The sequence below is a fragment of the Delphinus delphis genome, chromosome 2, assembly GCF_949987515.2.
Source record: "Delphinus delphis chromosome 2, mDelDel1.2, whole genome shotgun sequence".
Lineage (NCBI taxonomy): Eukaryota > Metazoa > Chordata > Mammalia > Artiodactyla > Delphinidae > Delphinus > Delphinus delphis.
This window is the reverse complement of record NC_082684.1, coordinates 3,590,100-3,733,209: the sequence shown is the minus strand read 5'-3', so window position 1 is coordinate 3,733,209 and position 143,110 is coordinate 3,590,100. Positions and strand designations below refer to the sequence as shown.

General features: G+C 46.9%; 2 protein-coding genes and 2 non-coding genes across 14 annotated transcripts; 2 read left to right on the top strand and 2 right to left on the bottom strand.

The window, feature by feature from the left end:
• Positions 1–2,903: 2,903 nt before the first annotated feature.
• On the bottom strand, positions 2,904–2,976 carry TRNAE-CUC (transfer RNA glutamic acid (anticodon CUC)). Its single transcript has one exon. It is a non-coding gene; the product is annotated as a tRNA-Glu (tRNA).
• A 38,200-nt stretch (positions 2,977–41,176) lies between these two features.
• WDR20 (WD repeat domain 20) lies at positions 41,177–105,563 on the top strand. 8 transcript variants are annotated; one of them, XM_060003904.1, is made up of 5 exons: positions 41,177–41,488; positions 81,246–81,428; positions 84,063–84,155; positions 93,436–94,695; positions 104,524–104,720. In XM_060003904.1, exons 1-5 carry the CDS (start codon positions 41,240–41,242, stop codon positions 104,575–104,577), a joined length of 1,839 nt encoding a protein of 612 aa, XP_059859887.1. In that variant the 5' UTR covers positions 41,177–41,239; the 3' UTR covers positions 104,578–104,720. The 8 variants fall into 8 exon arrangements, with proteins under 8 accessions (XP_059859887.1, XP_059859888.1, XP_059859881.1 ...); XM_060003905.1 differs by lacking the exon at positions 104,524–104,720 and adding an exon at positions 98,080–99,610; XM_060003898.1 differs by lacking the exon at positions 84,063–84,155.
• A 2,869-nt stretch (positions 105,564–108,432) lies between these two features.
• Positions 108,433–132,262, bottom strand: MOK (MOK protein kinase). 4 transcript variants are annotated; one of them, XM_060003303.1, is made up of 12 exons: positions 132,256–132,262; positions 128,994–129,108; positions 122,366–122,455; positions 120,876–120,946; positions 116,952–117,030; positions 116,774–116,822; positions 114,534–114,712; positions 112,734–112,835; positions 111,555–111,728; positions 110,858–110,981; positions 108,975–109,175; positions 108,433–108,893 (listed from the first exon to the last, which is right to left on the bottom strand). In XM_060003303.1, the coding sequence occupies exons 1-12, from the start codon at positions 132,260–132,262 to the stop codon at positions 108,813–108,815; spliced, it is 1,272 nt and encodes a 423-aa protein (XP_059859286.1). In that variant the 3' UTR covers positions 108,433–108,812. The 4 variants fall into 4 exon arrangements, with proteins under 4 accessions (XP_059859286.1, XP_059859287.1, XP_059859288.1 ...); XM_060003304.1 differs by having other exon boundaries at positions 114,534–114,709; XM_060003305.1 differs by lacking the exon at positions 122,366–122,455.
• An 8,702-nt stretch (positions 132,263–140,964) lies between these two features.
• TRNAW-CCA (transfer RNA tryptophan (anticodon CCA)) lies at positions 140,965–141,037 on the top strand. The gene has a single exon. It is a non-coding gene; the product is annotated as a tRNA-Trp (tRNA).
• The last annotated feature ends 2,073 nt before the right edge of the window (positions 141,038–143,110 follow it).

Below are 143,110 nucleotides of genomic sequence, written 5' to 3'. Positions count from 1 at the left end.
GAAGGGAGGGCTGAGAGTAGAGCCCCAAAGGCGGTGATGAATGCTGCGAGCAAGGGAAGGGGGCCAGCCCTCTGTTTCTGGCCATATGTGTTTTAGAATCAGCTCTAAGGTAGATTTCCACAGAGCAAACTGGTTTTCCTGTTGACTATAAAATTTTCCTGTTGACCAAAATTTTATTTCTTCTGGCAAATTTTAACCCATCCTTCAAAGCGCACGTTGGGCAACCTCTCCTGGAAGTCTGGGAGGGGGCAGGTTGCTTCCTGACATGCTGTCACCAGAAGAGAGGACGGCGAACACTCCCTCCCCCTGCTGTCCCACCGTTGTCAGCACTGAGTGTGGCCGGAAAAAACTTGTTTGCCAGTTTCGATAGAGGAAATGGTGTCTTGTTTAATGAGCACCATTCATTTAAGCCTATCTACTGAAAGCCCGTGTCCAGGCCCTGGGACACACCGGGCGGCAATCAGGTCGCTGCCCTCGTGGTGGAGGCACACGTGCAGCCAGCACCACATTGACCCGTGGATTTATGAGATGCCATGTGCTGGCAGGGTGTGGGCCCCACCAGAGGCTTCCCTGAGAGCTGAGGGGGGTGGGCGTTAGCCGCTGCGCTGGGGGGGGCACCCAGGAGAAGGAGAAGGAACAGTGCTTGCAAAAGCGAAATCTAGAAGGATTACTAGGAGTCCGTGGGGAAGAGGGAGAGGGCAAGGCGGAAAAGCAAGTGGCGGTGGGAAGAGCCCTTCCGTGTGATGGGGGAGGGGGACACAGAGCAGCCTGAGGCGGGGGTGGCACATCGTGCAGTGCCCTGAGCCAGGGGACTCAAAATGTGGCCCAAGGACCATGGCAGGTATCAGAGGCCTTCCCCGGGGCCCGGTCAGACCTGTGTCCACTCCGACCACAGTGCAGATGAAGGTCTGGACCAGTGAGTCCCAAGGAGGGCCTGCACCTGCAGACCTGGTGGGTGGAGAAGGGGCAGGCGTGGGAGAGACCAGGAGCGCGAGGTGACAGCCTGGGTGATGTGAAGGCGCCCCGTGGCGTCCTGTGTGCGGGGGCGGGGGGGGGGGCTGCAGTCAGCATGGGGTGGCAGGTGACCGGCTCGGTGTCACCATGCTAGGTGCAAACATCTATGAGGCATCCAAGAGGATGGGCGTCCAGTAAACGGGGTGATGGGGATGTGACCAAGAACACGGTGGAAGGGCCGGCCAGGCGGGAGGGAACTGGATGTGTGTGGACAGGAGCACGACTTCCTGAAGACCACAGTCTCAGTGCAGCCGTGGAGCTGGGAGGGGGTGAGAGAAGGGGCTGGGGTCAGGGGCTGCACCTGCGGGGGCCTGTGGGCGCGCGTGCGCGGTGTGGGCTGTGGCCGAGGAGAGGGGTGGGGGCCTCTCCCTCCCTGTCCCACGCCCAGCCCTCCTGGCCTCCCTCCCGAGCCTGCCCCGAGTCAGGCAGAGGACTCCGAGTCAGGCAGAGGACGGGTGTGTGCTGCGCCCCCGGGCAAGGCACACGGAGCTGGAGAATCCCGGCCCCGGGTGCACCATCAGGAGCTCACATTCTAGTGGGGGGCGGGGAGATGGACCATAAACACGCTTGCGAGTGCAGGCCTGTCCTCGGGTCCTAAAGGAACCCGTGGAACTGGGCAGGAACGCAGACTGCTTCCCGGAAGCACTGCCACCTTCCCTTGAACCCATCTTCCAGCCTCTGAGTCATCGTTGGCTTCTCCCTCAGCCCCACATTCTGACAGCTGCCGAGTCTGCGGGAGCTCCTGCCCACGTCCTCGTCACCTGGCTGCCTTCAGCTGCCTCTCCCTGGGCTTATCTGGTCTGCATTCATGTTTCACCTGCCCACCTCCCGGTGCAGAAATGTCACTGGGCTCCCTAGACACTGAGCCAGAGTCCCGTCTAGGTGTTCAAACCCCCAGGCCCAGCTACGAGAGCATCCTGCTCCTGGGCCCCTCACTCCTCCAGCCACTCACTGTGTGACGTCAGCCCACATCCTGACCTCGGGGCTCTCAGCTCTGAGGCCCGGAACGCTGGCCGCCGACACCCACCCGTCACCCAGAGCCCGCCACCGCCAACCCTGATCAGGTGAGCTGGAAGTTAAGAAGAATATGGCAGAGAGTCAGGTACAGAGGGATGAAGGACAGAACGTAAAAGCGTGGTGGTGGTGGTTTCTGGTTTTGTTCCAGCCTCCCTCCTCCCTTCTCGGGCCCCTCGCAGCCTCCCGGGCAGCAGAATGACCCCAGGGCAGGGGATCCAACACACCCTGATGGGGATGATGGTGGAGGCAGGGCCCGTCACCCTTTCGTTCATTCGCTGGACAGAAACCATCACAGACTTTAAGGCCTGGCGCTGATCTACTGTCCCTGACCCTGCTGTCCACTGCCAGCTGTTTCCCAGACACACCTGGAACCTCAGGGCAGTTCCTCCTCCTGGACACCCTTCTCTCTTCCAGGCAACACTTGTAGGAGCTCAGCTCAGCTAAGTAGCCATCTCCTCCAGCCCTCCTTCTGTCTGGGTGCCTCTTCCACAGCTCTAGCCCACGGGGACGAACTGAAATTAGACTCTGTCTTTCTCATCTCTTTACCCCCCAAACCCAGCTCACAACCGGGCACAGAGCAGGTGGCCATCTACCATCTTTGTGCAGAAGTGGTAACTGAGTGTTGGAAGGAACCGGGTAGGAACCCTCCGTCCATAGGCAGATTAGCCTTTGGCGCCATCTACCGGCCAGGTGATTGGTTGTGTTTGGGGCCTCCAACTGGAGATGGATTTGATGTTTAGGAATTTCATTTTTCTTTATTTCTCATGAACTGGAAAGTTAGGAAAGAGAGAATTATGTGAGTTGCAGTCTAGATCACTATCATTTCTTTTTTTTTTTTTTTTGGCCACGCCGCGCGTCTTGCGGGATCTTAGTTCCCCGACCAGGGATTGAACCTGGGCCCTCAGCAGTGAGAGCACCAAGTCCTAACCACTGGACCACCAGGGAATTCCCTAGATCACCATCATTAATGTCTCACCCTGGAGAGTTCGTGGCAAAGCTTCCAGCCTTCCACTGAGTAGGAATGAAACTAACTCTGAGAAAACAGGAGACAACTTTTTAAAATTTATATATATATATATATATATATATATATATATATACACACACACACACATATATATTGTATTAAATTACATATAATTTGTATATATATGTATTTCACCACTAAAACCCCACATATATGAAAAAAGACCGGAGGATAGAAAAATGCCAACTTCAAATCGAATCTTCTGAGTCTTAAAATGGAGTTAGGGGTGTGCTCAGCCCTGCCTGGGCCTCTCAGCCTCCCTGACATCTCCTGGGATCCCCGGGTGGTGGCCCTAAAGCAGGGCCGGCGGGGGCAGCTATGCCCTCCCTGTTCCCTTCTCCATCTCGGCCAACGCAAGGGCAGAGGCCTTTAGACTGAGACGCACCCAAGGGCAACCTCTTGTTCAGCTGGTGGGAGAGCAGACCCAGCTGCCCTGACAGGTGCCCAGAGGGTGGGCAGGTGCCCAGGGTGGGGTGAGGTGGGTCCGAAGCTGAAACGGGGCGGGGGGACGAGCAGGTGTGATGTCCCTGGCTGGCCTAAGAGCTGACAGTTCCTTTCCAGCTGCACTGAACCAGGGGTCACCTGGCTGTCAGTTAGGACTCTGCCCATGTGGCCTAGGTGGTGGGCAGCTTGGTCGGGCAACGAATGGGGTCGTCGTTTTTGGCACTGACTCCCCATGAGGGGGTCCCTACCAGGCCCTCCACAGCGAGGTGATCCTGTTGCTTCTCCCCCTTCTCCCCACTCACCTCGAAACCCTGCAATAAAGGGTTCCCCTCCGTGGCCCAGACTCCTTCTACTTCACACCTCTGCACCTGTGCCATTGCCCCTGCCTCTCTCTTCTAGTCCTGCCTGGAAAACTCCCACTCCTTTAAGAGCCAGATCATCGTTGCCTCTTCCCTGCCCAGTGAGAGGTGGTGTCTGCCTCTTTGTCCCTCTTTTTTTTCCTCCTCTGCTGACTTTGGGGCAAGTCTCTTTAAGTCTCAGTTTCTTCATCTGGAAAAGGGGGGCAGGGATGGAACAGTTAGAGCAGGTTCCATCTGTCTTCATATGGTTCTAAATTTTTTCACTCAAGGCAGATCAACTGGGGCACAAGTGTGTTACTACATAGAACTGAGCGGTGAATGAGCTACTGGAAAATTCCACACTTTGCAAACACCCTCTACCTTCTCTGAAGTTAGGAAAGACAAGCGTGTGTAAATGTGTTACTTAACAAGTGTGTCCCAATGAATATGTTATGACAAATACTGTGCTGAGTTCACCGTTCAAGTTGCTACTGGATGTATAATAAGAACCTTTTAATTTCTAAACTACGTCACGATGCAGTATTCTGAGCAGCACGCCGACAGCATGCTGCCTGTAAATTCCGAGCCCTTCCAACAACTTGGCATTTCACTTAAAAATACAGGATAAGTAAGTCCACCCAACACGACATTTCAGTCAACGTTCAATCTCATTATCCAAATTAAAATAACGAGGGAATTAAACCTTACAAGTGTACGAAGGGGCTGGTGAAGAATTTCGTGCTCTAGAAACCCCAGGGTGTTCTTAGGGCCGGGAAGCCGCCGCTGTGCCCACCACCCCGCTGTGGATTAGCAACCTGCCCCTGTGTTCTCAGAGGCCTTGGTGTTCCTGTCATTAATGCGATCTCGTCTAATCTCTTTTTTTAAAAAATCTATAAATAAAATTATTATTTTAAAATTCCCCCTTTAAAACAGAAGGGTTGGCAAGCCTCCCAACATGTTTCCTTTTTTAGGGAGGATGGCAGCAGTGAGGGGAATTAAACTCAGTAAATTCTCTCAGGATGCTGATCTATCGTATATATATATATATATATATATATATAATCAGCTAGAGAGAGTATAGTATTAGCAGCCATGTAGGGCCACCCTGCTGAATGTTATTCGACATCACTGATCATGTTTTTAATTTTGAGCTTCATTTATTTTTAAACAATGAGCTTTATTTTAAAAATTTTTTTTGGCTGTGCCACGCAGCTTGTGGGATCTTAGTTCCCTGACCAGGGATTGAACACACACCCTCGGCAGTGAGAGTGCCAAGTCCTAACCGCTGGACCGCCAGGGAATTCCCCACCAATCATGTTGAAGTGCTCTGTTTACCATGTGTGCGTGTGTGTGTGTGTGTGTCCATCCTTAAAAGATGGATGTGTCTGAACATAAATAAATGGTTATCACATGTATTCTGTGGCTTTTGCTCAACACTGTTTGTTCATATTGGCTGGAATAACTGTAGTTATTCGTTTTTCCCATTGTATAATATTCCACCACACGACTGTACTACCGTTTGTGAATCTGTTCTGTTGGTAAACATTTGGGCTATTTCCAGATTTTTGCTATTACTAGCAGTGCTGCTGTGGATATTCCAATAACATTTCCATGTTTCCTTGGGTACTGAACTCTTCAATTTCAGCCAATATAGCCAAATTGTTTTCAAAACAATGTTATCAATCGACACTCCCAGCAGAGTCCCCGTTGCTCTGCATTACTAGTAACACTTGCTGTGACATAGTAAAAATTGTTTTCCAACCTGGTGGGTGTGCAGTGGCCTCTCACTGATCTTAATTTGCATTTCCTAGATTAGTAATCATATCTTTTCATGTCTTTACTGGCCACTGATTTTTATTTATTTATTTAATATATTTATTTTTGGCTGCATTGGGACTTCGTTGCTGTGCGCGGTCTTTCTCTAGTTGCGGCGAGCGGGGGCTACACTTCGTTGCTGTGCACGGGCTCCTCACTGCGGCGGCTTCTCATTGCAGAGCACGGGCTCTAGGCGCACAGGCTCAGTAGTTGTGGCACGTGGGCTCAGTAGCTGTGGCTCATGGGCTCTAGAGCGCAGGCTCAGTAGTTGTGGCGCACGGGCTTAGTTGCTCCGTGGCATGTGGGAGCTTCCCGGACCAGGGTTTGAACCCGTGTCTCCTGCATTGGCAGGCGGACTCTTAACCACTGCACCCCCAGGGAAGCCCCTGGCCACGGATTTGAATCCCTGCTCCATGGCTCATTTTGACCTCGGGGTCAAGTCCAAACTCCTCGGTACAGTCTGCCGGGCCCTGCCTTCATTCCGCCACCCACCTCCGGCCAGCAGCACTCTCGTCTCTGGACCCGTCGCGCCAACCCCCTCCCCTCCCCGCAGCACCCCCGGCCCAGCGCTTTCCCCCGTGGGCAGGTGCCCTAGAGCCTCCTCTTCTGGGAGCCCAGGGAACTGGATGCCTTTCTGCTCCTTCCCGGTACTTTTCTCGCATGCACTCTAGCCCTGTACTGCGTGTCAGGTGCACTCAGGCAGGGACCTGGCACCCTCTTGGGCACTGCTTGGACCCTAGCAGGCCCTGAGGTGATGCTAGTGCAACGAAGGAAGAATGGGCAGACAAGGGAATGAACAGCGATGATAGCGCCAACGTTTGCCATTCTGTGGCCCTCACCCCTCTCCAAGGGTGGCATGGAAGGCTGGTGAGCTACTTGGGAGCGTTTAGGGCAGGAATTTTAAACCTTAGTCCCCTTACCCTGAACACTACAAGCAACACACGTGGCTGGCTCCCTTGAGGTCGGACTGTCTCCCGTGGGAGCCTGGTGACCCAGAGGGTGGGACGGGGGTGTGCTCCCAGAGACAGACAGACTGGGCGGCGGATCCAGACACACGCCCGACACCCAGGGGGCACTTCGGCCTCTTTTGGGTCCAAGTGAACAAGCACCCCACGGGCGGCACAAACACCGTCTTCCGGACTTCCAAGCCAAACACAGCAGAGACGAGCAGTCACCTCCTGGTAAAGGCAGAGCCCAGTGGGGGCGGGGCCAGGGTTTCACCAGGTGTCAGGAGAAGTGTTCAAGCCAACACGACAGCAGCAGCCGCAACGTTAACACCTGGAAGCAGAGCCGGGGATCGGCCAGCAAGTCACCCCGACACGGGTGGGGGGGGAACGAAGCCGGTGAGACAGGCTCTGCAGGAGGGAACCCCCGAATGAGGACAGATACCTCGAACACACACGTGCCGAGCACCTGCTACCTGCCAGGACCTGAGGGGGGCACGGGATGAACTTGGACCTGCCCCAGTAGGACATGCCCGGCTTCCTTAGAATTGTCCTGTCACTGTCAAGGGGATTGACATATGTGGCATGTTCTCATCCTGCTTCGAAAGCCAACTTGGGGACCAGAAAGGTGGACAGAGTCAGAGGAAAGGGAGCTGGGTGACCTCGAGGACGTTCAGCTCATCCTCCCCATCTCCCGTTCCCGAGGAAGGCGGCACGTCTACCCTTGGTGCCGGACAGGCTAGAGGGCCTGCAGCAAAGCCGGAACTTGGTGCTTATTTTCCCAGGCTCCACCGGGCAGCACTGTTCTGACGATGCAGGCGAGCTGAACTGGAGCGTCTGAAGCTCTGGTTGGGTTGCACAGTGGGTGGCTCGGGGGGCAGTCCCCCTGGAAACCCCCCTAGGAGGGCGTCTGTTTGTAGATGTGTGCAGTGGGTTTTCCTCCCGCCTGGAACTGGTGTTGGTTCTTCCTTGAGCACCACATGGGGTGGTTAATTTGATTTTAGGGGCCAAGTGGTATGAAAAACCAGGCTGTTTGCTCCCTGGAACCATGTGAGGGCACAGGCAATGGTGACCAGGGCATATGGACACAGCGGTGGGCACGATTCCTGCACTGGTTACATGGCTGTGTGTGTGTGTGTGTGTGTGTGTGTGTGTGTGTGTGTGTGTGTGTGTGTAGGCTAAATGCATGAATGACATGACTTCTGTAAATCGCAAACTTCTGTCCTCTGTATTGACAGGCCCTGGAACCAAACGCCTGGGCTCACATTCAGGCTCTGTCACACACTTGCCTTGTGATGGTTTCCCCTCCTCAGCCAAACGGGGACGATAATACCTACTTCCTGTGATTATTTTGTATAATTTTTTTTAAATGTATTTATTTTTGGCTGTGTTGGGTCTTTGTTGCTGTGCGCGGGCATTCTCCAGTTGCAGTGAGTGGGGGCTACTCTTCGTTGCAGTGCGTGGGCTTCTCATTGCAGTGGCTTCTCTTGTTGCAGAGCACGGGCTCTTGGCACGTGGGCTCAGTAGTTGTGGAGTGTGGGCTCGGTAGTTGTGGCTCGCCGGCTCTAGAGCACAGGCTCGGTAGTTGTGGCGCACAGACTTAGTTGCTCAGTGGCACGTGGGATCTTCCCGGACAAGGGCTTGAACCCCTGTCCCCTGCATTGGCAGGCGGATTCTTAACCATGGGAAACGCCTGGTACATAGTAAGTGCTCAGGAAGTGGGAGTTGATTTTGACTTGTCATCGTGTCTCAGCAGCAGCGCTAGAACTAGAGACCAGCGGCACAGCAGCCTGGAAGATGGTCACCCACCAGCGTGGTGGACGCTGTTTCTGCTCCCCTGGGTGTTTTTTCCATCCCCTTCCTCTGGTGTCAGTACCTTTGCTCCTTTGGGGCATGCTCCTATCTCATCCTAACCTATGACTCTGGACACATTGACTGGTTCAGGACAGGATCCAATTGAAATCGGACCAATCAGACCTTTCTAACTAGAATTGCTGGGAAGAAGCTTATTTTCCATTCAGATTCAAGGTTACACAGATGGATGTGAGTCTGGGATGTTGAGGCCTAAGTCTGGTATCATGGGGAGTGAATGTCACCAGGATGGTGAGATTTCAAGGTCCAGGCGTGGAATCAAGCTCCCCACCCCCCGCACCTCCCGTGGTTTGGCTTTTTCGTTTAGGTGCTGAGACTCGGGATCCTGTTAGTCGCACCCAAAGCGTTTGACTGGTACGTCATGTAAGCATCTTCCAGCATTCTCAGGAAGGAAGACCTCAGAAGAAGAGCGCATTTCCTTTCTTAGGTAGAGCCCAGAGTGTCTTCCAAATTGAAGAGATGGAAACATATTTGCCCATGAGCAGGACTCTTGGGTCACATCAGAACCTAAATTAAGGACTGTTAAATGCTACTTACATTCACTGGCAGACACTCTTCGTTGTCTAATCAGTTATTTCCAACCGCCTCTCCCTTGACAGCTCTCACTATGAAGGCTGGAAAGCTGTACTTGCTTTCCCTGCCCCTGAGCAGTCAGAGGGGTCATGTGACCCGGTCCCAGCCAATAAGATGTAAGCAGAAGTCTGTTCCTGGTGAGAGTGGTGGTGGAGGGCTGTGGTTTAATGGTTTGATATCTTCCCTTTCATTATAAGTTGCCTCAAATAACTTTTGGCAGTTGGCAGTAGTATAAAAATAATGAAAAAGCTAAATGGATTTTCTATTATAAAATTTTCTAGTTTCTTTTCTTTCTGGATAAGAATAAATATAAGAAAGTATTTCAAACATTTTAAAATAATTTATTTATAAGGTAGATGAAGAGAGAATAGGCGTTGCTAAATGCCTGATGTTCCTTCCAAGAGACAAGAGATTTCATTCAACCTTCATTCAACACACACTGATCTAGGTCTGGAGAGTCCAGGGTCCACAAGGCTCATTTCCTGGTCTTGGGAACTCACTGTTGGGGAGACAGACATGAGAACAGGTAATTGTACTCCCCGACGTAAGTGTAATGATAAAACCAGGCTCAGGGTGTGATGGGAGCACAGTGAGGGCCAGAGGAGGCTTCCCGATGGCTAATGACACCTGAGCTGAGTCACAAGGAAGAGAGGGATTAGGGCGGAGGAAGGGCACGCCAGGTGGAGGGGACCACGTGTGCAAAGGCGTGAGGGGAGAAGCAGTGCGGCAAGAGCAGCTGGGAGGCAGGGAGCCATGTGGGGAGGAGGGCCCGTGGAAGAGGCAGGCCCGGATCTGGAAGGCCCTGGGCTGAACGGAGGGAGGTGGTCTCCAGCCTGCAGGAGACAGCAGGCCACTTGGAGATTTGTGTTCTTGGCGGTTGGTGGGATTGGGACTCAAGGGTCTCAAGCCTGGGCGCACGGAGACAATGAGAAAGCTGTAACAAGGGTCCAAGCAGAGAAGGGAGCGTCCCGTGAACTAGGCACCCGGCATGCGAGCCATTTACATCACATCCGTGTACAGGCCTTGCGGAGTCTGCCTTCTCCAGTTCCTTGCTGGGAAGCAGCCCTCGGAGCAACGATTCCTGACCTCTGAAAGCATCCACCCAAACCACTGTTCAACCCCTCCTGGAAGACTTCTGCTATTTGTATAGCAAAGAATAGCAAAATTCCTTTCAATCAAAGTATTTCATTAGCTTTTGACCTTCAGGGAGCAGAAAAGAGCCACCATTTCATCAAGAACCTTTTATTCTGTCACCTACGATCAAGTAGGGAGCTTCTTTAAAAAGACGTCCTGATTACAAATCATGAATAATCATGATGAAGGCGAGGAGAGGGAAGCGGTAGTGGAGATCTGCGCGCCAGCCCCAGCTCCCCGCTGAGCTCATCCTTTGAGGGAAGGACAAAATACAAATGAAGGAGTGCATCATCAGAGTGGATCCTGGGAAATGACACAATCCCCAGAAACACTCAGGAAGTGCTGCGGTTTGCCAGAAACCCTGAGGAAAACAAAAAGGTCTTTAAGGTTATTCTTAGAGCAAGAGGAACACAGAAGGGATAGATCCACTGATGAGGGGACGATACCAAGTAGAGGGATGCTGAGAGAAGGCAGAAATAGCTTCAGGGACAGAAAAGCTGCTGCCTTGGCAGTTATTTCGGCAAAGTATAGGCCATTTCCCCCGATGAGCTCAGCCCTTTCAGAGGGCCTGGGGATGAGGACTCTGGCAGCTCCAGTGCTGCGGGGTGGGGTGGGGACAGTAGTTCAGGCACTCTCATGGTTCCATGGGGAAGGACTTCAGCTTCGAGAACTATAAGGAATTCCTAACCTTTGGGAGGTGTTTGTGGCTGCTGTCACAAATGATCACATCTGGGTGGCATAAACAGAATTTATGGAGGCCAGGAGTCCAATATCAAGGTGTTGGCAGGAGCTCACTCCCTCCTAAAGCTCTAGGGGAGGGACTTCCCTGGTGGCGCAGTGGTTAAGAATCCTCCTGCCAATGCAGGGGACACGGGTTCGAGCTCTGGTCCGGGAAGATCCCACATGCCACGGAGCAACAAAGCCCATGAGCCACAGCTGCTGAGCCCGCGTGCCCCAACTACTGAAGCCTACGCGCCCGGAGCCCGTGCTCCGCAGCAAGAGAAACCACCGCAATGAGAAGCCCGCGCACCGCAACAAAGAGTAGCCCCCGCTCGCCGCAACTACAGAAAACCTGTGCGCAGCAACAAAGACCAAACGCAGCCAAAAAATAATAATAATAGTAAATTAAAAAAAAAAAAAGCTCTAGGGGAGGATCCCCCTGCCTCTTCCAGCCTTTGGTGGCTCCAGGTGTCCTTGGCTTGTGCCCGCATCACTCCAATCTCTGCCTCCAACTGCAGATGGCTTCTCCTCTGCGTCAGAGTGGCTCTCCTCTGTGCGTCTCCTTAAGGACACTTGTCATTGGATTTAGGATAATCCCAGATGATCTCATCTTAAAATCCTTAACTTAATTAATCTACAGAGACCTTTTTTCCAAATGAGGTGACACTCACAGGTTTCAGGGATTAGGATGTGGACACTTATCTTTTGGGGGTCACTATACAACCCACTTTGGCATCATAAGCCACTGTCAGAATCTGATGAGAGCTAATGAGCCCTGAACTGGGTCAGGTTCCTGGAAGCAGAGCCTGAGTCAGGGGTTCTTGCACAAGTGAGTTTTGGAGGGAGTGCTCCAAGGAGAAAGAGAGTGAGGGATGCAGGCTAGGGCAGGGGAGAAGGGCTAAGCCAGAAGGTGGTCCCAGTGGGAGATGCGCTCAACCTGACCTCAGGAGACGCCCTGGAGCATGAGCTGCGCTACACAGTTGTTCCCACCTTGAGGCCAGGGGGTGGCCTTTGACCCCCCCCCCAAGGCAGCCAGTTTCCCCTGGTGGGGGCAGGTATAGCCCCTCTGGCTTGGGGTTCCCTTTTGGTCAAGGAACATTCGTCAAAGGAGGGGGAAGCTGTGACTAACAGCCAATACTTATAGCAGCCCCAGGTCGTGGGTTAAAGGGATCTGGTCGGAGTACCCACAACACCTACTATAGACTCTCTAGAAAAATATCACACACACACGCACACACACACACACACACACACACACACACACACACACACACACCCTGTTCCATTTCAGGGACTTCACAGACCCTCAGAAGCCATGGACTGCAGGCTTAGGACCCCTGACTACTCACCTAACACTTCTGGTCTCTCATCCCACCCTGCACCTTTTCCTCCTCTCTTAGAGGACGTGATGGGTGATATTTGGGAGGAGAACTGAACACTCTCAAATCAATCCTCTTCTGATCACCTATCTGCAATCGCATGTATCCTGGCCGGCTCTATGCCCCGGGGTGGGGGGGGGGCGGTCTGTCATGGTCCCAACAGACTGAGGCAGGGTGGGTAAAATGAATTCAAAAGCAATTTGAACTCAAAGGGAAGTGTCTTTGGCCACAGATGTACAACGCTTCTTTCTAATCAGCTTTTCAGTAATAAAGCTAATAGCTTAATCGCCACCTGTCCAACTCTTGTGTGTCTCAAGAAGTTCTGAGCTCAGGCAGGGAAGTGAGGTTATTCACAAAGCCCCTGAGACTGTAAGTCATCCCCTAGAAGACAGAGCTACTCAAAGTGTGATGTATGGACTGGCTGCCAGTCCACAGACGCTCACCTGACTGCCTGCCCCAGGATAGACTCAACACGCCATTTCCTTGATAAAGCTTGCGGCAAAAGAAAGTCAGCTGAACTCAACCCTGTGTGCAGGAACGAAGATGGTGTGCATTCTGGTGCAAGCTCTTCTCGTAGACCAGCACCTTGACCAGCACCGATGTAACCAACCACTGACAAAGCCGGGATGGCTGAACCCAGACTGCCTGATGGGACAGGTGGGAACTACCTGAAGGGCTCTCATCTGAAGCTGGAGGACAGGACAACGAGCAGAAGTTAAAGAGAAGCAACATTTGATTCAAAATAATGTAATGGTGACAAAAATTATGAAAGGATAAGTGTTCAGAGCCTTTGCTGCTGCTGCTGCACGGCCAGCTGGGATCCTGGAGGCCCAATCACGGCGATGCAGGGGCATCCTGGGGAAGCAAGGGCTGCCTGGGGAAGGACCAGGCGGTACCCGTGGGAAAGAAGAAGGAACAGAGAGGAAAGAAGGGGAGGCAGTCGAAAGAGAAGTCCCGGGCTTCCCTGGTGGCGCCGTGGTTAAGAATCTGCCTGCCAATGCAGGGGACACGGGTTCGAGCCCTGGTCCGGGAAGATCCCACATGCCGCGGAGCAACTAAGCCCGCGAGCCACAACTACTGAGCCCACATGCCACAACTACTGAGCCTGTGCTCCACAACAGGAGAGGCCACCACAATGAAAAGCCCCACGTACCACAGCCAGGAGTAGCCCCCGCTTGCTGCAACTAGAGAGAGCCCGCGCGCAGCAACAGAGTCCCAACGCAGCCAAAACTAAAAATAAATAAAACAAAATAAATTAGAAAAAAAATAAAAAGAAAGAGAAGTCCCCTGGTCTAGATGTGGGAGTGTGTTCTTGATTGGGAGTCGAATGGGGGGTTTGGAGTGTTTTGGGGAACGTTTACCATTAACAGGGGAGGTGGACCTACCACGAAGGGTCCCTCACTTGCACGGGCCCCCTTGGACGGGGCTAGCAATATGCTCACATTTTTGTAAGTCTTGAAAAATTAAGCTACTTCACCGCCAATGGTTCAGACCACTCTCCCTGCTCCATTTCCACTGACACCCTCCTCCTCCTGTTGGAGAGCTACACTTGGTTTGGGTTCCTGGGCGGGGCGGATGTGACTGGGTCTCTTCTCTGTGCAGTCAGCTGTCACTAGCTTGTCCAGTGAGTCAAGGGTGCAGGACCAGCGGTTTCAAGGAGATGGGAAGGTATCCCACGGTGCCTGGCAACGGAAGTGCGTGCTAAGTGGGAGAGAAGCAAGGTTTGAAATACACGAAGCCAGGAGTTAGCTGGTGAAAATTCTTACAGTTACCAGAGGTGTGAGCTGTAAAAGGAGGATTCAGTGCCTGGTCAGAACAGAGGTCTCTTCTGTTAGGGATATACCCTGGAATGCAGTGGACACGATTATAAACACATCACACATTTTTTTTTTCTGTTTTGATAAGAAATACGTGAAATAGACTTGATCCAAAATCCTGTGTCCTCTCCAAGAACCAGTAGCAATACCTCAAATAGGCAAGTACACCCATGTGTGACGTCATGTGTTTTCTACATCCCAGTCAATTGGAATGCAAATTCACGTATCTGAGGCATCGTATCCTAGTGAAGTTTGGCACGTGAAACTGTCCCAGAAGCAGCAACACAGCGCAGAAACAAGTGTTCCTGTGACAAGGCTCCCACACATTTTCATCAATAAGTCAACATATGAAGTATAAGAACCTTTGATTACGACAATGGGGGGGGCCATACAACACGGAAGTGGAAGCCCATTTGAACTTTTATTCGTATGTGTTAATGTCAGATGAATTTTGTATATTCTTTCTGAATTATTGATCACACCAAAGTTCAGATATGATGAGAAAGAGGTAACCTAGTGGACGTGAAACACAAAATGAAAGAAGACGAACAGAAAGTTTGAAACATTAAAAAGTGTCATTATATCACAACAACTAAAAATTCTTACGGTCCAAATCATGAAGATAAGGAGAAGAATCATGACAGCCAAGAAAAATAGATAATGAACCTTACAGCAGTAGAGTTGAGGAAGATTATGAGAATCAGGACATTCCCAGGTAGGAAATAAAAAAGCAGAAGGAAGATGGACTAGTGAAGAAAACGTTCGTACGCTCAATTGAAGATGAGCAGCAGCTTTCTTTAGATGAATCTGTTGACGTCAATAAATACCATAATCTTTCATTATGGTCTATTACAATGAGCAACCATACTAGTTAATTTGGCAATTATACTTCTTAATTTTCAAAAGCTCTTTTTTTACACCTAGTGTGTTTTTTTTTTTGTTTTTTTGTGTGTTTTTTTTGCGGTACATGGGCCTCTCACTGTTGTGGCCTCTCCCGTTGCGGAGCACAGGCTCCGGACACGCAGGCCCAGCGGCCATGGCTCACGGGCCCAGCCGCTCCGCGGCATGTGGGATCTTCCCGAACCGGGGCACGAGCCCGTGTCCCCTGCATTGGCAGGCGGACTCCCAACCACTGCGCCACCAGGGAAGCCCTACACCTAGTGTTTTATTTTTAAATTTTATTTTATTATTATTTTTTATACAGCAGGTTCTTACTAGTTACTTATTTTATACATATTAGTGTATATATGTCAATCCCAATCTCCAATTCATCCCACCATCACCCCTGCCCTGCTTTCCCCGCTTGGTGTCCATACGTTTGTTCTCTACATCTGTATCTCTATTCCTGCCTTGCAGACGGGTTCATCTGTACCATTTTTCTAGATTCCACATATATGCATTAATATATGATATTTGTTTTTCTCTTTCTGACTTACTTCACTCTGTACGACAGTCTCTAGGTCCATCCATGTCTCTACAAATGACCCAATTTCATTCCTTTTTATAGCTGAGTAATATTGCATTGTATATACGTACCATATTTTTTTAGTACATTTTTAAAAACATCTTTATTGGAGTATAATTGCTTTACAATGGTGTGTTAGTTTCTGCTGTATAACAAAGTGAATCAGTTATATGTATACATATATCCCCATATTCCCTTTCCTCTTGCACCTCCCTCCCACCCTCCCTATCCCACCCCTCTAGGTGGACACAAAGCACCGAGCTGATCTCCCTGTGCTATGCGGCTGCTTCCCACTAGCTATCTATTTTACATTTGGTAGTGTGTATATGTCCATGCCACTCTCTCACTTCATCCCAGCTTACCCTTCCCCCTCCCCGTGTCCTCAAGTCCATTCTCTACGTCTGCATCTTTATTCCTGTCCTGCCCCTAGGTTCATCAGAACCATTTTTTTGTTTGTTTTTTAGATTCCATATATATGTGTTAGCATATGGTATTTGTTTTTCTCTTTCTGACTTACTTCACTCTGTATGACAGACTCTAGGTCCATCCACCTCACTACAAATAACTCAATTTCATTTCTTTTTATGGCTGAGTAATATTCCATTGTATATATGTGCCACATCTTCTTTATCCATTCATCTGTTGATGGACACTTAGGATGTACCACATCTTCTTTATCCGTTTGTCTGATGGGCATTTAGGTTGCTTCCATGACCTGGCTATTGTAAATAGAGCTGCAATGAACATTGTGGTACATGACTCTTTTTGAATTATGGTTTACTCAGGGTATATGCCCAGTAGTGGGATTGCTGGGTCATATGGTAATTCTATTTTTAGTTTTTTAAGGAACCTCCAAACTGTTCTCCATAGTGGCTGTATCAATTTACATTCCCACGAACAGTGCAAGAGGGTTCTCTTTTCTCCACACCCTCTCCAGCATTTGTTGTTTGTAGATTTTCTGATGACGCCCATTCTAACAGATGTGAGGTGATACCTCATTGTAGTTTTGATTTGCATTTCTCTAATAATTAGTCATGTTGAGCAGCTTTTCATGTGCTCCTTGACCATCTGTATGTCTTCTTTGGAGAAATGTCTATTTAGGTCTTCTGCCCATTTTTGGATTGGGTTTTTTAAAATATTGAGCTGCATGAGCTGTTTATATATTTTGGAGCTTAGTCCTTTGTCTGTTGATTTGTTTGCAAGTATTTTCTCCCATTCTGAGGGCTGTCTTTTCATTACACCTAGGTTTTTGACCTGAGCGATTTTGTGGGTGGTTGTACTGCTGTTTATGGAGAGGCAAAAGACTGGGGAAGAGTAAGTTTAGGGGTCAAATCAAGAGTTCTGTATTGTTCAACATCTGGAAAAGGAATAGGTAGCACTATTGAATTATAGGTCATTCATCCACTACTAGGTTGTCAACTAGCGCACTAGCTTTCTGTGGCTTTCATGATATTTTATGCTCCTCCTGTCTTTTTTTTTCTCTTCCTTTTGGGTCACACCACACGGGATCTTTAGTTCCCTGACCAGGGATCGAACAAGTACCCACTGCAGTGGAAGCACGGAGTCTTAACCACTGGACCACCAGGGAAGTCCAACGCTCCTCCTGTCTTAAAGTTACCTCTGGAAGGCATGGCCATGTGCAGCTCAGATGCCCCTTCAAGAAAGGGCTAGCTGCCCAGATGCAAGGAGTGCGCTTAGCTGACCAGCTCCAGCTTTTTCTCCTTCAGGGTCCATCTCAGCTTTCCAGCTGAGGTCATGCTCTCTTCAGGGCAGCTCCCAGCCCATGACTGGCCAGGGCACTCTCTTTCCTGGGCAGTCCCATGTCAATGACAGGGCCAGGGGGCAGCGCGAGGGCCTAGCCATTTCCCCTGGCGCAGGACTTCTTTATGAAGCAGTCTTTGCTCTGGAGCTCCCTGCTGGGCCAGCAGAGATTTTGCCAGGTCTGCACTTCTGCCCTGTTGTCCGATGGCTCCCCCTCACATGTGTTATTCTTTTTTTAAAAAAAAAATTTTATTTATGTATTTATTTATTTGGTTGCGCCAGGTCTTAGTTGAGGCCAGCAGGCTCCTTAGTCGTGGCATGTGAACTCTGAGTTGCGGCATGCATGTGGGATCTAGTCCCTGACCAGGGCTTGAACCCCAGTGCCCTGCATTGGGAGCTGAGTCTTAACCACTGCACCACCAGGGAAGAACCCCTCACCGGTGTTATTCTTCAGTAAATCTGTACTCCTAACTCCGTCTTAGCATCTGCTTCTTGGAGAACCCAACCTGTAATACTATTTGAGACCAAAATAAAGTCTCAGTTTTCGGCTCTGTGCCATGTATTAGGAAGATCACATGAAAGCTTAACTCGCAGTATGTATTAATCAGATATTGACACAATAATGCTGTGTAACAAACAACCACAGAAGCTTGGCAGTATAAACAACAAGCATTTATTTCTTGCCTACACATGTGAGAGTTAGCTAGGGCAGCTCTGTTTCACATGTCTCATTCTGGGATCTGGGCTGAAATTATAACAGGGAAGCTCTTTTCATGGCAGAATACCAGAGTGTAAGAGAGCAATCCCAAATGCCCATGCACAAGCACATTTCATGCCTTTGCTCACGTCACGTTCACTAGCATTGACCAAAGCTAGGTCACGTGGCCAAATCCAAAATGAAGGGGTAAAGAAAAATCTGACCACCTGAGGTCACGGTAGAGGGCTTGGATGTATACTTCTCCTCCTCCAGAAGACCAATAATTCACTTACTGCCAATAATAGTCATATCAAGTCAGTATAAGACTTGACATAACCATACATAGTCAGCTCATACTTCCAGGTTACACACCCTTTCTGTAAGACTGTTAGTGTTCACTTGCAGGGTTTTCTTGGCTTTAAGGATAACTGAGGATTTCTGGGGGAGTCCTGAAAATTATTCAGATTAAAATGGCTTTCTGAATATGCAAAGGCAAAATCTAATGCTTCTTTATTACCAATGTCATATAAAGATTGATAATGCTTCTTGGTTCACTGAACTCCGATGAACATGCTTGGTGGAATATATTCTGTGAATCTGTCTTGCTGTTAAGTAGCTTTTTCAGAAATATATATGTACAGGCAGACCTCAGAGATATTGTGGGTTTGGTTCCAGACCACCGCAATAAAGCAACTATTGCAATAAAGCTAGTCAACGAATTTTTTTATTTCCTAGGGCATATAAAAGTTATATTTACACCATCTTATAGTCTATTAAGTGTCCAATAAATAGCATTATGTCTAAGAAATGTACATACCTTAATTTAAAAATACTTTATTTCTAAAAAACACTAACCATCATCTGAGCCTTTAGGGAGTCATGGTAGTCACATCAAAGATCACTGATCACAGATAATAACAAATAATAAGGAAAAATTTGAAATATTGAAAGGATTAGCAAAATGTGACACAGAGACACAAAGTGAGCAAATGTTGTTAGAAAAATGGCATGGATAGACTTGCTGGATGCAGGGTTGCCACAAACCTTCGATTTGTAAAAAAAAATGCTGTATCTGTGAAGCACAATCAAGCAAAGCTCAATAAAATGAGGGTGTGCGTGCGTGTACTTTACCGAGGTATGTTTGACGTAGAGAATGCTGTACTTATCGAACGGGTACAACTTGATGCTTGTTTCAGGATGTTGATGGTAGGCCTGATCTACTGTCAGTATGAAAATGTAGACCTCTAAGCTCTCATCTTCTGATGTTCCTGAATCTGATCTCCTGCACGGATCACAAACACCTGTCTTGAATCCTGGATTTCCAACTTTATGGAACAGGGTTATCAGAGTATAGCAGAATTCTCAGAACTTCTTACTGCTTTCATACTTCTTATTATAACCTAAAATTATTTTTAATTTTTTCGAAGTAATATATAGTTTAAAAATAAAATTGTGGGGACGTCCCTGGTGGCACAGTGGTTGAGAGTCCACCTGCCAATGCAGGGGACACGGGTTTGAGCCCTGGTCCGGGAAGATCCCACGTGCTGCGGAGCAACTAAGCCCGTGCGCCACAACTACTGAGCCTGCGCTCTAGAGCCCGTGAGCCACAACTACTGAGCCCGCATGCCACAACTACTGAAGCCCGTGTGCCTAGAGCCCGTGTTCCACAACAAGAGAAGCCACCGCAATGAGAAGCCCACACACACCGCAACGAAGAGTAGCCCCTGCTCGCCGCAACTAGAGAAAGCCCGCGTGCAGCAACGAAGACCCAATGCAGCCAAAAACAAATAAATTAATAAATGAAAATAAAATTGTGAACTTATTTACAAAACAGAAGCAGATTTATAGCTATTAAAAACAAACTTATGAAACCAAAATTCAAAAAGAGTCATGTACCAAAATGTTCATTGCAGCTCTATTTACAATAGCCAGGATGTGGAAGCAACCTAAGTGTCCATCATCGGATGAATGGATAAAGAAGATGTGGCACTTATATACAATGGAATATTACTCAGCCATAAAAAGAAACGAAATTGAGCTATTTGTAATGAGGTGGATAGACCTAGAGTCTGTCATACAGAGTGAAGTAAGTCAGAAAGAAAAAGACAAATACCGTATGCTAACACATACATATGGAATTTAAGAAAAAAAAATGTCATGAAGAACCTAGGGGTAAGACAGGAATAAAGACGCAGACCTACTGGAGAACGGACTTGAGGCTATGGGGAGGGGGAAGGGGCAGCTGTGACAGGGCGAGAGAGAGTCATGGACATATACACACTAACAAACATACTAAGGTAGATAGCTAGTGGGAAGCAGCCGCATGGCACAGGGATATTGGCTCGGTGCTTTGTGACAGCCTGGAGGGGTGGGATAGGGAGGGTGGGAGGGAGGGAGACGCAAGAGGGAAGACATATGGGAACATATGTCTATGTGTAATTGATTCACTTTGTTATAAAGCAGAAACTAACACACCATTGTAAAGCAATTATACCCCAATAAAGATGTTAAAAAAAAAACTTATGGTTACCAAAGGGGAAACGTCGGGGGCAGGGATAAATCAGGAGCTTGGGATGAACACACGCACACTACTATATATAAGCTAGATGACCAACGGGGAACTACTGCATAGCACAGAGGACTCTACCCAATATTCTGTGATAACCTATATGAGAAAAGAATCTAAAAAAGAATGAATATATGTATATGTATAACTGAATCACTTTGCTGTACACCTGAAACTAACACAACATTGTAAATCAACTATACTCCAATAACATTAAAATATTTTTTAAAATAAGGTAAAATTGTTCTAGAAAGCTCATAATGAAAAAGAGCAGCCCCCGTTCTACCACTCCTCTTTCCTCTACGCTGCTACACACAGGCAACCCCTTTCAACTCTTTTAGCAGGTTCCAAATAGTCCTATTGCAGCTACTTAAAAAATTACCAATAGATACTACTGACCTTCTGTTATGATAGATGAAGATTTACCTCTTTTACTACCACTAACCCTAGCTTCTGCTTCCCCATCTTCTCATTACAGTTTACGATAAATTTTGGTTAAATCAATAATCAGGGTTTATATTTTTAAGGATATGTAAAAATAGTTCAACGATGAGCCAGAAGGGTATCATTACATGCCTCCCTCCCCCCCGCTTTATTTTTTGGCCACGCCATGCAGCATGCAGTATCTTGGTCCCCCACCAGGAATCGAACGTGTGCCCCCTGCATTGAAAGTGTGGGGCCTTAACCACTGGACCACCAGGGAAGTCCCCTCCCTCCCCTTTTTGATAACTTCTAGTTATTCTGCTAATGATTGCCTTGTACTTACATTTACACTGTTTTGGTTTTTTAAAAAAATTTTTTTCCTAAATTCTCCAACAGATCCTTCAAATACCTATCAATATAATATTTTCAAACCACTTAAATGCAGTGGGTCAACTATTAATTTCCTGGCATCCTACTTCCCACAACCTCGTATCCTTCTGCTCCAACCTAGCCCTGCCACACATTCTGGGAATTCCTTTCCTGCTTTCCTGGGCTAGAATCCTTGCTTCCTAGATCACGTGTCTTCCTCTTTCTTGGTGTAGCCCCTAGTTTTGCAGAAGCACATTCTCCAGGGACGTGGCAAACACTGGTGAGGATGCTGGTGGGAGTGTCAGCTGGCGCAGCTGTTCTGGACGGCCATCTGGAAGTGTCAATCAAAGGAAGAATACGTGAACCCTGTGACCCAGCAATCTTGCTCCCGAGCACTCCTCCAAGGGAAATGGTCACGTGGGCCCATGAGAGGATACACGTGAGGATGCGCACTGTAATGCCTTTGTGTATTTGTGCGTATGAAGTTTTCTGACCTCTGTAGATAATTTATACCCTATCACTTCACTGAATTCACTTAATAGCAGTTTTTTAGCTGATTCTCTTGGGTTTTCTAAGTATTTGATCATATTATCAACAAAGAGTAAATGTTTTACTTCCTCTTTTCTAATTTTTTTTTTTTTTTTTTTGCGGTACGCGGGCTTCTCACTGTTGTGGCCTCTCCCGTTGCTGAGCACAGGCTCTGGACACGCAGGCTCAGCGGCCATGGCTCACGGGCCCAGCCGCTCCGCGGCATGTGGGATGTTCCCAGACCGGGGCACGAACCCGTGTCCCCTGCATCGGCAGGCGGACTCTCAACCACTGCGCCACCAGGGAAGCCCCCTCTTTTCTAATTTTTATACATCTGATTTCTTCCTCTTGTCTGATTGCTTTTGTTAATACCTTCAGTACAATGGTAATGGTAGTAGAGTCAATGGCCATTCTTGTCTTGCCCTGACTTTAATATGTTTTATTTATTTTTATTAGACAATTGGATTTCTTTACTTTTTTTTTATTAAAGTAAACTTACATAAAGTGCTCAAATCCTAAGTGTAGAGCTTGATAAAGTTTTTCAAATGTACGCACCCAGATAAAAACATAGAATTTCCAGCACCCCAGAAGGGTCCCTATATCCTCTCTCAATCATTATCTCCCTCAAAGATAACCACTATTCTGATACTATTCATGAGTTTTGTCTGTTTTGTCTGTTTTAAATTTTATCTTATTTGTTTTGGTTGCACCGGCTCTTAGCTGTGGAAGGTAGGCTCCCTAGTTGTGGCTCACTGGCTCCTTTAGTTACGACATGTGCTCCTTCGTTGTGGCACATGTGCTTCTTCATTATGGCATACGAACTCTTAGTTGCAGCATGCACGTAGGATCCAGTTCCCTGACCAGGGATCGAACCCGCATCCCCTGCATTGGAAGGCGGATTCTTAACCACTGTGCCACCAGGGAAGTCCCGAGTTTGGTTTGTTTTTGAACTTCATATAAATGGAATTATATAGTATGTACTCTTATGCTGGGTACTTCCACTCAACATGTGGGATTCACCCATGTTGTGTGTGTAACAGTAGTTATTTTTTCATTTATGCGTGGTATTCCACAGAAATATATGAATATACCACAACCCGTTTCACCATTCTACTGCTGATAGACTTTGGGTTATTTCCAGTCTGGGCTATTATAAATAAAGCTACTTTAAAAATGTTCGTATACATGTTTGTGTTGAACATAGTATGCATCTCAGTTAGGTCTAAACCCAGGAGAGGAACTGCTAGGTCATAGGACATGTGTGTTTTAGCTCATGCTTGCGCTTAGTCTAGTAGATGTTGCAGAACCATCTTCCAAAGTGGTTGTAAGCAGTTTACACTTTCAGTCGTTCCATTTCCTCACCAACAGTTGGTTTTTCAGTCCTTCTAACTTTAGCCACTCTCTTGCGAGTGCAAGGCTATTACTGTGCCTTTATTTCGTATTTCCCTGATGAGTGCTGACGTTTAGCACCTTTTCACATGATTATTGGCCATTGGAATGTTATCTTTTGTGAAGTGTCTGTTCAAGTCTTTGGCTTATTTAAAAAATTGAGTTGTCTTTCTCTTGTTGATTTGCTCTGTAGGTTTAAATTTTTCACAGATAATGTAAAATTATACTCCAAAAAGTTTAGATCAATTTACATTCCTATCGAAATTTATGAAGATGCTAGTTTTGCCACACACTCTCCAATGTTGGATATTATCAAACTTTTTCATGTTTGCCAATATGGCAAGGGTCAAATGGTATTTCATTATTACTCTATTTTTTTTTTTTTCTGTACGCGGGCCTCTCACTGTTGTGGCCTCTCCCGTTGTGGAGCACAGGCTCCGAACGCACAGGCTCAGCGGCCATGGCTCACGGGCCCAGCCGCTCCGCGGCATGTGGGATCTTCCCGGACCGGGGCACGAACCCATGTCCCCTGCATCGGCAGGCGGACTCTCAACCACTGCGCCCCCAGGGAAGCCCTATTACTCTATTTTTAACTTTTTTAAATTGTGGGATGATTCATACATGCATATATACATACAAAAGTGTGCGTGTGTGTTTAAAAGAATAAGAATAAAACCAATCAATACCACTGTACCCATCACTCAGGTTAAAAACCAGAATATTTTTGGATCTTAGAAGCTCCCTGTGTGCCTCTCCCTGAGGTAGCTACCACCTTGTCTTTTGTGTTATCATTTTGTATTAGTTGGGGGATGGAGAGGATAAAGTGCTGAAATAAAGATATTCAACATTGCATTAAGAAATAAAGAAGTTCTGGGGACTTCCCTGGTGGTACAGTGGGTAAGACTCCATGCTCCCAATGCAGGGGGCCCAGGCTCGATCCCTGGTTGGGGAACTAGATCCTGCGCGCAGGCTGCAACCAAGAAGCCGCAACTAAAAAAAAAAAAACAAGAAAGATCCCGCAGGCCGCAATGAAGATCCCGCAGACCGCAGTGAAGATCCCACATCCCGCAACTAAGGCCTGGCGCAGCCTGAATAAATAAATAAATAAATATTTTTTTAAAAAAAGTTTTTCCCATGCCAGTCCGATGTGCACAGTTCAGGCTGGTGGGGCAGCTCTTATTTTATGTGGTCATTCTGGGAACCTGATTCCTTACATCTTTGTTTTCCGCTATCACTAGGGCATTTCACCATCTGTATGGTTGAAGCTGTCACTGGCACTTGCAGGCGCCAGCGGCAGGAATGGTAAAAAAGGTGGGGGCGGGGCGCCCGAAAGTCTTAGACCCAGACCCAGAAGCAGCACGTCACTTCTACTAGGCCCCATAAGCAAGACCGTAGTCACACACTCAGCACCTCAGAAATGCAGTCCACCTGGACAGCCCTGTGCCCAATCACAGCTCTGTTACCAGGGGAGAAGGGGAGAATACGTTTTGAGATTTTATCACCTGGGTGTATACCTTGCAACAATATCTTTCAGTAAATAAAACAAAGAGAAAACTAAATGGCAAGGAGATACCTGGCTGTGTAAAGAAAGGACAATGTTACCGTGATCCAATGGAAGGTTTCCAGGAAAATATAAACTAAAGAGAGGTTCTAGGTCATAGCCTGGCTTCAGCTTCCGGAATTGTTTACAGGAGCCCCTTTTGGGTAAGATCAGTGGGCAGTTATGCAGAAAAGAGTTCACAGAGCAGGCCTGAGACTGCTTTCCTTAGAAAGAAAGGTTGGCCCTTGCAACGTTGGCCCTTGGCTGGCATCTGGGAACTTGGATTTCAGGAGGGTTTCCACCAGTTCCTAAGCGATAAGTGTGGTTCGTGTGTGTAAACTATTTATGCAAACAATACGGCTTGTGTTGAACACCAGCTTTCCTTCTGGGACTCTGGAAGTTTGGTGTGTGCTAGGTGGAGGGTGACTCCAATCAAAAGTCTGGGTACTAAGTCTCTGATGAGCTGCCATGGTTGACATGCTTCACATGCACTGTCACAATTTGATGCTGGAGGAATTAAGGTAGCCTCTGTGACTCCACTTGGAGAGGACTCTTGGCTCATGCCTGGTTTCCTCTGGACTATGCCCTTTCCTTTTTTCTTTTGCTGATTCTGCTTTGTATCCTTTTGCTGTAATAAATCACAGCCTCGAGTACGACACTATGCTGAGCCCTGTGAGTCCTCCTAGTGAAACCCCAAACATGGGGGTGGTCTTGGGGAAGCTGACACAGTAGGGTTATGAAAGTATGCTGGGAAACCCAAGTGTCACTGAGGTTGGAGCATTTGACTGGACTATAGGGTGGGTCAGTTTCAGGATGTCTCTCGTGACCGATGTCAAGATGAATGGGATTTGCTGTATTTTTCTGCTTCTTAGTTCGTCTTGGCCAACCTCCAACTCTCAGGAGTAGTTCAGAGAAGAGTATTTCTACGGAGCGAAATGAATGCTCTCAGTTCATTCAGGTGGCAGGGGATGGGAGGGAGGGCGAGAACTTCATCAGTGCATGGTCCAGGCAGCTAAGTACAGATAAGAGTCTGGGTCAAGATAACCAGAGCACTTTGTTCTCAGGCAAAATGGTACTACAATGTTGGTGGGCATCTCGGAGGCTGCTCCCATCTGAACTGGTTGTCCTTTACATCAGATGCAGAGCTATTCATCCTGGGATCTCTTTTCACATCTTCCTAGGGGCTTCTCATGTCTCTCCCCCAGCGTTAGGTCTCCTATTTCCCGTACTGTTTGCCTTTCTACGGTTACTCTCTTCTTTTGGTGGACATATCCTCTCGTTGCTTCCTGAGAGAGGGCACAGGGAGGGTAAATCCCATGTCCAAAAATGTCTTTATTCTGCTCTCATACTTGATTGATATTTGGCGTGGGTTTAGTTACAGGCTGGAAGAAGTATTTCCTCAGAATTCTGAAAGTATTTCTCCACTGTTCTCCTTCATTCAACACATTTATTTTCCCAAATATTTATTTATTTATCTAGGCTGCACTGGGTCTCAGTTGCAGCATGCAGGATCTTTTAGTTGTGGCATACGGACTCTTAGTTGTGGCATGCATGCGCGATCTAGTTCCCCGACCAGGGATGAACCCAGGCCCCCTGCCTTGGGAGCGTAGAGTCTTAAGCACTGGACCACCAGGAAAGTCCCAAAACATTTTTTTTTAATAAATTTATTTCTTTTATTTTTGGCTGCGTTGGGTCTTCATTTCAGGCTTCACTGCAGGCTTTCTCTAGTTGCAGCGAGCAGGGGCTACTCTTCGCTGTGGTGCGTGGGCTTCTCATCACGGTGGCTTCTCTTGTTGCGGAGCATGGGCTCTAGGCGCGTGGGCTTCAGTAGTTGTGGCACGAGGATTCAGTAGTTGTGGCTCGCGGGCTCTAGAGCGCAGGCTCAGTCGTTGTGGTGCAAGGGCTTAGTTGCCCCGCGACATGTGGGATCTTAGTTCCCTGACCAAGCGTCTAACCCCCATGCCCTGCATTGCAAGGCAGATCCTTTACCATTGGACCACCAGGGAAGTCCCTTATTTTCTGAAGTTTCTTACAAAAAAAGGTCATCCTGGTTTTGATTCATGGATACAGTATCTATTTACCTAAGAATACTAGCATTTGTTTTCAAATTTCATCTCTTTGCATGACCTGTTTTCTCCAACAATGCTTCTTTTAGTTCATTTGTTTCTCGGATGTACGGATAATCCTTGGTGGTCTATTTACGATTAAGAGACGGAGATTAAAAAGCTGGTAGGTCTGAGCACATGGTCTTTAGGACTTTCAGAGTTTGGGGTTCACTGCAGGATAATCGGCATGGGCCATTTCTTGGGGGAAGCTTTTATGCCTGTATCTCGGGAACTGCCAGGTTCTCCAGAAAAGAATCCTCTAAAATTTCTGTATTGAGAGTAAAGGCTTGGTGGCCCATATCCTGGGAGCCTAGTGGGGAGAAGGAGGGTTCAGCATCCTCAGTGGTCACACGCTCACTTAATCCTCATATTCAAGACACTACTTGGGACCTTAATTTGGCTTAGAATCCCCTGTACAGAAACTCTTTGTTTTGCCTTTTCCAGAGAACAAACTTTCAGATTTCTGCTAGGAGGGGGAATCTAGATTTGCAAGGGTATATGTAGGTTAAACTCCAAGAAGTGGGATTGCTGGATTGAAGAGTACATAAGTTTTAGATTTGTATTAGTCATTGCCAAATTATTCTCTATTGAGCTTGTACCAATTTACACCACGACCAGCAAGATATGAGAGCATCTGTTTCTTCAGACCTTGTAAACAGCAAACTTTTTCACTTTGAAAACAGATGGAAAATATTTTATCTATGCTATTTATTTATTTATTTATTTGTGGTACGCGGGCTTCTCACTGTTGTGGCCTCTCCCGTTGTGGAGCACAGGCTCCGGACGCGCAGGCTCAGCGGCCATGGCTCACGGGCCCAGCCACTCCACGGCATGTGGGATCTTCCCGGACCGGGGCACGAACCCGTGTCCCCTGCATCGGCAGGCGGACTTTCAAACACTGCGCCACCAGGGAAGCCCTATCTATGCTATTTTAATTTACATTTTTCTTAAGTCTGAGATTATCTTTTCATGCTTGAGACGTACTTCCATTTTGTTTCCTCTTAAATGTTTGCTCACATCCTTTTGCCCACTGGATTGTTAGCCTTTCTTTGATTTCTAGGAGCTCTTTACTTTTTCCAGTTTCTTGTTTGTTGATTTTGCTTACAGTGGTTTATCAAAAGGAAAACTTTTTTTTTTTAAATAAAGCAAACACTTTTCTCTGCAAAGGTGATTCAGAGAATTCATATAAAGGCAGGAGAGGGGCAGCTGACTGGGGAGTTTCCAGTGCAGCTTGCGTGATACAGCCGTGGGATCAGGCGCACCTGCTGGGCCTTCTGTTTTCCCTGGTGGGAGTGGCCGACTGGATGGGAACCTCAGTCTCCACCGTGCCTGCCCTTCCCTAGGTGCCCAGTTAGCAGGGCTTTGGGCCTAGCCTGAGCTCTATCTATCACATCTGAGTTTGGGGGTATTAGATACAGGGGGAGCAGAAGAAAACTGCCTGTGCTGAATCATGTCTTTCCTTGTTTTTTTTTCCGTTTATTTTGTTTTGGAGGGAAAGGTCCCTGCAAGTCCCCTTCCTGGGCTGGGAAGGGACCAAAATGCCATAACAGCAGTAGGGATGACAGCGTCCACCACAGATGACCTTTAAAGAACGCAGGTCTGAATTGGGCCGGTCCACTTACGAGATTTTTTTTCAATAAATACCTACTATAGTACTACACAATCTGTGGTTGGTTGAATCCAAGGATGCAGATCTGGCAATACAGAGGGCCGACTGTAAAGTTATACTGAATTTTTGACTGTGCAGAGGGTCAGCAAACCCCTGAATTGTTTAAGCGTCAACTGTATTGAGGGGGAAAAGCATTTTTTAATGTGGTCAAATTTCTTCTATGGCTTCCAAGTCTTGTGTCATATTGAGAAAGATCTTCTACTTCTGAGATTAAAATTGCCTCCCCTCATTGCTTCTATTATTTTTTCTTTCTTTTGGCCACACCCCACGGCATGTGGGATCTTAGTCTCCCAACCAGGGATCGAACCTGCGCCCCCTGCATTGGAAGCATGGAGTCTTAACCCCTGGACCTCCAGGGAAGTCCCTATTTTTTCTTTTTTATATTTTAATTTTTCATCTATTTGGACTTTTTTCTCCCAGATGGCTACCCAGTTGTCCTAATTCTCTTTATCAAACATTCATCTTTTACTTACAGATTTTAAATATTTTTTAAAAAAACATACAAAATTTTTACGTGTATTTGTGTTTATTTCTGGAATTCTTGTTCTGCTCCATTGATCATGTGCCTTGCTACATTATTTTATTATAGTTTTATCAAACTTTTAATATTTGATAAGGCTGATTCCCCATTTATTCTTTCTTTTAGAACTCTCATGGGTCTCCTTGTTTGGTTTTTTACTTTTTCCACTTGAACGGTGAAATCATCTTGTCTAGTTTCCAAATACAGTTTGGAATTTTGGAATCACATTAAATTTATAGATTAATTTAGGAAGAACGAATACCCTTATCACGTCGAGTCTTTCTGTTCAAGAACATTGTGTGCCTTTCCACTTGTTCAATTGTTCTTTGGAGTCCTTCTGTAGCATTTTAAAGTTTCTACCATAAAGATCTTGCAGTTCTTATTAAGTATATTTCTAGGTGTTTTATCTTATTCATAACTATTGAAAATAAAGCCGTTTATATCTCTGCTAACTGGTGTGGCTTGCGTACATAATGACTTCTGCACAGTAATTTTGTACCTAGCTACCTTACTGAAATTGCTTACTGTTTGTAATGGTTTCTCCATTCATTTTCTTGCATTTTCCAAACAAATATCATTTGTAAATAATGATAACTTTACCTTTTTCCCTAATTTGTGAGTTTTTCATATCTGAAATTCACTTGTTTTTAGATATCCTGATTACCTCTAGCATCTGTATTCATCTCTTATGGCTGCTGCAACAAAGTACCACAAACTGGGTGACTTAAACCATTTACTGTCTCACAGTTGTGGAAGCTAGAAGTTTCAAATCAAGGTACAGGCAGGGCCATGCTCTCTCTGAAACTTGCAGGGGAGAATCCTTCCTGCCTCTTCCAACCTTTTGGGGTTTGCTGGCAATCCTGGGGTTCCTTGAATTGCAGCTGCAGCACTTTGCTCACTGCCTGTCTCACGCGGTGTTCTCCCTCCCCTGACTCTGTCTCTTCTTCTCATGAGGACAGCAGTCATTTTGGATCTGGGCCCACCCTAACAGTGTCATCTTAATTTAAGTACATTTGCAAAAGCTGTATTTCCAAGAAAGATCATATCCACAAGCACCGAGGGCTAGAACTTTAACATCTCTTTAGGGAGGACACGAGTCAACCCAAAACAGCATTGAAATGTTTTCCTCCTTTTTTTTTTTTATAAATGCATTTATCGTATTTATTTTGGGCTGCGTTGGGCTTCCTCTAGTTGCAGCGAGTGGGGCTACTCTTTGTTGCAGTGCACCAGCTTCTCATTGTGGTGGCTTCTCTTGTTGCGGAGCACGGGCTCCAGGCACGCGGGCTCAGTAATTGTGGTGCAAGGGCTTAGTTGCTCTGCAGCACGGGGGATCTTCCCGGACCAGGGCTCGAACCCGTGTCCCCTGAATCGGCAGGCGGATTCTTAACCACTGCGCCACAAGGGAAGTCCTATGTATTTGTTTTTTAACAGCTGCTATGTATGGCATTTCCATATTTTATTTATCTAATTCCTTACTGATGGCTATTTAGGGAATTTCCAATTTTTCACTATTAAGAACAATGCTTCAGTGAAAATCCTAATATAAACTTTGCACATTTGTGCAGGTAAATTCCTAAAATTGGAGTTGTTGAGTCAAATCACATAACTACAACAGGTATTTTGATAGTGATTAACAAACTGTCCCCCAGATAATAGCAATCTACATTCCTACCAACGGGGACTGTAAGTGCCTTTTTCTTAATACTTTTGCCAACACAAAAATCTGTGGCAACACTATTATCAAGTTTTTATTGATAATTTATGTTTTCCAACGTGACAGTAAAGAAATTTTTGTTTTAATTTGCATTTCTTTCATTATTAGAAAAGTTGAGCATCTTGGAGCAGGGAAGTTCTTTCTAGGCATGACAGGAAACTCAGAAGTCATAAACAAAAAGTCTGATAAATGCAACTTTTGTGAATTGCTTACTTATGTCCCTTGCCTATTTTTTAAACTGTGTTATTTTTCCTTTCTCATTGACTTAAAGAAGCATTTTTATTTTTAGGGACATTGTCCCCTTGCCATATGTGTCACAAATATTTTTCATTATAAATGGCTAGTTGGTTGTTCCAGTACCTTTTATTAAATTAACCCTGCCAACTCTATTATATGTCTTTTTTGTTGTTGTTGTTGTGTTGGGTCTGCGTTGCTTCATGCGGGCTTTCTCTAGTTGCAGGAGCGGGGGCTACTCTTTGTTGTGGTGCGCGGGCTTCTTGTTGCAGTGGCTTCTCTTGTTGCGGAGCACAGGCTCTAGGCGTGCGGGCTTCAGTAGATGTGGCACATGGGCTCAGTAGTTGTAGCACGCAGGCTCAGTAGCTGTGGCTTGCGGGCTCTAGAGCACAGGCTCAGTATTTGTGGCGCACGGGCTTAGTTGCTCCGCAGCATGTGGGATCTTCCTGCACCAGGGCTCGAACTGGTGTCCCCTGCATTGGCAGGCGGATTCTTAACCACCGCACCACCAGGGTAAGCCCCAAAACAGATTTTTAACTTAACAAATGCATCTTACTTCCTATCACAGGCCCCCAACCACTATTCTACAGAAGCCTATGGCTAGAAATCACTCAACTTTACTGGCTGCTTCTCAACAGCCCAGTAATATTACCCCAGAGAGTAGCTGAGAAGTTCTACTAATCACGTATAAGCAGCTTGTTAATTTTTTCTTTACATACAGCATACCAACTCTTTTGTTTTCAATCTCCTTCTCTCTCTTTCCTGTTTAAGGTTCTCAGACAACAAGTTAGAAATTGTTACTGAGGCTATTAAGCTTGAAGGTCCTCACTCTAATCTCTAAAGAGATAAAACCCACAAAGTTCATTGGGCTGCTTGGACAGGTTGTCATTGAATCTGTAACTGGAGGAGGTTCACAATGAAAAACAAAGCTAGCTCAAGTTCTAGCCATGAAAAGCGATGTCTTAATTTGGGTGCAGTTCTAAGAATACTCTAAGAAATAATTCAACTGGTTCTGTGTCTGTGAGTGACAGAATGTCACAGCCTTGTGATGACTGATTCTCTCATTCTCTTCGTATATTTTTTCCTTCATTACTATGGTTTGGAGCCCACATTTCTGTCTTCTCTCTAGAGTCTAAGATAATTAAAACAGCACACATGGAATTGTATTTATATGAGGTGGGGGAGACAGCTGTGAGTCTTTTAAGGCTGGGAGTAGAGAGACTGGGCAATAGATAGAGGTGTTTCGTTTTTAAGTGGAGAAAAAGAGCACTTCTGTTGACTAGCATTCCTTGCTTAGCACATTTGCACTGCATGGAAGGAAGCAGTGGAGCAGCAGTGTGGGAACTTGTCTAGGAGACAGGGAACATCACTGCTGAAGCATGCTGTCCTGGAGTGCACAAGAGGGACTCACTACCAGAGCATGGTGGAGAAATTTCTTTTGAAAAGAAGAGATGCCTCTTCCCTTGATTCTTGAAGAAAAGAGTAAGAATGCGTTCAGAGAGAGATAAAAATGCAGGTACAACTTGGAAATTGAGGGAAATCATGCCTCATGGCAGATTCCCAAACTTTCTTGTTTCTCAGAGCCCTTAGCGTCTCAGTAATTTCTTCACCTCACCCCTAGACCAAAAGAACACCTAACAGTTCTGTTTATTGTTTATTAGGTGTGTCCAAACCACCCAATACGTATTTATTCCTAATAATTTAGTGGCTGTTCGAAAAATAAACAGGGCCCTGTGTAGTTTGCTCTAGTTTTGATTTAATAGCACATACAACCTACTCATTTAAAGTGTATAGGGACTTCCCTGGTGGCGCAGTGGTTAAGAATCCGCCTGCCAATGCAGGGGGCACAGGTTCGAGCCCTGGTCCGGGAAGATCCCACATGCTGTGGAGCAACTAAGCCTGTGCGCTACAACTACTGAGCCTGCGCTCTAGAGCCCGCAAGCCACAACTACCAAGCCTGCATGCCACAACTACTGAAGCCCGCGCACCTAGAGCCCATGCTCCGCAACAAGAGAAGCCACCGCAATGAGAAGCCTACACACCACAGCGAAGAGTAGCCCCCACTTGCTGCAACTATTGAAAGCCCGCGCACAGCAATGAAGATCCAATGCAGCCAAAAATAAAATAATTAAAGTGTATAAAATTCAGTGGTTTTTAGTATATTCAGAATTGTATGGGACTTCCCTGGTGGTCCATTGGTTAAGAATCCACCTTCCGATGCAGGGGACACAGGTTCGATCTCTGGTCAGGGAACTAAGATCCCACATGCCCTGGGGCAACTAAGCCCATGCGCCATAACTAATGAGCCCATGTGGCATAACTAGAGAGCCCACGCACTGCAACTAAGATCCCACGTGCAGCAACCAAGACCCGATGCAGCCAAATAAATAATTAAAAAAAAAAAGAATCGTGCAACGATTGCAATCAATGTTAGAACATTTCTGTCACTTTAAAAAGAAAGCCTGTACCCATTAACAGTCAGTCCTCCTTCCCCCTCACCCTTCCAGCTCTAGGCAACGACTAACCTATTTTCTGTCTCTATAGATTTGCCTGTTCCTGACATTTCATATAAATGGAATCACATGATATGCAGCCTTTTGTGTCAGCCTTCTTTCACTCGGCATGTTTTCAAGGTTTATCCATGTCGTAGCATGCATTGGTACTTCATTCCTTTTTATGGCTGAATAATATTCGACTGTGTGGATAGACCACATTTTGTTTATTAATTTATCAGTCAGTGGACATCTGGACTGTTTCTACTTTTTGGCTATTATGACTAATGCTGCTATGAACATTCGTGTACAAGTTTTTGTGTGGACATGTTTTTACCTCTCTTGGGTATAATATACCTAAGAGTGTAATTGCTAGGTCATTGGTAACTGTTTAAACTTTTGAGGAATACCAGACTATTTTCCAAAGTGGCTGCACTGTTTCACATTCCCACCAGCAGATATGAGGGTTTGAATTTCTCCACATATTCATCACTTGGTATTATCTTTTTTTTTTTTTTTTTTTTGCGGTATGTGGGCCTCTCACTGCTGTGGCCTCTCCCGTTGCGGAGCACAGGCTCCGGACGCGCAGGCCCAGTGGCTATGGCTCCCGGGCCCAGCCGCTCTGCGGCATGTGGGATCCTCCTGGACCGGGACACGAACCCGTGTCCCCCGCATCGGCAGGCGGACCCTCAACCACTGCGCCACCAGGGAAGCCCTATCTGTCTTTTTGATTACAGCCATCCTAGTGGGTGTGAAGTGGGATCTCATTGTGGTTTTGATTTGCATTTCTCTGATGACAACGATGCTGAGCGTCTTTTCATGTGCTTACTGGCCATTTGTATATCTTCTTGGAGAAATGTCTATTCAAGTCCTTTGCCCGTTTAAAAGCTAGGTTGTTTTTCGAGTTGTAGGAGCTGTCTATACATTCTACATACAAGTATCTTATCAGATATATGATTCGCAAACATTTTCTCCCATTCTCTGGGTTGTGTTTTCTAGTTTTGAATTTTTTAAAAAGAAAACCTTTGAATTTAAAAAAATACGTTTGCTAGAGAACAGACTTGTGGTTGCCAAGGGGGAGAGGGGTGGGGGAGAGATGGAGTGGGAGGTTAGGGTTAGCAGATGTAAGCTACTATATATAGAATGGATAAACAACAACGTCCTACTGTATAGCACAGGGAACTATATTCACTATCCTGTGATAAACCATAATGGAAAAGAATATAAAAAAGAATGCATACAGATGTATAACTGAATCACTTTGCTGTACAGCAGAAATTAACACATTGTAAATAAACTATACTTCAAAAAATTTTTTTTAATTTAAAAATACATGTTTGAGGGGCTTCCCTGGTGGCGCAGTGGTTGAGAGTCCGCCTGCTGATGCAGGGGACACGGGTTCGTGCCCTGGTCTGGGAAGATCCTACATGCCGCGGAGTGGCTAGGCCCATGAGCCATGGCCGCTGAGTCTGTGCGTCCGGAGCCTGTGCTCTGCAACGGGAGAGGCCACAACAGTGAGAGGCCCGCGTACTGCAAAAAAAAAACAAAAAAACGTGTTTGCTTCATCTGAATTGCTATTCTTCCCCTTTTAATAATGTATAGTTTAAAAATCAGCATATTGGAAAAAAAAAAAAGAGCATATTGGGACTTCCCTGGTGGCGCAGTGGTTAAGAATCCACCTGACAATGCACGGGACATGGGTTTGAGCCCTGGTCCGGGAAGATCCCACATGCCGCGGAGCAACTAAACCTGTGTGCCACAACTACTGAGCCTGCGCTCCAGAGCCCACGAGCCACAACTACTGAGACCTCATGCCACAACTACTGAAGCCCTCGCGCCAACAGCCCGCGCACCACAACAGAGTGGCCCCCGCTCGCTGCAACTAGAGAATGCCCGGGCACAGCAACGAAGACCCAATGCAGCCAAATTAATTAATTAATTAATTTTAAAAAACAGTATATTTTGTTACTTTACTCCAACAAGTTTCTCTTTTGAGACCTGAATTCGAATTTTGTTTCTGCTAATAGCTAACTCTAGGGTAGTAACTTGGACAAGTCACTTCATCACTCTCTTTTCTCAAGTGTGGACAGGAGATAAGGGTACCTCCTTCACCAGCTTGTGCATGAAGACCAGAGGCTGCGTGAGCAATCGGCATAATGCCCATATAGTAGGCGCTCCCCAAACGAGCTGTATTGGAAAACCCTAAACGAGCTCTTTAAAAAGCACTTTTATTGCAAGACGTGTGAAATATTAAGTATTGCATCCACTTAATAATGATTAAGAAAGAATAAGATGCTTTATGCAAGATCATTTTGTACATACCATAACTGAACAATCCCAGTGGTGTGTCAGTTTAACCATTCTGCAAATCTGAAGCAGAAAGCTGGAGCGCTCTATTAAGGACACTATATTATGCGATGTTTTCCAAATTTGTTTTCAAGTCTCACAACGCTGTTATAAGGAAGTACCAAGTCATTATATACTAATAGAATAAACTCATCCACCAAGATAAATCTGGGAGATTGGTTACTGTACATAATGAGTCAGTAAAGAAGTCGAATGTGGTTCCTAAAGACACCCGTCTATGCCCGTTTCTCTTTATAAGGTCACTGTGGCAAACACTATTTCTCTTCAAGGTTACAAAAAAAAAAGCTTTTCAGCATCTTAATGAATTAATCTCTGAATCAGAAAAACAGTAAGTTTGGTCTAAAGTGAATACTCCGTATGTACTAAGCTGCAAAAAAATCGTATTTTTTCATCAACAAATATTCCTCCTCTTCTCCTCCACCTCCTGGATTGTCCCACTGTTCCCACTTGCTCCCTTGGTGACCAGATCCAGGCTTTAGAGACCATCAGCTAAGGTCTGCCAAATACATGCCGGCGGGCCAGACTTCTCTCCAGACCCGAATATTCAACTGCCTCCCGGACATCTCCTGTAAATGCCTAATAGACACTCCACACCCAACGCGCTCAACACTGAACTCCTGGTCCTCCTTTCAAGACCTACTCTTCTCCAGCCTTTTCATCTCAGTTCACGGCACTTCTATCCTCCAGCTGCTCATGCGTATTGTGGAGTCATTCTTGACTCCCCCATTTCTCCCACGAGGTCTGCTGGGAAATTCCATTGGCTTTGGCTTTACCTTCAGAAAACAATTCTCTAGCCCTTTTTCTGGGGGCGCGGGGGGCGCCCTGCACTGTGTGGCTTGTGAGATTTTAGTTCCCCGACCAGGGATCGAACCTGGCAGTGAAGCTCGGAGTCCTAACCACTGGACCGCCAGGGAATTCCTTCTTTAGACTTTCTTATCCTCAACTGCTACCACTCCCTGAGCAAGCCTCCATCCTCCTTGGCCTGGGTGAACACCGCTAACCTCTGAAGTGGATTCCCCATCCACTCTTGCCTCCTTTAGTCTACACTCAAGCCAGCAAACAAATGGATTCTTTTTTATTTATTTTATTTTTGGCTTTGTTGGGTCTCCGTTGCTGCGCGCGGGCCTTCTCTAGTTGCGGCGAGGGGGGGCTACTCTTCGTTGCGGTGCGCGGCCTTCTCATTGCTGTGGCTTCTCTTGTTGTGGAGCACGGGCTCTAGGTGTGTGGGCCTCAGTAGTTGTGGCACACGGGCTCAGTAGTTGTGGTGCACGGGCTTAGTTGCTCCGCGGCTTGTGGGATCTTCCCGGACCAGGGCTCGAACCCGTATTCCCTGGATTGGCAGGAGGATTCTTAACCACTGCGCCACCAGGGAAGTCCACAAATGGATTCTTAAACCCTGCAGTGGTTTCCCTGCTCACTCTGCTCTAGCCACACTGGCTGTCTCGCGATTCCTTAACATGCTATGCACACTCCTGCCTTGGGGGCCCTGGAGGGCTTTTTCCTCTGCTTGGTCAGCTCTTTCCCCAGATCTTCCCATGGCCCACTCCGTCACCTCTTTCAAGTCTTTGCTGAAATGTCACCTCTCAAGGAGACTTATCTTGGCCACCACATTTTAAACTGCGAGCTAGTCAGCACACTCCCAACCCCCTTATCTCGCTCTACTTCTTTTTCCTAGCACAATCATGGCATGATTTACTTATTCATGTTGATTGTTTATCTTCTGTCTTCTCCTTACAAGAATATAAACTCCATGAGTGAGGGATTTATGTTTTCTGATGTATCCCGAAGGCTACAACAGAGTGGCATATGTAGGCGCTCAAATACATATTTGAGGAGACAAAGAATTTTAACAAGGTCCCTCATATGTTTGAGTGTGCATAACAATCTTGCTGAAAGGCAGCAGTGCATCCTAAAAGATAAACATCAATACAAGACAATTAGCATATGTTGATAAGTACCAAAAGAAAATAACATTTCAGTATAGTACACAGGACAAATGAAAGCTCAGAGAAATGCCAAAGAAGTTTAGAGTGGTAATTTTTAAATTTGGGAGGAAGGTGGTCACACCTCTTTGAAAATCTGATGAAAGCTATAGACTCCGATGATATAATGAATATGTACACAAAATTTTGAATACTATTACAAGAGGTTCAAACACTCCCTGATGCTATGAATCCTGAATGGAGAACCCTTGGTTTCAAGGATTGTTTTATCACCCAGGGCTTGGGAAAGGCTTGGTGAAGATGGGACTCAAACTAGTTCTTAAAGAATAGGCTATGAAGAGGAAACAAGAGGAGGGTCTTTTCAAGCACGAGAAGGGCTAAGGGTGACGGCAGAACAGTCGGACTGGAATGGAGGATTCATGCAAAACGTAAGGACAGGCTGAGAATTGCTCGGTGTATGACTTAAATAACATGGATATTCAAAGTCTTTGAGAGTGTTTGGGCAAAAGAATGTAATGTCTAAAGCATTGTTTTAAGAAAATTAATTTGGTAGTTGTTTATAGGATGGAAGTTGAGAGAAAAAAGTGAAATTAAGGAAATACTCATGAAGCTATAATGATTCAACTTTGAAGATGTGGAAAGGGAACTGATAAGGTTTAGAGGCACGAATCCATGTAGAAATGCCTGGTTTGAAACTGAAAATCAGAAATAAACTTTAGGTCAGGCCCAGTTATATAAATTTGGTGTTATTTATTGAATCTATGAGTGTGGGGGGGAAAATGACAAGAGAAAAAGTATTAAGAACAGAGATTATTCAAAGGCTTTGGATAGGACGAAGTGAACAGCCTATTATTACTGTGATCTCAGTAAAATGTTAAATTTATGTAGAATAAAACCTTAAGAGAAGACTAAGGTATACAGGTATTATGGGTAATTGAAAGTTGGTAGTTAATTTGAGGGCTGCTAATATAATTTTTATATTTTTGCGGTACGTGGGCCTCTCACTGTTGTGGCCTCTCCCGTTGCGGAGCACAGGCTCCGGACGCGCAGGCTCAGCGGTCATGGCTCACAGGCCCAGCCGCTCCGCGGCATGTGGGATCTTCCCGGACCGGGGCACGAACCCGTGTACCCTGCGTCGGCAGGCGGACTCTCAACCACTGTGCCACCAGGGAAGCCCTAATTTTTATGTTTTAATTTTTGCTTGCTGAGTTTTTTTTTCCCTCCAAAATGTATTATTACGCTTTTTTCTCCTTGATAACTAGGGAACACAGCTGACTTACTTTTAGATGATTCAGGATGTCACTATCCCTCAAGGAGAGTATACACATTTCCAATGTAAAATAACATGGTTATAGGAAATTTGAATAAATCCATGGGACCGCAGAATACATCCTGGTCATTTTAAAAGGCTTCTGATATCTTTTTGACCTTTAGCAGAAGACAGATAACATCAAAACAACTGTAACACAAAATTTTAGGTGTTTTAGGTATCTATTCTTTTTTAAAAGTTTACTTATGTATTAATTTTGGCTGCGTTGGGTCTTCGTTGATGCGCACAGGCTTTCTGTAGTTGCGGCGGGGCTCCTCTTCGTTGAGGTGAGCGGTCTGATTATTGCGGTGGTTTCCTTGTTGGCAGCACAGGTTCTAGGCGCACAAGCTAAGTAGTTGTGGGGCACGGGCTTAGCTGATCGCGGTGGTTTCCTTGTTGCAGAGCACAGGCTCTAGGCGCGCGGGCTCAGTAGTTGTGGTGCACAAGCTTAACTGCTCTGTGGCACGTGGGATCTTCCCAGACCAGGGCTTGAACCCGTATCCCCTGCACTGGCAGGCGGATTCTTAACAACTGCGCCACCAGGGAAGCCCATAGGTATCTATTCTTTAAGTAGGATTTACTCCACTGCTTTTTTGCCAGCATGTACAAAGGATACAGAATTTTACTGTCAAATGCATTATTACATCATTGGCACAGTTTCCACTGTCATTACCTGCTTATGTATATAAGATGTTTAGGATTCGGACTCCTCTTTAGAACCTACCGCCCTCTACTTCTTTTGTGACCCTCCAGCTATGATTTGTGCTTAGGGGGATAAATCATTCTTGGTGTAACAGATGTTGGCTCCCCACCACCCCCACCTGAAATTCTATCAGGATGTTTCTGTCACTTTAGAAACTTTCGTATTCTACTGCAACATGCCAAGAAACCCAGCTACAAAACGGTGATTGTTTAATCTGCAACACGTGTGCCGGCCTTAAATTTGTTTTTCTGCCTTACAATCTAGACCTAGTACAGTATATCCACACAACTATGCCTAGTGAACAATTCTGCAGATTCCACTTGAGCCTTAAAAAAAAAAAAATCAACAGCCTCAAACTTCACTAAGAACTCTTCATAAACTGTTGAGCAAGAGAAGTGAATCATGCTTAGATTCAGCCTCTGGTTCCCAAAGCCATTTCCCGACCTGACCCGACCCTCCCTTCTCTAAACACCTGGTGGAGACAAACTTAAGAAACAGAAGCGCCAACACAACCTGCTTTCCTTAAAATTAGCCAATGCTCACTACAGATAGGTATTCAGATATTTGACTTGCAAACACAGATGCTGTGTAATCTATACGCTCCTCTCCCCCTGCACCCTACCTTAAAAACAAAACAAAACAAAACATGGTGAAGCGGAAAACTGAGGTCCTTCAGTACCTTCTCGGAAAATGACTCGGGGAGGTGCACAGGGGTTTCCTGACCCGGGCATCCAGACGACTGTGCGGGGTGGCCGAGGGGAGACCCCAGAACAGGGGGACCGGCCCTCTCCCGGACTCGGGGCTCCCCCGCACCCTCCTGCGGGTGTAACACTGGGGCTTGAGCGCTCGGTTCACGGCACCCCACGTGCTGACCCAGAATCTGCGTTGTTAGAGGCGGCTCTCTCCTCCGCTCCTCGGGGTCCCGGGACCTTTCAGGACAGGGCACGAGGCAGCCGAGGAGGCCGCCGCGAGCTCCCTTCAGCGGCGCGGACCGCAGCCCGCTGCGGCTTCCCCTTGCCGGCTCAGCCCGCCGGGCGGCGGAGTAGGCGGCACCACTAGGCAGCCCTCGGACCCCGGACAGCAACACCTGCGCCGCAGCGGGGTGGCCTGGAGGCCCCGCCCGCGGGAGGAGCCTGCGGACACCCTGCAGCGTGGAGCGCGCCAGGTGAGCACGCCTGCGCAGTCGGGCCGTAAACAAGCCCGCCCCTTCTCCTCGCCGGCCTCCGCGGGGCCGGCTCACGGGTGGGAGGGGCCAGGAGGAAGGGGCGGGGGGAGGGCGAGAGCCCGGGACGGCGCCTGCGCGGTGGGCGTGATCCGGGCACTTAGGGCAGGATGAACGCTGCTTTCCAAGATGGCGACGGAGGGAGGAGGGAAGGAGATGAACGAGATTAAGACCCAATTCACCACCCGGGAAGGTCTGTACAAGCTGCTGCCGCACTCGGAGTACAGCCGGCCCAACCGGGTGCCCTTCAACTCGCAGGGATCCAACCCTGTCCGCGTCTCCTTCGTAAACCTCAACGACCAGTCTGGCAACGGCGACCGCCTCTGCTTCAATGTGGGCCGGGAGCTCTACTTCTATATCTACAAGGGGGTCCGCAAGGTACCGACCCGGGCGTCACCGGGGCTCGCCAGCGGCGTGAGCAGAGGCCAGGAGCAGGGCGGTGACAGCGGGGGCCAGGGTGACCGATGGGCTGGCCGTCGCTCTTACTTTTGAGTGGGCCGGTAACTCCACTGGAGTGCTCCTGAGGAAGGGGGATTCGGGAGTGAGGAGGGTGGTGGCGGTGGTGTTTCGGGGGGAGGCGGTGGAACGGGACCGCGGGGCGCGGGGCTCCGGCTGGGAGGCCCCAGAAAGGGCCGGCTGCCGCCCCTGCGGGTCCGTCAGGCTCTGACACGGCCCGGGAGCGGGCCTGCGAGTCCCCGGAAGAGGTGGGGTGGCCGTCTGGTCTGCTGAGACCGCCTCGCCTCCCAGGAGGGTGGAGAGTCTCGCTCTGGGTTAGAGACCAGGGGCGCGGGGCGGCTTGGGAAAATCTGTAAGGCGGAACCGGGTCTGGGAAGCGGAGGACTTGAGACTAGGTCAGAAAGGACCTGCTCGGCACGAAGGGCTACTCCACCTGCTGCCACACTGACACTTCCTAGGAGCCTCTCCTTCTGGTGTTAACACTTTGTTTCCGAAAACATCCGAGGGAGGACGGCTGTCACTGCCTCCTCGAAGGGAACCTTCTCCTGAGAGAATGTTAAAGAGGGTCCTTCTGTCCCTTATAGGTATGGGAAGGGCTGAGTACTACTACAGTTAAGAGGTCCAAACGATGTTTCCAGTGGACTGGGCTGGTTCATAGGGGTTGTGTGTGAGCGTGCCCAGATCAGTCTTGTCCAACAAGTCAGACTGTGTCACAAACAGGGAGGGATATGCCTTAAAAGCTACTTCACAAGAACCATTATTCTTGGCGGGCGATTTAACAGGAATGCTGTCAAGCATGTAATCATCCTTTAAAAATATCTCTTTAAAAGAAGCAACTTATTAGAGCTGTTCTTTCATTGGCTACGTAACTTTGTTCTCATTGAGAACTGCTTACTTCTGAGATATGTGGTCTTTGAGTTGACTCTTGAAAGAGTGAGGAGATTAATGCCCTCCACAGTACCTGGACGTGGGAGAAGGTGATAACAGATTAATTTATAAATAGTTAGTTAGTGTGAAAATAAATTGTGTATATTGAAGAGTGGACATTTTCCAGGATTTACTGTATCCAGAAGCAGTAGGTTTTTGCTTGGTTACAAGAACTAGGGACGTGACGGTGGTATCTAAATGTAACAAGTTGTCTCATTTGTTCGAGGTGAGTCTTTTTGTTAGTGTTTATAAGTGTACTACTGTGTTTGAGGTTTCTTGATATAAATTACTGAAAGTAAATCTCTTGACTTTACTTTTTCGGAATTGGAAAAGTGTGAAGTAATTAGTAGTCTAGGAGCTGAAGTTTTAGTCCTATCCCCAACTTTGTCACTGACTTGTTCTGTGACCTTGGAGGAGTTGCTTAACTTCTATCTGCAGCTCTTTAGAAAGAGAATATTGCGATGCACCCGTTGTGATTAATAGCATAATGACTGTAATGAACTTTAAAGCCCCGAAACACTCAGTAGATGTAAAATATAGTTAAAATAGTCATTAAGAGCATCTGTCAAACAGGAGCTGCTATCTTGACATTGATACAAGGACTGAAAGGATCAGCTTTTTCTCTGGTGACCAGTTTAAAATTTTAAGTTATTAAATGGATTTACATAAAAATTTAAAAGTGCATAAAAACTAAATATATTAATGATTACTAGTGTAGGTGTTACCTTTTTAAACAAGTTTTCTTTTAAAGTATATTATTTCTGAAGCATTCTAGTGGCAAACCTTATCTGGATCTGGTAGCTCTGGTTTGCATCATAAAAACACGTCTCTTGCCTGGAAGTATCATAATAGTGTCCTCTTTTAGTGGGATACTATTGAATGAAGAATAAACTAGGAGAGCTTTTCAAAGCTACAGCAAAAAATTATTTTAAACAAGACAAATCTTAAACATGTAGATTTGCCTTCAGCTGCATAATTTACTTGAGCACATTAACTTTTTTGTAAAGTTTCATGGTAGTATCTTGTAGATATATTTGCATTATATGGTGGACATTTCAACTGTCTCCTAGCCACTGTAATTTTTTAAAAAATTCGTTTTCCATGAATGAGTTTGCATTTATTTTTTGTTATTTCTGAATACAAGTGATTGTTTTTGTGACTTTTTTTCTGATTTTAAAACAGAGCAGATACTTTTCCTTAATCAAAAAACCAAATTTTACTTTTTGGGGTTAGGAGTTATAAATCCGTTTTTGACATTTGGTCGTTTTGACTCTTTAAAATTTTTTTTTCTTTGGGGCATATAAAATTTTACAACAATTAATCAGATTATTTAGAACATTCAGAAGGTTTAAATTGGATGAATACATTCAACTTAAATCTGCATGTGAAATGAGTGGAAACTAGGTCTTTTTATTCTTTTATTAAAGTATAGTTGATTTACAATATGATATTGGTTTCAGGTGTACAGCATGATGATTCAGTATTTTTACAGATTATACTCCATTAAATGTATAAGATAATGGCTATAATTCCCCATTTTATGCAATATATCCTTGTTGCTTGTCTATCTTATACATAATAGTTTGTATCTCTTAATCCCAGATTTAGGAGATAGTCTAAAATCTAAGCTAAGGAGTGTAATCTTCGTCCCTTTAAAATACTTACAGGTCAGTTTCTAGAGCTAGAAGGCACCTTCAGTTTATGGAGTCTCACCCTTCAGAGAAAGCCAAGGCTAGAGAGCGTGTGCAAACCTGTGATGCAGTTTCTTTCTCATGGTAAAGAATTCATTGTAAAGAAGCACAACTGAATCTAAAGAACTGTCTTAGAAGAGACTGATCTAGCTTTTTGGTTACACAGATAACCGTATACTCCAAGCACTTCAGAATTTACCCCAGCGTTTTACCCTATGTTATCTCATTGAATCTTGCAATCCTGTGAGGTAGATGAAAGCATCTTCTTTTCTTTTTCTTTTCTTTTTTTAATTTAATTTTATTTATTTTTTTATACAGCAGGTTCTTATTAGTTATCCATTTTATACATATTAGTGTATATATGTCAATCCCAGTCTCCCAATTCATCACGCATCTTCTTTTCAAAACTGAAGTTCGGAGTAGGGTTTCTTGTGTGAGGACATCTAGTTTTGTGAATTTGTTTTGCTGAGCTAAAAATAATATGAACATTGATTTAATATGGAGGTGAACTCAGCATTTCAGCAAAGATTTGAGTGACTACCAAGGGGATGTGGGGTAACCAAAGATGAGTGAGACACTGCCCCTCCTCCCAAAGAACTTTCAGCTACTAGCTTTCAGATCTCTTTATAGCATACTTTGCTTTCCTCTTTTTAAAAAAGAGGTGGTTTTAGGATAAAGATGCCAAAGGTGCTGGGCTTATTGTACCAACCCTTTCATTTTATGGAGATCTGTTTTTACGTAAATGCAAATGGCTACCATTCAGATCTAAGTTTAAACATCACTTCCTCAGTATGTCCTTCTTTGAATTCGCAGGCTGGATCAGTTTTCCCTGTTACACGTTTTTATAGCATCCTGTACTTTGCCTTTCTAGCACTTTTCTCAATTTGTAATTCTCTGTCTCTTCTGTCAACAAAGCTCCCTTAGAATAGGATGTCTTTTCTGCTTTCTCTGTCTTCCTGGTGCCCAGCACAGCATCCAGCATAGAGTAGACCCCTACTGTTAATTTGTTGAGTGAATGACTGGATAAAGCATCTCTGTCCATCTATGTCTTACTTTAAAAAGATCTTTAGGAGCTAAAAATCTGTTCAATTTTGGGCCCGAAAGTAACAGGTATTTTTAGTAGCTCACATCTTTTAAAAGACATTTTTATTTAATTAAAAAAAATTTTTTTTTGGCTGCGCTGCATGGCTTGTGGGATCTTAGTTCCCCAACCAGGGATTGAACCCAGGCCCCTGGCAGTGAAAGCACCAAGTCCTAACCACTGGACTGCCAGGGAATTCACAAAAGACATTTAAAATTATTGGTAACAAATTTAGCTTCTTATAACTGGGAAATTATGTAGCAAGAGACAGTGAAGTAGTGGAAAGTAGGCAAATGGTGCGGATTACTTTTGATCTACTTCTGTCAAACCATGTTACCTACCAGATCTATGTACTGTCAAACAACTTTTCAAATTAAAAGAAATTGTTTTATTGAAGTATAGTTGATTTATAATGCATTCGTTTCTGGTGTACAGCAAAGTAATTCAGTTATACATATATATATATATATACATATCCTTTTCATATTCTTTCCCATTATGGTTTATTACAGGATACTGAATACAGTTCTTGTGCTATACAGTAGGACCTTGTTGTTTATCTATTGTATATATAGTAGTTTGTATCTGCTAATCCCAAACTCCTAATTTAACCCTCCATGACCCCACCTTTTTTTTAATTGAATCAAGAATCTTTTTAAAGCTATACTCAGAATTACTTAACATTCAAATCAAAGAGCCTTTACTTTTTTCCCCCCCATCTTAACATTCTAGGCCACAAATACACTGTCCAGAGATTGAAGCAATTCCTACAATAGATGAAAGGTAGAATTGGATGGTGTCCAGGGCCTTTTCAACCCTTAAGGTTGTATAATTCTGTGCTCAGTAATTTTTAAATGAAAATGCATCTTTGTACTGGGGAGATGTCTTCATGTCTTGGATTCTTTGCCTACTTCTCTGAATGGGAATTGGGAAGAGTGAGGTGTGTTGTGAAAGCAAGTTGAACACATAGTGACTCTAGGTCTTTGTGCTGGAAAAAGCTTGGGTACTCACCAGGCTGAGATGAAGCTGGGGCCAGAAGTCCAGTTAAGAATAACAGCTAAAGGGCCTTCCCTGGTGGTCCAGTGGAAGCAGACTCCGTGCTTCCACTGCAGGGGGTGCGGGTTCAATCCCTGGTCCGGAAACTAAGATCCCACATGCCGCAAGATGCCGCCAAGAAGTAAATAAATAAAAATTAAAAAAAAAATAGCAGCTAGAATATTTTTAGAGCTGGAGTTATCCAGGAGGGTAATGGGTTGACTTGAGAGAGAATGAGCATTCCATATAGGAAATATTCTGTCTCTTTATCAAAGACTGCAGGACTACCTGTTGGTGACTGAGGGATTCATGCTTTGTGTGGGAGGGTGAACTTAAATGCCTTTTAAAGGTTTTTACCCACAGACTAGTTTTAGATACTGCATTGCTCCAGAGAGGATCATGTTCGCACCCTTCTGCCCATTTGTTATTTTCACATCTCTCTGCTCTCCATGTATTATTTAGAAAAAGGCTTAGAAGTCTAGAATTTTTTATATCAAATTCACTTTAAGAAATTTTGTACCTAATTTAGTAGGGCATATGTGGAATTGGATGGGAATCTGTTTTGTTTTGGTTTTGTTTTCCCCATTAAGGGCCACTTAATGACTTCTGAAGTATTGATATAAAGATTTAGTTATTTGACTATAGCATCTTCTATACTGAGGGAAAAGCATGTTAATTTATCCCTTAAAGCAGGCTTGAGAAACTTTCATATGATACCTTGGTTCTCTTGACCTTGAAGAGGAGGATGGTGATGAGATTTTGAGAGACTCCATGGATGGATGTAAGCAATGGTAAACTCCCAGAGTGTGTCAGTGAGATCCATGAGCTAGTCATGAATGTCATTTTTTCAGCAAATATTTGTGGGGCACACCTACCAGATATGAGGTACTAGATATGTTTTAGATGCTTGGTATAGACAAAGTCTTGCCCTCAAGAGACTTGTCACCTATATTTATTAACATTCAGTTAATCATCTCGTGCCTTTATTTGTTTATTGTGCTCTGGTAGAAAACTTGAGCAAGAATCAAAACATAGTTAGTGGATTTTGTCACTGAGTACTTTGGCTATATGCCTAAAGAGCCTTATTTTAAAATTAATGTAGGGCTTCCCTGGTGGTGCAGTGATTAAGAATCCGCCTCCCAATGCAGGGGACACGGGTTCAAGCCCTGGTCTGGGAAGATCCCACATGCTGCAGGGCAACTAAGCCCTTGCACCACAGCTACTGAGCCTGCGCTCTGGAGTCCGCGTGCCACAACTACTGAAGCCCGCGTGCCTAGAGCCGGTGCTCCGCAACGAGAGAAGCCCGTGCACCGCAATGAAGAGTAGCCCCCAGTCGCTGCAACTACAGAAAGCCCGTGCGCAGCAACGAAGACCCAGTGTGGCCAAAAATATATAAATAAATTGAAAAACAAATTTTTTAATAAAAGTAAATGTAAAGATTTTTGTAGTTTGATATTTGATGTCTTAGAGAACAGTTTTATTTGTATTTCAGCTAGGTTAGTTTGTGCAGAAATATCAAATGTCTTATTTGTTTATTCAGGAATAGATATCAAAAACAGAAATAAATTGGCAGACATTCTCAGTTTTAATTTTCAGGACATTTAAAATTCAGAATATCAATGACAAGTTATCCTCTGAACATTTGGCATCTACTTTTCATAATAGAGTGCAAGATGCGTCTTGCTTTGAAAAAAGTAATCCTCATTCATCAAGTGTTTATTGCTGAATTGTTACATGCAAGTTACTACTGTCTGCTGTGGGTGATGTGAGGGTAAATTAAGACACTCCTTGTCTGTAAGGAGCTTGTATTTTTGTCTTGATAATTGTAAGGTAAAGTAGGTGTGTGCTCAGCACATGGCATAAGCAGTATAGGCATCAGGTGGAATTAAGGAGTAAAGGTGAAATGAAGAGGTATTTCTCTGCCTAGTGGAAGAATTTTGGGTTGGATTTCAACTAGATGATTTGTCCCAAAATGTTGTGTACAGATCACATTTTTGTAAATTTCCAAATGGGTAGCCTTGTATTTTTCTTTTTTTTTAAATAGATTTATTTATTTATTCAGTTAGTTAGTTAGTTTTGGCAGCGTTGGGTCTTCGTTGCTGCCGTGGGCTTTCTCTAGTTGCAGCGAGTGGGGGTTGCTCTTTGTTGCGGTGCGCGGGCTTCTCATTGCGGTGGCCTCTCTTGTTGCCGAGTACGAGCTTTAGGCACACGGGCTTCAACAGTTGCAGCGCGTGGGCTCAGTAGTTGTGGCTCGTGGGCTCTAGAGCACAGGCTAAGTAGTTGTGGCACGCGGGCTTAGTTGCTCCACAGCACATGGGATCTTCCTGGACCAGGGCTCGAACCCGTGTCCCCTGCATTGGCAGGCGTATTCTTAACCACTGCACCACCAGGGAAGCCCAGCCTTGTATTTCTAATTTCAGAAATGTTTTATCTTCATTTCTGATTAAGCCTTACTTGGCAGTTACTCTTACCTTTCCCCACTTTCCATTTATTTATGTATTTATATTGGACTGTAGTTGATTTACAATGTTATGTTAGTTTCAGGTATGTAGCTAAGTGAGTCTGTTATACACATATCCACCTTTTTTAGATTCTTTTCCCATCTAGGCCATTACAGAGTATTGAGTAGAGTTCCCTGTGCTATACAGTACGTCCTTATTAGTTATCTTTTTTTAAAATTAATTAATTTATTTTTGGCTGTGTTGGGTCTTCATTGCTGCGCGCAGGCTTTCGCTAATTGCGGTGAGCCGGGGTTACCCTTCGTTGCAGCGCAGGCTGCTCATTGCGGTGGCTTCTCTTGTTGCGCAGCACGGGCTCTAGGTGCGCAGGCTTCAATAGTTGTGACTCGTGGGCTCGGTAGTTGTGGGTCATGGGCTCTAGAGCGCAGGCTCAGTAGTTGTGGCGCTTGGGCTTTGTTGCTCCGCAGCATGTGGGATCTTCCCGGACCAGGGCTCGAACCCATGTCCCCTGCATTGGCAGGCAGATTCTTAACCACTGTGCCAACAGGGAAGTCCTATTCTACGTATAGTAGTGTGGTATATGTCAGTCCCAATCTTCCAATTTATCCCTCCCCCCCACTCTTATAGCATTTTTCTCAACTTCACAGCTTCTCTTCCAATTGGTAATTTGTGAACTGAGTAATGTTTTGCATTGTCAATTCTATTTGGTAGTATGGAATTTTTAAAAGTAGGGTATATTGTACTAAAAACAGGCCAAATAAGTCTGTGCTACATTTTATCTTGTTTTGTAGCAGTAGGAAAATGTACTTGAAACTATAGAATTTATGAGAAAGAAGCAAGAACCATTCACGAGGAAGGAATTTTTAAGGTTTTTGTATTTTAAAGTAAGAATAGGAATATTTTAATATATTTTCAAGTAACCAAATTGTAGGTTATCCCTGTGACCTTAAGCTGTTTTTCCTTTGGTTGGTTCACAGCCAGCTCACTGTTGGGCTGTGTGTGTTTTTTGTTTTCCTGCTGCAGCAAAACTGGTACAGGTGCTCATTCTCTACTTACTTTGATCTTCGTTTCAGAGGCTCTGTCATGTCTTAATGCTTCATTTAATAGATATTTGAGTGGTTTTATGTGAAAAGCAGTATACTAGACTATGGGAAATCAAAGAAGTATAAGACATCCCTGACCTTAAGAGGATATCTTCTAACCAAGGAGGCAAGATATCCACACACTCATTTATTCTACAAGATTCAAGTGCCTGCTCTATATTGTTGTTGAGACAGAATCTCAGCCATCAGGGAGTTCACAGTCCAGTAGAATAATAAATGGCTTGTCCATCCACCTAACATTTATTGGACCTATAGGCCTAAAGACAAATAAGACAGTCCCTGGCCTAAGGTGACTACAATCTAGTGGGAAGATGGATGAGTAAATAGTGGTGAGATGTACGGTGTCTGCTATTTTAGACAGTATTCACTTCTTAGGGCTTTTTTTTTTTTTTTTTTTTGCCACACCATGCGGCTTGTGGGATCTTAGTTCCTTGACCAGGGATTGAACCCGGGCCCTCCACAGTGAGAGCACCGAGTCCTAACCACTGGACTGCCGGGAATTCCCTAGGGCTTCTTAATCTGATTAGAGGTATGTCAACCTAGATGGAAAGAAATATTTTACATCCTTATTTTTAACTGAACTTCTAACTGAATTTTAACATGTTCTTCAATTATGAATATAGGCAACAAATCACAGTAGTAACAGACCTGTGACTTTATCACCAGTGAAAATCACAGATGTTTGCATATCACATTATGGTTGTTGCAGAAATATCAAATATCATTTGTACTCATCACTGCTTTGAAATTACAGTAGTTAGTGGATCTGCTGCTAGAGCCTTTCAGTGTGAAATAAACTTTAAAAAATCCTAAATTTGTTTAATGTAGTACAACTGTATTTTAATATAATTGATCTCCTTTGTAATCTTTTGTATTTAAAAACATCATTTTGAGAAGGAGTCCACGCACAGAAAGTTTCAGCACCCTGGTTAGATGTCTTGGCTTACCTTCTTTAGTGTCATGTGTGTGATTGAATGCGAGGAGGGTAACTGATTTCTTCTGTCAGGTGAAACTTTTAGCTCTGTGGAGAGGTCTTTGTGGTGCTTGTGGTGGTGTAATATTTTACAAAGCAGTTGAATATGTAGAATTCTGAGTTGGTTGTGCCATGTGCTTCCTTTCGTTTTCCTCCTCCTCATTCTTTGCCCATGCCGTGCTAAATAGAGGGAGAAATACAAGAACTGCTCTACCAGATTGACTCTGTGTTCCTTTTGGTTCAGATGATTGATTACATTGTAATGTTTGTTTGTCTCAAACGCAGTGGGAACTTAGGTTTTAACAAGGTGACCTTTAACTGAATTCTTATGGGTGGGTGCACTGAAGGGGGAGAGGATTCTGAACTAGGGAACTAGAAGCCCAAGGCCTAAGGTTGTGGCATTTGATGGCTCCTCCTGAAAGTCGTGAGCCGATCTGTGAGGGTTGAAGCTTGTGCAGGTCTTGGGAGGATAAGATTGTCTTCCTTGGGGCTTCCCTGGTGGTGCAGTGGTTGGGAGTCCGCCTGCCGATGCAGGGGACACGGGTTCGTGCCCTGGTCCGGGAGGATCCTACATGCCGCAGAGCGGCTGGGCCCGTGAGCTGTGGCCGCTGAGCCTGCGTGTCCGGAGCCTGTGCTCCGCAACGGGAGAGGCCACAACAGTGAGACGCCTGCGTACCGCAAAAAAAAAAAAAAAGATTATCTTCGTTAGTGGTGATCGTTTAAGTATTGGCTATATCCTAGCTTCTAAAACTTTCAGTATGATTTTTTTAAAGATATTTTTAAATGTATTTTCTTTCTTTTGGTACTACTTCTGAGGTGATGTACTATGTTAGTGTATTATCCTCCTTCAGAATTCCTAGTGTATTATCCTCTTTCAGGACTCAGCCTATTAGACTGTGTCACCACCACCTGTCATTGGACACTCATCACTTTCCTTCAGTTCTCCTGCCACCCACTGCTGTCTCCAGCACACTCCTATCTTAAATGCTGTGGCTAATCACTTTAACTTCCTTTGCACACACTCTCTGTTCTAGCCCTGACTGAATCAAATTTTACAGCAATCATGTTGTTATTCCCTCCATCTTAAGAAAGGAAGGGAGAACCCTTTTCTGGCCCCCACCCACTCCCTACAGGTCCTTTGTCTGGGGCAGCTACTGCCCCATTTCTCAGCAGCTGCTTAGAGCAAAGCTCCTCTAGTTGTCTGGACCCTTCGAAGTGTGGTCCACAGACAAGCACCATCAGCGTCGTCACCTGGGAGCTTGTTGGAAGTTCAGAACTGGGCCCCACTCCAGACTTACTGAATCCAAATCCACCTTCTAGGAGGGTCCCCAGCTGACTCATGTGCTCACTAAAGTTGGAGAGGCGGTGGTCTTTACAGCTTTCTCTCTTTTACTGCCTCTTCAGACTTAATCCAGTCAAATTATTGTACCTTCCTGCCCTCTATTGTAAGTGTCCAATTCTTTTTTTTTTTTTTAGTAAATTTACCAAGTCGTGCAACTGTTACTGTAATCCAGTTTTAGTATGTGAGAGATCTTTTTAGAGTTTAATTTTGTGTAAGTTCAGTTATGCTAGATGCATGAATTCTAGAGATCTGCTGTATAGCATAGTGCCTGTAGTTAGCAGTACAGTATGTGTACATCACAATTTGTTAAGAGGGTAGATCTCATTAGTGTTCTTACTACAAAAAACAAAAATGAAGGGACACAAGGGAACTTTGAGAGGTGTTAGGTATGTCTGTTACCTTGATTGTGGTTATGGTGTCATGGGTGCTTGCATATGTCCAGGCTCATCACATCGTACACGTTCAACATGTGCAGTTCTTTGTATATCATATACCTTTATAAAGCTGTCAAAAATACATTTTTTGTGTGTTTTAATTATGTAAAACATTTATGTGGCTCTAACATCGGAAATATAAAACAAGGTGATATTCAGAGACCTCAAGTTTCCATTTCTGTCCGACCCCTCACTCAGTTCCCTTCCTCTCCCTGTAGTCATTTTATTTGTTTCTGACTCATCCTTCTCTTATTATAAGAATAAGATGATATTTGAGCACAGATTTGAAGGAATTGAAGGAGCATACTGTGTATGGTATTTTGCATCTTCTTTTCTTCTGCTTAATGGTATATACTGAAGATCTTTCCATATTAGTAAATAGAGAGCTTCTTCACTCTTTCTTATAATTGCCTTATACTCCATGCTGTGCATGTACCATAATTTATTTAACCAGATGACTCTCGACTTAATATTTTTTAAATTACAAATAATGCTGCAGTGCATAGCTTTGCGTGTATATTATTTTGCACAGCAGCAGGTATGTCTGTAGTACGTATTTCCAGAGGAGATACTGCTGAGTCAAAGGGTAAATGTGTATATGTTTTCAATAGATATCATCAAACTGCCCTCCACAGGGAGGGGTTATACTAATTTGTGTTGCATCACAGCCACAGCCTCACCAACAGTGTGTCACCAGACTTTTGCATTTGATCTGGTAGGTGAGAAATTAGTGTAAGTTTGGTTTTTTCCTTGTACCAAATGAGGTTGCGCATCTTTCTATATATTAAGAGTGAAACGTACTTCTTTTTCTATGAACTCTTTCGTATCCCTTACCCATTTTTCTGTTGGGTTTTTGGACATCTTGGGTGGGTTTTTTTGTTTTTAAGGAGCTCTTTATACATTAGGGAGATGAGTCCTTTGTGACAATGAATGAACAGATTTTTTCCTTCTCAGTTTGTCCCCTGTCTTGTAACTGTGCTCAGGGCTGTGCACGTGTAGGTATGTTTGTGCTTGCTTGTTTTTGCTATGAAGAAGTTTCATATTTTTATAGTTAAGTTTATAAATTTGTAAATTTCCTTTTATAATTTTTTTATAATTTTGAGCCACAGTTTTATTATTTAGGTGTTAACCAGTTGCCCTTCTCCAAGGTTTAAATAAGAGGGAAAAGATTTACATTTTAAAATTTAGCCTTAACAGACTTTTCTGGAAGCAAGAGATGAACATTAGAATGTGCTATACAGCAGCTGGTGGGCAGTGATTCACTAGTGGTTTGGGGGTTTAGCACACCTTGAATATATTATAATGTTAGGTATGTTTTGGTTTGCAAGTAACAGGAAACCCAACTCAAACAAGTTTAAACTTTATAGGGGATGCGTTGACTTATGATATTGAAAATTCCGGAGGTAAGGTGAGCTTCAGATGTGGATTGATTGTGACACCAGCTCTGTTTTGCTGAGAGTCTCCGGGTTTTGCTTTCTACTGTGTATCAACCTGTCTTCGGTGGCAGAATAGTGGTGGGGTGCTAGGCTTCACATTTCTGTGCCACTGGACCACATTGAGAGCCAGTACCCAGGATGAGGATGAACAGTTCTTCTAATCAGTTTCTCAGAAGAATAAAGAAGATTGTTTCATAGAAGCCCCCAGCAAACCTCCTTTGACTCATTGCCCCAAACTGGATTACCAGCCCATTCTTGTGGCCAAGGAAATTTGCAGTGTTTGACCGGGAGTCTTGGCTAACCCACACCTTTAGCATGGGGGTTGGATTATCTGATATCCTGATTGCTCTGGAGCTCATGCTGGAGCTGCAGTGTGGGTAGATACCAGCCAGGAGAATAGATCTGTAGATCAATACTGGGTGGGCAACCAAGAGATGCAAACTACACCGAAGGTCTTACACTGTGTTAGGTATTGGGGATCCAGACATAGTAGACACAGCTCTTTCCTCAAGAGAAGAGCTCATGGTGAGATGAATCAGTAAAGCAAGGAAGGAATACAACCCACTGCAGCTGCACACGGAGCACAGCTTGGGCTGTGTGGTGCTTCTGCGTGGTTTAGAAACCTCTCTTTCCCTTGCTCTTGCTGTTGGACTATTATGAATGTCCTCCCACCTTTTCACAGTGTTGGAATTTTTTGTTTGAATCTTTGTCTCCTCCACAAAACGGTGAATCTTGAGGGCAGAAATCATCTTATTCATGTTATATCCGTTGCAGTGCCTGTGCATGGTAGGCACATTGTGGTTGATTTTAAATGAATGAGTTGGTTGCACTTAGAGTCCCCTAAGGATTTACTGGAGTAAATTCAGTAATCTCTCAAAATCCCTGTCACAAGACAAACATGGTTAGTGTTTGTTACTAAAGCTCATAGAGCTAGGCTTGCCAGCCCCTTTTCACTGGTTGAGAGGCTCTTAGAAGTTAGTCACAGCCTCGAATCTTGTGCTGTTAGAGTTCTTCTGGGCAACCCAGGAGGCAGCTTCATCTGGTGTCTTGATTGCCTGGTGCTAGCCTTGTTCGGAAGCGACATCTTCCTTTTCCTGGTGTCCTGGAAAAAAGTGCTCAAACTCTCCCTCCCAGTCCCTTCTTACTTCCCACTTAATTCTAGGAATTGTACAACTCCTTACATCTTTCCCCCCTCTGGATTTTGGAATAGGTGTACATGTAGCTAGCAAGACTGAGGGCGATATTAGCTCAGCTAATTAAAAATTGGTAGGTGTTACGCTCAGGACTTTACTTGTTTGCAGTCCCACAGTTTGCAGTCCCAGAGAGCTCAGAGGGCGGGGTGCATGCGGGCTGCACTGGAAAGGCTCCGCTGAGTCCTGACTACTACGCTGCACCGTGCACAACAGTAGACGAGGAGTAGGTCCACTTGCCACTGCTCCTGGCGTCTCTCTGGAGCCTCTGCCCTTAGACTCGTGCCACCTTTCTCTTTCTTCCTCACGGCCATGAGCCGACTTGCTAGCCGCCTCTGCTCATTGAACACCTTGGTCCCTGCCTCACAGCCTTCCTTTCCACTCCAGTTCCTGCCACCGTCCTGGGTGGTTTCCTATCCACTGCATAACCCATCAGACACCTTGGCATCTCGATTTCTTGTCCTCCACGTCCACCCCAAGTGACCTCCTGTAGTCCACCTCTGGCGCTCTCTTCTCTGGTGACACTCTGGGTCTTGTCATCAGCTGACATGGCTTCAGCTCCACAATTACTAATTCAGATGGAAACAGTTGTCCCCCCGCTCCAGTGTGCCCTTGGCTCCCACTGCTCTAATTTCTTCAGGATACAGGTCACTCAGTGTCACGCTGCCGGATCCATTGGACACCATGCAGCCCACAGCTTCCTTGACCTCTCAGCAGCATTTGCACAGGTGATCATCTTCTCTTTATTGAAACCCTCCTTGTCGTGACACTTTAACCTTGACTTCCTTTCTCCCTCTCTGGTCCACGTGCCTCTGGCCACTCTCTACTTCACCTCTGTCCGTTCCTTCTGCTCTACCTAGTCTGTAACTGGATTTCCCTATGGCTCAGTCCTATTCCCTTTTCTTTTCTTACTCCCATTATATGGAGTACAGATACTCCTCTGTATCTGTATCTTTTGTACCTAAAATTGTTTGCTTGTGCCTTTTCTCACCGCCCCAAAGGAAAAAGTATTTATTGCAGCAAATTAATCCAGTGGGTATTCCCCTGAAAGCACACATCCGTTTGTTAGGGCAATTAAAACTCACACTACATGCGCTCCAGCAAAGCTCCGTCTCTGTCACTGTCAGCTCTAGAGCTTCCTTCTTGTTAGTGACTTTTGCCAGTTCCTTCTTCTGCTCCTGTTGTCTTTTGCTTTCTGGAGCATCTGTCAGCCATCATGTATGTGGCCATCTCTGGGTTGGAACTGTGGCCCCCTCTGCAGAGGGACCTGCTGTGGAGTCACTGGGACACTCATGTTTCTGCCATTCTTAGGCAGCTACTGGCCTCAGTCACCAGCTTGAGCTTCACCCCTCATTCATATTTTAATTTTTTCTTGAACAGACTTGTAAGAATTTGTCAATTAAAATTTTGTTTCACAGAATCAGCTGTTTCTTTGTTTTCTGTTTTGTAATATCTGTTATCTTTACTTCCTTTGTTTTCTTTAGATTTACTCTATTCTTTTAATAGCTTTCTGAATTGAAAACATAGGTTATTAGACTTTCTTGCTTTTTTTTTTTTTTTTTTTTTTTTTTTTGCTGTACGCGGGCCTCTCACTGTTGTGGCCTCTCCCGTTGCGGAGACGCGCAGGCTCAGCGGCCATGGCTCACGGGCCCAGCCGCTCCGCGGCATGTGGGATCTTCCTGGACCGGGGCACAAACCCATGTCCCCTGCATCGGCAGGCGGACTCTCAACCACTGCGCCACCAGGGAAGCCCGACTTTCTTGCTTTTTAATGCTGTGCTCAAGGCTGTAGAAATCCCTCTTATGTATTGCCTTAACAGTCACCCATATGTTACACATGTGGTAATATCATTGTCATGAAGATCTAAATATTTTGTAATTTCCATTTTTTTCCCTCTTTAACCCTGAATTTCTAAACAAGCATTTTTTTTTTGTTTCTATTCATGGTGTTTAGTTTTGTTATTAACTTATTCACATGGTATGGTCATAGAGTATGTTTTTTTGATACCAGTTACTTGAAACGTAATGATCTTTTTCCTTGTAACCTAGTTAAAATGTTCCATGTGTTTTTTTAAAAAAATTTATTATTTATTTATTGAGCCACACTTTCATTTATTTATTTATTTTAATTAATTAATTAATTTTTGGCCACATTGGGTCTTTGTTGCTGAGTGCAGGCTTTCTCTAGGTGTTGTGATCAGGGGCTACTCTTCACTAAGTGCGCGGGCTTCTCATTGCGGTGGCTTCTCTTGTTGCGGAGAACGAGCTCTAGGTGCCAGGGCTTCAGTAGTTGTGGCACGCAGGTTCAGTAGTTGTGGCACGCAGGTTCAGTAGTTGTGGCACGCAGGCTTAGTAGTTGTGGTGCATGGGCTTAGTTGCTCCGTGGCATGTGGGATCTTCCTGGGCCGGGGCTTGAACTGGTGTTCCCTGCGTTGGCAGGTGGATTCTTAACCAGTGTGCCACCAGGGAGGTCCTATTTATTTAATTTTTGGCCGCGTGGCATGTGGGATCTTAGTTCCCCGACCAGGGATCAAATCTGTGCTCCCTGCATTGGAAGAGCGCAGTCTTAACCACTGGACAGCCAGGGAACGCAACGGTGAGAGGCCTGTGTACCGCAAAAAAAAAAAAAAGGTTTTCTTAGAAGGAGAGTCTGCCGATCATTCAAATTACTAAGCTTGCCCTGTAGGAATTTTTCCTTCATTGGCAGCAGTAAAAAGGAGAGATTTTTTTCCTCCTTAAAGTTAAAAGTAAGTTATGTTTATGGTAGAAAATTTGGAAAATTCAAGGAAGAAAAAAAACCTGTATGCCACAGCTATTAATATTTTGGTGTTTTTCCTCCCAATCCTTTTATGGTGCTCAGTTATATAATTTAGGTCTCTAGTACCTAATACTCTGCCTGGCACAGTGTAAATGCTCATTAAGTATTTAGAGAATGGACCCAGGTGTATGTTCTATTTAGTATGTAGATAAGCATTGCTTTTTGTTGATGGTATTTATAACCCATTTTAGAGTAGCTGAGCTTTGTATGAAGGTGTGACTTTTTTTTTTTAAATGAACCTATTAGATCATTGTAAAAAGTTGCTTGGGTAAATACTTTGGAGTCACCTTTGACTTCTTTCTTTTTCTTAGTCTACTTGCAACCGTTCAGTAAAGCCTGTTGGCCCTGCCTTAAATTATATCCAGAACCTGATCACTTCCCACCTCCACCCACTACCTTGCTAGTTTGAGGAAGCACCATCTCTCACTTGGATTGTTACAGTGAGCTCCATGGGCTCCCTTCGTCTACCCTTGCCTCTTACGGTCTCTTCTCCTGATGGCAGCCAGAGGGATCTTTTAAATAATACAGGTCACAACACATTTCTCCACTGTTTAAAAACTTCTAGGGACTTCCCTGATGGCACAGTGGTTAAGACTCCACACTCCCAATGCAGGGGACACGGGTTCAATCCCTGGCCAGGGAACTAGATCCCACATGCATGCCACAACTAAGAGTTTGCATGCCACAACTAAGGAGCCCACATGCCGCAACTAAAGGAGTCCGCCTGCTGCAACTAAGACCCGGTGCAACCAAATAAATAAATATTTTAAAAAAAATTTCTAATGCTTTTCCATATCACTTAGAATAAGACCTAAATTCCTTATTATGATCTGGTACCTCCCGCCCACCCCCAATGAGATTTTCTGCCACGCTCTCTCTCACTCCCTCCGTTCTCCTCCTTGAAGGGGAGTACATCCCACCCTCAGTGCCATTATGTGTGCTGTTGCGTGCATTATGCATTCCTTCTGACAAGAATCCTTTCCCTGGGCAGCCAACAGGTCTGGCTCCCTCACTGCTTCATATTTCTGCTGAAGTGTGTCCCTGTCAAAGAAGCTTTCCGACACCTCTACCCAGAAAGGCTCTATAATCACCCTTCCACCTCAGTCCCACAACTCCCTTTTCCTGACTGAATTTTCTTCATAGCCCTTTCCACTCTGATGCTCAGTTGATTATTTGTTTACTGGCTGCACCCCTCCTAAGTCCACGAGAGGAGGGTATATCTGTCTTCCCTGCTGGGATGCAGTGCCTACAACAGTGCTTGGCACACGTAGAACTCAATAAGTATTGAGTGAGTAGTGAAAGGAACTTATTATCTCAGGTAACCTAGTGAGAAAATCTTCATTTAGAACATAGGTATTATCACCCCAAAGTTCATAGCAGCACTATTCACAATAACCAAGACCTGGAAGCAACCTAAATGTCTGTCGACAGATGAATGGGTAAAGAAGATGTGGTACATACATACAATGGAATAGTACTCAGCCATAAAAAAGAATGAAATAATGCCATTTACAGCAACATGGATGGACCTAGAGATTATCATACTAAGTGAAGTAAGTCGGAAAAAGAAAGGCAAGTATCATATTATGATATCACTTATATGTGGAATCTAAAAAAATGATACAAATGAACTTATTTAAAAACCAGAAACAGACTCACAGACTTAGAAAACAAAGTTATGCTTACCAAAGGGGAAGGGGGCAGTGGGGGTGGATAAATTAGGGGTTTGGGGTTAACATATATACACTACTATATATAAAATAGATAATCAACAAGGACCTACTGTATGGCACAGGGAACTCTATTCAGTACTCTGTAATAACCTAAATGGGCAGAGAATCTGAAAAAGAGTAGATATATGTGTATACATATGAACTGAATCTCTGTGCTGTACACGTGAAACTAACACAACATTGGAAATCAACTATACTCCACAATAAAGTAAAAATTTAAAAAAGAGCATAGGTATTCTGACTTCTCATAGGCATATTGTATTTTTTAAGTAGGTAATACATGCATGTGGTTCAAAGTTCAAATGGCATGCAGTGAAACGTCTCTCATACCCTGTCCCCTAGCCGCCCTGTAACCAGGGTTATGTTCATGTGTATATTTCCAGAGACAGGCTATGGTTCTACACATAAAATCACAGATATATTCCTCCCTCCTTTAAAAAAAAATGTAAGTTTTAGCATCTGTACTGTTTTGTACCTTATTTCTGTTTTGTTTTATAAAATATATTTTGGAGATTATTCTTTGTCAGTGTGTAAAGAGCTCTTTATTTTGTGAATAGCTGCACAATATCCCATTGTATGACTGTACGATAGTTCCTTCTTTGATGAACATTGAAGTTGTTTCCAGTCTTTAGCTGTTACGGACTATGCTGCAGTAAATAACATTGTACATATATCACTTTGCCCTGTTGCTAGTATATCTGAGGAATAAATTCCTATGAGTGGAATTGCTGCGTCAAAGGAATGTGCATTTGTACTTTTGATAGACACGGTCAGATTATCTTACACGGGTTGTACCGATTTATACTTCTGGCACAGTGTGCTATTAGTTGATCTTTGCCAGTTTGATAAATGATAAGTGATATAAGCATCATTTCATATATTTAAGAGCCATTTATATTTTCTGTGAGTTGTCAATATCCTGTGCACATTTTTCTACTAGGATTTTGGTCTTTCTTTCTTTTTTTTTTTTTACTTGTAGGAGCTCTCCTTTATGTAAATTAGCCCTTAATTTGTGATCTGAGTTGCAGACATTCGGTTCCATTTGTCATTTGTTTTCTGATTTTGCTCGTGGTGGTTTTTCCTAGGTAGAAATTTTATTTTTTAGAGGAAAACGTATTAGTCTTTTCCCTTTTGGCTGTGGGTTTGGGGTCATACTTATTAGCCCTTCTAATTTTTTTTTTAAAATCCTCATGGTTTCTTCTTGTACTTCTGAAGTTTCATTAGTTACATTTGACATCTCTTTGATACTGCTGAGATTTATTCGGGAATAAGATGTGAGATGGAGTTTCAACCCCCCCTTATTATTATTATTTTTTACAACAGTCTTAGCATTTTTTTATTTCTTATGTCTTACGTGGAAAATAATCTGTCAGCAGTTTTCTGCTGAACTCTGAGTAGATCATGATGTCCTGTGTATTTTTTCATTATAAGTTATAGTTATCTTTTTTTTCTTTTTTTTTTTTGTGGCACTGCGTGGCTTACAGGATCTTAGTTCCCCAACCAGGGATTAAAGCTGGGCCCTGGCAGTGAAAGCACCAAGTCCTAAGCGCTGGACCACCAGGGAATTCCCAAGTTGTAGTTATCTTTATCTTACCAATGTTGACTTAAAAATAATGATTGAAGTATAGTCTATTGGTGAGCATTGTTTTGAGATAAATTTTGTAGGATTTTCAGTTGGTAAATTAAGATTAGTTGGACATATATACACTACCAAATGTAAAATAGCTAGCTAGTGGGAAGCAGCCGCATAGCACAGGGAGATCAGCTCGGTGCCTTGTGTTCCCCTAGAGGGTGGGATGGAGATGCAAGAGGGAGGAGATATGGGAATATATGTGTATGTATAGCTGATTCACTTTGTTATGCAGCAGAAACTAACACACGATTGTAAAGCAATTATACTCCAATAAAGATGTTTTAAAAAAAAGATTAGTAATAATAGGTATAATGATAGCTAATTAATATCATGTGCTACACTAAAGGAACACGTTTAGTAAATGATATAAAACTAAAGAAGTAAGAGATTTTACCCTCTCATTTGAGTGAGTCGTGGTTGAGGTCTCTTGGCTTCCTTGATTAATGCATGGCTGTGCTGCGTTAATAAATAGGGTTTCCTGGGGCTTGATTCTTATGTCTGGTAGGCTCCCTTTATGGGTGATCATCTCGCAGACTGAAGGCTCTGAAGGTCCTGGCTGTAAGTGAAGGAGGATGCTTTGGGATCACCTGCATAGACTCAATGGTGGTCCTTCACTACTGTTGCTCTTTTCTTCCTATTTCTATGCCACCTTGCCTGGCCTTATCTATTGTTGCATCTCTGCTTGAAGTTGCCATTTTCACCATGTGGTTAACTTTTTCAAGGTTTGTAAATGGCTCACTTTACTAAACTATCAAAAATCCAAGCTGAGCCTAGTAAGAAATTTAGCCTACCAATGGCCTCTTCAGAATCTTTCGGACAGTTCTCGTAATGAGATACTTAACCGGCCAAGCTGACACCTTGTTGTCCCTGTACATTTGTTTTGTCTGTCTGTCTGTCTTGGTCTTTTCTCAAGTGCCATCCCACACCTTTTTGCTCAGCTATACCATTGCCTAAATATTTGACCTGTCACATTTTCAAAAACAGAAGGGTTCCTCTTCTCTCTTCCCTTACATCAGAGGTTCTCTTACATGTGGTCCTCAACTAGCATCAGCATCTCCTCAGAACTTGTGGAAATGCAGATCTCTGCCCTCCCCCTTGACCAACTGAATCAGATACTCTAGGGGTGGGGCCCAGCACTCTGTTTAACTAGCAGGTGATTCTGATGTGCTAGTTTTGTTTTTTAAAAAAATAATTAATTAATTAACTTGGCTGCATCGGGTCTTAGTTACAGCATGCGGAAACTTTGTTGTGGCGCGCAGCTTCTCTCTAGTTGAGGTGCGCAGGCTCAGTAGTTGTGGTGCGTGGGCTTAGTTGCCCCAGGGCATGTGGGATCTTAGTTCCCCGACCTGGGATTGAACCCGCGTCCCCTGCATTGGAAGGTAGATAGATTCTTAACCACTGGACCACCAGGGAAGTCCCTGATGCACTAAAGTTTGAGAACCACTGCCTTATGGGATCTAATTCAGGGCTCTCCTCATAGCTTTAACACTCAGTTAAAGCTTATTGGCCATTTAATTTGTGGAGTATATTAATAGCCATTGATTAATTTGTTTATCATCACAGTTATCATTTATTGAACACCTACTCAGTGCTGGGCACTAAACTAGGTGCTTTCACATACATTGTCTCATCCTCACAAACACTTTGCAAAATAGGGAGTGGTGTTTCCCACTTTATATATAGATGAGAAAGGGGAGGCTCTGAGGAATGCAGTAACTTGCCAAGGCGGCTGGCTACACAGCTGGTAAGTGACAGCGTGAGATTTCAGTGGGTCTGTCAGACTCCTAAGCCTATGTCCTTTCTGGCACATCACACTGCCTTTCATATAAAACCTTGTTCCCAGAGAGTACATGTGAGTCTGTGGCTGTCATGTCATATAAAAATGGTTGTAATGCACATGATTCTGGACTTCTCCCCTCACATTCTTTTTTTTTTTTATGTAACTTTATTTTATTTATTTATTTTTGGCTGCGTTGGGTCTTCGTTGCTGCATGCAGGCTTTCTCTAGTTGTGGAGAGCTTTCTCTAGTTGTGTTCGTTGCAGTGCGCAGGCTCCTCATTGCGCAGGCTTCAGTAGTTGTGACACGGGTTCTACAGCGCAGGCTCAATAGTTGCGGCGCGTGGGCTTAGTTGCTCTGCAGCATGTGGGATCCTCCCGGACCAGGGCCCAAACCTGTGTCCCCTGCATTGGCAGGCGGACTCCCAACCACTGCGCCGCCAGGGAAGCCCTCCCCTCACATTCTTAACCTGATCTACTAAGCAACAACCTTCTAGCTTTTTTTTTTTTTTTTTTTTGCGGTATGCGGGCCTCTCACTGTTGTGGCCTCTCCCGTTGCGGAGCACAGGCTCCGGACGCGCAGGCTCAGCGGCCATGGCTCACAGGCCCAGCCGTTCCTTAGCATGTGGGATCTTCCCGGACCGGGGCACGAACCTGTGTCCCCTGAAGCGGCAGGCAGACTCTCAACCACTGCACCACCAGGGAAGCCCTAGCTTTTTTTTTTTTTTTTTAATAGAAACACAGACTTCTATTTCCTTTTCTTAATATTCATTTACTTAACAGTATATCAGAGAATTGGGAGGTAAAAGAGACTTTGAGATCATAGTCCAGCCTCTATGTTTTCACACATCTAGTCATTACATTATATGTGCTACTCAGTATTTTTGTCTCAGAAATCAACTTGTATTTTTGTTGAGGTATAAATTGGTATACGACACAACTCTGGCCTGTGCACTTGTATTATTTTTGCAACTTAAAAAAATATGTTACATTGAACTTAGAAAAATTTTAATTGGTTGGGAAAAGTAATTTTGCTGGCTTTGCTTTAGTCCCGCTGTGTTATGAAAGTGAAGTGAGCGCGTGTTAGCAGATTGAGCACCTCTTTGACCCAGGAGACAGCTGCCGTCTCTGGTGAGGGGAGAGGCCTTGTTATTTAGGCTGTTTGCTCCTCTCACCTCTTTGACCTTCGCTCCCTCACTTCCAAACCCCCACCCCTCCAAACACATTTTTGGACAGGCAGTTGAATAGAAAAATACATTTATTTTTAAAATTCCTACAAGGAGTTAAGTGCTTATTTCCAAGCTTCCTCACTGTACTTTTTGGTTTGAATGCATTTATCAAATGTGAATTGATATTATTTACTTAATAATGATAATAGCTAATACTTGGGTAGCTTTTTGAGTGAGCACTATTCCAGTCGCTTTACATATTTTAACTCCCTAATCCTCAAACATTGTATATAGTAGGAACTATTGTATTATCCCCATTTCCCCATTTTGTGGAAACAGTAGTGTGGAAAACTAAATAACTTGTCCAAGCTCACAGCGCTAGGAGTGGCAGAACCCAAATCAAACCCAGGCATCCTAGCTCCACAGTCTGCGCTCCTAATCACTCCTCAAAGTGTAGTGTAGGTTTTCAGCCAGAGCTTTCTCAGTAACATGTCACTTTACATTTTTGAAATGGTACCCTATTCAGTGTTTTTGTTTTCCTGCATTAGGACCTGTGTGGAGGATGGGATTGATGTGTGAGCTTCCATAGAGAAATAATTTAGCCCCTTCAAAAATGTCAAATAATTGAGGTGTTTGCTAGGGACACAGGCTGTGCTGAAGGCAGGTGGCCTTCTGGAGTGGGACACACCAGGCTTGAAAACAGTCTCCCAGTGCCTTTCTCAGCCTCGTCCTGCACCAGGACGGGCCCTGGCTGGCTCTCTGTGCTTTGCCATGCTCTCCCTCCTTTGGGGTCTTGAGTGTGCCGTGGTTTTTCACCGCCCGACGAGCATGTATGTGCTTGAGGTCTGAGAATTTTGTGAGAACAGCACAAGTACTCAGACTTGCTGTGGACAACAAGAAAATTTGGGGATGTCATGTTACTGTGTGTCTCTTCTAATTTAAAGACAAATCTAGCGGCAGTACTCTACATGGAGGAGAGATGAGGTCTTTCCATACCACCCTGAAGACTGCCTTTTAGTTTATGGTCACTTATAAACTTATAAATGCTGCTTATTGGACCTGCTGGTATTTGGAGCCTCAGCCTTTGTCATAACCATGGGTACCACCAAGCTGAGCTCCTGGCCTGCATTTCTTAGCTTTCAGTGTCTATGCAGCCTAGCTTAAAATTGCTGCCTATTTCTGCCATCCTTCTTGTATTTGCATACAAAATTTGGGTACATCCCTGCTGGCCAGAATTTTATTAGTGGGCATTTGACCTGGCTGCAGAGGGAAGATTTTCTGGAAGACAGTCAGGGGCTTTGGAAAGAGCTGTGGGAGTGGGTATTGGCCTTAGTTGCTCAGGACACAGCAGCTCCAGAGCTTTGACTTATCAAGAGGCAAGCAGCTCCCTTTCTCCCTCCTCCCTTCTCAGCCTGGAGAAGGCTCGCAGCAGTTGGAACTTGGTGCCAACTAAATGAGCGTCATTTGGTTATGCTAAGCTTAATGAGTTTTGAGAAGTCTTGTGTATTTCTTCACTCTATGTTATAAATAATGTAATTTCAAGTTCTGACAGCTAGTTATTACGTCTGATGTAGAAGCAAGAAGACCACAGGTGAAAGGAAAGGAGACGGAAATGAGGGCGTTGGGTTAGGCTACTCTAGTGCTTTTCCTGAGTTATAGAGCTCCACGTTCAGCTGCGGTATGAATTGATTTTGTGATTTTAGACAATTTACTTCCTCGGTCTTAAGTTGTAACATCTTGAGAGCAAATGTGACTTTTTTAAAGCTCCGCTCCAGCTGTTTGTCTGTTTTCTGATTCCGTGAATGTGAGACTTAGGTTACCTATGTTCGCATAAGACCACTGTCTATAGAGATATGTTACAGAATTATTCATGCTGGGAAATAAATGAGTTGCTTCTTCAGTCCACTTCTTTGTGAATAGCTTCATATTTAACTTTTTAAGCTAGTAGTTGCAAGTTTTAAATTATGTATGTTTTATTATGTGAGATGATGAATGATAAGTGCTTAGAGTGAAGCAGATGTGCCATTGTCGCCAAGTGCTACCTTTCGGATTATGGTTGATTTCAGGCTTCAGTTTGAAACTGCTTATTCAGCTGGTTGGCCTGCTAACCTACATTTAAAATGCAGTACTGTCCCCATGGAGAGTACAAATACAATACTGTCCCCCTTGAGCCTAATATTTTTATTTCAGGCCTCCAGATTTTAAATGTTAAAATATTGCCGAATACCAAAGGAGAAATTCTACTGTGTAACCCTTTTAGCTATTTCTTCTGGATTGAGGATAATTTAGGGCCTAGAATCTCTAGAAAATCATGGGATTGATGATAAATTTGCAGCTCAATTCTTGTGAGAAAGATGGGGATTCAATCTTAGACCTACATTGGAGGCAAAATTGGGAAGTAAACTTGTAACAGATTGAATTTCCCAAACAGGACTCTGGGAAAAGTTATCTGTATTTGCCACTGTAGCAAATTAGGAGCACACAGTGAATGCTGTACTGTAGTACTATTTGAAGAGTGAAACAATAGAACCAGCCACCGCCTCCTTATCTGTCCCCTGAATGGTTGGCTTCTTTAAAGAATTTTCCTGTCCTGTCTCATCTCATTGAGTGGCATCACTGGTGCCACAGAAATATTATTAACAGACACCAGCAGTCGTAATTGGTGTGAAACTTATGATTTGGCCAGTTCAAAATATATCACCACCTCTTGGCGATATATCATCCCTGCTCATACATTTACTTCGTGTAACCGTAGGCTTCATTTTATGGTGAATTTTACTGTTTGTTCACAAGGCATGTACTTTCCTGTGACTCTCTGCTAGGCCATGACATGCTTTTAAACTACCAGAATAATTTTCAAATAGTTTCAGTTGGTTTTTTGGCCTGTGTTTTCTTCTTTTTCTATTTAAAAAATTACACAAGTAATATATAATTATTGAGGAAAAGTTAGAAATTAAGATAGGCAAAAAATGGTCATCTAAGTACTACCCTCCCCTTTAGTAACCACTTTTAATACTTTACTGAATATCTTTTCAAATTATTCTCTTTGCAAACATATACATCTCAAACGGAATGAAACTTTTTTAATTACGGAAAATTTACTTACACAGAAGTAGAGAGAATGTCTCCCGGCTTCACCAGTTGTCGACATATGGCTAGTCTCATTTCATCTATTATCTCACCCTTACCGCATTATTTTAAAGCAAACCCCAAACATCATCTGTTTTCTTCTGTACTTTTTCTACAATTCATAGACTGGAGAAATAAAACCATATTTTCACATGTAAAAAATTTACATTCGATCAAAGTCTGTTCTTTGACAGATTCATAAATATTTTTTACAGTTGGTTTCTTGATACATAAGGATCTTTTAATTATTTTATTTATTTTTTAATTTGAAATAAAGATTCATGGGAACTGGCAAAAAATGTGCAAGGAGGTCCCATGTACCCGTCACCTAGTTTCCCCCAGAAGGTAATAGTTTGCATAACTATAGTGTAATATCAAAACCAGGAAATTGACATTGTGAAGTCTGCAGAGCGCATTTGGCTTTCACTAGGATCGTGTGTGTGTGTGTGTGTGTGTGTGTGTGTGTCTGTGTATATTCCATGCGGTGTTATCCCACGTGTAGATTCATGTAACCACTGCCACAAATAAGTGTTGTTTCATAATCAGTTTATTCAAATTAATTTTGTAATTGGTTTGTTTAAATTTGTTTGCAAGCAAGGACCACACATTGCAGTTAGTGTCCATGCCTCTTAAATCTCTTTTTAATAAAAAATTAGTTGGTTGTAATTTCACTTACAGAAAATGACAATCATAGTACAAAGAACCCTCAGATGGACTAATTATTTAAAATTTGCCTATTTGTTTTATCATTTGTGTTTTCCCTCCCCCTCTTCTCCTCCATTCCTCCTCCCTTCCCTCCATGTGTATGTATGTACATATATAATACAAATCATTTGAGAGTAATTTGTAGACATCATGTCCATTTATTCATATAAACCTCAGTTTCTATTTCCCAAGAACAAGATTTTCTCTTACATAACCCCAGTACTGTACATTTATCAGAATCTAAATATAACTGATCTGATCTGCAGTTCACATTAAAATTTCACTAGTTACCTCCATGCTGTCCTTTAAGAACCATTTTCCCCTGGTTTGGGAGCCAGTCCAGGTTCACAGACTACAGGTAGTTGCAGGCTCTTTAGTCTCATTCAGTGTTCAGTAGTTTCTTCTTTGTTTTCACGACCTTGATGTCTTGAAGAGTTCAGACCAGTTATTTTGTAGAATCTCTCAGTTTAGATTTGTCTGATATTTTTGTGATTAGATTCATAGTCTACAGTTGGGGGGGCACCACAGAACCACTGTTGTGTCTTTCTTGGAGCAGCAGGTCAGGAGACACAGGACGCTGCTTTGTTCTGGTCACAGTGGTGATGTGAACATTGACTAAGGTTGTGTTTGCTAAATTAATCCATGGTCAAGTTCCACTTTTCTCTTTGTAATTGGTATGTAATTTGTGAAGGGATACTTTGGGACTACATAAATACCGTTTTTCTCCTCAGACCTTTATCCACTAGTTTTAGCATCCATTGATGATTTTTGGCTGAATTGGTTATTACTGTATTACTGTGATGGTTATAAAATGGCGATTTTCAAACTCCATTATTTTTTCCTTCTACATTTATTAGGTGTTAGTCTACTGTAGGGGAAAGCTTTTTTTTCTCCCCATTTATTGATATTAGTGTGAACTCAGATTCTTATTTTATTCCATGATAATTCTGTAGTATTGTTTTTATGTGTAAATTGTCCCATCATTGACTAATGATAGTCCCTCTGCTTTGCCCCCTGAGTCTTTTTTTTTTGGCCACACTGTGCGGCATGTGGGATCTTCCCCGACCAGGGATCGAACTAACGCCCCCTGCAGTAGAAGCGCAAAGTCTTAACCACTGCACCACCAGGGAAGTCCAGCCCCTGAATCTTTTGGACACAACTTCAGTAGTCTTTGATAGCTTTCTTGCTCAGCGGTATAGAAAGATGTTCCAGATTTATCTTGTGCACTTCCTGCCCCATACCTGGTATCAAGTATACAGGAGCCTTGATGACTTTGAAAAATAGCATTTGTGACACAGCCTGGGCACTAGGCTCTCCTCCTGTCATTTGCTCATTGCTTCTATACATTTAATACATCTTATGTGGAAAATCTGAATTCCTAATGACATTCACATAATTGATTTTTTGTTTTATTCTACAAGACATTGAGAATGGCAATATACTGGGACTTCCCTGATGGTGCAGTGGTTAAGACTCTATGCTCCCAGCGCAGCGGGCACGGGTTCGATCCCTGGGCAGGGAACTGAGATCCTGCATGCCGCACGGCACAGCCAAAATAAAAGAGTAACAATGTGCTCTTATTGCTAACAATATGATTACAGTGTGAATACAGTTTTAAGATTTCTTTATAACTCTTTTAATCTTTTGAATCCTATTTTTTTATTGTTGCATTTTTCACTTAATGCTATACCATATAACATCCTTCTTTGCTGGTAAGTAAATGTCTTCATTTTAAATGGCTGCATGATATATTTACCCATTTCATTTTTCAAACACATAAGATGTTAATAATGTTTTGTTAGAAACAAAGCTGAGTTGACTGTCTTTGTATGTGTGTTTGATCATTAAAATTATTTATTTATTTATTTATTTTTTGCGGTACGTGGGCCTCTCACTGTTGTGGCTTCTCCCGTTGCGGAGCACAGGCTCCGGACGCGCAGGCTCAGCGGCCATGGCTCACGGGCCCAGCCGCTCCGCGGCATGTGGGATCCTCCCGGACCGGGGCACAAACCCGTGTCCCCTGCATCGGCAGGCGGACTCTCAACCACTGCGCCACCAGGGAAGCCCAAAATTATTTTTTAACTTAAGGATAGCATCCAAACAGAAATGTGTATAAATGTAAAGTTCTATTAGTTTTTCACAAAGTAGAACCAACCCCAGGTTAAGAAACAGCATTCCTAGCCACCTGGAGCCTCCCTGTGACCCCTTCCCACACTCCTGAAGGGGTAGCCACCGTCCTCACTTCCAGCATCACATGAGTTTTCCTTATTTTTGAACTTTATGTAAGTACAATTACTTAGTATATGCTATGCTTCTTTTATATCTGGCTGCTTTCACTCCAGATTATTTTTTGAAGTTTGTCCATGTTTTTTCTTAGTGCGTGTCTTCCACGGGTAGTATTCCATGTATAGCCTGCTATTCACCTAGCCTACTGTGGATGGGCATTTGTGTTGGGCCAGCTCTGGGCTATTACAGATAGATTACACACTTGGAAAATATTTTCTAAGGACAGATTCCTAGGAGTTGAATTTGTGTTTAAAGGAAAGGAGGCTTTTGCTCCGTGCTGGCGAATTGCTCTGCATGAAGGCTGGCCAGTTCACACTCCCGTCACAGTTAGGTGAGGCCTGCCCCTCCACATCCGTGTGTGTGCTAGTCTTAACTGGCTGCTATTGCATTACTAGTGCTGTACCAGTGCATGGTACATTTCAGGTGCCTCAAAAGGCGTTTTTAATCTGGTAGGGGAAGAAACATCAGAAATGTCTGAGTGGCTGTCATTGAGGTAGCCTATAAGACAGTTATGTCCCCCCAAAATTTAGCTGGGGAGATAAGACATGACAAACAGCAGAAGTGCCAAGTGAACAGTAGTTCCAGTGATACTGTAAAACTTTAGATGAAGGAAAGAGCAAAGCTTTTCTGCATAGTAGTATTTAGAAATCGGTCAGCTCTCTGTAACTGTCATTGAATTGAGTCTGCTTTCTTCACCTGAGGCCTGGCTGGATCAGAAAATAACTATTTGAATTACAGAGGCCAAATCCAGTGTTTTGGCCGTCGATTTTAGTGGCTGGTCTCCTTTCATTGTAAGATAAGTTTGATGTGCTCTCTGGCTCTCTTGCTTCCTATTTGAAAACCCAGCAATGTACTGGTTCCAAAGTACTGTCATTTGGTGTAAAATTACTGGTACACATCAGTGCCATGTTTTGAAATTTCATATATTACAGATTCAGTAGTTCATTGTTCCACTTGAAGTTGGGTGATTGAAAAGGTAGCAACTTGATGTGACTGAAAGCACAGTTCTAAGGTCTGTGCAACCTTGGGCAGATCACCACCCCTCCCTGGGCCTCAGTTTCAATGTAGGGTAAGGAAATGAGTGTCAGAAAATTGCAGGGCCTCTACACAATTGGAGATTTAGGGCATTTCCCCCTTCGAACGGGATCTCCTCTGCAGAGCGCTGCTTGTGTTGCTCAGCACCTTGATTGAGAAAATTGAAAAATCATCTGTGTGCCGTGCCAAACATACGAAGCTCATGGGCATATAAATGCCAGGAAGGCAGTGGGATAGCAGCTAAGCAGCATACAGGAACTACTCACTGTCTTGGAGTGGTCTTTACTTTACCAGTGTTGTCACAGCACTTTTAGAAGGTCACAGAATTTCTCCCCACCCCCACCCCTTTTAGGGGAAACTTTAAAAATACCTATTTTCTAAGAATTTGAAATGAGTATCTTTTGCAGAAACGAAAGCCTCTTGCCTTTTCTTCCACTTGAGATGTTGGTATTCCCTTGGGAATAGGAATGCATATGTCTATGCATATTTAACAGAAGGATTTAATAAAAATAGGTCATTTGAGTATGTCAGCATTTTAATGGGGTGAGATCTGGTGTTAGAATGTGTGCAAATTGATTTTATCTAATTTTTATTCATAGTTTTTCTTTAATGAAGAAATCAGTATTTCATTAGCCTAAATGAAGCACCAGGACAACCATTTGTAGCGTTTCGCATTGTGATAAGAGCCTTAACCTGAATGTGGAGTGCAACATAAGAAAACGAAGAGATGGCGAAGATGTTGCAGTTTAGTAGCTTATCAAGTTCATTTTTGAAAAATCACTCTGGGGGAAGAGGAGTAGAGTTTACATAGCTAACAGTTTTTAAGTGACAGACTGCCTTGGGAAAAAATGGCATGTGATAACAACAGAAGTTTATTATTTCAGCAGACACTTGACTGACAGTGCTGGGCCAGGGGAGAAGAAGACGCTTCACATAATCTCAGCCCTGCTTCCTCTGGGTGGCTGCTCCCACCCCGCCCCAAACAGAGTTCCAAAGGAGGAGCCTTCTCTGGCTCCTGTGGGAAGTATTTCTTTGGTGAACAGTACGCAGTTCCACAGATCGTAGCTGTGAATGAACACATTTTATGCATTTTGTGACTGTGCATCTCTTCCCATTTTGGAATGACCTAAAGGTGGCGCCCCTCGCATTTTACGTCTTGTTATTTGCCTGTATTCTGATGGTGGATGGCATTGTTCGTCCCTTCTCTCTCCTTGCATGGAGTTCCCTGCCCCACTTCTCCTGGCCTCGCTGCTGCTGTCGTGCACAGGAGAGGAGCTCTGGAATGTGAGCGCTGGGTGCTCATTTGGGGGTCAGGACTGGCAGAAGACTGCTGGCAGACGACTGACAGTTGTTTTCAGTAAAGGGAGTGGGTCTGGTGTGCCAGTGCAAGTGTGGGCGTGTGCTAGTATGTCTGACAATGAAGGAGGAATAGAGACTAAGGAAGGAAAGGTACTGTCTTGTTTTGGAAAATTATATTGGAAGGAAAACATGCTCTCAACTTGGCTTCTGCTGTTTTTCTCCAGGAAATTTAGGGCAGAAAGAAATATCCCTGTTTTTCCTTATTTAGATTTCTTTGAAAGTATTAACGAATGATGAGGATTTTCAAAGCCTCTCTGGTAAGCAGCAAGTCCTTACGTATTCAAAAGGAGAAATGTGAGTTTTCACTAACTTTTCTAGAGTGCCCTTTACGTGTCGGGTATTATGCTTGGGATTATCTCCATTTTAAGAGAACGGCCCTGCAAGGCAAATGCGTTGAGAAGGGGGGTCTGGGCCACACTGAGCAAGGCTGGGGTATCCGATCGCCACCCCAGCGAGCATAGGGGCCTGGGGTCACACAGTAACAGAATTGTAGACTAGGTGCTACCTGGTGTTATCTCGTCAACTTCCTGTCATAGCACCATGATGCAGGAGGAGGAGCACAGGGGCTGGAATGTAGAGGCCTCAGCTCCACCACTTGCTGCTGCTTGACAGCTGATTCTGTTTCTCTGTTTATAAAATGGGAGTGGCCATAGTTCTTCTGTGCACAGGTTCGTAATGATGGTCAGAAGAATTGATGCTTGAGGGTGCACCCTCTTGAGGGTGCTCTGTAAACCGTCAAGTGACTTTCCGGTATTTGCTAAGGGAGGTTGTTTGCTTTCATAGATGGGCGCCCAAGAAGGCATTAGTTGTTAGTTAGGCTTTTGGTCAGCAGAAGGATTATATATTTGCTTTTATATATATGTCTGGCTCTGAGTTTCTTCTGGTTCCCATCACTTTACTTTTCTTTCCTGTTTTCGGAATTGTTTCATTTCTACGGCAGATACTTAACAACGTCTTCTGTGTGTCGGGAGCTTTAGTAGGCATTGGAGGTAGAGTGGCGAGTAAGACAGACATGCTTCTGGCCTTTTTGAAACGCTGGAATGGTACAGTTGAGTGACCTTTTTTTTTCCTACTGGGATAAGTTATCCCAAACCTGACTTCCTAATACCCCTGATATCTCTTTTTTTAATGTGTTAGACTCTAAATACCATTAATGCCAATTATGCAGATATCTTGAATGTAACTATTGAACTGAAGAAACTCTGAGAAAGATGAGTTATGGGGCTATTTCACAAGATTAGCCTGGTTTTGTGTCTACTTCAAGGGCAGGTGGCTTGGACTGTGGAATCAGCATCTGTGCAGTGCCTTACAACTGACTCTTACCTGAGTTTTAAACTGCTCACCTGGGCAGTGAAGATGTTTGAAAATCACTGTTTGGTAATTTGGTCATGACAGCCGCAGGTTATTTTCCACTGTGCTGAAGAATATTTGTATTAAATAGTACATTGATCTTTGTTCACAAAGCAAATATAACAGCTCAGAGTGGTCTGAGTCTCATTTCATTCACTCTTGTGACCGGGAGGCGTTTCCCCAGGATGACCAGCTAGGTGTGGTCCAGCCCCAGGCTGTGGACAAATCCCTCGCAGGCATTAGAAACCCCAAGCCTGACTAGGTTAAAAGTCTCCCCCAGGAAAAACTGTGGAACAGACTTTATAATGTGGTTTGGTTTGGATCCCAGGTCTTGAGATAGGACTCCAGGTGTTCCTCCTCTTTCCAACTCGGTGATCTTCTGGGGCACTGGGAAGTAATCCCCTGTCCACTTCTGGCTCCTGTTTTGGTTGTCTGAGCTGTGGTCAAAAGGAACGGTAATAGAAAGCACTACAGCAGTTCTCTTTTGATTTTCAAATGGCATAATGGAGACCTTTGATGCCACTGGAGCTGCTCCTGCTGTTTTGGGCTAATCCATTCAGGCAGTCAGTGACTGAGCAGCCTCCTGACTTTTTTGTTGTTTCTGAAAGGCCTTTCACAATATATGGAGTACAGTTCACATATTACCGCTAATAAATGTGGCACATGGGGATAGGCACTCAGTGGAGGCCCAGTGAAAGCCTGCCTCCCAGGGTGAGATCAGGAGGAAATGACACTGGCGCTGCAGTGAGCAGCATTTGTGTGATGGAGGGGGGAGGGGGAAGGGAGTATTATAAGTGAAGGGGGAAATGTAAGGAAAGGCAGGAAGGTGCAAAGGGCGCAGGCAGCGTGTGAACACGTGCTGCCCTTGCGGGTAGTGTGTGTGAAGGGGCAGGGGATGGTGAGGCCTGTAAGAGGAAGGCCTGTGGATGCCAACTAAGCAGTTTAGCCGTCGGTACGGCCGGCAGAGCCGAGGAGGCTTGGAGTGGGAGAGTGACCTGAGTCTCTATGAGGATTAATCTGGCAAGTGTGGGGGAAGAGCGGCAGGTGTGTAGAAATGGGTGGAAGGAGCCTGGTGCTAAACCCGTAATCTGCCCCTAGGCTAGGAGGGGGCCTGGAGGAGGACAGGCTGCTGGCAGGGCTCTGAGCTGGCATGGGGGGCGCCAGGCGGGGGACCCAGCCAAGGCGACAGGCTTAAAGCTCGGGAGAGGGGCTGCGGAGGGAAGAGAGTGATTTCTGGTGTAGACGGGGTGAGCTTCTGGTCTGGGTGGACATTGGGCAGCTTTTAGCTAGACCAGTAAAAGGAGTCTCTTCTGGCAAGTTCTGTGAGACGGTTCTCTCTGAGGTGATTCTCTAAAGGGGAGGGAGAATGTGACATTTAGGGAAAATAAAGCCCCCCTTTAGTACCTACATGCTTCCCACATACCATCATCTGGCATACATTTTTCAGAAGAGGTCTTTCTGAGATTATTTTCCACATCACATCAAATGCTTCTGGGCACTCAAGAGTATCAAGAAGCAGGTTCCCATGACAAGGGCTCGGCCCGGGCCCACCGTGTGCCTTCTCTGAGCTCCTGGAATGGCTGTGACAGGGCGCCTGTGGGAGCCCATTCCCTGCTGGTTCAGTCCCTCCTCCATGTTCCTGTCGGCTCCCCAGCATTCCCTGGGGCCGGGCAGGGATCTGGGGTGAAGGTGTGGGCTGCAGCAGCTTGGTTTCTTTTGCAGACCTTTGTGATAAATGTTCGTTAATTCCATGCTAAACCCACCGAGCTGACTTCATGTCTTGACAGTATTGTCATGAAGAGAATTCCAGGGATTTTAAGGATCAAAAGTCCAAGGAAAAAAGAAACATGACTTTTTAAAGTTTGTACTTATTGACAGGATTTTGGTTAACCAGCTCTGTTTCTGTAGTAGGAATTTTTAAACCATCATTTAAATTTTTTCTGTTGAGAATGAGACACTGACAAATTAATTGTAATCATAACTCCTTATGCAGAAACTAATGAGCATAATGATGAAATTTAATTGAAAAATTGAAAAGTTTGGAACAATCGCAGTTTCATTTGTTAAACAGATATTGAGCATTTGTGACAAACTGGATACTCTGTTGAGGCTGAATAACCAGATATTCTTACCAGTTCTTAAAATTCTTGTCAATTCTTAAAATTGGTAAGACTTTTAAATAAATTGGTTCTGCTATAAATTCACATTTAAGAATTTAGATAATTGGCAATAATTAGGATGCAAAAGCACTAAAAAAATACCAAAGTATCTGTAGCCTGTCTATGCAGGATTTACCAGAAAGCTGAGAAACAGAAGTAGTTTTGTGGAATAACAATAGTAACTGCCTAATAAAGACGTTCTGCTTTTTAAGGAAGTTTCTGTTGTAGTTTTAGTCGTAATTCTAATTGATGATAACAGACATAAAACAATACTGTGATCACGTAAGTGATTAAATACTAAATTTTGTGCAACGAACTAAGTACTTGAGAATTGTGATAAAGGAGCCAGCTCAGGAAACGGTAGTTGGGAAAATGCTTGCTGGAGGTGGCGGGACTTGAACTGATGGGTAATACTCCTGGGAACAGGGGCAGAGGAGACTCTCCCAACCAAGGGGGCGACTTAATGAAGCCAGGAAGAGAGGACGTCTGCCTGCACCAGACTCAACACACCTGGTTGGGGGCGAGGACGGGTGGGACGGTAGAACAAGGTGGAGTGGTGGGACATGGCCCTCGACCCCTTAACTCCTTCCCAGGTTCCTCAGCCGTAAAACATGGATGGTATTAGTGCCGACTCTGAGGGGCGGACTGTGAGATTAAACGAGATGGTAAGTGTGAACGTCCTGGTGCATAGAAAGTGTTCAGCGGACAGAAGTTGCTGTTGCTGTTGCTGTTGGGGAGACGGATGGGGCCCAGCCACGAAGGGCAGGACTGCTTGGGAGTTGTCCTATTCTGATGTGATGGAAATTAGGAAGCCACTGAGACATTTGCCCCCAGGTAGGATGTGACAGGGATAAATTAATAATGGTAGCTCCCGTTAGAGTGCTGATGCGTGCTCTGTGCTTTATATCCATTACCTGCGGGCCTTTCCGTGACCCTGCAGTGGAGCTAGGGGACTTTGTTCTCTGCGGCTCTGGGAGAGGTGACAAGCACCTTAGCCAAGGCCACCTAGCTACCAAGAGGGAAGGCGAGGTTTGAACCCAGGCCTGCCTGGTTCCAAAGTCTGGGCTCTTTCTCCTCCTACCAGACTGCCTTGACCTGGGAAGCCATCTGTCAGGGGGCTGACGACCCCACGGGGAAGGAGTGGCTGGCTCAGGTCGTTGTTACAGCTACTGAAAGGGGGGTGGGTTCAGGATTCCCAGTGGCACACCCCCACCCCACCTCCTAGGAAAATAGGAGGAGGAGGAAGAGGAAAGAAGACAGCGGCACAGCAATGGAAAAAGAGACAGGACTCGGTGATTGGCTGTAAGAGGAAAGAGGACGAGATGAGCTGGAGGTGACGGTGCTGTTAGAAATGAAGGCAGGCACTGGTGGACCCACCTTTCCCTGCACCTGGGGTCGGGCTCCAAAAAGCCCAGGCACCGCTGGGGGAGTCCCCAGGCTTCTCGGAAGAATAACTTCCTGTGGGTACACCCCTCGCAGTCACTACAGGGCTCACAGTAGGTCTTGCTGGGTGTAAGTGGCATGTTGCTTGGCTGACGTTCTGCTCTTGTAGTGCATCAGGGCCATTGGGGGTGTGTGGGGGAAGGGGTGACCTTAGGTAAGAGATATTTTTGTGTTCCTTGGGCCTAGGTCTACTTTTATGCCTTCTAGGACAGTGTTTCTCCCACCAGTACTGAAAGACCAATTCTTAAAATTTCCAGTCTATCTGGGCTGATACTTTTGTAAAATAAAAGGAGGATTACTAGAAAACCTGAAAAAGACATGGAGAATGCAAACTTGAATTTTTTATTATTGGATTCAACAGGTATAAAATCACTCTGTCACATTGCCGTAAAAGTTTCTCAATGTGTTTTCTCAATCTGTGTACTTAGTGTGTGTGTGTGTGTGCGCGCGTGTGTGTGTGCGTGTGTGTGTGTGTGTGTGTGTGTGTACTTAATTTTGACTGCAGGCTAGCAGACTGTTCATGGTCTGGTACACCTTGAGAGCAATGATCTAGGGAGAAACTTTGTTAAGCAAATTAGTAACAGGACGTTTTTGGAATAGATACATGATTCAAGAGTAAAAATTGTCTTTCAGTTGGCATTTAAAATACTTTAGATGTGTGTTCCTGTGTGATCCAATGACATCTGTGACAAATGACGTCTTTTCAGTAAAGTTCCATATTAGGGGGCAGGAATGTGAGAGAAATATACCAAGAACTGAGGCTAACATTGTTATTGTAAGGGATCCATAAGTTTAAAACTAGTAGCAATACTTGGAAAAATTGGTGCTTTAAACTTTCTCTGTTGTTCTGAGAATCATTGTATTTCTTTTGCTCGTTTAAGTTATATTTGTTCTCTCTATTAATGTTTGGTTTGCCTTTGAATTGATTTTTATATTTTGGTGCATAATTTTATGTATATTCTTTCACAGGGTAGTTTCTTTTTTTAATATAAATTTATTATTATTATTTTTGGCTGCGTTGGGTCTTTGTTGCTGCGCGTGGTCTTTCTCTAGTTGCGGTGAGCGGGGGCTACTCTTGGTTGCAGTGCGCGGGCTTCTCATAGCGGTGACTTCTCTTGTTGTGGAGCACAGGCTCTAGGTGCATGGGCTTCAGTATTTGTGGCACACAGGCTCAGTAGTTGTGGCTCACGGGCTCTAGAGCGCAGGCTCAGTAGTTGTGGCGCCACATGTGGGATCTTCCTGGACCAGGGTTCGAACCCGTGTCCCCTGCATTGGCAGGTGGATTCTTAACCACTGCACCACCAGGGAAGTCCACAGGGTAGTTACTTAAGCAAACTAAAAAGAAAAAGTCTCGAGTTAACATACACCGATATAGAGATCATATAATGATTTAGTTGTTCATATTTCAAATTTGATTTTTGACTCTATCTTATATTTTGAGCATTTTTACTTTTGCTGCTGTTTCCTTGCACTGAGATCGTTTGCTGTGTTGTTCCCTTAGCCTAGACTTCTCTTTCCCTGCCCTTAGGGCCCAGCCCAGGAGCTGCTTCCCTCCAGGCAGACTGTCAGCAGTGAAGGGGCTCCTGTCTCTGGCATCCGACTTCTGCTGAGCACCCACTTCCTTGCCCACTGTCCCTTTTCTCCTTGCTCCAAAGTCAGGACTTCCTTTTGTTTTGCATCATACTATATATTACACTTTTCAAGGCTCTTTCGTGTATATGTTCTCTTATTTCATCCTCCAGACAGTACCATGAGGTTGGTAGAACGGATTCTCATCCCCATTTTAACTGAGGTGAGGCAGGGAGAGTGTCCACATGGCATGAATCTTCATTCCTTTGCCAGGGCTCCCAGGGTCACTTGTGCCACTCAGGTCCAGACTGCCAAATGCTCAGATTTTGAGCCTGTCATTTTGAGGTCCTCTTTTTTTTTTTTGCGGTACGCGGGCCTCTCACTGTTGTGGCCTCTCCCGTTGCGGAGCACAGGCTCCGGACGCGCAGGCTCAGCAGCCATGGCTCACGGGCCCAGCCGCTCCACGGCATGTGGTACCTTCCCTGACCGGGGCACGAACCCGTGTCCCCTGCATCGGCAGGTGGACTCTCAACCACTGCGCCACCAGGGAAGCCCTTGAGGTCCTCTTTTTTTACGCAGTATTTGTTATCTGAAAAATCTAGAATTCTCAGTGCAGTGTCACAGGTCTCTTTGGAAGAAAAAAATCTTCAGAACCTAACCCTGGGGATGGTCCGTAGAGAACCAGAGCTGTGAACCCAGGAACTGCACGCAGGGCCAAAGTGGGTGTTTTAAAGGATGTGTTCAGTTGTCTCCACCTGTGATTTTCAAATGACAGTGGGAGGGGTTGGGTTTCCTTTATTTCAACAATAACAGCCCAGCATTTTGGATTGCACAGAAGGTTTCTCATGAAGAGAAGATCCTGCTTTAAAAGGGGTGAGGCACTTTGAAAAATCAAATTTAGCCCAAGTCAGGAGTCAGAATTTGGAGTGTGTGTGGTGTGTTTCCTCCCCATCCCCTTTATGGTAAAACCGACCTGTGTTCCAAATGCAGTCCTTCCACTTACTAGGTAGGTATGGTGACCTCGGCTGAGTTATTTAACTTCCCTAAACTTGTTTTCTCATCTGTAAAATGGGGGAAATACTATCTATTTTGAAGGATCATTGTAAGGATTAAAGATGATGCATGTACCAGACTTGGGGTACGGGCTCAACGAGTGAGAGTTACTTGGAAGCTGATGCAGAAGAGAGAATGTGACCCAGTACAGGAGTCACTGCCTGTGTACAGCTGGCCATAGTAGTGGTTCTCAGCCTGGGTAGGTGTCAGAATCACCTGGAAGACTGTTTTAACTACAGTTTGCTGGGTCCACCCTGCCTGCCCCCTGTAGTTTGATTCATTTGGTGTGGTGTGGGCCTTGAGAATTTGCATCTCTTGAGTTTCCAGGTGATGCTGCTGCTGCTACCGCTGGTCTGGGGACCACGCTTTGAGAATGACTGGGCTGCAGGTGAACTCACCGATGAGCATTTAGGTGCTGTAGCTGTATTTGAAAGCCGAGCTTTTATGTGGTTAAAGTTAACTTTGTTAGAAAGCGCTCGGAATGCATTTCGCAAATACTGAATTTGGTATCTCAAGGATTTTTCCTCCTGAAGTCCAGGAGTCTTTGTTAAATATACTTGAAGAAGAATAAGTTACGAGAGTAACAGTTATAAACATATTATGGGTAGTCAAACAATATCAGATTGGCTGAGGTATGTGAAAGTGCTTTTATAAAATTCTAAAAACCGCAAAAATATTTTAATACTTTTTATTTTTAAGATTGAACATCATAATGGAGTATAAAATAGTGTAACTTAGATTTCTCATCTCAATGTGCTGTTTACCGTGTGTATTTTTCTCTTTCTCCTCCAGGCTGCTGACTTGAGTAAACCAATAGATAAAAGGATATACAAAGGAACACAGCCTACTTGTCATGACTTCAACCACCTAACAGCCACAGCAGAAAGTGTCTCTCTCCTAGTGGGCTTTTCCGCAGGCCAAGTCCAGCTTATAGACCCAATCAAAAAAGAAACTAGCAAACTATTTAATGAGGAAGTAAGTAGCACCCTGTCTTAGCTGTTAAGAATCCCTTTAAGAATGTATACGTTCTTACCGAGGGTAGTGGGCCTTGTTTTACACTGTGAGCGAAGCCCGTTTTCCATTCTCAGATGTCCTACCTAGTATTACCCAAGTTTAAATGTGGTGCGTTGCCTCGTTGACTTTTACCTGTTCTTCCTTTGGGCTAACTGTTCTGTGCGTTTTTTATGGAGGTGCTCAGGTGTCTATAGCAGGTGCTTTAAAAATTTTTTTATAATGGAGATAGGGATGAGACTTGTAGCTTGATATTTATAATTTAAATAAGAAAATAAAGAATTTATTCACATCACCAGAAAATTTCATGCAGATCAAAGAACTTGATAATATTTCCTTAGGTTGCTTAAGTTGTAGCTAAAATTTGGTGTGTATGTTTGACAGGCGTTTGACTGAGAATTTGTTCTCTTGCTCTTGTAAATGTTTGCTATTAAATCACCTTTGACATGGTTAGAAATCCTGGCACTTAAAATTGGATCCTATGACATAGCTTTTGCCAGTGTTGTAGCATGTGCTGGGGTTTCTAGTGTCTTCAGTTTCATTCTGGCAGGAGCCTGAGATATCTGAGCTGTCCATTCAGGAACATGTCAACCATTAAACATAGTAGGTGTAAGTTGCCAAACAGATTGTATTTTTATAAGCGATTGAAGTGGCTTTTCAGCCCCAAGTATTGCCATTACATATTTGACGTACTTCCTCCTCTGTGTCTGTATGACTTTCCTAGTAAATGGAAAAGATGAGGCAGTCTTGCTGAGTTAGAAGCCCTGGGTTGCAGTCTGCTTGTGGCCTCAGCCCTGGTGTGACAGGGGCCGGGTCACGTGGATTCCTCTCAGGAAGGGCGAGTGGTTTTGATTGTTGCATGGTTTTAAAGTCATTAACTTGGAACAGAAGTGCATTATAAATTCTGATTTTTAAGAAATAATTTTGCTTGGGGAAGAATACTCCACAAATTGCAGTTAAAATTCTGACTCTTTTTGCAGTCCCCGTGGCATATGCTGTCCATGCATATCCAGTCTCCAGCCACGGTGCTCCTGGTTGGCATTGCCAGTGGATTTGGTGAAATCCTTTGAACCATGCCATCTCTTCTTCTAGTTTCATCTGGGTTGACTGGAAACAAAACTTGCCGTCTGGATTGACAGAAGTATTTAAACCCATTTTCTGTTAAAAAAAAAAATCTTAAGCAGAAAATTATTCTATTTACCTAAACATTTTATTAACATCATTTGACGGAGTGACTTCTAAGTAGCTGGATGATCTTTTTGGGGGGTAGTGGTGGGGAGAGTGAGGGCACAAAACTAGACTGCTCTGCATTCTTAATAGAAATTGTGAATTTGGCGTCACTGTGGGGTTTTATTTGTGTTTAGGTAGGGGACGTGTTTTTGAGGGGGAAGGGATTGGAGCCATGTAAAGGGCTGTTGGTAAACAAGGTCGGGAGGCTGATCGGCTGAGGATGGCACAGAATGCCACTTAGAGAACAAGAAGGGTTTGTGTGTCATCGCTGGGGGAGGGTGCAGCAGAGACCACAGGGCCCTGAGAGCACTCGGACGCATCAGCTAGACCCATTCCTTACAGGAATGGGACAGCTGGGAGTCACGGGCTGGAGAGCAGCTCCTCACTCTTAATGAGTGAAGCATGAGTTACCTCCTACTCTTTTTACATTTTATTTGAAAAATGGCTGTTCAAAGTTCTAGGATTGTGTATGGCTTAATACCAACTTGGCATTTACAACTTGAGGCAGACATTGATTGCCCTTCGCAGTAAGGGCGTTCTTTGGCTTGTATGGGTAACATTCTCATCAGATTTTGCTCAGGATGTCTAAGAGAAAGGGTCATCAGGGGTTTGTTTCTCAGAGAGTGCCAGGGATGGTGGTCGAAGCTGTCGTAGGCTGTGCTTTGCATTGGTATGGGACGTGGAGGTTTCAAAGTGTTTTGTCTCTTTCCTCGGCTTGGGAGGGTGGGTTGCTGTCTCCATTGTGCGCAGATGAGGAAATAGTCAAAGAGAAGGTAAGTGAATTGTCCACATCAGGTAACAATTTGATGATAGAGCTGGATCCAGAAATTAATTCCATGAGCTCTTATTGGTCATAGATTGTAAGCCCCACCGTGTGTGGTTGCCAGATGGGCTCTTGCCTCCCCAGGAGCTCACAGTTTAGTGAGATGGACCAAAAGGATACTGGAACGTGTGTTATCCCAGTGTTATGAACAAAGTACCAAGGAATAATGTATTAATTGCATTCCTCAGTATGTATCAGATATCATAAAATAAAAACAAAAGTTAAGTTCAGTGGGGACAGTTCGAGAAAGCTTCCAGAAGGTGACATTTGACCTGGGTTTGAAAGATGCATAGGAGTTGGAGGAGGATGAGAAAGGCCTTCAAAGCTGGAGAAAACAGCTTAGCATGTGGAGGCCAAGGGTGGCCACACCACAGCATGTGGGTCTTGGAGTGGCAGAAGTTAAAGCCAGACAGATGAGCTGGAACCAGATTGTAAAAGCCCTTTGATCACATGCTGGGAGATTTGGATCTGACACTGGATGCTGTGGGGGACCTTTGGGCTTTTATTTAATCAAGGGAGTGACAGGATCAAATGTATTTTTTTAGAACTCTTGTCAGCACTTGTGGAAGGTGGATTGGAATGAAGAAAGAGAGAATGAAGGTAGCAAGACCAGTGAGGAGGCTCTAGTAACTGTCCAGGTGAGAGCTGAGGACTTGAACTAGGGTTGTGGCCATTTCCTCATCCATTTGACGGACCTTGATAGCCTACCACGTGCCCGGCACTGGGTCTGCAGCGGCAGATAACAGCTGCCCTGTGTTTCCCCTCCAGAGAGAGGGGAGAGAAGTGTGAACAGCACCACACACACACATACACACAATTACGGCAGATGGTGGTGACTTGTTGTGATGTCAGAGGAGATAGAGGGCCTGAAGGAGAGAGAGACGTGGAGGCCTGCTTTACGGGGACGTGGGGAGCGTCCGTCTCTTGGAGGAAGTGAAGTGCTTTGAGCTGAGCCTCGCCTGAGGAGGCCCCCAGGTAAGGAGCTGGAGGTAGAGCGCCCCTGCAGAGGGAGAGCCGGTGAAGGCCCCTGGAGGGAAGAGCTTGGGGCCAAGAGACCTGAGAGAGGACGGTGGACCTGGGAGGGCGTTGTGAAGTGAGAGGGCATGAGTCTGGAGGCCCTGCCACTCAGGACCTGACCCGGGTTTGCTTCTTCGAGCTGTGGGAGCTCACAGACGGGAGCAAGAGGTGGTCAGATCGATGTTTTTGAAAATAACCCTGGCTGCTTCTTGGAGACGGAACTGGAGAGACGAGGGAACAGATCTTGAGATTGTGGCCCACTTACTGCACTGGGGAAGGCGGGGAAGGAGCAGGTGCTGGGAACAGAGTCCGTTCTGTGCTTGTTAAGCTCGAGAGGCCAGTAGGTGGTTGCATACCTGGATAGGAGCACAAAACTGGAGGTGAATGTTGGGGGCTGTCAGCATATAAATAGTAATCATGTCCCTGAGATTAGACGGCAGGCCTGTGGAGAAGGCACAGTAGAGCAAAGACGAGTCTTTGCTAAGTCCTAGACGTGTCTGGGGCTGAGCCCTGTTTATACTCCAAGATTCTGGTCATCTGCTCATGGCCCGCAAAGGAGCACTTACAACCGTCAGTGTATTACCATGAAATTTACAGACTCACAGCCCAGTGGCTAAGAACATAGACCCTTGAACCCGAATGCCTAGAGCTCAGACACCCTTCTGCCACTTACTGCCTGCAGGATGTGGGTCTTTACTTCATCTCTTCTCCTCAGCCAGAAAGTGGATAAGAGCGGTCCCCGCCTGGAGGTGTGGTGAGGATGAGATGTTAGCAGAGGGCCTGGAGAGCAAGCCCTGGGGAGAAAAGTTCCAGGTGGAGGGGAAACTCAGAGGGTTTCTTTCACTAGAGGTTGGAGGAAAGGCTTCTTGGGAGGTGAGATACCAGCAGTTTTGAAGGAGAAGCACAAATGATTTTCCAGGACAAGAAGGTAAGAACAGGGCAACCCAGACAGAGAAGCAACATGAGTAAGGCAGACGATGGGGACTGTTTATCATGACTGTTTGGCGTCTGTCTGTCTTACTCACCAGAGAGCTCCTCAGCCTCCCATTACACACATGCACGTGTGCGTGCACACACTCCACTACTGATTACTCTGACCTTTGCTCCTTTCTGGAGGTGTCTGGTGCATGAAAGTATAGTAAATGTTTGGATGGATGGATAGGTGGGTAGGTGAATGGAAAAGAAATTGTAAGTTCCAGAAATCCACACTAGACCAAAGATAGGTGAAAATTTCTATCTGGGAATAGAGTGTATCTTAAAAGGTGATTTTTTTCCCCCCATTGATTAAAAAACTTAAAATACTTGTTTATAGAAAAAATTGGGACATAGAGAAGTACAAAGAAGATGGGAAAACATCACCTAGAAATCCCATTGCTCACTGTTAACTTTATTGTCTTTGTAATTTTTTATGTTTTTAATGAGGCAGAACTGTCAGATTCACACCTTCCATTAGAGCTGCTGGCAACCTTCACCTCCTGGTCTGGCCCTCAGTCCATCCAGTTCATGTCAGATAGCAGAGGCAAGCCCTGCTCCCCGGGCCGTCCCAGTCATACTGAGACCCTGGCTGCTGCACCAGTTCAGCCCCGGAGGAAGGCTGGTCCTTGCTAGCGTCCCTTGGGGAATGATAGCCTAGATCCCCTGAGACACTGCTTTCTCTCAAGCCTTAGAGTAGACTTGAGGTCTCTGTGTGTAGTGTTCTGTATGTTTTATGCCCTTGATGGTATCTAACGGCACATCTGATGAGCTCCCAGACCGTGGAGCCTACCTTCATGGTCAGGGTCACCAGGGAGGGAGAGGTACCCTGGTCAGCGCCCGGAAGGGGTGAGGGGTCCACTTTTCATCACTAACGGTTACGATGTACTGGGGAGAAAGTCATAAAGGGGCAGTTTCTGTGTGGGAATGAACTCAGCCTTGTTTGCCTTTGTAAAAATTCTGATTATATCTGGGTTGTATCCAGAGAACAGTAACTTCAAAGGATTTTTAAGTATGTTTGGTTATTGGGTGGATGTAAAATCTAAGAAGAACTTGTCATTTCGGCTTCTTCATCCCTGGCGTGTAATGAGCCCCCCTGTTCTTGACTTTCTCCTCTCTCGCAGGTTGTGAGGCCAGGGCAGCGCACTGGGTAGGCTGTAGGCTCCTCGTGGACGCCTGTCCCTGCTGCTGCCTGAGGCTGTGTCTGCTCTTTCATCCCAGGCTGCAGGCTCCCTCTGCACGCAGCGCCCCCAGGAGTGGGGAGGAGAGGAGGCCCAGCTTCGCAATATTCTGTCTAGTCCTCTAACGAGAGAGTGGCTCTGGGCATCTTGTTAGTTTTGTTTTTGTTGTTGCTTTTTTTAATCAAAGGAAGGAAATGAGCACTTAATGATCTACTCCTTAAAGTTTTTTTTTTTTTTTTTTTTTTCCTCCTTAAAGTTTTGACATGGATAAAAATGACATCTGATCCTCTTTCACAGGGCTTTGAAATACCTTTTCCTAATACTTCCTGAGGGAAGAAGCAGCTGTCTTTAAATGCCTTTACAGAATCAAAGCCCTTAGTCACCGTTTTTGCTTGTGGCTACATTACTTTGTGGCTACATTACGGCTTTTCCAGCAGCTGCTGTGGTTTTGGAATTGTTTGTTTTTAGTACTTCTGTTATAAATTAATATCTGCATTGTAAAATGCATACCCAGCAACCCCCCAAGAATTTTTTCCTGCTTATCATGTTGATAGCAGTGAAAAAAAGAAAATTAAAAAGTATGTGCCTTGGAAAGCTTCATTGTAGCCGCGGTGCTTTAACGTGGTTAGGGATTTGTTTTTATTCTTGCTTCCTCTAGACTAGTTTAGTATACTTAGGAAGTCTTGTTTGTGAATGCCATTAAGGACGGTAGTTTTGGTGTTTGTTGGACTTTGACTGGATTGATGTTAGAAATGAGGCAGTGTCTTCTGCATTCAGAAGGGGGAATGTGGGAGCCGTGGGTGATTACCAGGGAGAGAAGTGGGTGTGGGAGCCCGCTTCCTGGGTAGGTGGCTTGACGTACAGACCTGGCATAGTAATACCCAGATTTTGGTTTTGGTTTTTATGGAAGTGATTTTAAAAGTAGGCCTTTGAGCGTTGTGGAATTTCCCTCCTTAATGGAAAGCTCAGTGGTCCTGCCAGATGACCTGAGCGCCTGTCTTTCCCTGAGACCTGCCCCGCTCTCCTCTCCTTGCCCTTCCTGCCAGGGCGGCCTCACCTCAGCCTCGGAGCAAGGGGCTTTCTTCTCCTGGACCCCCGCCCAGCTCCCTCACTGCCTCCCCTCCTGGCCTGTAGCACAGAGCCGCCCCCAGAGACCCTGTGACGGGATGGAGGGAATTGTGATGCAGGGAGCAGAGCCCCTGGCCTGTCCGACATTCACTCAGTGTCAGTTCCTTCCTCTCCTCATGGGACTTCTGGCTGGTTTTCTCGGCTTTCCTTCTGCTTTCCTGACTTTTGTCCTGCTCCCTATAAGTAGTCTTTTCCCAAAGTTGCACACTCTCCTCCTCTTCCTTGTACACCTTCTGCCTTGGAGAGCTCAGGATGTCACAGATCTGGCTCTTATAAGTTCACAGCCCATTTCCTCATCTTCCACAGTCATTCTCATCAGCTGCCTGCTCGATGAGGACACTTGAACTTCTCCCCAGCATGGTCACCCCTCCTCTCTGTTCTGTCACCCCCCTTCCCAGTCACTCAGGCTCAAAACCTAGGAGTCTGTTCACACGCCTCCTTCACCCCCACCCCACCTCCTAATACATCCAGCCTAGCCCACTGTTAAACAGTCCATCCTGCCACACCACCGCTGGTCAAGTTTAAGACCTCTTTGTCCACGGACAATTGTCACAGCTTCCTAACCGGTCTCTCTTCACCCACACCATTCTGTACCTGCTGACGGGAGACTTCACTTCATTCTGGTGCTTCCCTTTTCAGAAATCTTCAGTGCCCCTACTGTCTGCAGCAGTACAGCCAGCAGAAATATATTGTGAGCCACAAATTCAATTTAAAATGTCTAATAGCCACATTACATCAATTTAAAAATAGGTGAAGTTAAGATACTTTATCTTGGGACTTCCCTGGTGGCGCAGTGGTTAAGAATCCGCCTGCCAGTGCAGGGGACATGGGTTCAATCCCTCGTCCAGGAAGATCCCACATGCCGCAGAGTAACTAAGCCCGAGCGCCACAACTACTGAGCCCTCATGCCACAACTCCTGAAGCCCATGCGCCGCAACTACTGAGCCTATGCGCTGTAACTGCTGAAGCCCGCGTGCCTAGAGCCGATGCTCCGCAGCAAGAGAAGCCACCACAATGAGAAGCCCGCGCACCGCAACAAAGAGTAGCCCCCGCTCGCCGCAACTAGACAGAGCCCACGCGCAGCAACGAGGACCCAACGCAGCCAAAAAAAAAATGTATTACTTTATCTAATACATCCAAACATTATTTCAACATATAATCAATATAAAATTATGAATGAGATACTTTCCATAATTTTTCAAGTCTTCAGGATCTAGTGTGTAATTTACACTCACAGCATGTCTCACTTTGGACCAGTCACTTTCAAGTGCTTGGGGCTGTGGGATTGGTCAGCACAGGGATTCAAGGTCACAGCCCAGACCCCTTAGCCTGGTACTGCATGTCCTTGAGTCCCAGCTAGCGATTCCAGACCTAATTTCCTGCCCCTGCTCAGGTGCTCCAGCCAAAACGGTTACCGTGCACATCCGCAGACCCAACTGCACTGTGCTGAGCCTTGATCTGGCCGCCCGCCCCCAGCACAGGCCCGGCCCCACCTGTACTCGGGAGCTCCTCAGGGGACCTGGGCTTTTGCCAAGGGTGTTTTTTCAACATACTCAAACGCATCATCCAGATCACGGCCCCACTGACACTGGAGAAGTCAAGCCCGGTGGGGAAATCCTGTTAGTTAGCTCTGAGAACTGACCAAGATGCCTTACTTTTTTTATTAGACATTTTCTGGAACAAAAATATACCCTTATGGTGCAGAAAGTGGGTTGCATTCTTTATATTTATTGAATAAGATGTTCTAGGTATTTGTTTTTTAATTTCTGTTCTCTAATTTTTTGCTAAACCCAAACCAAGTGATAGCCCAGGGCAGTTTACTTCAGTGACTCCGAGCTAGCCCTGAAGTTGTGCCTCCCACTGCCCGGGGTCTGCAGGGGGGGGCGCCCTGGTTTATTGACGTTTGTCAGTGGCACAGAAGGCGCCAGCCCCACTTTGGGGCTGACGGGCCTGTGCCGGGTGTCATCTTACCCGCTCCATCCCCCTTGCATCAGCGCCTTCCGTGTCTCTAGGATGAAGAGCGCTTGGTTTGCTCCCCCATCAGCGCCCCCACCATTGTCCCCTCTGTGAGGATGCTCTGACCTGCTTCCTCCCAGCCTGCTTCTTCTGCTGCCCCTTTACCTCTTTGCTCAGCGCGCCCTCATCCCAGAGATAGAGGCCTTTCTAGGCCTTCCTCCTTGAGACTGGAATCACTCTAATCCTCCTGCCCTTTGTCTTCTTTCCCTGGTTGGGTTTTGCTCACAGTACAGCACTCCTTACCGTCAGATCCTGTCAATTTCACTACCTTTTCATCCCACTTGAACATCAGTTCCACTCAGGAAGGGATGTCTGTCTGTTGGCGCTGTCAGTGCCTGGCGTGTAGTGTACATTCAGTAAAGGATGGAAGGGGGAATGAGCGAAACATGAGTGAGTGGCGAGCGGGAGGGACCACAGGCGAGCTTGCGGACCTCTCTGATCCTGTTCTTGGTGGGTAACACGGCAATAGCACCTACCTTCCTATGGGGAAATGAGCACTCATACTTACACTGCTGGTGGGAATATAAATTGTTACATCCTGTATGGGAGGTAATTTGGTGATATCTGTAAAAAATTATAAATGTATGTACCTCCTGAACCAGCTATTCCAGTGGGAATTTATCCTGCAAGTATATTTATACATGTGAAAATTGCCATATGTGCAGGTTATTCTTTGCTATACAAATGTCCTTCAGTGGGGGACTTCTCAAATAAACCACAGTATATCCATGTAATTGAGTACTCTGCAGCTGTAGAAAAGAATGAGGAAGCTGTCTTCGTACCAGTACAGAGAGACGCACGTGTGTGACTGCATGAGAAAACAGAGGCGCAGACAGTGAAAAAAAGGAGTGTGGATAAACTTGTATCTGTGTTTGTCTTGTCCACACAGGAAGACACTTGCAGAGATAAACAAGAAGCTAATGACAGTAATTCTGGGGGCAAGGGATCTGGGATGGAGGAAAGGGGTGTGAGTGAGGCTTTCTACTGGATACTTTTATTAATATATATGAATTATGACTGTATTACCTATTAAAAAAATAAAAGCTTACGTTGCGGGGTTATTTTGAGGATGAAACAGCATGTGTGCAGAGCCACTGGTCAGTGCTTGGCCACAGAGTAGATCCTCAGGTTGGCAGCTAGCACGGCTGCCCTGATATGCCTGCCACGTACCCCACGATGAAGCAGACGTTTTCCCTGCACTTGAGCACACAATCTGGTAGGGAAAACGGATGGTGTAGAACAACTGAGAAAGCCTTCCCGCGTTAGCGTTGGTATGTGGTCCGTTACTGGTTTTGGTTTGCAGTTGCTTAAGCCGCTGTGCGTGCTTCCCAAGTGCTGAGGTGGCGTGTCTGCGTGGGCGCCCCAGCAGGGCCACAGAAGGTGGGCTCAGGTTTTTGTCCGTAAGTTACATCCACGTGTCTACTACAGCAGGCTCAGTGCACCTTTTTAACGTGGAGTAAAGTCTTTAAATGTGTCTCGTCACCCCAGTAACATGTATTTTAATAATGGTGCTATGATTATTTATCTCCATTCCTCACAGTTGCAGGGAAATACCGTTTTTACTTGACAGTATTCCAGTTTTGAGTTCTAATGGAATTATTTTTGTTTTGCCTTTTTAAGCCAAAAATAAAATTTTTCTCCTAACCATAGTGCTAGAAGTTTTTATGTCCATCCTTAAAATTTTCCACACATGATAGAGTAACGGTGGAGAGCTGTTGGGAAAATTGAGATTAGATTTGGTTGTGGTGAAATGTGAGGTGCAGGGGTTGAAAGCCACACACCGTGCCAGGGCACGGCCAGCAGCCTGGCTTCTCAGCCTGAGGTCGCTTCTGTAGCCGCCCAGTGAGGCCACCAATGGGGGTGAACCGGCACCACCCTTGGACACTAAGCCAGCAGACCAGTCCTGGTTAAGGGATCAGGAGTGCTGGGGCAGCCTGAGCCCGGTGGGTACAGCAAGGTCTGCTGGGTGGGGGTAGGCTCCCCCAAGACCAAAGCCCTGACCTGGCCTCGTAAGGTGCCTCTGACCTCTGTGGAAGAAATGGTGACGGTCTCGTGGAAACCCTGACAGAGCAGCACTGGGCTTCCAGGTTGTTGGCGTTAGCATAGGTCAGCGGCCGTATACAGGAAGGTCACCGGGCAGGAGAGGAAAGAGGCAGGGGGTGACAGTGCGGCTGTGACACTGCAGAGCGACAGCAGTGACCCCTGCTGCTCAGTAACCCTTGCCGGGCCTGCTAGCCCCGGGCCCTCATGCCAGGCAGGGTCAGGCCTCTCCACTCTTCCCTGGCTGGGACCATTGTTGGCCACCTCCCTTCCAGGGCCTAATTTTCTGCAGCAGTTTGCATGGTTCATTAGTCTTTTTGAAGAAACCAAGTGTTTTCATTTTCTGTGACTTTCTGCAAAGATGCAGCACACACAGCAGACACACAGTGCAAGGCCGACAAGGCAGGAGGCCCTGTGTCCCGGTGCGCTTCCCGTCCCTGTGGCCCGTGGCCCTCGGAGGCTCGAGTCGGGGAACCCCAAGCACGTGAGGGAAGTGGGAGCATGTAGCTCACCGAAGCCCGCCGGGCTCCCGAGGCACCCGGTTGCCAGGCTGGCAGTGGAGAGCGTCTGGCAGCAGGACTTGCTGAGAACTCAGGGGTCTTGGGAACTCCCAGATGGTTTCTGGTGCTGTGATTTGGGGACCAGGCAGCCTCATGGAAGCCGCTGTGCCAGTGAGCCCCACGAAAGGTCTGCAAGCAGGGAAGCGTACTCGGGGGGTGGTCGTCCCTTTTGAGGGGTTTCTCCTTTTGCCTTTTGTTCTTTTAAAGGCAAGACTCCCGACCTGTGCCTGTTAAAGAAACAGTTGGTCAGTGGATCAAAAATAAACGTGGAGTAGAGTGGCAGTGATTAGGCACATACTCCTGAGTGTTAATCATCTGTTTATTTTTTTAAACACCACCTTGTTCCAAAGAAGATGGAGGAATGGCTCCTAAAGATACACACATGACAGCGACTGTGAGTGAGGAAGTTGCGGTGCATCAGGGCCGAGGCAGAGCCCAGGGAGGTGTGCGTTGCTGTCCTGGGTGCTGCTGGCTGCACGTGGACTAACCACCCCCACCCCCGCCCAGCAGCCGGAAGAGGCAGGGGTAGTCAGCACGGGGCACGCGGGGCTGATGCAGTGCAGAGAGCCCCTGGGGGCCCAGGGCTCCCGGCTGTGGGGACTGCGAGACTTTCCCGGGGACATCGTAGTGAGGACCCTGTGCAGGTGCAGGAGTCACAGGCCCAGCCGCTCCTGGCGTGAGACGTGCGAAGTGCCCGGGGCTGTCCCTCTCCCCGGTGTGTCCCGGCGCCTGGTATAGTATCTGTCGGGCACATACTAGGCTCTCAACAGTGTTTGCTGAATGACTGACTCGGTGAAACCCAGTGGCCTGACACCCAGGTGCAGTTCTAGACGGTAATTCCACAAGGGGCCAAAATGCCTTCGCTGGCCTGACCGCGGGATAGGACGTGGAGTGCCTGGATGGACGCGTCCCTTCTCACCGAGAAGCAGACAAGTTTTCTTGCTGGAAAAGTAGACCTTTAAAACTTCTCCATTGTGATAACTTGTTCTCCTTTGTCTTCACAGAGACTAATAGACAAGTCACGAGTAACCTGTGTCAAATGGGTTCCTGGTTCGGAAAGCCTTTTCCTAGTAGCCCATTCGAGTGGGAACATGTACTTGTATAACGTGGAGCACGCTTGTGGCACCACAGCCCCCCACTACCAGCTTCTGAAGCAGGGAGAGAGCTTTGCCGTGCACACTTGCAAGAGCAAATCCACGAGGAACCCTCTCCTCAAGTGGACGGTGGGCGAGGGGGCCCTCAACGAGTTTGCTTTCTCCCCAGATGGCAAGTTCTTGGCGTGCGTGAGCCAGGACGGCTTCCTGCGGGTGTTCAACTTTGACTCAGTGGAGCTGCACGGCACCATGAAAAGCTACTTTGGAGGCTTGCTGTGCGTGTGCTGGAGCCCGGACGGCAAGTACGTCGTGACGGGCGGAGAGGACGACCTTGTGACCGTCTGGTCCTTTGGAGACTGCCGCGTGATCGCGCGGGGCCACGGGCACAAATCCTGGGTCAGCGTGGTGGCGTTTGACCCCTACACCACTAGTGTGGAAGAGAGCGACCCTATGGAGTTAAGTGGCAGCGACGAGGACTTCCAGGACCTTCTTCACTTTGGGAGAGACCGAGCAAACAGTACCCAGTCCCGGCTGTCCAAGCGGAACTCGACCGAGAGCCGCCCCGTCAGTGTCACGTATCGGTTCGGCTCCGTGGGCCAGGACACGCAGCTCTGCTTATGGGACCTCACGGAAGACATCCTTTTCCCCCACCAGCCCCTCTCCAGAGCAAGGACGCACACGAACGTCATGAACGCCACGAGTCCTCCTGCCGGAAGCACTGGCAACAGCGTCACGACCCCCGGCAACTCGGCGCCCCCTCCCCTGCCGCGGTCCAACAGCCTCCCGCATTCCGCCGTCTCCAGCACCGGCAGCAAGGGCAGCATCGCGGACGGGGCCATCGCTTCCGGGGTCAGCAAATTCGCGACGCTCTCACTACACGACCGGAAGGACAGGCACCATGAGAAAGATCACAAACGAAACCATAGCATGGGACACATCTCTAGCAAGAGCAGCGACAAACTGAACCTAGTTACTAAAACCAAAACGGACCCAGCTAAAACTTTGGGGACGCCCCTGTGTCCTCGGATGGAAGACGTTCCCTTGTTAGAGCCGCTCATCTGTAAAAAGATAGCACATGAAAGACTGACTGTGTTAATTTTTCTTGAGGACTGCATAGTCACTGCTTGTCAGGAGGGATTTATTTGCACATGGGGGAGGCCTGGTAAAGTGGTAAGTTTTAACCCTTAATGCTGCACCAGATCTAGAACTTGAATAGGTAGTGATTTTTTTCTTGCGGGAGGGGCGGGGTGTACAATGAATGTGAATGACACTTCTTATTCTTAATGTAAATCTAAATGCATCAGAGCCATAATTTTGGATCCTGCATGCCATGTAGTTCTGAATCGTTTGCTAATTCACCGTAGAACGTTTAAAAACCATAATCAAACTAATGGCCAGCCAAGTCAGTCACCCTCCTGGGAGTATATAGAGTCCCAAGGTTAGCGCTCCTGTATTAGACTATTTCGATTTTAGGAAAATCATGACAGTGTGGGGAAACAATGACTTTAAAATGCTAAAATTAAAATTTCTGCTTTAACTGGAATATTTTTGCTTAACTACTCAATTAGAATATTGTACACCTGATCAGAGTGTGTATTCAATACGAACGGCCATTAATTGTCATTTATAGTCCAACTTTTTATCTTAATCATCAAATGTTTAGGAATCTATGAAATTTAACTTTAGGAACAAAGTGTTCAGCAGGGTTGATTGATATTATTTTTACATCGTTCTGGCAATCCACAGAAAGAGAAGAGCCTTAATTTTTAAAACCCATTTTAGTCATTTTATGACAATTAAAATTGTTTAATAAACATCTTTTTTCAAAGAAGCAGTTTGTAGCACTTTGATTGAGACTCTGTGCACTAAATAAAATACCCACATTTCTCAGAGCCTGGACAGTTACCGCGAACTGCGGGCTGAGGGCGCCAGCAGTGTTGTCAGAAGTGCCTCTTGCCACACAAGCCAAGATCTTTTATGGTGGATGTGATTTGCTTAACGTTTTTTCCAACAAGGGGAAGGAGCTTTTCTTTTCTTTTCCTTTTTTTTATTTTTTATTTTTTGGTGTGGGTTTTTGTTTTTTGGTCAAAAAGGCACGTGACCTTAGGCCCTAGGCAGACTCCTCAGCCTTGTTTGTGAAGACTGATAGGCCCCCAAGGTTCAGAGAACTTGAAATTTTTCCCTCGTTTGGGTTTTGTGTTCCCACCAGAGGGGAAGGGCAGGTGCAGGTTGCTCCTTCTCCTTGGAGGGCAGTCGTGGTCCCGGATCTTCCGGATCATTCTCGGGATGCCCTTGGCCTCTGTCTCAGGGACGCCATCCCCTACCCCAGCGCCTGCCCCTGGGGGCCTGTGGCTGCTGGGGGCAGGGCTGGCTCTCCCTCTGCCCAGACAGCCGCGACTCTAATTCCTTCAGATCCTTATCAGCTGTCAGACGAGTTGCTTTTCAAATTCTAGTTTTCACAGTGGATGAGAGGGCTCTTTGACCCATATGTTTCGTGTCAAGATGATAATGATCTCATTTGTTAGCTCACTTTGGTCACTTAGGTTTGTTTTTCTGTTGTGCACGCCTTTGTAATTAAATATAGAGACACTGATAATTTATACTGGTTTGAGTAGTGAACGCGATTCAGCAAAGTGCCGACTGGGAGGCTCCAGTGTGTCGGGTGCGAGGCTCTGGTTGATGGGGCAGCTCCGTGCTCTTAAAGCCGCCCTCCTGGGAAGGCCAGGCCGGCTCCCCGCTCCACACGCGTCCGGGCCGAGCCGTTCACTCTGTGTCCCCCGTGCTCATTAGTGTGGTGGTTTCTGCGACCTGTGACAGCGGGGGTGTTCATGCATCGCGGTCCATGGGGATGTTAGTGTCCTGTCTGCCTTTAAGATATGGTCCTTTGTTCCTAAATGTTAACTGATCTGAGGTAGCAAAGACAGCCGTGCTTGTGGACTCTTGCAGCTTTGGAGGCTAGGAAATTGGGCTGTCAGGTGGAGAGCAGGAACCAGCACTCCATGTGCAATTTTGTGTACCTGCATAGTTTTAGAAATTCAGTTTCAAATGCTTCTGAGGCATTGAGTATGCAGTTTCAAAATTCAGGACTTTGTAATTGGCCCAAGTGGCTGAATCCCAGGTAAGTAGCCTTTACGGGGGAGTGTGTCGCGCACAACCTTCCAATTCCGAGCGCTGTGCTCCTTCAGTGCGGGCAGGAAAGCCACGGGTGGGGCCCGTGTAGCTGATGCTTGTGCGACGGGGGCCCTTTCTGGTTCTTTCTGTCCTTCAGCGTCCGCTGGGGCAGCTTACCCAGGGCGCGGTCTGTGGGTCGGAGCGGGGGTGGGAGAGGCAAGAGGAGGGTGTTACTGGCCCCTTAAAAAACAAGCCCCGCAACGCGCTCGTCGAAGCCGGGCTCCATCTCCTCCACGCCGCCCCCACATTAAACCTCCGTGGTCCCTGCACAGTTTGGGGTTTGGGGCTTGGTCACAGTCTCGGTCTTCCTGCTGCTGCTGGTGAGTGTATCCTTGATGTCTGGCCGGGGCCCTGGCTGAGTGTCAGGTGCCGGGGAGGGGCTGCTCGGACACGGCAGGGCGACGCTGCTTCCGCCCGCTCTGCCTCTCTGATGCCTCCGCCCTTCTGTGACAGCCAGCAGCACCGTTCTCCTGCAGTCAGGAGGGCAGAGCGCAAGGTCCTCTCCAAGACCAGGACTAAAGTCGCCGGCAGCTTGAGGAGAGGGGGCACGGGAGGGAGGGGGCGGGCGGGCCCCTCCCCTCCACCCTCGGGTTTGTTTCGGGGCGCCAGGGCTCCTGCAGACCGGGGTCAGGAGGGGGGGTTGCTTCGAGGGGTTCCAGGGCGCCAGTCGCAGGTATATAAGGCGCCGTGGCCACTAAGGGAAATCTGGGGAGTGTTTTTTTGTAGTTTTCTCCCCACATTTTGAGCTTCCTCATTGAAACTTTTCAGTTTTTCAGCTTAAACGTTATCCTGAGCAAGAGTATCTTTTCTAACCTAACCTCTGGACTAAAACAGCTTGTGGCCACAAGAGGTTATTCCTACTCGCTCAGCACGATTTTTCCAGCATGCACTGAGACGCATCGATGAAAAGCAGAGAAATAAAGTGCTCAGGGTAGCACGTGAGCCGAGCTGCTCCCCCCCCAACAAGAGGTGGCTCTGCCCGCCTGCGGCGACAGGACCCCTCGGAGGGCATTAGCCAGGCTGTGGGGTCTTCTCTGCCTGCCCTGCCCTGGCTCGCCCCTTAAAGCTTCTGGCAATTCCAGAGCTGGGTTTGTGTTGTGACCTGGGCGATGCAGGCTTCTGAATCCACTGGCTGCCCCAGCCCCAGCCCTTCTCTGTTTCTCCTCCGCTGGGAGAGCTGGGGTGGGAAGCCTTTGGAAAACCTGGCCTCTTAGTTTATTTTTATTTTTATTTTTGGCCTTCTTTTAAAGGCAAATGTGGAAAAGGGAGTAGGCAGACTCTTTAAAAATAACCAGTAGCTTTGGGTTCTAAATTGATTTAAATAGTGGTAAAGAATCTTAATTTTGTTTTTTGTGCTGACTGGACCTTCTCACATTTTTGAAGGGTTCTCCTGTGAGCCGTTGACTTGGGACTAAGGATAAATGCCTTAATGGAAAAAGAAGAGAGGAGTGGAAATACAGGGATAAGCTCTGACAGTGATTATTGCCTCAGACGTCCAGAAACGATGAGGGACAAAAGGCCCTGAAGCTTTCTCAGTTTTTACAGGCATGTAACACGCGTGCCCCCAGTATTCTGTTCCACCGCTGGGCTCCACAGCCACGTGCAAGTGCAGGCTGGCAGGTGGCCCGGCAGCCGCTTCTCCCCGATTCCTCCACTTCCTGTGGTACATCCTGAATTTTTAAGAAATTGTCAAGTATTGAACTTGTGCTGAAGTTGGTGAAGCAGCTTTATCGATGTCCGCACCCGTGTACAAGGTTCTCGTTACCTCCTGCTTGGGAGGGAGAGCTTTGATTTCCTGGTTGAGGAAGCTCAAAGTGTGAGGGGAGAGCCAAAGGGCCGGGGAGCACCGCGGAAGGAATCCTTTGAAAACCCAAAGGCCACGTTCGTGGACCTGTCTGTCCGAGGAGGAACTAGAAGCAGAGGTCGACCGTGGTTTCCCGGGAAAAACACACGGCGCGCCGCGTCCCGTTCTCTGCGGGAGGGCTTGGCCCAGGGTGACTGGCCGCAGCCCCTGCGCGTAGGGGAACGAGGGGCAGCGGTTGGCCTCCTGTGCGGGTCATCCCGCTGTGCCGGGCGTGTCCACTCCTGGGGCTTCCTTCCTCCGCATTCACGTGTAGGCCTGATAAGTGACCCGGAGGAGATGTCCCCCTCGGGCACCACGGCAGGGAACAATGGGCAAAGGCTCCCTCCTTGTCCAGAGCACACCTGTCGCGCTGGGCTGCTTGGGACTGTCACCTGTTCAGGTAGTCAGGGGGCTCAGCCCCACCACCCCAGTGCTGGCCAGTGAGAGGGGCGGTCTGGGAGGGTGGAGTCCAGGGCTCCTCTTGCAAGGCACTTGTATCCAGCTGTTCCCTTTGAAACTCAGAGCCAAGTTCAAAGCTGTGTGTAGAAGCGCCTCCGGGAGAGGGAAGCTCTTCCACGGGTACTTTCTAGTCATTGCTGCCTCTGTTACGTGGACTTTGTGTCATGGTCACATCGCTGTTGCGCGAGTTGAATATGTAAAAGAAAACTGCTCTGCGTTTTGATTTCTGTATACCTGAGTTGATGAAGGGTCACTGTGTTAGGCGACACTGTGTAAAACTGTATGAATATTTACCCTTAATGAAAATCAAAACTCATATGTATTTCCTTTTTTACATTCTCATCTAATTTCTTGAAAACTTGAATAAATTTCATAAAGAGCCTTCCTAACATGAAATGTTGGTAAATTAAGTTCTTAACTGTTGCAATAATTAATGAAGCTTTAATACCAGTATTGTTACTTTATAATTTTAAGAAAATCGTGTTTCTGTTTCACCGCCTTGGTTTTTAGCTGTTCCCTTGTCACTGTCACAGCTAGAGACTTACTACATACTTGATATTCTGAAGAACTTTGGGGTTGTCCTCTGTATAATGACGTTAAATAAACGCGTGAATGAACCGTAAATGTAGATAAATTTTCAGTAGTCACTTTCACATCAGAGCTTTAAAAAAATCTCAGTGAACCGAAAAAGAAAAGCTTCTAAATGCTGTAAAATCAAGGGCCTTGTTAATGTTTATAGAACGAAGAGCCCCAGGAATTGCTACCTCTTACTACCGATGCTGAGTTTTTCCGAATTAGAAGCTTTCTAAGTGAGATGTTTGTTCTGAGCACGGGAGGTATTCCCTGTTTTCTGTGACCTTCCTCTGAGCCAAGTCCCATGTGGGGAAGGACCGTGGGTTGGCTTTGCGGCCGAGCTGGTGCCGGTTCTGTGTGGAGCGCGCGCTGAGTTCCCAGGCGGCGGGCAGGCGACGCTGTAGCAGCTCTTCTCCTGAGGAGGGTTTGTCATTTTCCGTTTGCCGGAGGCGTTGTCATCGCCGTGGAGGTGGTCCTGCCTCGCGCCCGGGCCCCGAGGCTCCGGTGCAGGACGAGCCCCGTGAGCAGGGCAGTGGGAGCCGGTCCTCCCGGGGCGGGAAGCAGAAGCGATGTGCACTGGCCTGCTCTGGACCGCCCCTCGCTCTCGGCAGCGCCGGCACCTCCGGCCCCGAAAGAACCTTCATGGCAAGAGTTCCAGGCCTCGGCCCGCACGCTCAGCCTGGGGCTCGTGGGGGCAGCAGTGAGCTGCCCGGGTCAGAGGCCTCGTCGGGCCCTGGGGCTCCCACTCAGCCGCTGCGTCCCTGCCGTTTCGTGAGACGCCTGGGCCTGGAGCTCGGGGCTGGCAAAGCCTCTGGAAGCCCCTCCTGGCCGCCTGTCCTTCTCGGTGGACTCCAGAATCTTCCTGGTCCTCCTGAGCCGCCCGTGCTGCAGGGTGTTGGGCTCTTGCCTTTGACTCGAAGCTTCCAGAGCAGAAGAGACGGTCCGATGCTCCGCCCTCAGAGGGACCTGCTTGGACTTTACTACCACAGGAGCTGCACGTTGTCTCCTTAGCGCGCGAGGGGATTTTAAGCCCTGAACGCTAGTAGGTTGACAGGAAGTCTAAAAAGACGCACACAGGCACAGCATTTTGATCTTTTAAAGATAACTAGTTTGTACACCTTGAAAACATAAGTCCATTCTCCCACGTGTGGCTGCCTTTTGAAACAGTCGGTTCTGGACCAGCAGATCTCTTGAAAGGGACAGAACATCTAGGGGTGCTCAGCCCCACCCCCTCTGGTGTCGGTAACCTCTAAACCAGCCTTCACGTGGATGCCCCATGACGGGACTCAAGCTAGAAGACACTGGAGGTCCCGGCCTGCAGAGAGGATGTCAGAGCCTCAGCGGGTCACCCGGCGGGAGGGCCTGTAGGCCGTGGGCGAGGCTCTCTTCCCCAGCACGGTTCTCGCAGGAGCCCGTGACTGGTTGTGCCCTAAGAAAGCCTTTTCGCAGGTGTCTGAAAACACCACGATCGTTTTCCCTGGGCGACTTTTCCCAGGTTGAGTGGCCTCTTTGGGGAAATGTGTCACCGCCAGTGTGGCCAGTCACCGGGCAGGTCAGGGCCGGCCAAGGGGCAGCTGCCTAGTGGAGCCAAGGTCCCAGGCCGCCGTGAACAGTGGGTCTGGGGCAGGGAGGGGTCCAGATGCTCAGAGAATGGCTCAGAGGACACGCCGGTGGAGTGGGCCCCTCCCAGCCCGCACCCACTTCCTAAACTTGGCTCACTGAGTCCGGGCCTCACGCGCCTTGGAATGAAATGGGAGGTCCTCTGTCCAGCTCTTCTATGGTTCTTTTATGCAGCGGCCTGGGCAGTGTGAGTGGCGGGATTCTTGTGGATGAAATAAGGAGAATGTATCCATAGCTAGAAGCGGCCCTGAGGAAGTTAGCCGGGTGACGGTTCTCATCGTTTGTGTACCGTCTCTAAAAGGGCCTCACTTAGCAAATATTTACCTCTTAGTCTCCGAGTGAAGTGAGATAATTCGGGGGAGCTCCTGGCAGGTTGCCTGGAACCGGAGCCTCCAGGGTTAAGTGCTCTGTGGCAGGTGCAGGGCCACCCCTCCAGGTGAGGCTGACCTGGCCGAGGGCCGCAGCAGCGCTGAGCTCCTCCTGTAGCACTTCTCTGCCGGTCTCGAGAGGCTGCTAGTCTGCAGCAAGACCTGTCCCGGGGCCAGTGTGCACGTCACTTTCGTCTGGGGTGAAGAGGGTGATTCTGGGAGTCGACTGACCAGGCTTTGAACAGCGCCGGATGCCCATCCCACGACCACCCTCTCGAGGGTCTGCGGTCTCACACGTTTCCAGATGAGTCCATGGTAGCCGGAGTCGGATGGGGAGGCCTCCCGTGGGCCCAGCGGGACTTCAGGACGAGGCCGTTCTCTGACGAGGGCCTCTGAGACCCTCACGGTCTTTTCTTGCTGTCAGGGTCTCTGATCTCGGCAGCACCCATGAACAAAGACATGTTCCTTTGTTGTAAATTGTTTTTTAGCCGAAATATTACTTTTTCTATATATACATTCTTATGAAACAAGGTTTAATTCTGTTAGCTTAGTATTATAAATTATAATCAAACCCAAACTAAGAGCTGGGGTATTTTATCAATTTTCACATGAAATCTCTAGCAGGAATAAAATGGCAACTCTGGTGAGAACAGAACAACCTATTAAATACTAGATCCAAGAGCTGCCACTATTTCTGTGATAGGCTTCCTTCCTGGAGGGGTAACGGGACATTAAGCAGGTTCTTGGCTGGAGAAATCTGTTGCTTGAGTGATGTATGTAAAGCCCTCGTTTGCCAGCTGTCCGGCGTCAGGTGGAGAGACCAGCAGCTACCGTGCTGCCTGGACAGCTGGAAGCCAGCAGGGTCGCTGAGGCCAGGCGCTTGATCCTCCCTGAGAAAGTCATCGGGGAGGATGCGGTCAGAGGGCAGGCCGCCCTCACGGGCAGCCACAGCAGGGCAGACGGCGGCGGGTCCTCCTCGCTGAAAAACCTGCCCCAAACTGTGCCCTTAGGTTAACGTGTCCAGCCAGGCTTCCCCCTAAGAGTGTTCTGGAGTCTTCGATGGAGGCCTGCAAGTGTGTCTTCCATCTTTCTTATCATCACCCAGCAACTTCGAAACTAAAGCACAGGCTTCCAGAAATAAGGTTACTCTTCACATTTTCTTTTGAATAGTGGTGTTTCCCCCGATGCCTCCACGGTGTGTCTGTCCTGCAGAACAATTCCATCTCTGGGAAGAGGACAGGGGTCAGGCCTCGCCCCCTGACAGGCTCCTGGCCTGCGTGCCGGGCACCGAGCAGATCCTGAGGCCTTGCTCTGCTCACCCCGGGGAGCTTAGTCCCGGGCCGCCCTCTCCTTGCCTGTGGCTGACCCGCGAAGGTCAGAGTCCCTTTGCTTCAGACACCTTAGACCGGATGAGGTCATCTGTGATGTTACAGGCTTCTTCCCTCCAGACTGTCCGCGATGGACAGGGATTTGGGCCTGGCGGCCTCACTGCAGCTCAGTTCAGACTCGGGGGGAGCGTTTCTCATCACTTGGCCAAAGGTTCCCTTCATCACCGAGGCGGTAAACCAGCCGTCCTCCGCTCTGTGGACTGGGCCGGGACGGGCACAGTGTCCAAAAGAGCTCCTCCCTCCCGTTGGGCCGGCCAGAGCTTTACCTCTTCTGTCAGGCTCCATCCACGCTGTCTTGAGGGGTTTGAGTGAGAAGCTGCCCGTCGCCGTGGAGATCAGACAGGGCTGTGTGCCTTTCCGGCAGTAACTCCAAGGTCAAGGAAAAGCACTCCTGTAGATTCTGAGCGGGGGCGAGTTGCTAAGTTCCGTTCGCCCCTGCTTCCTGATCTTGCCTAGATGAACGGATTTCGGGTTTAAGGTGAGAAACGAGATAAAGTGACTTGGAGCGGGACCACGTGCTTCCCGGCTTCCCTCCAACAAGGCGTGGGCGAAGCTGAGGGTCAGTTTCAGATCGTCACCCTTCATCTGTGCCAGCCCGAGGCCAGGTGTGAAAACGCAGCCGTGTTTGCTTAAAGGCGTGTCCTGTGTGCAGCATTTTGGGGGACAGCTTAAGGATGCTTGTGTTCACAGAACTGAAAATTTGTAGCTTCAGTGTTGCAATACTGTAACCTTAAAATTATTCTTAATAAATGAATGCCCGACTGTGCTGGAGCTACGTGCAGCCCAGCAAATGCAGGGAGATGTAAGTGCTCTTTGCTGTACAAGAGGTGAAAACCCTTTCAGCGTTACCTAAGCTCACGCCTGTATTGCAAGAGATCCGTGACAGCCTCCTGCCTCTCCGTAGGAGCCAGCCCAGAGGGACAGACACCACCCCTTACTGGTGCAGAGAGTCCCCAGATCCACTGCAGCCGAGCGGCAGCCTTTGTCCTGAGCCGCCCCACCCACGTGACTGGATCCTGCTTTCTCTACCTGCTGGGCCCGGTGGGCTGGCGCTAATGCCAGAGGGGCACCACCATCACACCACCCATCAGAGAGAGCAAAGAAAACGCCTCTTCAAAAATGTCACTAGACTCTGTCCTTGGTGGCCACCCCGGCCCTTGGGGGACTGGGCGTGCAGCTGTCTGGCCTCACTGGGCGAGCTGGCCTCGGAGCCGGGGGGACCCCTCTGTGGCCCGGAGCTGCAGCCCTTGGGGAGGGCAGTGAACAGCCCCCCTGGGAGGTGCCCCTGGCCTTTGGGCAGTGATGCTGCAAGGAACCCTGGCCCTGAGAGACCACTCTCTCCCCCAGGCCAGCCCCGCCCAAAGCGTGCCACCCGAGGTGTGGGGGCGGGGCAGGCTCAGGATTCCGATGAGTTAGGAATTAACTAGATGGACACGGAGGGGCTGTTAAAACCCTGGCTTCCAAACCAACAGAAAGCTAATTGTGCTCCTGTGAAACTGCTGCAAAGGATGAGCGACTGTGACTTTCTTCGCGGCCCCGTGTTCTGCTGGATTAATGTAAACTGCTTTGTTTGCAGGGTTTAATGTCAGCCCCAAACCAGGCCAGTTCTCCAGGTGGGACTATAGTGTAGCGAGCCCGCTCCCGCTCGGAGGTTCTCACCCCGGACTGGGTCTTGAGGGAGCGACGACGGAGCCCAGGGCCGCACGTGAGCCGCGTGGGCGTCAGGCCCCGGCCGCAGGCAGGCATCGCCCGCGTGGAGAGCAGCGCGGAAGAGGAAAGCGGGGCTCGGCGCCGCTCACCCAAAGAAGCTGTTTCCATTTTTAAATCGTTCTCTTGGGGCTGCAGTAAAAAATAAGAAATGAGATTTTCTTGCTTTTTACTCTAAAACTCAATGTAATAAAAATGTTATATATATTTATGTAATATATACATATATACATAGTGTGAAATAAAATGTTTCTTGGACAAGAAATCCCCTTAAATCCAACTGTTAAAAATAGTACTTCACTCTATTTTTGCTGATTTTCTTTTTAATACCTTAGGTGTCAGAAGACAACCTGGAATGCACTCATCAAGAAAGTTGTTACTTTCTGGCTTAAATATGTAATTCAGGAAGACGGATGCTGCACGCAAAGGTTTTTAAAAATTGTTTGCACTTGAAATAGTTTAATGCTGTTAAAAAATAACTTTGAGGGCTTCCCTGGTGGCTCAGTGGTTGAGAGTCCGCCTGCCGATGCAGGGGACACGGGTTTGTGCCCCGGTCCGGGAGGATCCCACATGCCGCGGAGCGGCTGGGCCCGTGAGCCATGGCCGCTGAACCTGCGCGTCCGGAGCCTGTGCTCCACAACGGGAGAGGCCACAACAGTGAGAGGCCCGCGTACCGCAAAAAAAATAAAAATAATAATAACTTTGAGTATGGGTGTAGTGGGCCTCCAAGGTGTGGCGTGAAGATGCCCTTTTTAATCTGTTAAGATTTAACACTCTTGTTCCAATGCAATCGGCTCTGTATTATATGTATAAATAATGTCATTCTGCAGTTGGGGAAATGGTTGCTTCAGTAGTACTTTTCATCTTCTAAGAGTGATATTTCTAATTCACAAAAAAATTAAAACTTGCTTGAATATACCATTTGTTTATCTTCTGTTAAATTGGCTCAACTTTTACTGTATTGTTTTTGTTGAATTAAATGTTTACACCATGTCCCTTGCAGCCCTGATGTGAGGCAGGCTCTTCAAGACCGTGGCTCGTCCGGAGAGCCCTGCGGTTCTCTGGCCCCTTCTTGCTGTCTCCCCATCTTCGGCCTTTGTGGGCAGCTGCCCATGCATGCGGACTGCGGTCTCAGGGAACAGTTTTCTCCTTACAGCTTCAAGTCCACGAGTCCACCTTCTGTTGTTGGAAGATCACACACGACTCTATACGGTGAGTGTGAAAGTGCTTTGTTAAGGATGCAGAGAAAAAAAGGCTGATGACAATTACATGGGATTTTTATCTGGCTGAAGCCAGCTGGTGAGCATCTTGGTCATGCCCACGCCTACTTGTAGGCACTACAGGGGACTAGAATCATGACAGTGTAGCTGCCAAGTACAGGAACTTTTCTCAGTTGAAAAAAATCATACACAGTTGAACCCTTTGAAGGCCTTTTTATGTGGTCAGACTCTAAACCACGAAGTGCCTAAAACACATTTCTCTAAGTGATCCCAATGAACTGGGGGCGCGTCTAAGTGATTTTAGGCTAGAAGAGATGTGTCCACGCTCCGTTGCCATCATTTCTGTGAACGTAGCAACAGGATAATGTTACGGTTGCAGAAAAATTCTCATCAGCCTGGGTCTTGGCTTCCTTCTCAGAGGAGAGGAGGGTCAGGGAGCCAGTTCTTCACCAGCCGCCGGCCCAGGAGGGCTGCGCCACGGGGAGACTCCGTCACAGGGCCGGGGAGCCTTCGAGAAAGGTGGAAACCACCACACACCAGGACACCCTCTCGCTGTAAGTGAAAGAAGCAGGATTTATATGTTGGACACATTCAGAATGCCCTTCCTATGAAAACATCAGCACGTTTTAGATAGTTTGGTATTTGTCATCCTAGTCAAAGCACTGGTCACTAAGTGCTGTCCATCACACTGAAGGCCTACGAGGAAGCCACGCGTATTTCTGGAGATCAGAAAAGGCCGCCTTGGAACTCGAGTCCAGAATCCTGAGCCTTGCGGTTCTTCTGGGTCGACTCCTTTGCCTGTGAACTTCCTGCTTGTTTGTAGGAAGTGACGGGTGGGTACCTGGCGGCCCCAGGACAACAGCAGTGTGAAAAGTCCGAGGACCCAGGGCGCGGCCCAGCTCTCGGCGCCCCGAGGCTGACGTCGCTCCGGCCCTATTAGCTCCGCCCACCGCCCTCCGTGCGACTCTGCGGTGCAGTTTGCGAGATGCATCCGTGCTGGGAACGCATCTTTTTCTTTTTTCGACTGGTCCCTGGCCAAGTGCTCCAAGATGGCTTCCAAAATCGGCCGGCCTCCTACCCGCCCCCGCCCGCCCCGCCAGCACGCGCCCCGCGGCCGCAGGCCCAGGGCAGAGGGTCCCCAGGCCGGCCCCCACCCCTCCTCTCGGAAGCCACGGAGGGTCGGCTTGGCGCACCCGGTACGCTTCGTCGGCTCTTACTGCTCGCCTGGAGCGCCCTCATCCCTCGGCAGCGTCGCCCCTGCTCTGTCTTCTCGGGAGCAGGTTTACATCAACAGCCGGCAGGGCCGGGCTCCTTGGACTGGGGTGTCCGCCTGCGGCCTCTGCCCCCCAACCTCGGCCCCAACCGCGTCTCAAACGTGGACGAGGGCGTCGGTCGGGGTGGTGATGAGGGAGCTCCCTTGCTCGGGTCTGTGGAGACGGGCCCTCCAGGGGCCCCGGGGAGGCTGAGATGGCCCAGCCGCCCGGCCTCGCAACCGGTCAGGTTTGGGGTGCACGGAGACCCACCAGCGCTCTGGCAGCAGGGCCCGGCGGCCTCCTGTGCCCCCAGAGCCTGGCCAGCGCCCGCCCGTCGCCAGGCCCACAGGGCACAGAGACCTAGTGGACGCAGGGGCCCCTGGGGAAACCAGACCCACCCCCTGAAACCGAGGCGGAGGCCCACGGGGCCCAGGGCACCACGCCCGCAGGGAGGAGGGTTCCTTCACAAAAAGGTACAGCTCCGAAGAACTTTAGAGAGGCCCTTCGCGTTTATATACTTAAAGGGGGGGACGATTTCCCTAAATTGTCCTTGCACCTGCCCTCACTTGGAGCCGCGCTCAGAGCGCGGGCCTGTCCGTGGCCTCTCCCGAGTTCGCCGAGCCCGCAGCGCCCCCGGGACGCGGCGCTCCCAGCCCTCTGCCCGCCCCGCCCCGACGCCACTTCCACCCGGGACGTCCCCGAAGCCCCCCAGGTCTCCCCACGTGAACCGGCTCTGCCCGCCCTGGGCCCGCACGCTCCCGCGCCCATGGCTCCCCCTCTCCCGGGCACCGGGAAATGCTGGCCACGGCCTGCCCTCCACCCCCCCCCCCCCGGGTCCACCTCCCCCAGCCCCTCGCCCTGTCCCTCCTGGCCCCTTGCCCTGCCCCTTCCGGCGCCACCAATGCTCTGCCACCTCCCCTCCCTCCCCCACGGGAAACAGGTTTCTTCTTGTGCCCGCTTATTGCTGGCACCCCAGAAACGAAGCTGGGCGCGCCCGCAGGCCATCGGGAAGCAGCGGCCTCTACTCACGGAGGAAGCTGGGCCTTGGGAGCTGGACCGGCGACCTGCCCGCGGCCCGCACCCGGGGGCTCCGAGGGCCGAGCGCCAGCCCGTGTCGTTCCTCAGTGGACGGTCAAGTGAACAGTGAAGCTGTACCGAAGTGTCCCAACAAAGTCAATGCCCCTGATACGCCCACGAAAGTCACAATAAAGGAATGGCTAATCAGGACACATGTTTAACTCAAGATATATTAAGATGCAACACTGTAATGACAGCTTATTGTTTAATAAAAATCAGGGTCTCCAAGGTATAATCTGGAAGCCAAACGTGCTAGGACACTGCTGGTGGATGCACTAAGGAAGGCACCGTGTGCAGAGCCTCGGTGAAACCGGGCCTAAATAATCCATAACGAAGTATAATTTGTTTTGATTCATATAAAAAATTACAAAATATTCCCTGCCCCAAATTCTTACGTTACGGAAAGGAACCGAAACCCTAGAATGAGGTGGTTTTACAAAGGTCTGAGACTGGAACCTACAGTACGGCTGCCTTTAGGACGCAAGCAGCCTCGGGCCGGCAGGCTCCAAGCCGAGGTGCTGGTGCTGGTCTGGGGGCAGCTCTCCCGGGACGCTCGCTGGGGCCCGGCCGGGTGGGAGTCGCCCCGAGCAGGGGAGCCGCAGCGCCACTCAGTAGCCTCCACCTCTCCGCTCTACTGTGGGCCGGCGGTACTGTTTCAGGTTAGGCTGGATGTCCTTCTGTGTGTCTGTCTGTTAAAGAAAGTGACAGACACTCAGCAGAGGCCGGGATGGGCGCGAGCGCGGCGCCAGGGGAACCGGTGGGACACCCACCTTCTGGTTCGGGCCAACACACTTCGGGGGTCTCAGCACCGGGACCTTCCGGGTCGCTCCGGGGGCAACCACTGACTGCAGCGCTGGGCTGTAGTACAAGGGCTGCTTGGTCACTCCCGATAGCTTGAGCTTGGGCAGTGCCATCACGTAGGCTGGTCCGTGTCTCCTGGGATGGTCCTCCTCTTGCTTTAGGGGCTGTTTCTAGAAATAAAGCAAAGGTCAGATGAACATACAATGCTTTCCACTTTGTGGGAATTAGGAAAAGCAAAGGGGGCTCCTTTGTACTACTTTTGCCTCATACAATTTCTTGACTGTGAGGTGTGACGGCGTGGTGACTGGACAACACGTACCGCGTCCCAGCCCCCTAGATGTGCGGTGGCCGCTCCCTGGGCCGGGGCCAGGGCGGACAGCGGGGGAGGCCGCGCTGACGCACGTGCAGCTCCAAGGGCCGAGGCCACGGTGACGCTTCCCGCTCGGATTCCCTGAGGTCGGCCAAAGCGGCCTGCAGCCAGCTTCTGTGTGGCCAGTGCGCTAAGAATGGATTTCACATCTTCTAGTAGTTGGAGAAAATTTCACGGCACGTGATTATGAGACTCCAGTTTCAGGGTCCACAGTTTTATTGAAACCCATCCCCACCATTCGTTTTTTTTTTTTGCGGTCCGCGGGCCTCTCACTGCTGTGGCCTCTCCCGTTGCGGAGCACAGGTTCCGGACGCTCAGGCTCAGCGGCCACGGCTCACGGGCCCAGCCGCTCCGCGGCATGTGGGATCTTCCCAGACCAGGGCACGAGCCTGTGTCCCCTGCATCGGCAGGCGGACTCTCAACCACTGCGCCACCAGGGAAGCCCCCCCAACCATTCGTTTACGTATGGTCCGCGGCGCCACCGGCCAGAATAGTGGGCAGTCGCGCCAGACGTTATGGCCGGCACAGCCTGAACCCTCACTCCGGGGCCCTGGCAGACAGCGTGCGCCTCGGCTCTGCCGCGGGGGCGCCCGCGGCAGGTGCCAACTGCTGACCAAGAGGGAGAGGAGGCCCGGCAGGGAGGGCAGTTAGGGGCAAAGTGAGGGAGGCTCAGCGGGGGGGCGGGGGGGCGCTTCGTCCCCGGTTGGCGGCCTGAGCAGCTGAAGGGGAGCCGCCTTCACCCGCCCTTGGAGGGAAGGCACGGGGACAGAGGCAGGTCTGGGGGAAGAGACAGGAGATCGGGTTTGAACAAGTCTGCCTTTTGGACATTCAGCTGGAGCCGTCAAGCAGGTGTCTGGACACGGGGGTCCGGATTTCTGGAAAGCAGCCTGGCTGCAGGTATACCTGCGTCCTCGGCTCCCAGCGCAGAGTGACACTCAACAGATGCTGGGCTGAGTGAGAAACGATGGAAGGCCACGGTTACCACAGAGCTCGGTGCCAGCCCACAACTGTAAAGCTGGGGGAGCCGAGCAAAGGGGGCCCCGCGGCACATGAGAGAAAGGGGGAGCTATCGCGGGATGCAGCTCTGCTTTCTACACCAAGAAGCGCGCAAGGCCACCTCTGTGCCAGGCACAGTGCTCCTCTGGGGCTGCTGCTCTCGCAGGGGCTCAGCGGCCGAGTAGGGACGGTCACCTGGGCCAGTGTTGGCTTCCTGTGCCCCGGCTAGGGTCCTCTGCGGGCACAACGTGCTTGGGCACCGGCCTGGCCCTGCGGCTGGGAGGATCCCAGCCCGCGACACTGTGGACCTTAGCTGGGGGCGCAGAAAGGCCGGGGGCGCAGAGGTACCACCTGGCGTGGCGGCAGGTCGCTGACGGGCGCATTTTCCAGGCAGATGTGGCACCTCCCCAGGTGGCATCTGCGTCAGAGAGACACGGGCCCCTGAGGGTGTCCAGTCCCAGCTCAGACGGCCTGATCGCTCAGTACCTGCTTGCTGCCCTCCTGTGCCGGCTGCCAGTTGTTACTGAGTAGTTCCGGTGCCACCGGCCGCTTGGGGCAGAGAGCAGAGGCCTTCCTCCTGGGCCTGGCTGGAGCCTGCTTCTCAGCTGCCCTACAGGACGGAAGGGGCAAGGGGCGCCTCTGCTGAGAACCTGGCCGCCACAGGGCTTGTCGGCCTCCTCTGTCCCCAGTGTGGGCTTGTGCCTGTCGCCCCTCCTCTCACCCGAGGAGCTTTTCTTTTCCTTTCCTGTCTCAGCCTGACAGCCTCTGGGCTCCGGAGCCGTGGGCCCAGCCCTGCCCAGTGACTCGAGGTTCGGGTCAGACGTCACCCCCACGTCACACACGCACGAGGGGACAGAGGGGTGGAGTCCGAAGCCCTCAGGGCAGGTACTTCCAATGGCAGGTGTCGCCCAACACCCGCGCCCTGGAACCTCACAGCGAGCGAGCTCAGCCCGCTCCCCCCGCTGTGTGCCACGTGACCCTCCAGGGCTCAACACCACAGCCTTGGCATCAACCGCAAAGCAGCCACAGGCCCTCCCTCCACCCTGCCGTGATGCCACTAATTGCCTCCTTTCGGGGGAAGATACCAGAAAGGAGCAAGGTGCGGGTTCCCAGAGGGACCGGCACTGTTCCCGGGAAGCAGCCACCCATCCGTGTGGCCCACGGGAACCCAGCAGGCGCCTACCTCTGTTCCTGGAAGTAGGGGTGCTGCAGGGCCTGGTGGGCAGTGATTCTCTCATCGGGATCATAGGCCACCATTGCGTGCAGGAGGGAGAGGCATTGCGGGGACAAACTGGCTGTCAGTAGAGGTATTCCTGATCCCTTTTTAAAAGTAAAATCAAAACTCATAGCTCTCGACCTGTATTGAAAGCCCAATGATAATAAACGATCACGCCGTCATTTAGAGCACGTGGCCAGTCCAGCATCACGACCCTACAGGGACCTGCACTGAAGGTAACAGCTTACAATCTAAAAAGGGCAGGGGGCAGGGGGGGCATAAAGCCCATAGAATACAAGATCCTCGTGGAAACCGTGGACTTTGGGTGAGAATGACGTGTCAGCACAGGTTTGATGATAGCAGACATGCCACCCCGGGGCCGGTGCTGGTGGCCGGGAGGCTGTGCACTGCGTGGGGCCGGGCGGTAGATGGGAAATCTTTGTACCTTCCGCTCAGTTCTTCTGTGAACCTAAAACCGCTCTAAAAAAATTAAGTCTGTTTTTTTAAAAAGGGTGGGAGGTCGTGAAATCTGTTACGCTGTAAGTGTAAGAAAACTTTTTCTTGAGAAGACTAATACCACATTCCCACCAGAAAAGAATGAAATAAAGTTTTAAAAAAGAAAAAGAAGGGCTTCCCTGGTGGCGCAGTGGTTGAGAGTCCGCCTGCCGATGCAGGGGACACGGGTTCGTGCCCCGGTCCGGGAAGATCCCACATGCCGCGGAGCGGCTGGGCCCATGAGCCATGGCCACTGAGCCTGCGCGTCCGGAGCCTGTGCTCCGCAACGGAAGAGGCCACAACAGTGAGAGGCCCGCGTACTGGAAAAAAAAAGAAAAAGAAAAAGAAAAAGAAAAAAATCTAGCATGGCTGTCATCTCCTTACCTCCCTAGGGTTCTGGGAGCTGCTGGGTGCTGCCCACGCCCCCGAGTCCCCCTTGAGGGGTCAGGGTGGCCAAGCTGCCGGCTCTGCAGGGTCTGTGCGTGCAGCCTGTGCTGGGGAGCCTTTCCCACCCAAAGACCTCTGTGGCCTGAGTGAACATTCCCGGGACAAAACCCGCGTGCCGGGCTCGTGGGGCTGTGAAGAGGCCCCTGGGGGCGACAGAGGCAGGGCGGGTCCGCAGTGGTGGGGCGGCCTGTGGGCTGCACTTACCGTTTGAACTTGGTGATGGTCTTCCCAGTAGGTGTGCCAATGACGTCGTGGATCCTCGAGATCTGGTCCAACTCGTTGGCTCCGGGGAAGAGGGGCTGCAGGCTGGGCGGGCGGCCAGGGCTGTGGTCAGGGCGGCGGCCTCCCAGCAGAGGGACCTCCAGCCCCCCCGCCCATGCTTGGGCCTTCCTCCTCCTACTGTCCCTACGGGTCGGTGTCTTTCTAAGGGACAGGGCCACACTCCCGTATCTGCACAGCAGGTGCCTCTGCCGGCTGAGAGATGAAAGCCCCCAGAGCCTCCTTACGGCCCGGGGAGTTTAATTGACAAAAATTCAGGCTGGGTCAGGTCGGGCTGTGTAGACAAATGAGGTCCAAGGAGCGTTTTGGTTTTGGAGCAGTCACGGATTTGGGAATTGTGGATAAAAGATTTTAGACCCATACACATTACAGGCCACAAAGAAGAGTTTAAAAACGTAGCTCTGGGCTTCCCTGGTGGCGCAGTGGTTGAGAGTCCGCCTGCCGATGCAGGGGACACGGGTTCGTGCCCCGGTCCGGGAAGATCCCACATGCCGCGGAGCGGCTGGGCCCGTGAGCCACGGCCGCTGAGCCTGCGTGTCCAGAGCTTGTGCTCCGCAACGGGAGAGGCCACAGTGGTGAGAGGCCCGTGTACCGCAAAAAAAAAACAAACAAGAAAAACGTAGCTCTGACGGTAAGATGACTTCTATTCAGGGAAAACGGCAGGAGCTCAGGCCGCAGGGGAGAATAGGAAACGCAGAGGAGCTGGACGCCTCTGAGGTGCGGCAGGCCGGGCACAGAGTGCAGTCAGCGAGGCGCAGCGTAGGCTGCCCAATGCCCTGAGTGGATGCCGCCAGCACCAGCGCCTCTGACATGCCTCCAAACTGACTCAGGCATTTTAGCATGGGAGAAAAGATCATTTGTTGGTACTTTAGTATCAGTGAAATCACCACTCTCCTTTCCAAAAATAACAGTCACTTATCAATACGAATGATCTAGAATCAGAAGGCGTGTCCCGAAGGGCCCAAACGTCTGTATTTATCAAGGGGTCAATTGAGCAGGCGGGACTGGACGACCCGGGGCCTGCCTGCGCTGGGCTGTACCATCCTGACGTGCATCACCCCAAGGTTAAACCACCCACCCGTCCTGCATGACCCACTACGAGCAGGTGCCGCCCCACCTCCTCCTGGGGCTTCTTCCACCCAGTGCCCCCGCCGCCGGTGGACGGAACAGGCCCTCCTCCCTTCCCGGGCCTCTGCCCTGGCCCTGCTGCGCCCAGCGGTAAAGCACAAAGGCTGGGGGAGGGGAGGACGGTTAGGGCTGGGGCTTCCTGGACTCCATCCAGCTCGCCCTCACTCCCGGGGCCAGAGCACCCCACCCGAGCGACTGCACTCTGAGGGTAGACCGGGGGGCACCGCTCGCACCCCGCCCCCATGGCAGGCCCCACGAGGTGGCAGTAAGCACGCCTCGACTCTGTTCCTTCATTTGTCTTCATCAATCCTGTCGCTGATGGGGCCAATTGGAGAGGCCCACCGACCCAGGGCCGGGGCGGGCCAGTGGGAAAGAAGTAACTGACAGTGTTCTTTCCTCCACACCCAGAAAGCAAGGACAAGCGCTTGACACCTTTCCTGTCGAGTTAAAAAACCACCATGACACCAGGACTGTAAACTCGGCACCGCAGAGGGAGGGACTGGCACGAAGCCACTGGACGGCCGAGCCCCGCGTGGACCGGCCTCAGGACCCTGACGCAGCCCCCCAGCCCAGCAGCAGCTGCAACTCGGGCACCACCTGGCCATCTCATAGAGCACGCAGCCCGCGCTCCACAGGTCCATCTTGTAGGTATAGAAGCCATCAGTGAGGAGACACTCTGGGGCCCGGTACCAGCGGGTGGAGATGTATTCCGTGTACGGCTGCTTAGAATAGATACTCCGGCAGGACCCAAAGTCCCCTAATTTCAGGACATCCTGCTGCAAGGGGGGAGAGAAGCAGGGACAAATAACATCTCATCAAGCAGCGACTGTAATACAAACCATTTCAAATATTTATGCACCAACGGGAAAATTCCTAGCACATAACTAGCTTGTAGAACATAAAGTACTGGCTGCATAAGCACCTGAAGTAGCCTGTAGCAGGGGAGGAAGCGGGATTTCTCTTCAGTGGAACACATTTGCGAATATTCTGGCTATGTTGAACAGACATTTCAAAACGTCTACAGGTTGTGGAAAGTTTTAAGTCGCAGCGTAAGTCTACAGATGAACTCTACACCCTGGTCACATGCCCTGTTATGCCTCAAACTCCCCACCGCGTCCAGTGCTTCTGGAAGCTTGGTTCCCATTCGGGGGAGGCTGGGGGCCTGGCCTACACCACGTGGGATCCTTGAAGGAAGTCAGACAGCCCAGGGAAACAGGTTTCAAGGTGTTTCTTCCATCTTCTCTACCTCTCACATTCAAGTAATAAAATTCATGCCGTCGATAAATTTGAAGCCTCGGGCACCTACAGCCAGAGCAAACATTAAGCAGCAGTTCTCTTAGCCAGATTACCAAGAAACCTACCCTAACAGCCTTTTACCTCTGTTCCCATTCCCCAATACGTTCAACAAAAATTACAAGGCATATTAAAAGGCAAGAAAAAACAGTCTGAAGAGACAAAGCATGCATCAAAACCAGACTCAGGTACGGCGCAGGTTTTAGAATTTTAGAATTCCCAGACAGGAAATTTATAATAACTATGGTTAATTTGTTAAGGGCTCTAATGGAAAAAGAAGACAGCGTGAAAGTTCAGATGGGAAACGTAAGCAGAGAGATGGAAACCCTAAGAAAACATCAAAAGGAAACACTAGAAATAAAAAACACTGTAACAGGGACTTGCCTGGTGGCACAGCGGTTAAGAATCCACCTGCCAATGCAGGGGACATGGGTTCAAGCCCTGATCCAGGAAGATCCCACATGCCGTGGAGCAACTAAGCCCGTGAGCCACAACTGCTGAGCCCACGTGCCTAGAGCCCGTGCTCCGCAACAAGGGAAGCCACCGCAATGAGAAGCCCGCGCACCGCAACGAAGAGTAGACCCCACTCGCCGCAGCTAGAGGAAGCCCGTGTACAGCAACAAAGACCCAACACAGCCAAAAATAAGTAAATTAATTTATTTAAAAAAAAAGAAGACACCACAATGAGAAGTCCGCGCACCACAACGAAGAGTAGCCCCCGCTCGCCACAACTGGAAAAAGCTGGCATGCAGCAACAAAGACCCAACGCAGCAAAAAATTTAAAAAATTAAAAACAAACAAAAAACACTGTAACAAAAATTTTAAAAGACTTTGATAGACTCAACACAGCCAAGGAAAGAATCAGTGAGCTTGAAGATATGCCAATAGAAACTTCCCAAACCGAAATGCCAAGCAATAGAGGAACGTCAAAAACAAAACCGAACATCCAAGAACTGTGGGACAATTTCAAAAGGCGTGGCACACACACGACAATGTGGTTGAACCTCAACATAACGATGCTGAGTGAAACAGACCAAGGAAGGGTATATACTATGTAATTCCACTTATAGAACGTTCTAGCTCGTCTTTGCCTGGGGACAAGGGACAGGGGCAAGGATTACCAAAGGGCAAGAGGGGGCTTTCAGGGGTTTTGGATTTGTTTGTGAAGTTGACTGGGATGATGGATTCGTGGGTGTACGCATATGCCCAAACGGAGCAAATTGTACACAGGCATAGTTGAAGGGCTTTCAAGTGAGACGTATCAGAGCTCAAATCCTGCCTCTCCCACTTTTATCTTTAGAGTGTTTAGCATGATGATTTGAGCGGAGTTTATTTTGTATATAGTATAAGGAGGGCGCCTTCTTCCAGATGCACAGTTATGCTGATGGCATTTACTAAATTAACCATTTGTTCCCAAACTGGAAGGAAAGAACCAAACATGTTATAACAAACATGGTATCCACTGGGATTGAAAACATATCCAGGGAAAAGTTTTTATATTCTACCTTTCTTCTGATACCAATTTTTCATATAAAAGTTCTTACCTTTATTAATATATTTTCTGGTTTTACATCTCTGTGAAATATTCCATTTCTGCATTCAATATAAAAGGAAGGATAGAATTAATTGTGCCTCGTTCATTCCAATTCTTTTATACTATATTCTTAATGAACGGTAATACATTTTATTAACTTGAAAGCTGCCAGGTCTCCAAGTGCCTACCTGTGCATGTGATCAAGGGATTTACACAACTGGTACATATAGTGCATAATTTTTTTTTCCGATAATGGGTGTCTTCTCCCTGTGCAGTCAAGGAAATAGCCAGATATGGTTACCAATGATCCGTATCCGCTTTTTCGAAACGAAAGATGGAATCCATTTTTATTTAGCAATGTGTGAAAATCTAACTTCCTCAGTGAAAATAACCCGGAGTAGTTCTAGGAAGTATGGAGTCTACCTACAAAATATGCCATTTAGAATCCTACATGCTGGCATGATTTCATTTAAAATCACAGAGCGCCAGGCCTTCTGACTGCAGTCAGGACAGTGCTGAGCGGATCACCGCAAGGGCAGCTCGGTATGGAGGTCCTAACACAGCCTCGGGTGGGCCTCCCGGGCACCCTCCTTCACGCTGATTATGAGCTCAAATCCAGGGTTTTCCTCGGCTTCCTGGCTACGTGGAGATCTCCGTCTTTAAGGGGATGGATTACGTTTTCTTAACCCAAGAAGACCAATGGCTGCTCTCACTTGCACAGCCGCACGTTCCTCTCTCACAGAAGGAAGCAGTCACTGGGCGCCGGCTGACAGCGCCCTGCAGCAGCCTGTAAGCTACACCTTCTCCCCTCCTGCAGCTTTCAGGATGCTCCAAAGCTCTTAATACCACACTCCAGCGTCAGAGCTGCCCTTGCTCTCGAAGGTGTCACATTTTACTTGATTTTAATACCAGAGGTATGTGTTTCTAAGCCATTAGGTTTTAAATCTGCAAAATACCCACTCTCACCTAACAACCCAGAAAACCACTTTCCCCTCCCTCCGTGAGCACATATCCCTCTAGACATTTTTCATCCTAAGCTCGCAATTTCTGTCGAAAAATCAATGTATTCTTCTTCTCGCATAACAAGACTGTTTATGTTAATAATAGAAAGTAATTTAAATTACAAAGCGTCTAAGTGCAATGAATTTTTTCCATGACATGCTATAATCCTTTTATTCTGTTTCACGTAATTTATCATCAGTTTTCCAGAATTTAAATTGAAAGAATTAAAACTAAGACTTTGTCAGCTTCCCCCCACTTGAGGAATTTTATCAAATTATTATCTACATAAAGGTGAAAAGAAAGTAAAATTTCTACTCTGTCACATGCGAGGCTGGACGAACCTTCATGAGGCTCGGCCCTCTTCGGGCAGGGGGTCTCGCTGCCCACTGACTAGCCCGGCTCTCCAGACACCCCTTGGCAGACTCCCTCCCAGCACAGGGCTCTCAGGACCCAGGAGCCCCCGAGTCCCCGGGGCTTGTGAAGATACAGAATGCCCCATCATCAGCCCCGGCACTCCTGGTTCAGTAGGTCTGCGGCGGGGCCCCAGAAGCTGCCTTTCCAGCAAGTTCTCAGAATGGGCCGCCAGGCCCGGTCCCTCCCCTTAGGAACTGCACCCCATCACATCCTGCTTGTTTATAGAAGGCTCCAGCCACATTCACTCGGGGACATTTCTGCGCGCCCCCAAAGCTCTCCTGCTGCATCCTGTACTCACGCTGCTCTGTTCCTAGAAGCACCCTTCCCAGCCATGTCCACACGTCCACATCTTATAGCGTACAACTGCCGTTACAGTCATCTGAACTTGAACTCAGAAAAGGTGGACTCTTTTAGGAAAGGTCTAATCCATCCAACCTTCATAAGCACCTAGGGAGCTTCGAAAAAGTAGATTCCAAGGCCCAAACCTAGACCCAGTGAATCACAAATCCAGGCAGGTGGGCCAGGAATCTGCATTTTTGGCTGCCTTCAGTCCCCAGTGGCGGAGGACTCTTGGGATGCCTGCCCTTCCTTTCCTCCTGGGCCTCCCCTGCTCCCCCCATTCACAGCCGTGGGGCAAGGCCACGACTCCCTCCCCTGTCCTCCGTGAGAGCGCCTGCCTGCACACGGGGGCTCCAGGTGGACAGAGGGGCCCTCATGAGCCATGTGGGCCACTGGTCTGAACCATCGGAGTCCACACCCTTGACAAGGAGGGGACTGACCGCGGACTTCCACACTATTTTCCCAAAACAAGATCCTAACTCGCCAGGTTCCCACCAGATGCTTGCTCACAAACATCTTGAAACACACACACATAGTGCAATTAATAAACCACTCTGAAGCTCCTGGTGTGACCCGTTACCGATGCCAGCAGACTGCGAACAGTATTTCTCTCTCTTGGCTCTCCCGACCAAATTAATTCTCCCAAGTTAATTTTTACCCAATATTCTCATTAAGAAGGTACTAAAAAATGTCATATACAATACCAGCAATGTAAAAAGTCTGAAGTGAACACAGTGATCAACTATGGCATTGGCTGTCAGTACCAACAGAAGGAAGAGGGCCTCCAGTGCAGCCAGCACTGCGACAGAATACCCAGCACACTGCCTTCTCACAGGAGACCCTGTGCCCAGGCCTGCGCCTGGCTTTCCTGGCCAGGCTCGGGGGTGCATTCTGGGTCCACCATGCACAGCCAAATGCCCACAGTCTACACTTGGGCCCAGAGGCTATGCCCTGCGGCACCGTGCGAGCACGTGTTTGCCATCGGTGTCTTCCAAAGGAGAGCCTTGCCTGCTGGCGCACTGTTCTGAGAGAAGTCACAGGGTAGCAGGTGGGGTGTCAGGCGCAGCATGGAGCTGGAGCCGTCACCAGCACCCCTCTCTCAGCAAGACAAAATTCCAGGAGGGGTCCTCCCAGTTCTGCTCTTTGAAGCTGGCTCGTCTCAGGCAAGTGCTCTAAGTTCTTGGACGTTCAAGTGCCTCACCTCTGTAATGGAGTTGAGCTCACAGAAGGGGGAAGAGCAAATGCAGGAACACAGAGCAAGCACACTATAAACTGTAAAGTCATAACGATGATGATGGTAATGACAGCAGCTGACCTTGACTGAAGGCTACACAAGCCAGCACTGTGCCAAACACCTCACACATTATTACTCCTCACAACAACCCTAAGAGTCAGACACTATGATTATCCCCATTTGATAGACAAGGACTAAGGCTCAAAGGGCCTAACCAGGACCGACCATCATGAAATGCACACGGCACTGCGCATGCTCTACCCAGTGTGTTGACGTGGGACATCCAAGCTGCGTCAACACAGCCAAACTGGAGCGGCCCGTCCCAGAAGCACCTGCATTAAAAGTAACAGGATGGGCTTCCCTGGTAGCGCAGCGGTTAAGAATCCTCCTGCCAAGGCAGGGGACACGGGTTCGAGCCCTGGTCTGGGAAGATCCCACATGCCGCGGAGCAACTAAGCCCATGAGCCACAACTACTGAGCCTGCGCGTTGCAACTACTGAAGCCCGCACGCCTAGAGCTCATGCTCCGCAACAAGAGAAGCCACCGCACTGAGAAGCCTGCGCACCGCAGCGAAGAGCAGCCCCCGCTCGCCTCAACTAGAGAAAGCCCGTGCGCAGCAATGGAGACCCAACGCAGCCAAAAATAAATAAATAAAATAAATTTATTTTTTAAAAAAAAAGAGAGAAAGGAAATGAACGAGCACTCTGCAATACAGGGGACTTCATAAGAATGCGAACAGAAGGAAGTTCCCTCTCAGAGGGATTATCTGAGCAGGGAGCCCTGCCTCATTCTGAAGCATAGAGTAGAATGTCGAGCAGCAGAGCCGGGAAAGATGCTAGAAGGGGACAGGCTTGAGGAAGGGCTGAGCCGCCGCCGCCCTCTGCGCCCTCCTCACCACGTCACCCAGCCGGCCTGAACGCCTCGTGGCTTTGCTCGTTTGCAGCTGAGTTCTGAGCAGACAAGACTGCCAGAAAAACACCTCCCATGAGTACTGTACGTGTACAGCCCAGTACCGTATATTTAGATGAAACTACTGCACAAATGATTTTGAGAACTAAAACAAATATATGGGAACTACAAGCTCTAAAAGACCTTAGATTAGCTTTGAAATTATTCTACGTACCTCGTATTAGTTCATAAATATTCATGTCCATAAGTTCACATATTAGTGCAAGAGAACCAGATTTTCTGTCACTGAAGAAGAAAGCAGGTTTTTAAAATGTTTTCTTTTTCTTGTCTTCATCAGAAAAAATAACCAAATATTTAATTCATTTGTAAACACTTCTGATAAACACAAAGCACTCCTATATCAGACAAAGATTAAAGTGTAATGATTGAAACAGCAGAAGTTTTGATTTTTAATCAATGTTTCAGGCAAAAATAATTTAAATAATAGTAAAACTCTACTTCAGGCAAAAATTCTAAAAGCCCCCCTCCCCACAATTTTTAAAGAGAAGTGTCTTGAAAATCGAAAAGTTAACTATCAGCAGAAAGAAGAAATGAGGTTTGAGGAGTTGTAGAAGCAAAACAAAGAAAGCAGGATTTGATTCATGCTCTGTGGCTGCAAATGTAGTTTTAATTTACCTAAATTACTTCCATGTGATTGGGATACATCCCAGTGCAGGGAGCAAAACCAAAAATCCAGCCGAGGCAAAAAGGAGGAAGATGAGTCACATCACACCCCTGCAGTGTCACCCCCGGACCCTGCTCCAGGCGCCTCTGGTGGGGCTGGAAGGGGTCCCCGCTGTCACTCAGGACTGTCAGGAGGCCCACGTGCAACCGTGCACAGAAGTGCTTTGCAAAGTGCACATAAAGCACCCTCAGCACAGGCAGTGCTGTGACCGTCACACGCAGACTGCGGTCTCTGGATCTGGCCCCAACTAATGGCTCAGAGCACGCGGGCCAGGACGCCACACAGCCATGACAAGACATTGCATTTTGAGTTTAGAACTGTTCAGCCTCCTGAACAGTTAAAATCTCCTGCACTTTAAGGGTCAGAGGCTGCGGTTTCTCGGCTGGCTGTACAGGCCAGGCTTCCTGCTGAGGGGTGCCTTCTCAGAGCTCCAGGCCAGGACCCCAGCCCCAGCCCCTGGCAGACAAGCCCCTCCAGACAAGCTGTGCTCTGCCTTCTTGATCAACAGGTAAACCTTACGGAAGCTACTCTATAATTAGAAGAGAAATTAAAAGTCCCCTGAAATTATGTCAGTTGTAGTAAGAAAGGCTGCATGAGACCACACAGAGATGGCAAGTGGCAGCAATAAAGTGCAGCTCCTGAAAGAGGACAACAGGGCCTTTCCCGGTAGGTCACAACTCACACTCGGATGCCCAGGGCCACCACCGTCTACACAGAAGCCCAACTGCTACAGGAGAGGAACCATTTGAATGTTGTTTGCTTTTATCATGTGGAGTCACTGAAATGAAGGCCTTTCCGCGTTAGGACTCAGATACAGACACTGGTCCAAATAAGTAAGTGACTTAAGATAAAATAAAAATTATTATTCTCTGAGCTACAAAGCAAATATTTAAAATGCCTACCATGGTTTTCTTTCTTAAAAAGAGATTTAATAATTATCATCAATTTTAGATAATGTTTAAAGCCCCATGTATACTTACAAAACCACTTCATGCAAGGTAAGAATGTTTGGGTGTGGATTCAGGTGCCTCAGTGCTTGTATCTCTCGTAGATTGTTCACTTGCTCAATACTATGGTGTAGGTAAAAATAAAAAACTAATTTATAATTCAGTCAACTTCAGGTCAACTTCAAGCCCCCCTGGTGAATTATTTTAAACATTTAAGAAAGAAACACTCAGGCTTCCCTGGTGGCGCAGTGGTTAGGAATCCACCTGCCAATGCAAGGGACACGGGTTCGAGCCCTGGTCCGGGAAGATCCCACATGCCATGGAGCAACTAACCCCGTGAGCCACAACTACTGAAGCCACGCGCCTAGAGCCCGTGCTCCACAATGAGAGAAGCCACCACAATGAGAAGCCCATGCACCACAATGAAGAGTAGCCCCTGCTCGCCGCAACTACAGAAAGCCCGTGTGCAGCAACAAAGACCCAACACAGCCAAAAATAAATAAAATTAATTTTAAAAAATGAAAACATATAACCACAAGAAGTCTAGTGTAAAGTTATACAGCAGATTTATTCAGAGCAGTCCAAAACCAGAAACCCAAAAGTTCCTCAACAGGAGACCAGATAAACAAGTTGTTTTGTAGTCATAGATTGGAATGAATACTACTCAGCAGTAAAAAGGTATGAACTACTGGTACGACAGATGAATCTCAAGGACTTTATGCTGTGCTGAAGGAGCTGGACACAAGAGCACAGACTGTGAGATTCCATTTAATATGAATTTCTAGGGACTTATCTGGTGGTACAGTGGGTAAGACCCCGCGCTCCCAGTGCAAGTGGCCTGGGTTCGATCCTGGTCAGACAACTAGATCCCACATGCATGCCACAACTAAGAGTCTGCATGCTGCAATGAAGATCCCGTGTGCCGCAACAAAGACCCGGTGCAGCCAAAATAAAAATAAATAAATATATATTTTTAAAATGTAGACATTTGAATTTCTAGAAGAGGATACAGGGAAACAAAACAAAACCCAGAACAGTGGCTACCTGCGATGGGGATGGAGAACTGAGTAAAAAGGAATATGAAGGAATTTTTGAGGGTGACAGAAATGTTCTATGTCTTGATTACATGAAGATATCTACTTGGCAAAATTATACAGTTAAAAAACTTGCATCTCCAGGCTTCTCTGGTGGTACAGTGGTTGAGAGTCCGCCTGCCGATGCAGGGGACACGGGTTCGTGCCCCGGTCCGGGAGGATCCCACATGCTGTGGAGCGGCTGGGCCCGTGAGCCATGGCTGCTGAGCCTGTGCGTCCGGAGCCTGTGCTCCGCAATGGGAGAGGCCACAGCAGTGAGAGGCCCGCTTAACGCAAAAAAAAAAAAAAAAAAAAAAAAAAAAAAATGTGCATCTCAACATATGCAAATTTTGCCTTTAAAAAAAAAAAAAAAATTTGGGACTTCCCTGGTGGTCCAGTGGCTAAGACTCTGCACTCCCAATGCAGGGGGCCTGGGGTTTGATTCCTCGGCAGGGAGCTAGATCCCACATGCCACAACTAAAAAATCCTGCACACTGCAACGAAGATCCTGCGTGCCGCCAACTAAGACCCGGTGCAGCCAAATACATAAATAAATATTTTTTAAAAAGAATTGTATAATAATAACCAAGTGGGGAAGGAGACTGGGTGGAGGTATAGATTAAATAAAAATCACAGGGGCTTCCCTGGTGGCGCAGTGGTTAAGAATCCACCTGCCAATGCAGGGGACACGGGTTCAATCCCTGGTCCAGGAAGATCCCACATGCCACAGAGCAACTAAGCCCGTGAGCCACAACTACTGAGCCTGCGCTCTAGAGCCCGCAAGCCACAGCTAGTGGAGCCCACATGCCACAACTACTGAAGCCCATGCGCCTAGAGCCAGTGCTGTGCAACAAGAGAAGCCACCGCAATGAGAAGCCCGCGCACTGCAACGATGAGTAGCCCCCACTCACTGCAACTAGACAAAGCCTGCACATAGCAATGAAGACCCAACGCAGCCAAAATATAAAGAAAGAAAAAGAGAAATTTATTAAAAAAAAAAACAAACAAGAAAAACAACTGGGTCATGTTGCAGACCTTACACAAGTAACTAACTTCATTATCTCCAAACTAAGACTTTGAGCCACTGAGGAAAACGGTCCTCAGGAGCTGAAAGCACGCCTCCTGACACAATACTAATGCACTGGTTTATTATACCTTACCCGGACTTCATATGAGCAAAGATTACTGCAAAAGCCATCAATTTCTGGGAGGAGGTGGGGTCAGAGGCTCCAAAACCAAGCTCCTCCGGCCTGTGTGACTCAGCGTGCTTTTCCCGTTACTGACTCTTGTTTCTCACATCACCCACACAGCGGCACGAGGTGACTGAGGGTTCAGTTAGGCAACGATAAGCAGAGCAGAAATGGATTTTTAAAGGAACCTAAAATTATTCTTCAAGTGAATAAGATTAAACTGTTTTATAATGATGATAGATACTCTGGAACTCTAAAAGCTAGAGATATTATTTTCACAGTTGAAAAACAAAAATAAAACCAAAGAACAGCATAAAACTTGTGGATCAAGGATCAGTGACACTGGACCATCCAATAAATTATTAGCAATAATATTCCTAGAAATGACACCAAAAGCAGTTGTCTTTCTTCTAGAACTTTCTTCTAGAAACTATAAAGTCATTTCTTCCTGTAAATCAGAAATAACAGAAATACCCTTTTCAACGTTAGAAGCTATGTGCAATATGACTCATTCCGGACCCTCTATGGTCATTTTCTGTTTGTTTTTTTTATATAAGTTTATTTATTTATTTTTGGCTGCGTTGGGTCTTCGTTGCTGTGTGCGGGCTTTCTCTAGTTGCAGCGAGTGGGGCTATTCTTTGTTGTGGTGCGCGGGCTTGTCATTGTAGTGGCTTCTCTTGTTGCGGAGCACGGGCTCTAGGCACGCGGGCTCAGTAGTTGTGGTTCACGGGCTCAAGAGCGCAGGCTCAGTAGTTGTGGCGCACGGGCTTAGTTGCTCCGCGGCATGTGGGATCTTCCCAGACCAGGGCTCGAACCCGTGTCCCCTGAATTAGCAGATTCTTAACCACTGTGCCACCAGGGAAGTCCTGTTTTGATTTGTTTTTTACTTTTAATTTTGAAATTATTTTAGACTAACAGAAGAGTTGCAACAATAGTAAAGGAAGTCCCCTTCACCTAGCTTCCCCTAATGTTAACATCTTACATAACATTTATCAAAACTAAAAATTAACATTGGTACAAATCTATTAACTACACTAGACACTTTATTTGGATTTCCCCGGTTCTTCCATTAATGTCTTTTTCTCTTCCAGGATCCAGGAGACCACACTGCAATTAAGATGTCATGTCCCCTCAGTCACCTCCACTCTGCGACAGCTCCACAGTCTGTCTTTGCTTTTCGTTATCTTCACAGTTTTGAGGAGTACTGGGCAGGTATTTTGTAGAATGCCCCTCAGTTTGGTCTCTTCTGATGTATTCTCATAATTCAGCCGAGATTATGGATCCGTGGGAAAGAACACCACGGAGGCGACATGCTCTTCCCGTGCTGCTTTATCAGAAGGTACATGATATCAATATGTCTTATTACTGATGATGTTAATCTTAATCATTTAGTTAAGCTGGTATCTACCAGGTCTCTCATTGTAAAGCTACTATCTTTCCCTTTCTATTTTCTATTCTTTATCAGCAAGTTAGCAAGTCCAGCCCACAGTCAAATGGAAGGAAATTAAGCCCCACCTCCTGGAAGAAGCAATATCAAACAATTTGTGGATATAAGTTAAAACCACCACAGTGATTAATAAATATTTGGGAGGAGATCACTCGAGGCTGTGCAGAAATTCCGTTCTATTTATTTATTTAAACTTTTTTGGCCATACCACAGGGCATGCAGGATCTCAGCTCCCTGACCAGGGATCGAACCCGTGGCCCCTGCAGTGGAAGATCGGAGTCTTAACCACCGGACCACCAGGGAAGTCCCAGAAATCCTGTTCTCTTTAAAGTTTCACCTTACTAATTTTAGCATTCATCAGTTTATCTTGCCTGCAGAAATTATTACTATGTATTCTAATGATGATTTTCCATTTCCCTCATTCCTCTGTATTTATGAATTAGAATTCTTCTGTAAGGAAGAATTTTCCCCTCATCCCAATTTGTTTATTCATTCGGCCATTTATTTACATCAGTATGCACTCATGGTTATTTGAATGAAGAGGGAGAGAGAGAGGTGCACACATGGGTTAGTATACATACCCACTAGCTCTGTCTGCTCAGAGGACCCAGACGTGCTGACATTGCAGGAGCAATGAGCATACCTGGTGCCAAGGTCTGATTTTCTGAATACCTTTCTCTGATAAAAGGGACCAAAACTCCTTTGAGAAATGGAGGATTCTAGGGGCAGGGAAAATACAAGATGAGCTTAGAGAATCTTGTAGTACCAAAAAGTAAAGAAGTGTTAAAAAAAAAAAAAAGAAAATGCTGGGTGATGTCAAAGGAACATAGGAGCCAACGTGAAAGTGCTCCCCACGGCCAGAGCGGAACAATTCTCAAATAATGATGGCACTGGATTATAATCGCCTACAGTTTTGGACATGTGTATCAAGAGCAAGTGAGAACTCACAAGAGGAAACCCAAGATCCAATGCCCCGTGGGTTTAGATTACACAGGCTAGCAGACACCTATCAGAACTAAGCTGGAGACTCTGTCCCTGATTCTGGACATCAAAGGGCCACAGGCCACCACCAGCTCAAAGTGCATTTCCTTTTAAGTAAAGGAAATACGTGACAATGGTTGACAATAACTCCCCCCCCAACACACACACACACAAACTTTGAAAAAAAAAAGTAAAGTATCACTGATACTTATCAGTGATTCTGTCTGCTCTGTGGATATGGGACCATCAGAACACTGTGCATCGAATTCTCTACCACGAGTAGTTTAAAGGTAAAGACGGAGTGTGGGTGGGGGGAGGCGGGAGATAAAGAAATGCAAAGAATTCAGAATACAGAGGAAGCCACGATAGGAGAGAGGAAAAGCAGAAGCCCCAGGGACTTCAGAGTCTTGGCAGTGGTAGGTAAACACCATATGCTTTGGCCTGGCTCTGCCCACCTAGTGACCTAGAGTGACAACTCTCTAGTAACTTCACATCACTAACCACCTTTCCTCACGTGATTACGCCTACCATCTGGGGATGTCACGAGGTTGACATTACTGTTCTCCATACTCCCTGACATGGTTAACTGGCCTATACTCCTTCCTGATCTGAAAAACTATCTTTCATACTAAGAGTTTGAAATCAAGGTCTATACCCCAAAACACTTCGGAAGGCTCTACATCAATGTAGGGCAATTACTGTGTCTTTTAAAAACTTTGCTTTAGATATTTAGAGGCTTCAATTCCTTTGAGATTAAAAAAAAAAACATGAAACCAGAGTTTCAAACCTTTTTTTTTTTTTTTTTTTTTTTGCGGTACGCGGGCCTCTCACTGCTGTGGCCTCTTCCGTTGCGGAGCACAGGCTCCGGACACGCAGGCTCAGCGGCCATGGCTCACGGGCCCAGCCGCTCTGCGGCATGTGGGATCTTCCCGGACCGGGGCATGAACCCGTGTCCCCTGCATCGGCAGGCAGACTCTCAACCACTGCGCCACCAGGGAAGCCCCAAACCTTTTTATTGAAAAGTTTAACAGTTGCAGTGAAGCCATTGTTTACTTCATTATTCTGACAGAGTTTCCTAAACACATCTGGTCTTGGACTCCTTAGTGTAACACATGTGAAGAAGCTGTAAGCTCAAGCACGTTAGGAGGCTGCTCTGTGGGAGAAGCCCCAGCAGTCTCCAAGGGGCTGATCTAGAACCGGAGAGTTGCCCTCTCCACAAACTGCAACTGGTCACTCCCAGGGAATACATTTCTCTAACCCTATCTGAAACTTATTTTTCAATATATTCAATAGTAACTGATTTACAACTAATTAAATCACAAGGACCTCTAATATCTTTCTTTTTAACTTTTTTTTTTTTTTTTTTGACCACATGGCATGTGGGATCCTAGTTCCCCGACCAGGGATCGAACCCGCGCCCCCTGCATTGGAAGGGCAGAGTCCTAACCACTGGGCTACCAGGGAAGTCCCCGGACCTCCAATGTCTGAAATCTAAGGTTTCAATTATAAAAATCCAACATATACACAACTCTTAGGAACATATAAACTGTTTAAAGTGAGGCATACCTCTACCACTTAAACTCTTTGTGAACATCAATCACTGATATTGTAGTAAACTTGGACATGAACAAACTCCAGTACGATAATATAAAATTAGCCTATAATCCTCACTGCCCAAAGAACTCTGATATGACATGTTATCACATGAATACAATTTCCCCATTAAGTTGCTCTCATCGATTTAAACCTGTGTCTGCAGATGTAGAGAACAAACGTATGGACACCAAGGGGGGAAAGTGGCAGGGGTGGTGGTGGTGGTGGGATGAACTGGGAGATTGGGATTGATATGTATAAAATGGATAACTAATAAGAACCTGCTGTATAAAAAAATAAATAAAATAAAATTCAAAAAAAACGAAAACCAAAACCTGTGTCTGTATTTAGTCTCAAATAGGTCTCATGTTGCCTACCTTCCAAAGTGCTGTTTCATTTGTTTACATGCATAATAGTTTCCATCTCTCAGGTTCTGCATCTTCACAACTTCAGAAAACGTTCCCTCTCCTATTTTGCCAATTGCTTTATAGTCTATAAATGAAAACAATTATAAAAATAAAAGTTTATTTATGCATCTGTTTTGTACTCACTTCCAGATAGCAGACGTCTTTATCTGTAAAATAATCCAATGGCAATATATTGAGGATACTTCGCCTATGTTTTCTAAGGTTCAGTGTTTCCCTCATTTCAAGAGAGACTGGGTTGTATGTTGGCAACACGCAGTCTCTGCTCCCTCTCGTGCAGCGGGGAACCACATGACTTGAATCCTGACCAGCAAGGAAAGGCTCAGCTCCCCTACGAGATGCTCGCAGACCAAGCATCCACTGAGCCTGTCGGCCCAGGGAAAGTGGCGGCAAGAGTCAGAATGACAATGCGTTGAACACTACTGACTGCCTGGGCAAGAGATCTCAGGACGAAAGTGAGCTCAGGAGAAAACAGCTACTTTCCAAGCAGAAATGGAAGCAATGAGAGAAGTCCAGAAAGCAAAAGTCTCTTTGGGTTGGAAAAGCTTCCGCAGCCCAAATAATAGGAGGATAAAACCAAAAAAATCTTGACAGAAAGCAGCTGTGAGACTTGACAAACAACCTAGTCAGCCTTGCACCAAGGTCACGGGAAGGCAGCCACTCCCCACCCAACCCAGGCGCTTGCCTCAGAGAGGAAGGAGGCTCCTGCAGATTGAGACGGAGAAGCAAAGCAGCAAGGCCCCAAAGAAATAAGACAGGCTTGAGAAGAATGTTTAGAAAAGAACCTTGAGTGTGGACCTGACCAGAAGCAAACAGATCAGAAACCTATTAAACAAACTTGGACCAAAAGGAGCCCATCACCTTTGGGTCCCAAACCGACATCAACACAGAGCAGGCTTTTAAAACTGTCCCCGCTCCAAAGGAGGGCCTCCCCTTCAACACCTCTTTTAGACAGAGCACATTTTTAACACCTTGTGTGAATTCTGATTTGAACAAACCAACAGAAAAAAGGCACAACTGTTTTTAGAATAACGTTTTTTAGAAATGATATGTTTAAAGATTTTTAAAGTCCTTTTCTGTTAGCAAGAAGTACTAAACTGTTTTAGGATGAAATGATATTATGTTTAGATTTGCTTTAAAAGTCTATACATTCCCATTCACTTCTGCTGGAAGTATAAACTGGTATAGTCATTTTGGAGGGCAGTTTGACAATATCTATTAAATATTTTAGATGTGTATATCCTTTGACCCAGCAATTCGAATTCTACAACTTATCCTGCAAAACATACTTGCTCAAGTATATGTGAGATGAGAATGTTAGCGTAACATTACTTAATAGGGAAAAACTAATGCCCCCAAACAGAAAACTGTATAAACTAAATACGGTTTATCTATATAATGGGATGTATTGAATATATTTGAAAGAATGACACAGATACACAGATCCTTAAAAATAATGTCCTTAAAGGCAATACACACACACACACACACACACACACACACACGCACGCACCAGTTTGTGCCTGCTTTGAGGGATAAGGTTGCAGGTATTTCACTATCTAAGTCAGGTATATTCCATAATGAAAGTACTATTTTATTTAAAAAACAACAATAAAAAATAAAGACTCCGGGCTTCCCTGGTGGCGCAGAGGTTGAGAGTCTGCCTGACGATGCAGGGGACACGGGTTCGTGCCCTGGTCCAGGAGGATCCCACATGCTGCGGAGCGGCTGGGCCCGTGAGCCATGGCCGCTGAGCCTGCGCGTTCGGAACCTGTGCTCCACAACGGGAGAGGCCGCAACAGTGAGAGGCCCGCGTACCGCAAAAAAATAAAAAATAAAAAAAATAAAGACTCCAGGAAAAAAAAGTGATGGGGGTAAAAATGACAAAATGTTGATCACTGTTGAAACTAGGTAACAGATACACAAGAGCATTCACTCTACTAATTTCTCTACTTCTGGCATGCTTGAAAGTTTCCATGATGAAAAGTTAAAAGAAAAGGGCAAAACCTCCCTCAGGATCCTCCCTGTCGATGCCCCCTTGTGACTAGCCAGAATAGAAACGACCTCCAGGAGACCCTGGGAGCCATGACATAAAGATGGTGCCAGGAAAGACTCTCAACCAGGAATACCCACGTAGGACATTCATACGAACAAGAGAAATACCTTTCTGGTATAAAGGCCATGAGAATTGTGGGTTTAACCATTACAGCATCTAGTAAGCATTATCCTAACATACTAATATATAAATAAATGTCATAATTTACAAAACATATAGAACAGTAGACTTTTCAGAATTTGTATTTGCAAGATTTCACTTGTTTATATTTGTCTGAGATTTTATCCCACTTGTAAGTTACTATCTTAGCCTGCCACTGTTTCATGGATGCTGGCAGAAGACACAGCCTCTTGGGTCAGAGACAAAGGACTTCATTTCTCATGGTGCAGCAACATATATGAGCATCAGCATATTAGCATTGGTTCCCGTTGCCCCGAAGTCCCACAGGGGTGACAGGATGGGCCCAGGTGACACCTGCACACGCAGTGGATTGCTTTACAGGAGAGGAATCTAGGGCCAATGGCCCAGCACTTTTTCAACAAGCAGTAAACAAGATGAATAGCCCTTGCCATCTGGCACACCCAGCAAGAACACGCAGGGAAGCTCAGGGCCTGAGGCAAATTGTTTTCCCAATGGTTCATTACAGTTTAATACCTACATTAACCAGTTTTGCTGATACAGGGTACTTGGTATGGTATTACTCTTATAAAAATTCATATATAGGTAATATTGATTTTAATGCTGCTTTTTTTTTTTTCTTCTTTTTTGGCTGCGTTGGGTCTTCATTGCTGCGCAGGCTTTCTCTAGTTGCGGCGAGCGGGGGCTACTCTTTGTTGTAGTGCGCGGGCTTCTCATTGCGGTGGTTTCTCTTGTTGCACAGCACGGGCTCTAGAGCGCAGGCTCAGTAGTTGTGGCGCACGGCCTTAGTTGCTCCGCGGTATGTGGGATCTTCCCGGACCAGGGCTCGAACCCGTGTCCCCTGCATTGGCAGGCAGGTTCTTAACCACTGAGCCACCAGGGAAGTCCCTAATGCCAATTTTTTTTTCTTTTTTTTAGCAGATATTCATTTTTAATTATTATTTATTTATTTATTTTTGGCTGTGTTGGGTCTTCGTTTCTGTGCAAGGGCTTTCTCCAGTTGTGGCAAGCGGGGGCCACTCTTCATCGCGGTGCGCGGGCCTCTCACTATCGTGGCCTCTCTTGTTGTGGAGCACAGGCTCTGGACGCGCAGGCTTAGTAGTTGTGGCCCATGGGCCCAGTCACTCCACGGCATGTGGGATCTTCCCAGACCAGGGCTCGAACCTGTGTCCCCTGCATCAGCAGGCAGACTCTCAACCACTGCGCCACCAGGGAAGCCCCCTAATGCCGCTTTTTAATCTTACTAAAAAATAACAATTTCAGTGTACATTTTCGTATATACTAGCTTCAGGCCATGCAAAATAAGAAAATCCTATTTGTAATCACATATTTGTAGAAATTGGAAAAACTACTTTTCCCCAAAAACAGCATCTAACCATGTTATTACCATTCAAAATACCGTATACCACTACCAGTCTGTAGTAACTGTCACAGGAAGAAAGAAGAACCTGTAACTGCTGTGCATATGGTAGATGCCCAACAACTCCTGAAGAGAAGGTTTGAAGAAAATAATTCTTAAAGCTTTACACAGGGCTTCCCTGGTTGCACAGTGGTTGAGAGTCCGCCTGCCGATGCAGGGGACACGGGTTCGTGCCCCGGTCCGGGAAGATCCCACATGCCGCAGAGCGGCTGGGCCCGTGAGCCATGGCCGCTGAGCCTGCGCATCCGGAGCCTGTGCTCCGCAACGGGAGAGGCCACAGCGGTGAGAGACCCGCGTACCACAAAAAAAAAAAAAAAAAAAAAAAAAAAAAAAGCTTTACACAAAAATTTATTTTCCAAAGATGATTTCTAGGGAGGAAAATAAAAGCACTGAGAGTGTGAAGTGTGTTGAATGGTGGTCCCCAAAACGACATGTCCTCGTCCTAAGCCCCAGTACCTGTGAATGTGACCTTATTTGGAAATAAGGTCTTTGCAGGTGTGATTAAGTTAAGGCGCTTGAAACGAGAACGTCCTAGACTCTCTGGGTGGGTCCTAAGTCCAATGGCAAGGGTCCTTATAAGAGACACACAGAGAAAGTAGAACGGTGGCTCCAGGGGCTGGTGGGAGGGGGAAATGGGGAGTTGTTACTGAATGGGTACCGAGTTTCAGTCATGCAAGATAAAAAAGTTGTAGAGATCTGTAGTACAACAATGTGCACACAGTTAACGATACTATACACTTAAAAATTTATTAAGAGGGTAGATCTCACATTATGTGATTTTTACGACAACAAAATAAGAGAGACACACACATGCAGACATAGAAGAGGCGCCTGTGTGAACACAGGGGCAGAGACTGGAGGGACGCGGCCACAAGCCAAGGGACGCCTGGAGCCACGGGGGGTGGGGGTGGGGGGTGGGAGGAGGGGTCCTGCCCTGGCGGCCTCGGAGGGCGCGTGGCCCCGCCCACACCTTGATTTCAGGCTTCTGCCTCCAGAACTGGAGAGAATAAATTTCTGTGGTATTAAGCCACCAAACTTGTGACAAAGTGTTGCAGCAGCCCCAGAAATTTAACATAGAATGTAACGGATATCTTTTTTAATCTAAGGAAAACATTCATTTTTTTCACTAAAGGAAAAAGCCTTTCTAAGCATAACGAGGTAGGAAGTCACTCGGAAGAGGCTGATTTATTTGACTACGTAAAATTAAAAAGTCTAGCACCTCAAGAAACACCCGAAAAATGGTTAACTAAATTATGAAAAAGCCATACAAAGGACTATTATATGGCAGATAAAGAGGGGTAAGGCAGCTCTTCAGCTTCTGACAGGGAACATCCTTTCAAGATATAGTATTAAATGAAAAAGACAAACGAAAGAACGGTGTGTAAACCGTGTTAACATTGCTTTCAAAACAGTTTACACACTGTGTCAGGCAGTATGACGGCGCCCAACAATGTCCATGTTCTAATCCCTGGAGCCTGTGAATGTCAGGCTGCACAGCAAGAGAGAGTTAATGGCTAAGCCTGCTGAGGAGCCGGCCTTAAAACAAGGGTATGATCTTGGATTTACTGGGTGGGCGCAATGCGTCAGCCACAGGGAGCTCATCAGTGGCAGAAGGAGGCAGAGGAAACAGAATCAGAGACAGATGGGAAGACATGACGCTTTGCAGATGGAGGACAGACGGGAAGATGTGACGCTTTGCAGACAGAGGAGAGGCTACAAGTCAAGGAGCACAGGTGGCCTCTGGAAGCTGGACAAGACCAGGAAACAGATTCTCCCCTGGAGCCCCCAGAAGGGACGCCACCTGCCAGCAACTTGATCTCAGTCCAGGGAGAGTCGTTTAAGTTGTGTGGTTCTAAGCTGCTGAGTTTGTGACAATTTGTTATAGCAGCAATAAAAAACTTATACACACAACACTCACACATTTCTGCTAACCTATACACAGAAGGAACACAAGGAAGTGCCACAGTGGTTACCTTGCGGGGGAGGGTCTAGATGGGTGGGAGGGCAGGAACGGAAGAGAGACTCACTTTTCACTATATATAAATCTGTGCTTCTTTTTGTTTTACACTTTGTATATGGATTAATTTTTTATTTTTTTAATTTTTATTTTATTTTATTTTATTTTTTTTGCGGTACGCGGGTCTCTCACTGTTGTGGCCTCTCCCATTGCAGAGCACAGGCTCCGGACGCGCAGGCTCAGCGGCCATGGCTCACGGGCCCAGCCGCTCCGCGGCATGTGGGATCTTCCCGGACCGGGGCACGAACCCACGTCCCCTGCATCGGCAGGCGGACTCTCAACCACTGCGTCACCAGGGAAGCCCATGTATTAATTTTTTAAAGTAATTAAAAACAATTTTTAAAGGGTGATTTTCTTTGTGATTCCTTTAAGGAAAATGGCATTTGAGATTAAAAGCTAAGTATATTTATTTTTATATAATATCGTCGTAAAGAAAGTGGCAATTTATGAAATATAAAATAATTGACAAGAAAATTAAAAACAACAAAAACATAAGACACCACTTCACACCCACTAGAATGGCTAGACTCAAAAAGATAGATAATAACAAGTATTGCTGAGGATATGGATAAGTGAGAACTCTCATACATTGCTGGTGGAAATGCAAAATGGTGCAGCCACTGTGGAAAACAGTTTAGCAGCTCAAGATATTAAATGGAGTCCCACATGACTCAGAATTCCACTCCTAGGTATATACTCAAGAAAAATGAAAACATATGTCCAAACAATAACCTGTACACATATGTTCACGGAAGCATTATTCATAATAGCCAAAGGTGGAAACAACACAAATGTGCATCAGCTAATGAACGGATAAACAAAATATGGTCTATCCATACAACGGACTGTTATTCAGCCACAGACCCATGGATGAACCCTGAAAACGTTACGCTAAGTAAAAGAAGCCAAGCGCAAAAGGCCATTTACATGAAATGTGCAGAATAGGCAAATCCCCGACACGGAAGTAGATTAGTGGTTGCCTAGGGTGGGTGGGGTCTGGGGGAAACGGGGAATCAATGCTAATTTCTTTTGGGGATGATGAAAGTGTTTTAACAGACGATGATGATGGTTGCACCACTCAGTAAAAATACCTAAAATCACTGCATTGTATACTTTAACTGGGTGAACTTTAGAGTATGTAAATTGTATCTCAATAAAGCTGTTAAAACAAACAAATCCGTGGTGCCTGAGTCAGAGCAGCGGTTACCCTGGGGATTTCCAGGACACGGGTAACGCTCTGTTCCTTGATCTTGGAGCAGGTTACACAAGCAGGTTCACTTTCTGAAAATTCACCAACCTGTACTTGTAATTCGTGCAGTTTTCTGGATGTATGTTATACTCCAATATTTAAAAATCGGAAGAAAAAAAGCAAGCCAAAGTTAGGAATAAGCAGGAAGTATGAGGAACAGAAAAGATATACAATAAAGAATATATTCAAGGAAAGGCCCAAAGAAAAACAGATTCAGATCATATTAGTGTCGGAATAACCACATCCACAAATTCCCACTGCTGAGACCCAACAAGGAGGTGCTTTCACCACGGTTCTGGTTCCCAGGAGGGCCAGGCCTTCCTGCTCTAGAGTGTTCCTGTTCTCAAGCTCACCCTTAACTGACTGTTATAATTATAATACGCTTCCATATTGGGAACTGTAGTCTGACTTACTGGTCTTCACAACTGAAGCAGACTAAAACAACCTCTTGAATGAGAACAAAGTTTAGGGGCCACGTATATTCTTCAACAGACCCCCCCCAACAGGGAGACTGGTTATCCTCTGCCATGGTTAGCTTCAGAGAGCCTCTTCTGGTTCCCTGCAACAGGTCTCCATCCTATTTCCCAGGTGGCTCCTTTGTCCTAAGTGAAAACCCTCTGCGAAGGACTGCCAGCCCCAGCACTAACATTTCTTAGTCCTGGCAACTAACAAGAGTTGGAGATAAACTACATTGCACCAAGACAAAGAAACACATAAAAATAACAGCAGAAACAAAGAATGCTTGGGGCAATGGAGTATGATTTTAGTACTAAGACCATTCCATTCATAACTAAGGAAATCTGTACACTACAAGCCACAGCCCTCAGCAAACACTGCGATGGAAGCCAAGCCTCGTGATGGAAGCCAAGCCTGTGCTTTGTGTGAGAAGAGGGTGGGCCATCACGCCCGGAGGGGCCTCCCTGCACGTCATCAGCAGGAAAACCACCTGAGGGTGCTGAATCTCTAGACTAGCATTTTCTGAATTGAGTTCCTCAAAACACTAGTACCCCCCAAACACTAATGGGTATTCCACAAAAGGGGGTTCTATGAGCAAATAAATCTAGGAAATGCAGGGCTAAATAAAGAGAAACACGTTTGACTACAGACCTCAGTACTTCTCTCTGAAAAGGCAGTGTGTCTCCAGGGCACCAAGCAGCACACAGGAGGGGTGTGCTGTGTGCAAGCAGACATGTCTCCCAAGAATACCAGTTAATACCCCAGCGCCGCTCTATGCCCGCAAACTGAAGACCTTTAAACTAAGCTAGCAGAATCCCTCTTAACCACGTCTTCCCTGAATAAAAAATTAACTGGTCTAGTTCCCAGCAAGGCAGGATTCAGAGCTATTCTGCCAGTTTTACAGTCCTCCCCGCTCGCCCTCTAAGAGAAGTTGGCTAGAGCAAGGCAGGGCTCAGCCCTGGTGGAGTCTTCAGGACTGAAGTGTCAGATCCCTGCTGATAAAACTCAGAAGCTGTAACTTGCTTGACAACCACAGCTTAAACTGAATCCCAGAGCCTCTCTAAAACAGGTAACCTGCGCAGTAAGTCCTGGAAACAAGACATGTAAGATTCTTGGGTGAATCTCCCGAAAAGCTTCTTCAAAACAAACTGAACAAAATACAGGCTCTGTGGTTTACCACTAATCTGTCCAGTTTGGAACTTTATAAAACAACTTTGACCAATTTCTCAAGGAGCCTCCAAACTTGAAATTCTGTGGGAAAATTCAACCAGCTGGACCCTTTTACTGAGTCATACATCCTCCTGCCCTTGAGAAGACCCACCCTGAGCTGCCTAACCCCACTCTCACTCGTCAAGCAATAGCCAGGGAATAGCTACTGCTTGTTAAAACAACACCAACCCTTTCCCTTCTCTTGGATGGACTAGACTAGAATGCCCAGAAATTTCCCTGAAAGGAGACACAGTCTATTACTGTGCAGAAAAGAGCTCACATGGCAGGCCTAAGACCGCTCTCCGTCTGCTTGCAAGGTTGGCCCTTGGGCAGGGTTTCCACTAGCCCCTGCACAATAAGAGCGACTCACTCCGACTCACACCGTCGGAGCGAGCAATGGGGTTTACGCTGAATCTGCTTTCCTCCTGGGAGCTGGGATTTGCTATGTTCTGGGCAGAGGGTGCCTACGTTATCAGCGTCCAATAAAAATCCTGGGCACTGGGGCTCTAATGAGCTTCCCTTATAGAAAATATTTCACACGTGTTGTCAGTTTGCTGTTGGAAGAACTAAGCGCGTCCGTCCTGTGTGACTCTGCTGGGAGAGGACTCTTGGCAGCTTGCGATGCGCTTCCTCCAGACTTTGCCCCATGTCCCTTTCTCTGCGCATCTCGCTCTGTACCCTCTCACTGGAGTACGTCGCAGCCATGAGTATGAGCATATCCTGAGTCCTGTGAGTCCTCCGAGCAAATCATGGAACCAACGGGTCATCTTGGGACCCGCTCCCCCCCCAACGCAATTTATGCTGTACTTCAGCCTAAATGAATTAAACATCCCTGGTGGTATGACTACATCACTGTGGGTGTCAATAAAGATTTATTAGCATCAGCTATGCACTGTGCCATGCACTCACACTGAGGACTTAGAGTGTGTCCCCAGGCCCCCAGAGAGGCAGCGGAGGGGCTTCCCTGGTGGCGTAGTGGTTGAGAATCCGCCTGCCAATGCAGGGGACACGGGTTCGAGCCCTGGTCTGGGAAGATCCCATATGCCGCGGAGCAACTGGGCCCGTGAGCCACAACTACTGAGCCTGCGCGTCTGGAGCCCGTGCTCCACAGCAAGAGAAGCCACCGCAGTGAGAAGCCTGCGCACCGCAACGAAAGAGTAGCCCCCGCTCGCCGCAACTAGAGAAAAGCCCGCGCGCAGCAACGAAGACCCAACACAGCCAAAAATAAGTAAATAAATAAATAAATATTTTTTAAAAAAAGAGAGAGGCAGGGGAGAGAGCCACGCTCCTGTTTAGATAATATTAAAGGCCAAATTAATGAGTACACGGTGTCCAAAATTGAGTACCTGGTGCTGTAGATTCTAAACCCCCAGGACCAACCCGGTAGGTAGGCGTTAGAGCAGATGTTTTTCCACCTTCTGTACGTACCCTGTCCTCTGTCACAGACCTGCTCGTGGTCCGCTTTGCACCTTCTCTCCATAGGGCCATAAGCCTCTTAAAGGCAAAGCCTACTATCTATTCTCTTTCGTGCCCTGTACATACTCAACAAATGAATCAAAGAGGAAATGTCAGGTCACATGCCCCATAATCTAATATTCCTATAATACCCCGTACATATACTGCAGGGGGAACTTTGCTGATAACTGAATCACAAAATTATTACTATTGACTAATTGGCAACCAACACTTTTTTATTCATCTGTCTTTAAATATTGGGTATTTCTGATCACAGTGAGAGAGAACTCTTGTTCCTTAGGTTACCTCCTTTCCCAGGTCAGACCAGCCACATAAATGCAACAGTGAGATTAGAAGGGTAAGAAGAATAAAATGACTGGAAGGATGCTATTTAAATTAACTTCATAGTCCTGCAATCAAACTGTCTTTTATAAATTTATTTATTTATTTTTGGCTGCGTTGGATCTTCGTTGCTGCGCGCGGGCTTTTCTCTAGTTGCGGCGAGCGCGGGCTACTCTTTCGTTGCGGTGCGCAGGCTTCTCACTGCGGTGGCTTCTCTTGCTGTGGAGCACGGGCTCTAGGTGCACGGGCTTCAGTAGTTGTGGCTCATGGGCTCTAGAGCGCAGGCTCAGTAGTTGTGGTGCATGGGCTTAGTTGTTACGCGGCATGTGGGATCTTCCTGGACCAGGGCTCGAACCCGTGTCCCCTGCATTGGCAGGCGGATTCTTAACCACTGCGCCACGAGGGAAGTCTCCAAACTGTCTTTAGGATATGTTTTCATTAATATTAGTATGGCTCCATGGATATTTATTTTATCCTTCGGGATAATCTAATACTACTTTATCTTGTTGCTTCAAATTGTTCCAGCTTTGGCCTTAGGGAGCTCTTTCAGTTGGCTCCTTTGTCCCTTTGACATGCTCCCATCAATAAGGGGTTTGTTTCTTTTTCAGTACTTTCTCACTTTCTAGCACTACAAAATCTTATGCATTTCCTGCTTCCGTCCTAGGATAAGCCGCTTCACCAAGGAGCCCTGGCTCCTTCTATCGGAAAAAGATATTTATTAAACACCAAGATCTGAACACTAGGTACCAGGCACCATTTTTCACTTAATCATCTCAAAAATCCCATGCAGTAGGTATCCCATTAATCCATCTTACAAATGAGGAACTAAGGCACTGAGAGGTTAGGTAGCCTGCCCAAGGTCACCTCAATAAGCAGTAGGCTTTAAACACAGGGAGTCTGACCCCAGAAGCATTTCCCAACCACGCTGCCACTGCTGTCTTCCCTGAGCAGAACACTGCCCAGGAGACACAGATAAAGTCACACAAATGTACTTGTAAGAGCAGTGACCACGGTAACAGATCCTTTCCAAAGTAACTGGCTCAGCTGACAAGGTCCATGACAAAAGCAGAATCTGGGAACCCCAACTGCCAATGGCATAGGGACACATTCTTCGGTGTGAGGAGCAGAGAAAGCACAGCTCCAGCTGGGAGTGGAATAATGATCTCTGGAGTCAGGAGTAGGGAAAGGGGGCTGACTGCAAAGGAGCACAAGACAACTTCTGGGGGTGACAGAAAGGTTCTATATCTTGTTTTTGTTTTTCTGGGTTTTTTTTTTGGCCACACCATGCAGCTTGCTAGATCTCAGGTTCCTGATCAGGATTTGAACCCGGGCCCTCGGCAGTGAAAGCACAGAGCCCTAACCACTGGACCGCCAGGGAATTCCCAAAGGTTCTATATCTTGACTGTGGAGACACTACTGTCTATATTTGCCAAATTTCATCAAACTATACTCTTAAAATAGGTGAATTTTATTGGGTGCAAATTATACCTCAATAAAGCTGATTAATCTGGAGATTTCATATTTAAAAATTCAAGTTAGATCCTTATTCCACAATACACTTAAAAATTGGTAAATGAGAATTCCCTGGTGGTCCAGTGGTTAAGACTCCACGCTCCCAATGCAGGGGGCCCAGGTTCGATCCCTGGTCAGGGATGCTGCCTGCCGCAACTAAAAGATCCCGCATGCCGCAACTAAGACTCGGAGCAGCCAAATAAATAAACTAAATAAATATTTAAAATAATAATAATAATAAATGCTGGGGAGGGTGTGGAGAAAAAGGAACCCTCCAACACTGCTGGTGGGAATGTAAGTTGGTGCAGCCACCATGGAGAACAGTTTGGAGGTTCCTCCAAGAACTAAAAATAGAGTTACCATGTGATCCAGCAATCCCACTCCCATGCATATATCTGGGGAAAACGTTAACTCGAAAATATACATGCACTCCTATGTTCATAGCAGCACTATTCACAATAGCCAAGACATGGAAACAACCTAAATGTCCATCGACAGATGAATGGATAAAGAAGACGTGGTACCTATAAATAATGGAATACTACTCAGCCATAAAAAAAGAACAAAATAATGCCATTTGCAGCAAATGGATGGACCTAGAGATTATCATACTAAGTGAAGTAAGTCAGAAAGGGAAATACAAATACCATATGATTTCACTTATATGTGGAATCTAAAATATGACACAATGAAATTATCTATAAAAAAAAAAGGCTCGGGCTTCCCTGGTGGCGCAGTGGTTGAGAATCTGCCTGCTAATGCAGGGGACGCGGGTTCAAGCCCTGGTCTGGGAGGATCCCACGTGCTGCAGAGCAACTGGGCCCGTGAGGCACAACTACTGAGCTGGCGCGTCTGGAGCCTATGCTCCGCAACAAGAAAGGCCGCGATAGTGAGAGGCCCGCCCACCGCAATGAAGAGTGGCCCCCACTTGCCACAACTAGAGAAAGCCCTCGCACAGAAACGAAGACCCAACACAGCCAAAAAAAATAAATAAGTAAATTAATAAATTCCTACCCCCAACATCTTAAAAAAAAAAAAAAACCTGCAGCTACTCTAACAAATTCTCCATACTCTCTAAAAAAAAAGGCTCACAGACATAGGAAACAGATTTGTGGTTACCAAGGGGAGGGGGTGGGGGAGAGATGGATGGGGAATTTGGGATTAGCAAGGTCCTACTGTATAGCACAGGGAACTATATTCAATATCCTGTGATAAACCATAATGGTAAAGAATATGAAAAAGAATATACATGTGGGCTTCCCTGGTGGCGCAGCGGTTGAGAGTCCGCCTGCCGATGCAGGGGACACGGGTTCGTGCCCCGGTCCGGGAAGATCCCACATGCCGCGGAGCGGCTGGGCCCGTGAGCCATGGCCGCTGAGCCTGCGCGTCCGGAGCCTGTGCTCCGCAATGGGAGAGGCCGCAACAGTGAGAGGCCTGCGCACCCCCCCAACCAAAAAAAAAAAAGAATATACATGTATAACTGAATCACTTTGCTGTACAGTAAAAATTAACACAACATTGTAAATCAACTATACTTCAATAAAATAAATTTTTTTAATGATGCTTTCAAATAACATTTAACAATATAAGAAATTGTTCATCCATAATTTAATACTAAGTGAAAAAAGGACGGCGGTGATCATACGAATACATATACATGCAGACTTGCTTTAAAAAAAAAAGTCAACTCTGCACTTTATTTATTTATTTAGGCCAAGCCCCACAGCTTGCAGGATCTTAGTCACCGACCAGGGATTGAACCCGGGCCACAGCAGTGAAAGTGCCGAGTCCTGACCACTGGACCACCAGGGAATTCCCAACTCTGCATTTTAAAGTGGTTTAAGTACAAACTCCACGTGTGTGCCAGCATTCCAAGCTGGCTCCAGACCCTCATGGCCAGCCAGCAATAAATGGAACCCATGCCCTGGAGAGAGCCGCGGGGGGGGGATAAAGAATTACTTGTTTCCTCCATGGCTCTTCCAATAGACAAAGGGTCTGGGCGTAACAAGGATGAAAGGCAGGGGAGAGAAAAAGAGAAACACCCCTATGAGAAAACACTTACTTAGGAAAAGTATCTTCCTATTCTCTCCAACAGGATGTCGCATATTTTCACAGGCCTTTACTGTTAGATAAGAAACGTTAAGATGAACACAAAGCACAGCACAAAGCTGTGAAGGATACAGAGCTATGCTAGCAAAAGAAACGCTGCCCCACA

Bases quoted from the DNA above. Each gene is read 5' to 3' on its own strand.
- WDR20 (XM_060003904.1), top strand. From the start codon at position 41,240: ATGGCGACGGAGGGAGGAGGGAAGGAGATGAACGAGATTAAGACCCAA. The intron at 81,429-84,062 runs GTAAGTAGCACC...GTATTTTTTTAG, and splicing joins GCAAACTATTTAATGAGGAA to AACTCTTGTCAGCACTTGTG. The intron at 84,156-93,435 runs GTGAGAGCTGAG...TTGTCTTCACAG, and splicing joins AGGCTCTAGTAACTGTCCAG to AGACTAATAGACAAGTCACG.
- MOK (XM_060003303.1), bottom strand. The intron at 110,982-111,554 runs GTAGGCGCCTGC...TCCGTCCTGTAG, and splicing joins CCCTACTTCCAGGAACAGAG to GGCAGCTGAGAAGCAGGCTC. The intron at 109,176-110,857 runs GTACTGAGCGAT...CTTTATTTCTAG, and splicing joins CACAGGAGGGCAGCAAGCAG to AAACAGCCCCTAAAGCAAGA.